The 144,179-nt window shown below is 42.8% G+C and overlaps 2 protein-coding genes across 5 annotated transcripts in view; both read left to right on the top strand.

Annotated features, from left to right (window-relative positions):
- The window catches only part of LOC137375240 (calcium-binding protein 39), a 145,715-nt gene extending 125,830 nt beyond the window's left edge, over nucleotides 1-19,885 (top strand). For all 4 annotated transcript variants that reach the window (XM_068042093.1, XM_068042091.1, XM_068042092.1 and 1 more), the window contains 3 exons: nucleotides 7,656-7,721; nucleotides 11,440-11,583; nucleotides 16,797-19,885. In XM_068042093.1, coding sequence (XP_067898194.1) covers nucleotides 7,656-7,721; nucleotides 11,440-11,583; nucleotides 16,797-16,985 — 399 coding nt within the window. In that variant the 3' untranslated portion in view covers nucleotides 16,986-19,885. The remainder of the gene's footprint in view (nucleotides 1-7,655; nucleotides 7,722-11,439; nucleotides 11,584-16,796) is intronic.
- Nucleotides 19,886-42,074: 22,189 nt separating this feature from the next.
- On the top strand, nucleotides 42,075-128,324 carry LOC137375239 (integral membrane protein 2C-like). Its single transcript, XM_068042090.1, has 6 exons — nucleotides 42,075-42,323; nucleotides 105,091-105,228; nucleotides 121,074-121,265; nucleotides 122,821-122,931; nucleotides 123,626-123,776; nucleotides 127,774-128,324. Exons 1-6 carry the CDS (start codon nucleotides 42,231-42,233, stop codon nucleotides 127,863-127,865), a joined length of 777 nt encoding a protein of 258 aa, XP_067898191.1. The 5' UTR covers nucleotides 42,075-42,230; the 3' UTR covers nucleotides 127,866-128,324.
- Nucleotides 128,325-144,179: the final 15,855 nt, after the last annotated feature.

The following is a 144,179-nucleotide window of genomic DNA, read 5'->3' as shown; positions in this document are numbered from 1 at the left end:
GAGAAAAGGAGATTGAGAGATCTTTGTATCATCCACTATCCAGCACTGGATTTGCATGGAGAATGGGCATTTTGAAATATCTTAAATTTTAATTTAAAAAGTAATATGAAATGACTGCACATTAGGATTTTGTTTCATTTTTCCTAAAGGTTAACTGAATTACAGCCTGAATAGAATTGTCCTTAGATGCTTTAGCCTTAATCTGAATTAAGGCATTGATGGAATTTACAATAGCATAGCCACGTTTGGCAAGTTGAAACACAGTACTTTTTTTGTTCAGAAGGAGTTAAAATGTATGCTATTTATCTCTGTTAGAAATAAGTTATCATCCAAAGGGAGGTCTTTCCAGGATGCTGTCCCTTCAAGACTTTGCACCCTCAGCTGTGTGATCCTGCCCCAGTCCATGCTATATATAAAGCCATTTTATAAATTTGCACCTGTTTTTGCTTTTATTCTGTTGACCGTATTGCTGTTCGACAACAAAAAAAACCTAGTTGCAGGATTATTTCTGATGTAATCTAGCATGGGGTTCTCAACCTTTTTGTTGGTGTTGAGCAACAATTTTGTCAACACATGGGGATCTAAACTCCTAGATATGCAAGAGAAGGATTTCCTCTGCTTCATTTACCAGATCCACAACCAAGTTATGAGGTAGATTTTGGGCAAAAAAGGGAACTTGTTTCACGAAGGGAAGACTGGGTAAAAGCAAACACTGTTCAAATAGTCTGAAATAGTGAGGAAGAAAGCCTTAGATTACAGGACGATATAGATGGGCTGGTAAGATGGGCGGAGCAGTGGCAAATGGAATTTAATCCTGAGAAGTGTGAGGTGATGCATTTTGGGAGGACTAAGAAGGGAAGGGAATATTCAATGGATGTTAGGACCCTAGGAAGTACAGAGGGAACTTGGTGTACTTGTCCATAGATCACTGAAGGCAGCAGCACAGGTAGATAAGGTGGTTAGGAAGGCATATGGGATACTTGCCTTTACTAGCTGAAGCATAGCATATAAGAGCAGGGAGGTTATGATGGAGCTGTATAAAATGCTAGTTAGGCCACAGCTGGAGTATTGGTCACAACACTATAGGAAGGATGTGATTGCATTGGAGAGGGTGCGGAGGAGATTCAACAGGATGTTGTCTGGGCTGGAACATTTCAGCTATGAAGAGAGACTGGATAGGCTAGGTTTGTTTTCCTTAGAGTAGAGAAGGCTGAGGGGGGACCTGATTGAGATATACAAAATTATGAGGGGCATTGATAGGAAGAAAAGTTTTCCCTTAGTGGAGGGGTCAATTACCAGGGGGCATAGATTTAAGGTAAGGGGCAGGAGGTTTAGAGGGGATCTGAGGAAAAAGTCTTTTCACTCAGAGGGTGGTTGGAATCTGGAACGCACTGCCTGAAGGGGTGGTAGAGGCAGGAACACTCAACATTTAAGAAGTATTTAGATGAGCACTTGAAACGCCATAGCATACAAGGCGATGGGCCAAGTGCTGGAAAATGAGATTAGCATAGAATAGGCGCTTGATGGCTAGCACAGACACGATGTGCCAAAGGGCCTGTTTCTGTGCTTTATAACTCTTAACTCTGACTCTAACTGGGAGAGGGAATCAATACCAAGGTGAGGATACTTGGACTAAACCCCCTGTCATGTATTTCCCAAGTCATAGGTGGTGAACCTGAAGCAAACAGCAGCAAAAGTCAAAACCAGAACCAACCTATTAATCAAACTTGCTGGATCTATATGGAGTGCTGCTGCCACAACACTCTGGACCTCAGCACTTGCCCCATCATATTCAGCAGCAGAGTACTGTGCACCTGTCCGGCATAGGTTATCTCACGCACATCTTGTTGATGCTCAGTTGAATACAACAATGAGCATCATAACTGGTACCCTCCGCTGAACTTCTCTCACCTGGCTTCCTGTCCTCGCAAACTTCACTCATAGAGTTAGAGTTATACCGCACAGAAACAGGCCCTTTGGCCCATCATGTCTGTGCCGGCCATCAAGCACCTATCTATTCTAATCCCATTTTCCAGCACTTGGCCCGTAGCCTTGTATGCTATGGCATTTCAAGTGCTCATGTAAATACTTAGTAAATGTTGTGAGGGTTCCTGCCTCTACCACCACTTCAGGCAGTGTGTTCCAGATTCCAACCACCCTCTGGGTGAAAAATCTTTTCCTCAAATCCCCTCTCAACCTCCTGCCCCTTACCTTAAATCTATGCCCCCTGATTATTGAGCACTCCACTAAGGGAAAAAGTCTCTTCCTATCTAACCTATTAATATCTCATAATTTTGTATACCTCAATCATGTCCCCCCCTCATCCTTCTCTGTTCTCAGGAAAACAACCCTAGCCTTTTCAGTCTCTCCATAGCTGAAATGCTCCAGCCCAGGCAACATCCTGGTGACTCTCCTCTGCACCCTCTCCAGTGCAATCGCATCCTTCCTATAGTGTGGTGCCCAGAACTGTACATAGTGCTCCAGCTGTGGCCTAACTAGCATTTTATTCAGCTCCATCATAACCTCCCTGCTCTTATATTCTATGCCTCGGCTAATAAAGGCAAGTATCCCATATGCCTTCCTAACCACCTTATCTACCTGTGCTGCTGCGTTCAGGGATCTATGGACAAGTACACCACGTTCCCTCTGACGCTCTGTACTTCCTAGGGTCCTACCATCCGTTGTATATTCCCTTGCCTTGTTGGTCCTCCCAAAATGCATCACCTCACACTTCTCAGGATTAAATTCCATTTGCCACAACTCCGCCCATCTTACCAGCCCATCTATATCTGAGGCTTTCCTCCTCAATATTTACGACCCCACCAATTTTCGTGTCATCTGCGAACTTACTGATCATACCTCCGATATTCACGTCTAAGTCATTAATGTACACTACAAACAGCAAGGGTCCCAGCACCGATACTGGTCACAGGCTTCCAATCGCGAAAATAACACTTAACCATTACCTACTAAAATAAAAGCAAAATACTGCGGATACTGGAAATCTGAAACAAAAACAAGAAATGCTGGATTCACTCAGCAGGTCTGGCAGCATCTGTGGAAAGAGAAGCAGAGTTAACGTTTAGGGTCAGTGACCCTTCTTCGGAACTGACAAATATTAGAAAAGTCACAGATTATAAACAAGTGAGGTGGGGGTTGGGCAAGAGATAACAAAGGAGAAGGTGCAGATTGGACCAGGCCACATAGCTGACCAAAAGGTCACGGAGCAAAGGCAAACAATATGTTAATGGTGTGTTGAAACCCTCTGCCTCCTGCCACTTAGCCAATTTTGGATCCAATTTGCCAAATTGCCTTGGATCCCATGGGCTCTTACCTTCTTAACCAATCTCCAATGTGGGACCTTATCAAAAGCCTTACTGAAGTCCATATAGACTACAACTGTTTTACCCTCTTCTACATATTTAGTCACTGCCTCAAAAAATTCAATCAAGTTAGTCGGACACGATCTCCCCCTGACAAAGCCATGCTGACTATCCCTGATTAATCCCTGCCTCTCCAAGTGGAGATTAATCCTGTCCCTCAGAATTTTTTCCAATAGTTTCCCAACCACTGATGTTTGACTCACCGGCCTGTAATTACCTGGTTTATCCCTGCTACCCTTCTTAAATAATGGTACCACATTCGCTGTCCTCCAATCTTCTGGTACCTCTACTGCGGCCAGACAGGATTTGAAAATTTATGTTGGAGCCCCTGCAATCTCCTCCCTTGCCTCACATAACAGCCTGGGATACCTCTCATCTGGGTCTGGGGATTTATCTACTTTTAAGCCCGCTAAAAAAGCTAATACTTTCTCACTTTCAATGCTAATATGTTCAAGTATATCACAATCACCCTCCCTGATCTCTACACCTACATCGTCCTTCTCCATAGTGAACACAGATGAAAAGTAATCATTTAAAACCTTACCTATGTCCTCCGGCTCCACACACTGATTGCCCTACCCTTTTCCTGGTTATCTTCTTGCCCTTTTTATACTTATAAAACGCCTTAAGATTTTCCTTTCTCTTGCCCGCCAGTGTTTTTTCATGTCCCCTCCCCTCTTAATTACTTTTTTAAGTACCCCTCTACACTTCTATACTCCTGTAGTGCCTCCACTGGTTTCAGCACTCTGAATCTGCCATACGCCTCCTTTTTTTTTTTTACTGATCCAATCCTCTATATCCCTTGGCAGCCAGGGTTCCCTGAACTTGTTGGTCCTACCCTTCAGCTTAATGGGTACATGTTGGCCCTGAACTCTCTTTCCTCTTTGACTCCCACTGATCTGATGTCGACTTACCAACAAGTAGCTGCTCCCAGTCCACTTTGGCCAGATCTTGTTTCATCATAAAAATTGGCCTCCCTTCCCCCCCCCACCCAATTCAGTACTTTTATTTTCGGTCCACCTTTGTCCTTTTCCATAACTACTTTAAATCTTCGAGTTATGGTCACTATCCCCAAAATGTTCCCCCACTGACACTTCTACCACTTGTCCGGTTTCAGTCCTAGGATTAGGTCCAGTACTGCCCCTTCTCTTGTCGGACTATCTACGTACTGGCTCAAAAAGCTCTCTATGCATTTTAAGAATTCCGCCCCTTTTAAGCCTTTTGCACTAAGACTTTTACATTTGATATTGGGGAAGTTGAAATCCCCTACTATTATTACCCTATTATTTTTACACCTCTCTGAGATTTGCCTACATATCTGCTCCTCTATCTCTCCCTGACTGTTTGGGGGCTTGTAGTGATTGCCCCCTTTTTGTTTTTAAGTTCTACCAATATGGCCTCATTTGAGGAACCTTCTAAGATATCATCTCTCCTTACTGTAGTAATCGACTCCTTGATCAACTGTGCAGTGCCACCTCCTTTTATTCCCTCCCCTGTCATGGCTATAGATTCTATACCCTGGAATATTGAGCTGCCAGTCCTGCCCCTCCCTCAACCACGTTTCTGATAGCAATAATGTCATAATGCCATGTGTTAATCAATGCCCTCAATTCATCTGCCTTACTAGTAAGACTCCTTGCATTAAAATCGATGCAATCCAGCCTTGCATTTTTCACTTGTGCCTTAACAGGTCTATATTTGCTCTCCCACACCTACGCGCCGACTGACGAAAACCCATAAGCTGGTTGAAACCATCCATGCCTCATCTCACTTACCGCTCCATAATGACATGTTCAATCCACCTACTGCTCACCTTCCATCTCGACACCCCATATGAAGCAACCTTCCTGAGCACTATCTACCAGCAGACATTCTTTGGATCAAGGAATGGGAAACATGGGAAGTCACTAACAAGTTCCTTGTGACAAACCCAATCCGTTGAATGGCAGGCCTTGAACTACCATGGCGAGGATGGTCCTTGCTAAGCAGGTTAGGACAAGCCAGGGCCCCTGCGTAGCCAATCACCACCGCTGGGGCCTCAGTACAAACCTCTTTCGCATTTGTGGAGAGGCACAAACAATGCTGCACATTACTGAGGAGTGTCCCCTCTACAGACTAAGTGGCGGACTAATCACCTTAAACTCATCAAATGAGGAGGCTATCACTTGGCTCTGGGGATTTGCATTCGCTAAATTTTAAAAAAAAAAGTGAAGCTAGTAAATGGCACTGGATGTAAACATCGAGAACATCAAAATGGCTGACACCCTGCCATTGGCCCTGTCTGACACCAATCACTGCTGAATGCAGTTTCCCCATCTTATGACTAAAGGGGGAACTCTGAGGCTTGGGAAGACAGCTGCTAGAGGAATTACCTGGAAACTGAACCAGTAAGAGCCATCTCATACTGGGAAACACCCCCAGTATTCTGGGGAAACTCCAGCGGGACATTTAGACATATTTGGGTGTGTAATCCTTAGTTCTGTCAACATGTGGCAAGGTTCTCTGCAGTCAGGTCCATAGAGTCTGATAGGTTATTGACCTGAAACATTAACTCTGTTTCTCTCTCCAAAGATGCTGCCTGACCTGAGTATTTCCAGCAATTTCTGTTTTAATTTCAGATTTCCAGCATTTGCAGTACTTTGCTTTTGCAATAGAGTCTATCTGTCAGTGATAGAGTTTGGAATCCATATCTGAACCCTGTATTTGTTTCTTGACACTGACTTACTGGAACCAATACTCTCTGCCATTCCCTCATTCTGCTCCGGCACTGCAGTTCCGGCTCTAAATGAGGGTATTGGTGTTTTTAATTGTCACAGTTTCTTTTATTTTTGGCAGACTCTTTGAAACCTTCGCAAGAACCCCTGGTTGAGAGCCCCTGATTGAGCACTTTGTTCTTAACATCTTGCAGCTTTCTTTTGAGTTGCAATTTTAATATCTGCATGATTTCTGTTTTGTGTTGCGTTCTTGAGTTGTGATGTATATCAGCTCACAATCGATTCAGTCACGATGCCACTTTGCCCCTAATATCTGGTTGTGTTTATATTGTGGGCATCTTGCAATTATGGCCTTTTTGGCATCAGGAACCTGGCAATGGTGCTAGTGATCGCTTTCCAGTCTGTGCCAAGAAGATTAGTAAACTCTGAAAAGTGGCTGCTTGAGCCAGTAAGGCTGTTCCGTGAGATTATGGTTAATCTGTGTTACGACTGACTACTCCAGTCAAAGCCCCCCAATGAAAATATACGATTCTGATTGTGCTGGGAGAAACGTACTGTTAATTCAATCCCGTCCCTCCACAGATCGCCTAACATATCATGTTAAACTTTCCAAATTAAAGAAGGACCCAGCCTATTGTTCAAATAGTTCACGTACCCAGAAAATTGTTGTGAATTATTATACAGGAGTGCCCTCTAGTGACATTTCTTTGTATCTGCTCTTCCACCTCGCAGAAGTAGTATTTAAGATTAAAAGCAAAATACTGCGGATGCTGGAAATCTGAAACAAAAACAAGAAATGCTGGAATCACTCAGCAGGTCTGGCAGCATCTGTGGAAAGAGAAGCAGAGTTAACGTTTCGGGTCAGTGTTCCGAAGAAGGGTCACTGACCCGAAACGTTAACTCTGCTTCTCTTTCCACAGATGCTGCCAGACCTGCTGAGTGATTCCAGCATTTCTTGTTTTTGTAGTATTTAAGATTAGTGGTACAAATCTTTTGACTTGTTACTTCTGTTCCACAATAGTATTCCATGATATCACAATATTGAGTAATTGGGAAATATTGAATTTCACGTGTGCTGATCTTCTTTTCTTATATGGAATGATGTCCTATTGTTACTGGTTTATTGCTGATTCTCAAATGTTAAGGGGCAGATTATATAGGCATTTAAAATATCACTCGTATATTTGCTTTGACATTTGTTAAAGTGCAGTTGATCAAAAGTTCCAAAGACTATTTTGTTTTCATAGGCTACATACAGAATAAGCTCATTCTTGAAGGCACTACATCTTGGCAGTAATGTTCATGAAATATTTACTGAAGAATATGTAAATGACAAAATTAACTTGCAGTTGAGGAACAATTTTGCTGCATGTTACAATTTGGAGCAAATCTGGAGACATTAAATAGCATGTGTACCAATGCGCAGGTGTGCGCATCTCTTGTTTACAAGTATAGTGTGCTGCTTTGGGAGATTTTGTACAGCAGGTAGCATTACAGTTTAACATTAGAAGTTACGAAGCTGAGCAGGAAGTGTTAATCTCTAACTTTCTTATTGCAGTTCTTCAGTGAATATGAAAAATTACTTCATTCAGAAAACTATGTCACAAAAAGACAATCACTGAAGGTAATTCAATTCTGAAGTTTTAAATGTTAGAGCATAACTTTTGATAACTTTACTTCAAAATATATTTAAGAGATGGAATAATGTAAAGTTTTTACTACTATAGAAATCTTGTACTAAATACAATTATGCCACAACTGTAAGGGTGCAGACATTGAAAATATTTGTTTAAATGCATAGAAAATTTACAACCCAGAAGGAGCCTGTTCAGCCTATCGTGTCTGTGCCAGTCAACGAAAATCTACCCAGCCCCAGCCTAATCCCACCTTCCTGCACTAGGTCTGTTGCTCTGCAGGACACGGTGCTTCAAGTAGACATCAAAGTACTTTTTAAACGTGGTGAGCGTTTCTGCCTCACCCTTTTAGTCAGTGGATTCCAGGTCCCTACCACCCTCAGGGTGAAAAAGTGTTTACTCATCTCCCCACTAATCCTTCTGCCAATTACTTTATATCTATGCTCCCTGGTTTTTGACTCCTCTGCAAAGGTGAATAGGTTGTCACTATTATTGTTTGCAGATGTGAGGATAGCTATTGCATATTCCACTCAGGCTCTGAAATTACCACAGCTGGAACTCTAAGACCAGTATTTTCACTTAGTCTCAGGGTTCGATGAATTCCTTATCCCAAGACTCATACATCTATATATCTCAAATTTGGCAGGTGATGCAAGGAACTGAAATGGGGCCTCTGTCCCAGTTCTCATCAGGAAGGCCATATCCTGGCATTTGTGTAATATTTTTAATACCATTTCAATGTAGTAGATATTGAACTGCCTAACCTAATTAAACTATATAGTATTTGGGGTTGTGCCTGCAGAAAATTTCTGATTTTAATCCATGATGAGAATTGTAAGGTGCATGGTAAATCCCCTGGAAAAGTCAAAAGCTACATGTTTGTGATGTTGAGTTTCCCTAGTTTGTTGGTGCTAATCCACAACTGGAAGGTCCATGTAAGTCAATACTCTTGACCATCTTCAGCCAGAAGTGCTGAGTGGATGTTACATTTCAACCTCCTCTTGAGGTCCCCAGCATCACAGATGCCAGTCTTCAGCCAATCCAATTCACTCCACGTGATATCAAGAAACAGCTGAAGGCACTGGATACTGCAAAGGCTATGGGCCATGACAACATTCTGGCAATTGTACTTGTGCTCCAGAACTAGCTACGCCCTTAGCCAGGCTGTTTAAGTACAGATACAACACTGGCATCTAACCTGGCAATGTGGAAAATTGCCCCAGTACGTCCTTTCCACAAAAAGCAGGACAAAACTAACCCAGCCAATTACCGCCCTGTCAGTCTACTCTCGATCATCAGCAAAGTGATGGAAGGGGTCGTCGACAGCATTGTCAAGCGGCACTTCTTACTAACGCTCAGTTTGGTTTCCGCCAGGGCCGCTCTGCTCCTGACCTCATTACAGCCTTGGTCCAAACATGGACAAAAGAGCTGGACTCCAGAGGTGAGGTGAGAGGACTGTCCTTGACATCAAGGCAGCATTTGACCGAGTATGGCATCAAGGAGCCCTAGCAAAACTGAAGTCAGTGGGCATCAGGGAAAACTCTCTGCTGGTTGGACTCATACCTGGCACAAAGGAAGATGGTTGTGGTTGTTGGAGGTTAATCATCTCAGTCCCACAACATCACTGCAGGAGTTCCTCAGGGTAGCCTCCTAGGCCCAACCATCTTTAGCTGCTTTCACAATGACCTTCCGTCCAATATAAGATCAGAAGTGGTGTTGTTCGCTGATTGCACAATGTTCGGCACTATTCGTGACTCCTCAGATACTGAAGCAGTCTGTGTCCAGATGCAGCAAGACCTGGACATTATCCAGGCTTGGGCTGATAAGTGGCAAGTAACATTCGCGCCACACAAGTGCCAGGCAATGACCATCTCCAACAAGATCAAATCCAACTATCTCTCCTTGATGTTCAATGGCATTACCATCGCTGAATCCCCCACAATCAACATCCTGGGGGTTGCCATTTAACCAAAAACTGACCTGGACAGCCACATAAATGCTGTGGCTACAAGAGCAAGTCAGAGACTAGGAATTCTGTGGTGAGTAACTCACCTCCTGTCTCCCCAATGCCTGTCCACCATCTACAAGGCACAAGTCAGGAGTGTGATGGAATATTCTCCACTTGCCTGGATGGGTGCAGCTCTAACAACACTCAAGCTCGACACCGTCCAGGACAAAGCAGCCCGCTTGATTGGCACCCCATCTACAAACATTCACTCCCTTCACCACCGATGCACAGTGGCAGCAGTGTGTACCATCTACAAGATACACTGCTGCAACACACCAAGGCAGCTTAGACAGCACCTTCAAAGCCAATGACCTCTACCATCTAGAAGGACAAGGGCAGAAGAAGTATGGGAACACCACCACCTGCAAGTTCCCCTCCAAGCCGCACACCATCCTGACTTGGAACTATATAGCCGATCCTTCACTGTCGCTAGGTCAAAATCCTGGAACTCTCTTCCTAACAGCACTGTTTGTGTATCTACATTCCAAGGACTGCAGCAGTTCAAGAAGGCAGCTTGCCACCACCTTCTCGAGAGCAATTGGGGATGGGCAATAAATGCTGGCCTGGCCAGTGACTCCCACATTCCCACGAATGAATTTTTAAAAAAAACCTTGCATCCTCACAACAACCAGTATCAGGCCAATAACTACCAGTACTCCAATCTGCACAGTTTGTGTTCCTATGTTCTCTTCAGACAACTTCTATTTGCGAGAAACAGAAATTATATATAATAGTGTTAGGTGTCTTTCTGCAGTACATAATATAAAAGTTTCACTCACCTGCCATAACACATCACTGCAATCCTGGTGCATGTTTTTTCGAAAATAAGGGAGGGAGTGGGAGGTCCGTAGAATTGACCAGCAAAAGTGCTTGATCTCCTAAGACGTATCTTTCCAGGATACACTCGACAACAGTTGCTGATTAGCTTTGAAACCAGTTCTGCCACCTTGTCACTGGGGAGCAGAGAACAAAATGGGGGTGAAATTAATTTTAAATTTGGGAAAATGGAAGTGAAACCTAGGGAAATGCAAGTTTCAAAGTGAATGAAAGATTGCATTAAGAGAAGTTAGAAGTGGACTGATGTTGTGCATTCGTGGTCCCTTTGGAACGGTGGGTTGGGGGTGTTAAAAAGTTCCTACCAATCATCCTTCAAATTTTAAGTTAAGTGTGCCTGTATTGGCATTGGGGGCTATGTACACAGTGAACCAAGAGGAGTTTAGAGGATGTAGTAGCACATTGATGAAATCTTGAGAACAAGTTTTCCATTTGCCGCAATGGCAAGAGATGGTGTTCAACTGGAGGGAAAATGGCATGAAAAAAGTCAGTTGTCCAAGACAGTAAAAATGATCTTTAGATTTCCCATTGTTATTGAACTTATCCTCGTATCCACTTCGTACAGTGCAATTGTGAATTTTAAATGCATAACTTTTTTTTTTACATGCAATTGGATTAGGTTAAACTCCGCTGAAGAATGTTACTTTGCAGACCTATAGTAAAATAAAAATTTATTTGAGATAATGCTGTGTTTATGCGGCAGATCAGTTTTAAAAGCTCAGATTGCAGAAATTACTTTATAAAGGTGGAGTGTAACCTTTTGCACACATTGAAGCTGTTACTACACTTTTCTATATTTATGGTATAATTTCTTCAATTTAGTTATCATTTAAAATGACTAAATTTAAATATTCACTGTTACTTAGTTACTTGGAGAGCTTCTACTGGATAGACATAATTTCACCATTATGACGAAGTATATCAGCAAACCAGAAAACTTGAAGTTGATGATGAATCTTCTGCGAGACAAAAGCCGCAACATTCAGTTTGAGGCCTTCCATGTATTTAAGGTATTAGTACATGTGACTTGTCTGCAGGGAGTTCCAGTACAGGAAGTTGTAAAGTGAAAGACCTAATAATGTTTTGGTTAAATGTCAGTTTCGCTAGATGGTAGTGGTCTTACCTCTGAATTAGAAGGCCATGAATTGAATTCTCACTTCTGGATTTGAGTGAGTAAACTAGGCTGACCCTTATTAAAAGTGTGTTAATTAAAATCATAAATGTTTCGAATTTCCACCAAAATTGAATAACTATCAATTCAGTTTGCTCAATTCCAAACGTCTAACCTTGGTGAATCTAATAATCTTGTCTGATTTGTACATAAATGTAGATATATAATCATTGTTAACTCCTTTTGAGTTTCTGAATATTGTGGAGTTTTTTTCACTAAGTTTTCAAAGGACAGCCAAAATTCAATCTCATTGAAAATTGATCTAATGACGTAGAAATGTTTGGAGCTCTACTTGTGGTTATCAGTGGGAGTGTTTTTTTTTTAAGTGGGGCTTACAAAAATAGAATACTTCAAGTGTCAACAACCTTGCTGTTTTCTAAATATACCAGACATGGTATGAGGGTAATATTACTCTGGAGGACCAAACCCACCTCTGTATCTTTGCTGGATGATATTACAATCTCTTAAAATGCAACTGCATTCAGTCTTCTGGATTCAATGGGGGTTGTTTTAACCTAATTCGCAGATGAAAAGTCCAAAGGATTGGGTGGAGCACTCCGCCCAATATTACACTCCATCTACTTAAATGGAAAGTAAAATTGGATGTGGTGCAAAGCCAGCAATTTACCTGATCCCATCAGTTTCCCTGCAGGTGGGTTAGGTTTAAATTTTCCCCCATGTCATTGTTTTGTACATTTCTCTCTTTAGAAAAAACAGATTTCCTTATTGGCTGGATGTTGTAGACCAGTTAGTTTCTACATTAGAACAGAAGAAATAGGAGCAGGAGTAGGCCATCCGGCCCCGCAAGCCTGCACTGCCATTCAGTAAGATCATGGTTGATCTGATCATGGTCTTAACTTCACTTTCCTGTCTGCACCTACCCCCCCCCCCACCCCCATAATCGTTGTCTCCCTTGTAGATGAAAACTGTCTAACTCAGCCTTGAATATGTTCAATGACCTAGCCTCCACTGCTGTCTGCAGTAGAGATTTCCAATGATTAACTACTTTCAATTCCTCCCTTCTCTCTATTAAATGGGTGAACCCCAATTCTGAAACTCTGCCCCTAGTTCCAGATTCCCCCATGAGGGGAAACATCCTCTCAGCATCTTCCCTACCAAGCCTCCTCAGAATCTTGTATATCTTCATAAGAACACCTCTCATCCTTCTAAACTCCAATGAGTATAGGCCTAACCTTTCCTCATAAGACAACCCCTTCATCCCAGGAATCAACCTTGTGAACCTTCTCTGAACTGACTCCAATGCAAGTATATCCCTCCATAAGTAAGGAGACCAAAACTGTACACGATACTGTAGGTGTGGTTTCACCAACTTCCTGTGCAGATGTAGCAAGACTTCCCTACTTTTATACTCCATCTCCCTTGCAATAAAGGCCAACATTCCATTTGCCTTCCTAATTACTTGCTGTACCTGCATGCTAACTTTTTGTGTCTCATGTACAAGGACACCTAGATCCCTCTGTACTGCAGCATTCTGTAGTCTCTCTCCATTTAAATAATTTGCTTTTCTATTCTTCCTACCTCACATTTTCCCACATCTCCTTCTGCCAAATATTTACCCACTCACTTAACCTACCTATATCCCTTTTGCAGACTGTATCCTCACAATTTGCTTTCCCACCTATCTTTGGATTGTCAGCAAATGTGGCCACAGTACACGCTGTCAATTCATTCAAGTCATTAATGTAGATTGTAAATAGTTGAGGCCCCAGCACTGATCCCTGTGACACCCCACTAGTTACAGTTGGCCAATCTGAAAATGACCCATTTATCTTGACTCTGTTTCCTGTTAGCCAATCCTCTATCCATGCTAATGTATTACCCCCAACAGTATGAGCTCTTAACTTCTGTGGTAACCTTTTATGTGGCATCTTATTGAATGCCTTTTGGAAATCCAAATACACTACACCTACTGGTTCCCCTTCATCTACTCTGCTTGTTAAATTTTCAAAGAACTCTTTTAAATTTCTCAAACATGAATTTCTCTTTCATACAATCAAGCAGAGTCAACATGGTTTTATTCTGATTTTCTAAATATCCTGCTACTACTTCCTTTATGATGGATTCCAGCAATTTCCCAATGACTGCTGTCAGGCTAACTGGCCTATAGTTTCCTGCTTTCTGCCTCCCTTTCTTGAATAGAGATGTTACATTTGTGGTTTTCCAATCTGCTTAGACCTTTAGAGAATTGAGGGAGTTTTGGAAGATTATAACCAATGCATCCACTATCTCTGCAGCCACTTCTTTTAATCCCCTAGGATGCAGGCCATCGGGTCCAGGGACTTGTCGGCCTTTAGCCCCATTAGTTTTTCTAGTAATTTTTCACTAGTAATAGTGACTGTTTGTTTTGAGTTCCTCCCTTTTGCCCCATGAATTTCTACTATTCTTGGGATGCTTTTAGCGTCTTCTACTGTGAAGACAAATACAAAATATTGTTCAACGTCTCTGCCATTTCCTTGTTTCCCATTATTAATTCCCTAGTCTCATTGCCTAAGGGACCAATATTTACTTTAGCTATTCTCCTTTTTGTATATTTGTAGGAGCTCTTACTGTCCGTTTTTATATTTCTTGCTGGTTTACTCTCATTCTAATTTCTCCCAATATTTTTTTCAATCATCCTTTGCTGGTTTCTAAAGTTCTCCCAATCTTATGGCCCACTACTAATCTTTGCAGAATTGTACACTTTTTTTTTCAATTTGATATCATCCTTAACTTCCTTAGATAGCCATGGATGGTTCCTTCTTCTCGTAGAGTTTTTCTTAATGGAATATTTCTTCGAGAGTTATGAAATAGTTCCTTAAATGTCTGATATTGCTTCTCTACTGTCTTACCTTTTAACCTATTTTCCCAGTCCACTTTAGCCAACTCTCTCGTGTTGCCTTTGTTCATTGCCTTTATTTTTGTTTAAGACTCTAGTTTCAGACCCAAATTTTTCACCTTCAAACTGAATGTGAAATTCATCATGTTATGATCAGTCTTTCCGAGAGAATCCCTTACTATGTGATAGATAATTAATTAATCCTGTCTCATTACCAAGTCTAAAATAGCCTGTTCCCTGGTTGTACGTATTGTTCTTAAAAACTATTAAGAATACACTCTATGAACTCATCCTCAAGGCTTTCTTTGCCAATTTGATTCATCCAGTTGATATGAAGATTAAAATCATGCACAATTATTGCAATACCTTTCTTAAAAGCCCCCATTATTTTTCGATTTATTCTTCTTTGGCCTCCTTATCTCGAGAGACAATGGACACGCGCCTGGAGGTGGTCAGTGGTTTGTGAAGCAGCACCTGGAGTGGCTATAAAGGCCAATTCTAGAGTGACAGGCTCTTCCACAGGTGCTGCAGAGAAATTTGTTTGTCGGGGCTGTTGCACAGTTGGCTCTCCCCTTGCGCCTCTGTCTTTTTTCCTGCCAACTACTAAGTCTCTTCGACTCGCCACATTTTAGCCCTGTCTTTATGGCTGCCCGCCGGCTCTGGCGAACGCTGGCAACTGACTCCCACGACTTGTGATCAATGTCACAGGATTTCATGTCGCGTTTGCAGATGTCTTTAAAGCGGAGACATGGACGGCCGGTGGGTCTGATACCAGTGGCGAGCTCGCTGTACAATGTGTCTTTGGGGATCCTGCCATCTTCCATGCGGCTCACATGGCCAAGCCATCTCAAGCGCCGCTGACTCAGTAGTGTGTATAAGCTGGGGATGTTGGCCGCCTCGAGGACTTTTGTGTTGGAGATACGGTCCTGCCACCTGATGCCAAGTATTCTCCGGAGGCAGCGAAGATGGAATGAATTGAGATGTCGCTCTTGGCTGACATACGTTGTCCAGGCCTCGCTGCCATAGAGCAAGGTACTGAGGACACAGGCCTGATACACTCGGACTTTTGTGTTCCGTGTCAGTGCGCCATTTTCCCACACTCTCTTGGCCAGTCTGGACATAGCAGTGGAAGCCTTTCCCATGCGCTTGTTGATTTCTGCATCGTGAGACAGGTTACTGGTGATAGTTGAGCCTAGATAGGTGAACTCTTGAACCACTTCCAGAGCGTGGTCGCCAATATTGATGGATGGAGCATTTCTGACGTCCTGCCCCGTGATGTTCGTTTCCTTGAGGCTGATGGTTAGGCCAAATTCATTGCAGGCAGCCGCAAACCTGTCGATGAGACTCTGCAGGCACTCTTCAGTGTGAGATGTTAAAGCAGCATCGTCAGCAAAGAGGAGTTCCCTGATGAGGACTTTCCGTACTTTGGACTTCGCTCTGAGACGGGCAAGGTTGAACAACCTGCCCCCTGATCTTGTGTGGAGGAAAATTCCTTCTTCAGAGGACTTGAACTATACTCTCCTATATTGTAGCTACTGTTAGGGGCCTATAAATAACTCCCACCAGTGACTACTTTTCCATGCTATTTCTTATCTCCATCCAAAATGATTCTACATCTTGATATTCTGAGCCAAGATCATTTCTTACTTCTGTACTGATCACATCCTTTACAAACAGAGCTACCCCACCTCCTTTTCCTTTTTATCCTTTTGAAATGCCAAATATCCTTGCATATTCAGTTCCCAGCCTTGGTCATCTTGCAACCAAGTCTCTGTAATGGCTATCATATCAAACCCATTTATTTCTATTTGTGCCATCAATTCACCTATGTTGCGAATGCTGTGTACATTCAGATAAATAGCCTTTAATTCTCTCTCTTAACCGTTTTTCTCTACTCTGACCCTATTTGCTGCTGTACTGTTATGTTTGTATGCTCTTTCGCTTCCTGTCGCTCTCTGATTATCATTCGCACTGACCTAGGTTCTTGAACTAAGCAATGTTTACAGGCACGTCTAATATTGTTAGGTGAAATATTTGCACTTTGATACTTGTGCATCTAATTCAGCAGTGCTCTTTGGTTCCTACCCAAAAATAAAATAGTCACTGTTCACATTTAACATTGTGTTGTGGCTCACTTGCTTTTTCTAAAAGTCAGTTCTGTAGACACATTTTGAAGAAATGGACCTGCAAAGATGTAATATGTGTTCTCTCTCTAGGTATTTGTGGCCAATCCCAACAAGACTCAGCCAATTCTGGATATCTTGCTGAAAAACCAGACCAAACTGATAGAGTTTCTCAGCAAGTTCCAGAATGACAGGACCGAAGATGAACAATTCAATGATGAGAAGACTTACTTGGTCAAACAGATCAGAGATCTAAAGAGACCGGCACCCCAGGAATCCTAAAGCTATGTTATAAAACAGAACAGAATTTAAGCGACTGCTGTCTTTATTATTGAACATCAAGCACCCTTATTTGATTCTTATGGATTACTGCTAATCTGCTGTCCAGTGAACGGTTTATTTGTTTTTTATGTTTTGAAGTCAAAGATGAAATTTAGCTGCTGCTTTCCTGCGCATTAGAGCACAACATGGACTTTGTTTCAATGATTAAAAAAAGTAACTTCAATGTAAACAACACTGTCTTATGGTAAAGCTTAGGTGAAGGGGAACTTGGTTTATGTAAGCAGGTTTTTAGAAACTAGAATGAATTGACAAAGAAAGGATAACAACAGTAAAACTGAGGTTGCATGCCTGGTTTTTAATCCACTTATTTGTCAGCTGTGCTGTGAGTTTGTCATGGATTTTGATCTGTGCTAACATTTGAAGACACACACCATAGTCATAAGGATTAAAGTGTTGGATCTCCATGTTGTGGATTTTTCTTTATGAATGTGGTGCATTACTTGTGATTTAATTTAGTTGGGAACATTTTTCTATGGTATATGTTTAGCATTTGCTTACAAAATGGTTTGAAAGCAAACTCAACCTTAAAGTGGGTTGGGGAGAGAAATTAATTACTGGATAGAATACTCTTTCTGGGATGTAAAGCTATGCATGACTGCCATGGAGAAATCAAGCTTGCAGCATTGTTAGAGATTTTTTTCTCTGCTTTGCAGACAGGTTTCCCAGTGAAAAGTGTGTCCTACCTGTGACACTTTTTTTTTAAAAGCTAGGAATCTTATCGGTGATAAAATGTTACAACTCTCCTCCCATAATTACAGAATGTAGTGTTACAAGCTAGATTTCTTTGCATAGTTGTACACAATTCAGAATGCTGGCAAAGAATTGTAGATGTGAAGTTTTTTTTTCAAGGGATGTGATTGTCCCCCTTAATGTATGTATTAAGTAACTTTCAGGAGAATTAATCTGTTGGAATGGGGTTGTTACTGGGGAAGAAGAATGTACATAGGCCTTCCATTGGTTTATAGATTTTGCAGACAGTTTGATTTACAAGAATTGAAAGTATATACACGTTCAAACATGTTTTAGTTATGTTAATTTTAATTAAGCCTGTTTTCTGTTTTGGATTTAGCATTGAAACTCTGCATTTCATTAGAGGGATTTGCTGGTTCCTTGTACATAACTTTTAGGCCGCTCAGTTCTAAAATGATTAAGTTGTACAGCGGAGGAATGTTATTGTATTAGTCTAACTATTTACTTAATATTGAGTTTTGCAGATGAATGCTGGTATGTTATTTGAATATTTTTGCTGATCACATGAAATTGCTGATTAATATTTGCAGTAGAACAGCATTCTAAAGGCAATTCTGTATTTATGCTACTTGCTAATGGGCTGCTGTGATCAGAATAGGCTAATGTATAAACTGGAACCGCACCCCGCCACCCCCCCCCCCAAAAAAAAGCTGGATTTATGTTCACTAATAGTGAGCCTTACACATTCAGTTACTAGAGTTGGGACTTTTTAAAAATTGGCTTAAATAAGCCTGCAGAAAAGTTCGTTGCTTCTGTGTCTTTAATACAAACTCACCAAACAAGGTGGAAGTATCTGATAAATATATTGCTATTTCCTTTCAATCCAGTTAACAATTTTCAGATCTTGCCTTGAAATGTACTTGAGCTTTTAGATTCCAGTGCAGCAGGTTTCTACATTTGTGAAACTCAGAAGTTAGAATACATTTGAAAGAAATTAGTGTAATTTTCAAAAACATCTTTGCCGCAGTGTTTTCTGATAGGGTGATACATTGCGGTATATTGTAAATGTTGCATACTTAACCTAAATGCCAATATAAACTGCCCCCACATCCTTTTTCAAATCTAGTTTTAAAAAAAAATTGTAAAATCGCCTGGACTTGGTTTGCTTTTTCCTCATGACAATTGCATGTCAAGTGGAGTGATTTTTTTTTAAACTATTGATTATAGAAATTTTGCCTTAGAATTCACTGATATGAACTTAGCCATTGCATACGTATATGTCAATATTTTAAATTCCTGAGGAGTGCCTGTCCGAATTGGATTAGTTGAATGTCCGTTTAACTATATCAAAAATATTTTAACAACTTGACCACTGCAACTTGAGGAAACTAATAATGTAGATTTTTTCAATGTCTGGGAAGAGTTGACAAAATGTGGCCTTTGGCTGAAACTTGTCTCCTCTAAACTACCTGCCATTTTTACACCTGGTTGCTTAAGTCTGCATTCACTGTTGCTATAATGCGTATACAGTTTTAGCCATCTCTGTTCATGCAAGTACAGACTTGTTAAGGATACGTGTACAATCCTCACTGTATCTGGAAACGGTTGTTTTTGTTTCATTAGAAATACCCTGTGGGATTATTTTCCTGTAACTAATGCACCACTTGATAGCTGCATAGAGTAACTCAGCAAAAGTTGCTGCACTGGCCATTTTGCAAGTATGTCATTGTATTGAGAATTGGAATCCATGCATTGCTGAGTAATAATGTGCTGTGCAATTCATACTATAATTGCGTTGAAAATTAAAGCATGGGGTCACCTTTAGGAAGATGCCAAATATATGAACATTTAAAATATAGCATGAGTATGATTAGAACATTTGTAAGCTGTGTTGTTTGTAAGCCATATATACTCAATGATGCTGCAATCATAGGTTGTATGGAGCTGTTGCACTGGAATCTTTAAGTATTGCGAAACATTGCCCTCCAAAGATATTTATGCAGGATGTGAACACAATTTTTGAATAATTAGGACTGTTTTACGATGGCAAATCTTGCTAAATGTGTCCTGTCTCCCTAGAAAATATCATTTTAAGTCAGAACATCTGGCTGGCCCCAAGGATATAAATAAATTTTGATTAAACATATAAATGTTTCAGTGTGTTTATTTTCAAGTTTTAATGATGTGATTTGTTTGGAGAAAAGTGCAGTTCAGTCAACTCTGAACTGCAATTTTGAATGCTGAAGATGAGCTGTCAACAGCCTTGAATATCTAATGTACATTTTTCTCCACTTTCAGCCGATCTTCTAAGCAGTTCAGTTTCCTTAAGCTGAAGAAAGGATTGCCTACAATTTAAGGTAAATATATACTTGTAATATATACTTGGGGCGGCGCAGTGGTTAGCACCACAGCCTCACAGCTCCAGCGACCCGGGTTCAATTCTGGCTGTGCGGAATTTGCAAGTTCTCCCTGTGACCGCGTGGGTTTTCACCGGGTGCTCCGGTTTCCTCCCACAGCCAAAGACTTGCAGGTTGATAGGTAAATTGGCCATTAAAAATTGCCCTTAGCATAGGTAGGGAGGGGATGTGGTAGGAATATGGGATTAATGTAGGATTAGTATAAATGGGTGGTTGATGGTCGGCACAGACTTGGTGGGCCGAAGGGCCTGTTTCAGTGCTGTATCTCTAAATAAATAAAAGAACCTTTAGGAATGAGTGACCACGATAGAATTTTACATTATGTTTGTAGGTGAGGTAGTTTATCTGAAGCCTGGGTGTTTGAACAAAGGAAATTATGAAGGTATGAGGGGCAAATTGGCTGAGGTGGATTGGGAAAATACATTATAGAGTATGACAGTGCATAGACAATGGATAGTCTTCAAAGAATTATTACATAGTTTACAGCAGATATACATTCCTTCAAGGCACAAAAACCCCAAAAGTAAAAGCAGTCAACTGTGGCTAACAAAGAAAGTTAAGGATTGTATAAGATTAAAAGAAAAGGCCTATAAAGTTAATGAAATAGTAGTAAACCTGAGGATTGGGAGGATTTTAGAATACAGCAAAGGATAATCAAGAAACTGATAAAGGGAGAATAGAATATGAATGTAAACTAGCAAAAAACATAATGCATTGTAAAAGCTTATATAGGTATGTAAAAAGGAAACATTTGGCTAAGACAAATGTGGGTCCATTATACGTAGTGTCAGGAGAATTTATAATGGGGAATCAAGAAATGGCAGAGAAGCTAAATAATTACTTTGTGTCTGTCTTCACTGAGGAAGATACAAGAAATCTCCCAGAATTAGAGATCCAAGGGACGAGGGAGAATGAGGAATTGAAGGAAATTAGTATTAGTAAAAAGGTTGCATTGGAGAAATTAATGGGGCTGAAGGTTGATAAGTCCCCAGGACCTGATATTCTACAGACCAGAGTGTTGAAAGAGGTAGCTATGGAGATAGTGGATGCATTGGTGGTGATCTTCCAAAACTCTAGATTATGGAACGGTTCCTGCAGATTGGAAGGTAGCAAATGTCACCCCACTATTTAAGAAGGGAGGGAGAGAGAAAACAGGGAACTACAGACCTGTTGGCCTTACATCAGGAGGGAAAATGTTAGAATGTATTCTAAAGGATCTGATAAATATGCACTTGGATAATAATCTGATTGGTCAGTCAACATGGATTTATGAATGGGAAATTGTTTGGACGAACCTGTTGTTTTTTTGAGGACGTTACTAACAGGATTGATAAAGGGGAGTCGATGGACGTAGTATACTTGGATTTTCAGAAGACTTTTGATAAAGTCCCTCGCAGGAGGTTGGTTAACAAAATTAAAGCACGTGTTAGGTAATGTACTGACATGGATTACGGATTGGTTAACAGGCAGAAAATAGAGAGTCGGAATAAACGGGTCATTCACGGGTTGGTAGGCAGTGATTAGTAGTTGGGTACCGCAGGGATCAGTACTTGGGACTCCAGCTGTTCACAATATATATCAATGATTTAGGTGTGGGGACCAAATGTAGTATTTTCAAGTTTGCGGATGACACAAAACTAGGTGGGAATGTGCGTTGTGGGGAAGATGCAAAGCAGCTTCAAGGGGATTTGGACAGGTTTAGTGAGTGGACAAGAATGTGGCAGATGGCATATAATGTGGAAAAATGTGAGGTTATCCATTTTGGTAGGAGAAATAGATGCACAAAGTATTTCTTAAATGGTAAGAGATTAGAAAGTGTTGATGTACAAAGGGACCTGGGTGTCCTTGTCAATAAGTCACTGAAAGCTAACATGCAGGTGCAGCAAACAATTAAGGCTAATGGTATGTTGGCCTTTATCACAAGAGGATTTGAGTACAGGAGTAGTGAAGTCTTGCTTCAATTGTATAGAACCTTGGTTCGAGCATACCTGGAGTACTGTGCGCAGTTTTGGTCCCCTTATTTTAGGAAGGATATTGTCATAGAGGGAGCGCAATGAAGGTTCACTAGACTTGTTCCTGGCATGGCAGAACTGTCCTATGAAGGGAGATTGTGGAAACTGGGCCTGTATTCTCTTGAGTTTTGAAGAATGAGTGGTGATCTCACTGAAACCTACAAAATACTTAAAGGGATAGACAGAGTAGATGCAGATAAGATGTTTCTCCTGTTTGGGGAGTCTAGAACCAGGGGACACAATTTCAAAATAAGGGGGAAACCACTTAGGGCAGAGATGAGGAGAAATTTCTTTACTCAGAGGGTTGTGAATCTTTGGAATTCGCTACCCCAGAGGGCTGTGGAAGCTCAGTCATTGATTATGTTTAAAGTAGTGATTGACAGATTTCTAAATACCAATGACATAAAGGGATTTAGTTTAGAGATACAGCACTGAAACAGGCCCTTCGGCCCACCGAGTCTGTGCCGACCATCAACCATCCATTTATACTAATCCTACACTATTCCCATATTCCTACCACATCCCCACCTGTCCCTATATTTCCCTACACCTACCTATACTAGGGGCAATTTATAATGGCCAATTAACCTATCAACCTGCAAGTCTTTGGCATGTGGGAGGAAACCGGAGCACCCGGAGGAAACCCACGCAGACACAGGGAGAACTTGCAAACTCCACACAGGCAGTAGCCGGAATTGAACCCGGGTCGCTGGAGCTGTGAGGCTGCGGTGCTAACCACTGCGCCACTGTGGGGGAGGATAGTGTGGGGAAAAGGCATTGAAGTGGATGATCAGCCATGATGTATTGAATGGCGGGGCAGGCTCGAGGGCTGAATGGCCTACTCCTGTTCCTATGTATGATGTGGAATAAGAATCTGATGCAGCTTCAACATCATGCAGCAACTCATCTGATGATCCAACAGAGAGTAGCCAATTTGGACACCAGAGGCTGGAATTCAACTGTAGGCATTCTTTGAGGCCTTTTTTCTAATATTAGTTGTCAGGCTGCACTAATGTAAACATCTGCATGCTTCCAGTAACAACCAGCAGGTCACTATGGCCCAGAATTTGCATCATAATGGCAACAAAACTGTCAATGTTTATTATTACTGTGTAACACTGACAGCAGCTTCTGGCTTCTGCACATGTGCAGTTAAATGCAGAATTCTGGAAGTTGCTGTTAGTGATGCCATGCTCCTCTATAGAGTGTGTTGCTGCAGGTATCGCTAAGGTCAAACTGTTTATGCATTGTTCTCACTATAAAAACCCTTGAACCAATCTTTATTTTGTTCTATAAAATGATTAAAAAGTGGATGATCATGCTTTTTACTTCCTGGTTTGCTGTCTGTGAGAACTCTTCATTCTGATTGGCTTCTCAGCCTACTGGATGACCTCTCTGCTCCTGGACACCCCTTTATATGCACCAAAATGAAATTGTTAGCACAGAGCCCACTTAATCTTTGTGGGCAGCTTTCTTTGAAATCAGCAGTGAGCAACCGTCCCTTTGCCACTGATTGCAAAATCCAGGCTTTTATTTTCCTTTTTCTGCATTAGATTGTGTCACTGACTTGAATTAATTTTTTCTCTTTAGATTAAAAAACTGTGTGCACCCCTTTAAAACAGTAAAAAAAAAGTGCATCTTTAAGGGAGAGAAGATTCTGGAAGTCTGGAGACAGTGTACCACAGCTGTATTTTTGGTTACCCTAAGCAGCAGCAGTAGAGGGAGAGGTCATATGGGATGATGTGTCCATTTGACTGTGTGTGGAGCTAGCAGGGACAGGTCTGAACCAGTTAGTTCTGAGACTTTTCCAGTGAGGCGATCTGAAGAAAGGAGCTGTTTTATTCTCTCAAGAAAAATTCTACAAAGCTACAAGCCAAGTTAATTCCCTAAGTAAGGAAGAAAAGCTATACTTTTCAACAAATTATTTGTATTGCTGTGCTCATCATTGAAAGAACTGTTTAATGCTGCTGCAGCCGAACTGTTTGAATGCCTATCAAGAAGAGTATTTCATAAAATCTGGATGAAGACGTCGAGTGAACTTTAATTATTTTCATACTTATCTTCGTACTTATTTATTTTATTCTTAAGAGACAGCTAATTTTTAAATACTGGACCTTTAAAACCGGGCCACTGGTATTTTTGAATGTGTGTGTGTGAATACGGGAGTTAGATTAAATTAAGTTATAAGGTCTTTAGATAGAAGTTTATCTTAATACTGATTTAAGATTTAGTATTTTTAAATAAATAACTAATTTGTTGTCTAAAGGTACCTGGTTTGGTCTGCTTCATTCTGGGGATACTAGTGTTTAATTTGGCTGCTTTTCCAATTTGATGAAAGCCTAATATGCTGCAACCTGTGGAGTGACGGGACTGAATTAACAGTGCGTTGCTCCCGCCGCGGTCGTAACTATTGGAAGATGAGAAGTGCAGGATACTTAATTACTGAGCAGTGTTTTTGGCTCCTCATAGTCTGCAGCATTAAGTTTCAGCATGAATGTTCATATTATGGAAGGTTTTTATTTGCATGACAACTCAGTTGGATGTAAGCAGTGCCTGAAACTGACTAAGTTAGTACTGAATGGACACGCTAACGGGGAAAAAAGCCCAAGAACGTTTAGCATCGCTCAACTCAGTTTTCAGCACAGTATCAAGAAAAATAGTTTTGAGTCATCAAATAGATAATTGTGAAAATCATCCCAGATTTTCTATTTTCTTCTCTATGCCAGAACCACAACCTATCCTCAAATTGTCTGGACCTTCTTTTGAGGAATATTAGATTCTTCTTACAGGCCAAGAGTACTAGACATGGGTTGAGGAAGTTGTCTTTTGTGTGAACTGCAATAAATACTGTTAGTTTTTACTGTCACAGAAAGCTTTTGGAAAAGTCACCATCACAAACTAGAATGAGGCAAAAGCATCTATCGGGGTTTTCTTTCATAGAGTGGCAGGAAAAGTATAAAGGTATGTAGAATGATTGTGCTTGAGATCTAAGGAGCATCTTGGTTCCTTTTTAATACCACATTCTCACAATTTCCATTTTTTCCTAGTGGATTTGTGCTCAAGTGAGATTTTGAGTCTCTTTTTTGGGGAGGTATGGTAATTTTAATACAGTTCTAACATTAAATATGAGAATACTTGAATTCATGCTAAAAATAGACATTTAAAGTGTTCAAATCAGAGCTTTTTCATCCCCTGGACCTTGAATAGTGTCTAGCGCTCACCTCAACTGTAATTTTTACTGTTGACTGTGCAAAGAAAAATTGCAATTTCAAACATTTTGTTTCGTTTAAAAGACTGGCCAAAAATGTTCACTGAAAAGTTACAGCACCATGAAGGAAAAGGGGATTGAAGATGATGTTGACTACCTAGATGATGCTGAAAAAATGTCCAATATAAAGTTGATCCAAGGATGTTTATAAGATCATAAGAAATAGGAGCGGGAGTAGGCTATTTGGCCCCACAAGCCTGCTTTGATTAGATTATGATTAGATTAGAGATACAGCACTGAAACAGGCCCTTCGGCCCACCGAGTCTGTGCCGAACATCAACCACCCATTTATACTAATCCTACACTAATCCCATATTCCTACCAAACATCCCCACCTGTCCCTATATTTCCCTACCACCTACCTATACTAGTGACAATTTATAAAGACCAATTTACCTATCAACCTGCAAGTCTTTTGGCTTGTGGGAGGAAACCGGAGCACCCGGAGAAAACCCACGCAGACACAGGGAGAACTTGCAAACTCCACACAGGCAGTACCCGGAATCGAACCCGGGTCCCTGGAGCTGTGAGGCTGCGGTGCTAACCACTGCGCCACTGTGCCGCCCTTTGCTGTTCAATAAGTTCATGACTGATCTGATTGTGGCTTCAACTCCACCTTCCTGCCTGCCCCCATAGCCCTGGACTCCCTTGTCGATTAAAAAATCTAACTCAAGCATGAATATATTCAGTAACCCAACCTCCATTGTTCTCTGGGGAAGAGACCTCTAAAGATTAATCGCCCCTAGAGAAGAAATGCCTCCTCATCTCCGTCTTAAATGGGAGAACCGTTACTTTTAAACTGTGCCCCCTAGTTCTAGATTCCCCCATGGGGGGAAACATCCTCTCAGCATCTACCCTGTCAAGCCCCCTCAGAATCTTATTTGTTTCAATTAACATCACCTCTCATTCTTCTAAACTCCAATGAGTATAGGCCCAGCCTGCTCGACCTTTCCTCATATCACAACCCCTTCAACTCAGGAATCAGCCTGGTGAATCTTCTCTGAACTGCTTTCGATGCAAGTATATCTCTCAAGGAAGGAAACCAAAACTGTACACTGTATTCTAGGTGCAGTCTCACCAATGACCTGTACAGTTGTAGCAAGACTTCCCTACTTTTAAAGTCATTTCCCTTGCAATAAAGGCCAACATTTCATTTGTCTTCCTAATTATTTGCTACATTTGCATGCTGACTTTGTGATTCATGTACAAGGACACCCAGATCCCTCTGTAGTACTGCAGCATTCTGCTGTCTCTCTCCATTTAAATAATCTGCTTTTCGGTTTTTCCTGAAAAAGTGTACAACCTCACATTTTCCCATATTATACTCCATCTGACAAATTTTTGCACACTCACTTAACCTATAACAAATCAGTTATATCCCTTTGCAGACTCTTTGTGTTCTCACAGTTTGCTTTCCTACCTATCTTTGTAGTGTCAGCAAATTTGGCTACAACACACTTTGTCCCTTCATCCAAGTCATTAATATAGTTTGTAAATAGTTAAGGCCCCAGCACTGATGCTTGTGGCACCCCACTAGTTACAGTTTGCCAACCTGAAAATGCCCCATTTATCCCGACTCTCTTTCCTGTTAGTTAGCCTGTCTTCTATTGATGCTAACATATTACCCCAACACCATGAGTTCTTATCTTGTGTAGTAACCTTTTATGTGGCTCCTTATTGAATACCTTTTGGAAATCCAAATACACTACATCTACTGGTTTCCCTTTATCCACCTTGCTTGTTGCATCCTCAAAGAACTTAAATTTGTCAAACACGAATTTCTTTCATAAAACCAGGTTGACTCAACCTGATTGAATTACGATTTTCTAAATGTCCTGATGTTCATAAACTTTGCTGTATTCTTGTTATTTTCTTGTAAACTGCTACCATTGTATATTACATAATTACAGGGAATGAGCTTTACGGTATGAGTTTTCTGATACTCAAATATCACTTTATACTTTCTTTGGCTAAGATTCTATTGTGAGGCTAGAAGGGATACTGCCTTAATGAGTACTCTGGTTTGTCTGTGTTACAATAGTCCAGTTTATGTAATGCAGGAAATATCCAAACATGATGATTGCTGATTATATGCTGCATGATTTTCACTATATGGTAGCTGAGATTGTGTATAGTACAATCGAGGGCTGAATTTTACCATTGGCTTCGGGACCCTGATGTCAGGGCGAAAAGCAGGTCTCAAGCCTGCACTTGCTGGTAGCGGGTCTGACTTGGCGATTTTACCGCAGATGGCCTCCTAATTGACACTACGGGTCTGTCGTCCAATCAAGGACGGCGAACAGACTCCCGATGCTGCTGTCCCAGAGAGCCAGCAGCTCTGAACCCTCCGCAGCATCACTAGGAGAGGCAGTTAGGAGATCTCGGGGCATCTTCAGGTAAGTAAATTTTAAAAAACCTCGGGACCAAGGGTCGAAGGGGAGACCTCTCCAGGGGGATTGTTGGGGCCTTGGCCACAGCCCACTGTTTGGGCCATAGAGCCTCCAGCTCCTGGCCCATGCGGCTGCCAGAGGGAGGCCCCCTCCATTAAGCTGGCGGTCTCCCCATGTGGTGAGGAGTCACCTGCTGTTGGCAAAATGCCAGTGGCTCCATAAAATGGCCCTTAAGTGTGCAAATCGGCTGTCTGCCTCCCTAAATAAGGGAAATTATGAGGGCATGAAAGCAGAGTGAACTGGCAAATTAGGTTAAGGGATAGGTCAATAGCAATACAGTGTCAGAAATTTAAGGGGATATTTCAGAATACACAGAATAGATGCATTCCAATGAGAGAAAAATTCTAAGGGGAGGACCCACCATCCGTGGTTAAATAAAGTTAAAGATAGTATCAAAATTAAAGAAAAAGCATGTAATTGCGCAAAGATGGGTGGCAGGTCAGAAAATTGGACAGAATATAAAAAAAACAATGACTAAAACATTAATAAAGAGGGAAAAATTAGAGTATTAGAGAAAGCTAGCTAGAAACATAAAACAGTAAGAGTTTCTATAGATATTTAAAAGAGTTAACGAAGTTAGCGTTGGTCCTATAGAAAGTGAGTTTAGGGAATTAAAAATGGAAAATCACGATGGCAGATGAATTGAATAGGTATTTTGCATTGGTCTTCACTACAGAGGATACAAGTAACATCCCAGAAATAGCTACAAGTCAGGAAATGGGAGGGAGGAACTCGAGAAAAGTACAATTACCAGGCAAGTGGTACTGAACAAATTGTTGGAGCTGTGGGATGACAAGTCTTCGGGTGCTGATGGACTTCATCCTAGGGTCTTAAAAGAAGTGGCTAGTGAGATAGTTGATGCGTAGATTTTAATTTTCCAAAATTCCCTAGATTTGGGGAAGGTTCCATTAGATTGGAAAATAGTGAATGTAACTCCTTTATTCAAAAAGGGAGGGAGACAGACAGCAGGAAACTACAGGCCAGTTAGCTTAATATCTGTCATTGAGAAAGTGTTAGAAGCTATTGTTAAAGATGTTATAACAGGGCACTTACAAAAAAAAATCAAGGTAATCAGGCAAAGTCAACGTGGTTTTGTGAAAGGGAAATCATGTTTAACTAATTTATTGGAGCTCTTTGAAGAAGTAATGTGCTGTGGATAAAGGGGAACAAGTGGATGTCTTGTACTTAGATTTCCAGAAGGCATTTGATAAGGTTCCACATCAAAGGTTATTGTGGAAAATAAAAGCTTATGGTGCAGGGGGTAACATATTGGCATGGATAGAAGATTGGCTTGCTAACAGCCAACAGAGAGTAGGCATAAATGAGTTATTTTCTGGTTGGCAAAATGTAACGAGTGGTGTGCCACAGGGATCAGTGCTGGGGCATCAACTTTTTACAATTTATAGAAATTACTTGGATGAAGGGACCGAATGTATGGTTGCTAAATTTGCTGATGACACAAAGATAGGTAGGAAAATAAATTGTGAAGAGGACATAAGGAGGCTACAAAGGGATATAGATAGGTTAAGTAAATGGGCAAAGATTTGGCAAATGGAGTATATAATGTGGGAAAGTGAAATTGTCCATTTTGGCAGGAAGAATAAAAAGCATATTATCTAAATGGTGAGAGATTGCAGAGGGATCTGGGTGTCCTGGTGCATGAATCTCAAAGTTAGTATGCAAGTACAGCAAGTAATTAGGAAAGCTTTTTTAAAAATTCATTCATGGGATGTGGGCGTCGCTGGCTAGGTCAGCATTTATTGCCCGTCCCCAATTGCCTTGAACTGAGTGGCTTCTGAGGCCATTTCAGAGAGCATGTAAGAGTCAACCACATTGCTGTGGGTCTGGAGTCACATGTAGGCCTAACCAGGTAAGGATGACTGATTTCTTTCCCTAAAGGACATTGGTTGAACCAGTTGGGTTTTACAACAATCGACAATGGTTTCATGATCACCTTCGAATAGCTTTTAATTCCAGATTTATTAATTGAATTCAAATTTCACTATCTGCGGTGGTCTCCAGAGCCTGGGCATCTGGATTACTAGTCCAGTAACATTACCACTACACCACCGCCTCCCCTATTAAGCTAATAGAAACTTATTGATTGTGAGGGGAATCGAATACAAAAGTAGGGAGGTTATGCTTCAGTTATACAGGGCATTGGTGAGACCACATCTGGAGTACTGTGTACAGTATTGATCTCCTTATTTAAGGAAGGATGTAAATGGGTTGGAGTTAAGAGAAGGTTTACTAGATGAATACCTGGAATGGGCAGGTTGTCCTATGAGGAAAGGTTGGACAGGCTAGGCCTGAATCTGCTGGAGTTCAGAAGAGTAAGAGGCAACTTGATTAAAACATATAAGATCCTGAGGGGTCTTGAGAGGTGCATGTGGAAAGGCTGTTTCCTCTTGTGGGAGAATCTAGAACTCAGGGTTACTGTTTAAAAATAGATGAGAAATTTTTCTTTTAGGGTCCTGAGTCTTTGGAACTCTCTTCCTCAAAAGATGGTGGAAGCAGTCTTAGTATTTTTTTTATTATTTATTCGTGGATGTGTGCATCACTAGCTTGGCCAGCATTTATTGCCCTTGAACTGAGAGGCTTCTGAGGCTATTTCAGTGGGCATTTAAGAGTCAACCACATTACTGTGGGCTGGAGTCACATGTAGGCCAGACCAGGTAAGGATGGCAGATTTCCTTCCCCAAAGGACATTAGTCACAGGGTCATAGTTATACAGCACAGAAACAGACCCTTTGATCCATTGTGTCTGTGCTGGCCATCAAGCACCTAACTATTCTCATCCCATTTTCCAGCACGTGGCCCATAGCCTTGTATGCTATGGCGTTTCAAGTGCTCAGCTAAATACTACTTAAATGTTGTGAGGGTTCCTGCCTCGACCACCCCTTCAAGCAGTGCGTTCCAGATTCCAACCACTCTCTGAGTGAAATTTTTTTCCTCAAATCCCCTCTAAACCTCCTGCCCCTTACCATAAATCTATGCCCCCTGGTTATTGACCCCTCCTCTAAGGGAAAAAGTTTCTTCCTATCTAACCTATCAATGTCCCTCATAATTTTGTATACCTCAAACATGTTCCCTCTCAGCCTTCTCTGCTCTAAGGAAAACAACGCTGGCATTTTCAGTCTCTTCATAGCTGAAATGCTCCAGCCCAGGCAACATCCTGGTGAATCTCCTCTGCACCCTCTCCAGTGCAATCACATCCTTCTTATAGTGTGGTGCCCAGAACTGTACACAGTACTCCAGCTGTGGCCTAATTAGCGTTTTATACAGCTCCATCATAACCTCCCTGCTCTTATATTCTATGCTTCGGCTCATAAAGGCAAGTATCCCATATGCTTTCCTAACCATCTTATCTACCTGTGCTGCTGCCTTCAGTTATCTGTGAACAAGTACACCAAGGGCCCTCTGTACTTCCTAGGGTCCTACCATCCATTGTATATTCCCTTGCTTTGTTAGTCCTCCCAAAATGCATCACCTCACACTTCTCAGGATGAAATTTCATTTGTCACAGCTCTGCCCATCTTACCAGCCCATCTATATCGTCCTGTAATCTAAGGCTTTCCTCCTCACTATTTACAACACTACCAATTTTCATGTCATCTGCGAACTTACTGATCATACCTCCTATATTCATGTCTAAATCATTAATGTACACTACAAACAGCAAGGGTCCCAGCATTGATCCCTGCGGTACACCACTGGTCACAGGCTTCCACTCGCAAAAATGACCCTCGACCATCGCCCTCTGCCTCCTGCCACTAAGCCAATTTTGGATCCAATTTGCCAAATTGCCCTGGATCCCATGGGCTCTTACCATCTTAACCAATCTCCCATTCGGGACCTTATCAAAAGCCTTACTGAAGTCCATTTGGACTACATCAACTGCTTTACCCTCATCTACACATCTAGTTACCGCGTCAAAAAATTCAATCAAGATAGTTAGACACAATCTCCCCCCGACACAGCCATGCTGACTATCCCTGATTAATCCCTACCTCTCCAAGTGGAGATTAATCCTGTCCCTCAGAATTTTTTCCAATAGTTTCCCAACCACTGATTTTAGACTCACCGGCCTGTGATTATCTGGTTTATCCCTGCTACCCTTCTTGAATAATGGTACCACATTCGCTGTCTTCCAGTCCTCTGGCACCTCTCCTGTGACCGGAGAGGATTTGAAAATTTGTCAGAGCCCCTGCTATCTCCTCCCTTGCCTCTCATAACAGCCTGGGATACATCTCATCTGGGCTTGGGGATTTATCCACTTTTAAGCTCGTTAAAACGGCGACTACTTCCTCCCTTTCAATGTTATATGTTCAAGTATATCACAATCCCTCTTCCTGATCTCTAGTGAACCAGATGGGTTTTTACAACTATCGACAATGGTTTCATGGGTCATCATTAGACTAGCTTTTAATTCCAGATTGCTTAATTGAATTCAAGTTTCAACCATCTGCAGTGGTGGGATTTGAACCCATGTCCCCAGGGCATTAGCCTGGGCTCTAGATTATGAGTCCGGTGACATTACCACTACGCCTCCCCTGCCTTTTAAGGCAAAGGTAGATGGATTCTTGATAGGCAAGGGGGTGAAAGGTTATCGGGGTAAGGCAGGAATATGGAGTTGAGGTTACAATCAGATCAGCCATGATCTTGTTGAATGGTGGAGCAGGCCTGAGGAACTAAGTGGCCTACTCCTGCTCCTAATTTGTATGTTCGTATGGAACAATCTGCCTCTTTGGAACAATCCATCTTGCAGCCTGCCACTGGGAAAGTTCCCTGGCAGCAGGACTGCATCAGGGAGCCATCTCAAAGTGGATCCCCACTATTTTACCAGCCAGCCCCCCACCACCGTCTCCGTTCCCGCCACCCAGGGATGGCGGGGAGGCGGTAAAATTCTGCCCAAAGTATTTGCAGGATGCTGCATTAAAAGTATAGCAGGAACCATGTTTGAACTATTCTGGTGACCCAAATGGTATTAGTACAGTTTAGGGCACTTCCAGGTCCATTTTGAACCGTCAGAAAGAACTGAAATTAGATGTCTGATCAGCTGACCTCCAACCTGTATTTTGTCTTGATGCCAAGTCACACCAGCATTCACCTATAAATCCATACAATCATACCTTCTTTCCATCCAGAGAAAGATTGCTTTGTGCTTCAGGTGCTGATCTATTTACCAGATTTTATGTTGGTGCTGGTTGCTAAGAGAAAAGGAGGCTTATTAGAGACTTTTTTGAGAACTGTTCATTTTTCAAAATTTCAGTTGCAAGTCATGATATAGTGGGAATGAGAGACAGGGTGCTAGCTTGGCCACTTTGTGTTTAAATATGTCTTACACTTGCAGACTTGGAGAAGGGATCATAATGCTACAGTGAAGTGTTGCACATTACAATGCTGTATAATTCACAGCATATAAGCACATTCTGTTTCAGTATGACAGCCCTGCCTTCAGAACCGTATTGTGCTCTTTTTCCCTTAGCAGAGGTGTCAATAACCAGGGGGCATAGATTTAAGCTAAGGGGCAGGAGCTTAACGAGGGGATTTGATGAAAAAAAAATTTCACCCAGAGGGTAGTTGGAATCTGGAATACACTGCCTGAAGGGGTGGTAGAGGCAGGAACCCTCAACATTTAAGAAGTATTTAGATGAGCACTTGAAACGCCATAGCATACAAGGCTACGGGCCAAGTGCTGGAAAATGGGATTAGAATAGATAGGTGCTTGATGGCCGGTGCGGACACAATGGGCCGAAGGGCCTGTTTCTGTGCTGTATAACTCTCTATCTATGACTCTATTGCACTAGTACTGCATTTCATTCCTCTCTCACCAACCATCAATTATAGTGATGTCACAATTTCCCAAGAAGCTATGCTATCAGTTGAACTCTCTGGCTCGTCCTGTTTCCTATGGAGCTGCTCACATTCTGATGTCACTGAAGCAGCTTGCGAAGGACACCAACAATAGATTTCCATTAAGACAATGAAAAGAAAACTCTTTTTCTTTACCTATCCTTAATTTTTTTCTCTTCCACCTCTGAAGTGCCCTTGGGATATTTTTCTATATTAAAAAGTGCTATAAAATGCAAATTGTTACAATTCAAGTTTTGTACCTGATACTAATCTGTTTAAAAAGCTTGATTCTTAGTTGAAGACCTCAGTTTCCACTGGAGGGAGTCCTTGTTACTTTACAGTTACAGCATCCTGTTTCCGCTTAAAATAATTCTAATCTTCACCTTCCAGCAACTCAACAGATTATATGATCGAAATGAAGGAAGGGGCAACATAAATGTGTTAACTAGGCCTGATTAGCACTGGTGGCTCCAATTGCTAAGTAACTTCATCCTGTCTTTTTAGACTCTTGTGGTTTACCAATAACTGAAATAAGACTGCCTATATTTTATTTGAAAAGGGGAGTCACATTTTCCAGCCTATAGTTCTTATACAATTTTCCTTTCCTCAGAATTTTTGAAAAATATAGCCAGAACCTGTTCTATTCTCTCAGGATCGTTGGATATATACCATCAGTGATGTCTACCTATTAAGTGTAAGTTCTTGAAATATTTGCTTTTGAACAGTAATCTCATACCCTTTCAATTTTCTGTTTAAATACTTAATATTGCTTATCTACAATTCTATTTCCCAGCTTTTTCTTCCAATTAATAGGGGCGATGCCTCTATCTTTTGCAATTTTTTTTCCAATAAAACACTAATTCCTTTTCTACTTGAATTCTATAGTGATCACTGCTTCCGAATGCTGCCTCACAATTGCCGCCTCATTACCCAGAACGTGGTCAATTGATGCTTCCTCGTTGGAGTAACAAAATATTAGCTGAGAAAATAGGTCAGAACACTAATGAAACCTCCCCTTTCTCAACACATTTCTCCTCCCTGGTCTATTTTTGGATCATTAAAATCTCCTACTGTGTTAATTCTATTAATTATGCCTCATTTGTCTATGAATGTCACTTTTGTATTTACGTACAAATGCAGCTACTCTATGATATTTAGTGCATGTCGATGGTGAGCCAGGCAGCAAAATGCTATTTTTGCAAAGTTCATAGTGGAGTGGCACAACTCAGACTTTGGGATATTGGCATTTAACTGTGCATATGTACCATTAACGCATAAATAACACTGAGCACCATTCGTCTCACTTATTTTGATAGCAATTCTTTTTGAGAGCAAGAAGAGACAAATAAGAAAAATATTTAAAATGCAATTATTTTTAGATCTCTATGAAGAATTAACTCTGCATAGGGATGAAACTGAATAGTTTAAATTGTTCCAAAAGGAAAATACTGCAGATGCTGGAAATCTGAAATAAAAACAGAAAATGTTAGAAATACTCAGCAGGTCTGACAGCATCTGTGGAGAGAGAAAGAGTTAATAGAAATGTTATATCTGTGCTGATATAATTCTGGCCTCTTGAGCATCCCAATTTTAATTGCTCCACCATTGGTGGCCGCGCCTTCAGTTGCCTAGGTCCTAAGCTCTTGAAATCTCTCCTTATGGCCTCTTCGCCCCTCTACGTCACTTTCCTCCTTTCAGACACTCCTTAAAACTTACCTCTTTGATCAAGCTTTTGGTCATCTGACCTAATATTTCCTGAGATGGCTGTGTCATATTGTGTTTTATAATGCTCCTGTGAAGCACCTTGGGACTTTTTATTATGTCAAATGTGCTATATAAATAGATGTTGTTTCTCTCCACAGATGCTACCAGACCTGAGTATTTCCAGCATTTTCTGTTTTTATTTTAGTTTAAATTGTTCTCTTTCTGGGTTAGGGAGACTGGCATTGCATTAACAATTATCACATCTTTAGAAGGGTACTTATGCTCTTAATTCAGCCCTAACTTTAATGGTCAATTTATGTGCAAATCCCGAACGTTTTTAAAAGTAACGGGCGGCTAAGGTTGAGATGCTGTTTGAGGTAAACGGCAGAGTGCCTTAATGCAAGTTCTGGAGGTTAACAACTTGCCCTATATCTCTTCATCCCCCGAACTTGCTAGCCACTTTACACATCAGTAAATGTGTGCATCGTTAACACTGTTATTTGTCCAGTAAGATTTTGACCCAGTTTTTCTGTAGTTTCTGAAATGTGCAGTCTTCTGATTTGAAGCCATAGTCACTCACCCTTTGAACTACAGTTAATCAAATAATATACCTTTTGGAAAGATTGATTTCACATTTGCTTCAATTATATTTGAGCAAATATCAATGACTTTGTTAGGTGGAAGTTTTCTGATTCTTCTGTTTATAGAACATAGAACAGTACAGCACAGTACAGGCCCTTCAGCCCACGATGTTGTGCCGAACCTTTAACCTACTCTAAGATCAAACTACCTACATACCCTTCATTCTACTATCATCCATGTACCTATCCAAGAGTCACTTACATGTCCCTAATGTATCTGCTTCTACTACCACCGCTGGCAGTGCATTCCATGCACCCACCACTCTCTGTGTAAAGAACCTACCTCTGACATCTCCCCGAAACCTTCCTCCAATCACCTTAAAATTATGCCCCCTGGTGATAGCCCTTTCCGCCCTGGGAAAAAGTCTCTGGCTATCCACTCTATCTATGCCTCTCATCATCTTGTACACCTCTATCAAGTAACCTCTCATCCTTCTTCGCTCCAATGAGAAAAGCCCTAGCTCCCTCAACCTTTCTTCATAAGACATGCCCTCCAGTCCAGGCAGCATCCTGGTAAATCTCCTCAGTACCCTCTCTAAAGCTTCCTATAATGAGGCGACCAGAACTGCACACAATATTCCAAGTGTGGTCTAACCAGGGCTTTATAGAGCTGCAGCATAACCTCGCGGCTCTTAAACTCAATCCCCCTGTTAATGAAAGCCAATACCCCATACGCCTTCTTAACAACCCTATCAACTTGGGTGGCAACTTTGAGGGATCTATGGACGTGGACCCCAAGACCCCTCTGTTCCTCCACACTGCCAGGAATCCTGTCTTTAAGCATGTATTCTGCATTCAAATTCAACCTTCCAAAATGAATCACTTCACACTTTTCCAGGTTGAACTCCATCTGCCACTTCTCAGCCCAGCTCTGCATCCCGTCAACGTCCTGTTGCAACCTACAACAGCCCTCCACACTATCCACAACTCCAGCAACCTTTGTGTCATCGGCAAACTTACTAACCCAGCCTTCCACTTCCTCATCCAAGTCATTTATAAAAATCACAGAGCAGAGGTCCCAGAACAGATCCCCTGCGGAACACCACTGGTCACCGAGCTCCAGGCTGAATAATTTCCATCTACTACCACCCTCTGTCTTCCATGGGCCAGCCAATTCTGTATCCAGACAGTCAAATTTCCCTGTATCCCATGCATCCTTACTTTCTGAATGAGCCTACCATGGGGAACCTTGTCAAACGCCTTGCTAAAATCCATATACACCACATCCACTGCTCTTCCTTCATCAATGTGTTTTGTCACATCCTCAAAGAATTCAATAAGGCTTGTGAGGCATGACCTGCCTCTCACACAGCCATGCTGACTATCTCTAATCAGACTATGCTTTTCCAAATAATCATAAGTCCTGTCTCTCAGAATCCTCTCCAATAATTTGCCCACCACTGATGTAAGACTGACTGGTCTGTAATTCCCAGGGTTATCCCTATTCCCTTTCTTGAACAAGGGAATAACATTTGCCACCCTCCAATCATCTGGTACTACTCCAGTGGACAATGAGGGCGCAAAGACGCCAAAGGCGCGGCAATCTCTTCCCTCGCTTCCCGTAATAACCTTGGGTATATCCCGTCTGGCCCCGGGGACTTATCTATCCTCATGTCTTTATGACATGCTGAGGGAACAAAAGGGACCACTGAGCACAAGACAGATGTTTTGCTCTATGTCAGCCAGATATCTCCAGCTCTAATTTGATTATTCCTCACCAAAGCATTCATTCAGTGTTCCAGTATGTGTTTGAGCATCAAAAGCCAGCATCAGAGGCTTCCTATAGATAAATAGTGCAACCTTGGCTAGTTTGGCAGTTCACGTGACCACAGTACAGTTGAGCTGAAACTCTGTCCTGCTTTGTTGCAAATTTCTATCTGCTCTATATTTCAGTATCACTAAAATATCTCATAAGCAAATTATATATTTGTTATAGTCAGTCTACTATTATTACTTGATGTTTAGTCATAAAATAGTGTGACTGGGATGGGGTGGGTGGGTGTTGTAATAATGAAACTCACTTGGGATATGAACTGGATGTTGTAATCTTGTGCATGCAGCCACCAATGTTCTCCAATCTTTTGTAAAGGGGACTGACTCATCTTTTGGAGAAACTAGGCCAAAGGCAAGTCAACAAACTTATTTTTACAGCTATAATGTGATCAGACCAGGGAAGCTGGGGCTGTTCTCCTTTAGAGGAGAAAGTTGAGAAGAGATACGATAGAGGTGTTCAAAATAATTTGTCTGGACAGAGCAGATGGGGAGAAACTGTTCCCATTGGCGGAAGGGTCAGGGTTTGGCATAAGAATCAAAGGCAACATGAGGAAAAACTTTTATATGCAGTGACTGGTTAGGATCTGGAATGCACTGCCTGAGTGTGTGGTGAAGGCAGATTCAATTGTGGCCTTCAAAAGGGAACTGGATAATTGTCCAAGAGAAAAAAATGTGCAGGGCTATGGGGAAAAGGCAGGGGAGTGGGACTAACTGGCCACCTTCTGTGCTGTAACCATTCTGTGATTCTCAATCGTAACCAAATTTGCAGATGATACAAAGGTAGCAAAGCAAGTGTCTGCAAAGAGATGTAGATAGGTTAAGTGAGTGGGCAAAAATTTGGCAGATGCAGTATAATGTGGGAAAATATCAGGGTGTCCATTTTAGCAGGTAGAAAAGCAGATTACTTACATGGAGAGAGACTGCAGAATGTGATGATATGGAAGGATCTGGGTGTTCTTGTACAGGAATCACAAAAGGTTATCATGCAGGTACTTCAAGTAATGAGGAAGGCAAATGAATGTTGGACTTTATTGCAAGGAGAATGGAGTATCAAAGTAGGGGACTCTTGCGACAAATGTACAGGTCATTGGTGAGACAGCACCTAGAGTACTGTGTACAGTTTTGGTTTCCTTCCATGAGGAGGGATATACTTGCATTGAAAGCAGTTCAGAGAAGATTCACCAGGCTAATTCCTGGGTTGAAGGGGTTGTGTTCTGAGGAAAGGTTGAACAAGTTGGGACTATACTCGGAGTTTACAAGAATGAGGTGATCTTAATTGAAACAAATAAGATTCCGAGGGGGCTTGACAGGGCAGATTCTGAGAGAATGTTTCCCAGGGATAGGGACCAACATGTTGCAGCATGGACAATTGACAAAATTATTAACTCAGCCATAGACGCGAGTGCAAATAATATATATATATATGAAGTATATAGCCAACCTAATGCCATCAAAACACAGTCCGGTTTAAAATACATTTCTTCCTATTTAGTGAGATACGTGGCATTGTTTTTGCTTGGACAAGTAGTCAATGGCTGCCCGCACACTTAATGTAGTGATGTGGAGAATGCAGATAGATGTCCATCAGTCTGGAATGATCTTGATCTCATTCTCTCCCCTCTAATTCTCTCTTCCTCTCTGTTAATCACTAACCCCTCTCTGGATCCATCTCTCACCCCCTCTCTCTCTCCCTCCCTCTCCCATCTGTCCATTCCACCCTCTCTCCCCCTCCACTCCCTCCCTCTCACTCCCACCACTCCCATCTCTCCCCCCCCTCCCTCTCTCCCCTCCCACTCCCTCCCTCTCTCCCCTCCCACTCCCCCCTCTCATCCTCTCCCACTCCCACTTCCCCTGCGCCCTCCCACTTCCCCCCCCCGCCCTCCCACTTCCCCCCCCCGCCCTCCCACTTCCCCCCCCGCCCTCCCACTTCCCCCCCCCACTCCCACTCCTCTCCCCCCCCCTCCCTCTCCTCTTCCCCCCCCCACTCCCTCTCCTCTTCCCCCCCCCCACTCCCTCTCCTCTTCCCCCCCCACTCCCTCTCCTCTTCCCCCCCCCACTCCCTCTCCTCTTCCCCCCCCCCACTCCCTCTCCTCTTCCCCCCCCCCCACTCCCTCTCCTCTTCCCCCCCCCACTCCCTCTCCTCTTCCCCCCCACTCCCTCTCCTCTTCCCCCCCCCACTCCCTCTCCTCTTCCCCCCCCCACTCCCTCTCCTCTTCCCCCCCCCCCACTCCCTCTCCTCTTCCCCCCCCCACTCCCTCTCCTCTTCCCCCCCCCACTCCCTCTCCTCTTCCCCCCCCCCACTCCCTCTCCTCTTCCCCCCCCCCACTCCCTCTCCTCTTCCCCCCCCCCACTCCCTCTCCTCTTCCCCCCCCCACTCCCTCTCCTCTTCCCCCCCCCACTCCCTCTCCTCTTCCCCCCCCCCCGCACTCCCTCTCCTCTTCCCCCCCCACTCCCTCTCCTCTTCCCCCCCCCACTCCCTCTCCTCTTCCCCCCCCCCACTCCCTCTCCTCTTCCCCCCCCCCCGCACTCCCTCTCCTCTTCCCCCCCCCCGCACTCCCTCTCACACCACTCGCCCTCCTCGCGTCCCTCTCGCCCCCCTTGCATTCGAAGTTCAGAAACCACTGTTTCCTCTCTCAGCACCTGTCAGCTCTGAAGCTGACGCTTGTGATCTGTTTTCTAAGAAGCTAATGGGAAATTTCTCGTCCCTGAAATTACCAGGCACAGACCCTAAAATTGTTTACAACAGACACTGGTGTCTGTGTACAGACACTTTGCCGACCCCTGATATTTCCCCACTTGGAGAATCTAAAACCAGGGGGCAAAATAAGGGCTCTCCCAATTAAGATGGAAATGAAGAGGAATTTCTTCTGTGAGGGTTGTTAATCTTCGGAATTTGTTTTTCCAGAGAGGAGTGGAGGCTGGGTCATTGAACATATTCAAGGCTGTATGAGACCGATTTTTAACCTACAAGAGAGTGGAAGGTTATGTGGGGGGCGAGGGTGGGGTGTAGGGGGGCAGGAAACAAAGTGGAGTTAAGGCCACAATCAGATTAGCCATTATATTATTGAATGGCAGAGCAGGCTCGAGGAGCCGAATGGCCTGTACCTATTATTTCTTATGTTCTTATGAGTAACAGTCATAGCATATTTACTTCAGTAACTTTATTTCTCTTCCCCCACCCCTCCCGCCAAGAAAATAACAATAAACGTGGCACTGCCCCGGAAGCAGGAAAAATAACGTTTCTGGTCAAGGTTTCTCGCGAACGGTTGACTTTATTTTTTCTAATAGGTTCACTGACTTGCAATTTTGTTACTGTCTGATGCCTCCGCTGTTTCGGTATCTTCTGAGTCCGCCTCATTTGAAGAATCTGACTGATACATGCACGCACAGGTTAAGTGCAGCTTAGTGGGGACGAGGGGCTTATTTGTGAAAGGAGTTTGTACATCCACAGTGTTACTATTGAGATTTTGACCTCTTAGGAGGTCAGCCACTTTGAACAAGCAGAGTCCTCGGTGCTGGGAGAACCGATGAAGTCCTCCTTCCTGGCAAGCAACAGGTCAGTCCAGTGGAGTCCTGCATATGGTGGTCGAAGCCAATGCCATGAGTTCAAGGAAGTTGTCATGGATACAGTTTATAGGTTTGAATATAAGGGGCAGAATAATTAAAAGCAAAAGCCTATCACTGAAATTAAGCACCCAGGGGAAATCACTTCCTGGATCTCTGTGGCCAGGGAATGGTGGTGCCTCCCATGGGCCGCTCTGACTGTGGTCTTCTAAACACCCATATTTATGGAAATGCTAGCGTTTGCGATGCTCCCACATTGGTCTGACATTCTTTTTATCCATTTAAAAATAATGCCTTATATTGTACCAAATATTGCAAACTGTCATTTCTAGGTATTTTAGTATTTTGCTATCAATAATGTCATTTCTGTTTCAAAGTCTTCTACTTCCCATTACTCGCATTTTCACCTTGATTAGCACACAAAAGATTTTTTTTTTGAATAATTGTTTTATGTTGCCCAAGATAAATAAAATGGATTGCGGTAAAGATGACATTTGCAATAAAGATAGTGTATTGCTATAAATTTGTATGAAAGTAACTGAGCGGGAAAAAAATCAATTTCTTCTTATGTGATAGTTAAATGAAGATCGCTTTCAGCACCACCTTTAAGCCCCTCCAACCCACCTACGAAAATGAACACACGAAAGGCGTTCCCCTTCCATAAACACTGAAACTTCCGGAAAGCGAGGAGAGAAACCGAAAGGGCAGATCAGAAGCAGGAAGCGCAGACAGCTGGCGACATTTTTCATTTTTTAAAGATCCGGGGAGCGAGAGAGAGTTTAACATATTTCCCTCGCCCTCAAAACAACGATGGTCAAAATCTCTTTGCCCGCAGCTCTGGGGCAGAAGCCGGAAAAACCAGAAAGCGAAGCGGATAAAACCGAGATCCTCATCCCCCAAGATGTAAGTCCCTTTCAGTTTTTGGTCAATTGCATGCCAACGGCGTCACAGCTGTAAACATCGCTACATTTATTCCTTCGGCGTTTCCCATTGTGGGTCTAAATTTTCTGTGGATTGACAGCTACAAGCTGTGTCTTTAATTTGCATACAACTGGAAAAGGTGCATTAAGCTACCTCGGAGAAGGGGAATGAATCGCGCTGGAAGTGCACCTCGCTGAGTTTTTCTAGCTCTCTCTCCCCCCCCCGCCCCCAGCGTATTGACAAAAAGATGAACTGGAGCAATTGAACGCTGTTTAGGTAAAAAAAAACCTACCGCCTTGTTATTTTATCTGGCAACATTTTAGTTTATGTAAAATATCGTGAATTTCGATTTCTAGAATGACACTCTTAAAGAATGAGCATGCGAATGAGGCTTTGTCTCTGGGAAATTTCTGCTGCAAAGTATTTTTTATTTTAAAAATTGCAACATTTTGAATGTATTTAAAATAGGTTGGTTTTAGCACAACAGAAATTCTATGTATTTTTGATACTAATTTTTTTACATTCCATTGACCCCTCCACTCATGGGGGGTTAATAGGGTATTTTTTTCAGCTGAAATTCGATTTGGGGTTGCATTATATTGGAAAGGAGCGACAACAATGTTTATAAATGTAGTTGGAGCTGTTCAAAACTGTATTTAAGTTTCAGTCAGGAGATATGCTAAAACATGAGTAGGAGGAAGGAACACAGTACTATATCAAAAGGAAATGCAGTGGGAAAGCCAATGCTTCATATGATTGCATTAGTACTTTTGCAATAATTTTCATTCCCCTGTGCATCTTTGTCTCTTTTTAAAGTGCCACTTTTTAAATTAATGGCCAATTATAAACTTATTCAAATAAATGCATTTCATGATAATTCTAGAGAAGAATGACCTTTCAATCTGTTTCTTTCATCCCATTGTAGCAAATTCCACATCAATGCGTAATGTTTAAATTCAAAAGCTAACCGAAACATAAACTATTCCTCAATCGTTTAGTTTTTAAAACCTGCTATGCTCTGTTGCTAGTTTCAGTTTAAAATAACTGCCCAATAGAAATGGTTACTGCTTCTGAAAACATTTTGCGTTGAATTAATGAATTGATTATTAATTATAATTGAGACTTACAATTTAACAATGTTTTTCTTCATTCTATTGAAATACAAACCTAAATAGTATGTCTTGCAGACTGCTTAACCGAGATTCCAATATTTGCATTTAATCTATTCTTGCTGCACTGATCAGATATTTTCTTGACTTATCGAAGGGAGTAATAAACCCAAAGGAAACCATTTCACACAAGGTATGGTGAACCTTTATAAAACATTGGTTCGGCCTCAACTGGAGTATTGTGTCCAATTAGGAAGGATGAGAGGGTGCAGAAAAGATTTACGAGAATGGTTTGAGGGATGAAGGATTTCTGTTACATGAGTAGATTGGAGAAGCTGCAGTTTTTTCTCTTGGAGAAGAGAAGGTTGAGAGGAGCTTTGATAGAGGTATTCGAAAGCATGAGGGATCTAGGCAGAGTAGATAGAGAAACTGCTCCCATTGGCAGAAGGGTCGTGAACCAGAGGACAGTGGTTTCAGGTGATTGGCAAAAGAATCAAAAGGCAATGTGAGGAAAAACTCTTATAGGCAGCGACTGGTTAGGATCTGGAATACATTGTCTGAGTGTGTGGTGGAGGCAAATTCAATTGTGGCCTTCAAAAGGGAATTGGATAAGGACGCAAAGAGAGAAAATTTGCGGGGCTATGGGGAAAGGGTACGGGAGTTGGACTAGCTAAACTGCTCTTTCAGAGAGCTGGGACAGGTGCGAAGGGCTGAATGGCCTCCTGTGCTGTCATGATTCTAAGATTCAACCTTCTACATTGAGGTGAACACTGGTTATAGACTGTAATGAAAATATTTCTTTAATCTGCTCAGTGGTGGGGTAGTCTTTATTGTTTTACTGCATAAGTCGATATACTGCAAATTGACCAGAAGAAATGTACTCTATTACGACTGAGACGGGAGGAGTGCACAGTTTGTTCTAGTTCCATTTCTTCACAGGTCACAACATATATTTAAATTTTCCCACTTACCGATACGGTCAATCATATGTTCTATTTTTCCCCAGAATAGAACACACTAAGCAGGTTTCTTTAATGAACGACAAAATTATCAGTTTATTATAAAACAAGTTTTAACCAGTAATGAAGTAAAGCATAAACACACAGATTAAAATTTTAAAGTTCCCTGTTTACCTTAGCCCCTCACACTCACGCATACACCAGTTAACCGGAAAAATAAAAGGGATTTTGGTTCAGAGTTCTGTTACAGACAAAAAAACACTTGGGCTCAATACTTGCTCATTCTTGAAGAAAAAACTGGTCCAACATTTCTTCAGATTGACTATGAATTCCTCAAAAAATATTTCTTGACAGAAAACAGAAGCACTTTCATAACTCCTACAAGGGAAAATCCAACCTCCAATCAGCTGCGATTCCAGTACTTGGCATATTACTCCAGTAGACAGTTCCCCATGCTAAATGATTTACAAAACTTGGCCTCTTCTGTGAAAGTGAGTTCTAAGTTAGATGTTTTCTACTTACCTGTCAACTATTAACTGTGTTGGAAAGATTGTCATTACATAATGATGAGATAGGGATTTATTGTAGTGGTTGAATGCACATAATAATTAATTGGCAATAGAACAGATTTGTTTAGACTGACTTCTCACTTATAATTAAAGAGAATTTTTAAAGAAATACTTGCATTTATATAGAGCCTTTCCTAACCAAAGGGTATCCCAAAGTTATTAACAGCCAATTAAGTACTTTTGAAGTGTAGTCACTATTGTAATGTTGGAAATATGCCATCACATTTACACACAGCAAGGTTCCAAAAACAGCAATAACGACCTGATTTATTTTAGTCAAATAAAAACAGAAAATGTGGAGAGAAAAACAGTGATAATGTTTCGAGTCAATGACCTTTCATCAGAATCTGTTTTAATGGTTTTGGTGAGGCATAAATATTAGACAGGGCACCCGGGAGAATTCCCCTGCTACTCTTCGAATAGTGCCATGGAATCTTTTATGTTTGCCTGGGAGATCAGCCAGGTCTCGGTTTAGTGACTCATCTTAAAGATAGTACCTCTGACAGTGCAACACTCCCTCAATACTGCACTGGAGTATCTGTCAAGATTTTGTGCTAATGTCTCTGGAGTGAGGCTTGAACCCACAAGCTTCTGACTTGGAGACGAATGCTACAACTGAGTCAGACTTTTCCCTATTATAATGGCTGTGCAGCTCTGCAATGGATGAAGAAAACACAAAGTAAAAAGGAAGACCTCATAGTCCCCAAGTAAGCACTGTCCTTAAAGGCACTTATCTGTAGACCATTTAAAGTCCCAGTCTCCTATTCATTATAAGCAGCTTTACCAAATAGGCATTGTGCTTTTTAAATTCTCAGGGTATTGGCATCCCTGGCAAGGCCAGCATTTATTGCTCATCACTAGTCCTTGAGAAGCTGGTGAGCCAGCTATAATTTATTTTTTATTTTCTACTTGTTGCTAATAAGTATGAACCTTGTACTGAAATAGTGGATTAATATGCATACAGCTTTCCTTGCTGTGATAGAGGGATTCCAGTATTTTATTGAATGTCTTTTATAACCCATAAAAATCCTTGAATTTACAAGTTCCTTTGAAACATTACATACTGAGCACTTTTTTTCAAATTTGATTGTGACTTTTGATTATGTCCCCTTTAATCACAAGCCAGATGCCTAACATTTTTTAGAAAAAAAAACTTTGTTTTTCTGGAGTAGGAGATTGTAGCCAATGGACTGGCGATAACAGCTTTAAAGAGGAACCGATTCAAAAACTTGATTCAAGAGGTAGGTTTTAAGGAGCGTCTTAAAGGAGGAGATGTTAAGAGAGAGAGACAGAGTAGCTTAGGGAGGGAATTTCCAGTGCTTAGGGCCTTGGCAGCTGAAGGCATAGCCAGCAATGGTGGAATGATTAAAACTGGGATGTGCACAAGGCTGGAGTTGCAGGAGCGCAAAGTTGTTGGAGAGTTGTAGAGCTGGAGGATGTTTCATGGGTAGAGAGGAGTGAGGCCATGGAACGATTTGGAAACTAGGATGAAAATTTTAAATTCAGGCATTGCTTAACCAATGAGTCAATGTAAGTCAGTGAGCACAGGGTTAATAGGTGAACTGAACTTGGGGTGGATTAGGATACAGGCAGCAGTTTTGAATAAGCTTAAGTTTATGGATGGTAGAAGATGGGAGGGCAGCCAGGAGTGAGGTTGGAATAGTCAAGTCTAGAGATAACAAGGCATGGATGAGGGTTTCAGCAGCTGATAAGCTGAGCCAGGGTGGAGTGGGGCGATTTTACGGAAGTGGAAATAGCCGTTCTTAGTGATGGTGTGGATGTGTGGTTGGATGCTCATCTCGGAGTCAAATACCTGGTATGGTCAACTGTGTCAAAGACTGCCAACAGGTTGAGAAGCGTGAGGATGGATAGTTTACCACAGTCACAGTCATGTCAAAATCACAAATGGCATTCTACAAGAGCTGTTTCAGTACTGTGACAGATAATACACTTGTGCTTTTTATCAGTCAATGCAGATGCATGTAAAATGTACAGTCACCTTGTGACATGCAACTGCAGTCTTCAACTTGTTTAAAAGCTGGGAGTGCTATCTCTGGGGGGAAGAATAATGAAAGATAAATAACGAATTAGCTACTGCAAGTAGGGAAAGTGGTTGTGTAGTGGTAATGTCACTGGACTAGTAATCCAGAAACCCAGGCTAATGCTCTGGGGACATGGGTTAGAATCACACGATGGCAGATGGTGAAATTAGAATTCAATTAATAAATCTGGAATTAAAAGCTAGTCTAATGGTGACTTTGAAACCATTGTCGCTGGTTGTAAAAACCCATCAGGTTCACTAATGTACTTTAGGGAAGGAAATCTGCTGTCCTTACCTGATCTGGCTTACATGTGACTCCAGACACACAGTAGTTAAATTAAAAGAACCAGGTCTATTGTATAATAAGGTACAGTCTATGCTAGTGTTATGGTTGTAGCAGAGTTTTTGGGAAAGCAGACTGTTTCCTGAGTGTCTTGATAATTTTAACTAAGAACAAATTAAAAGAATTGGCAGCGAAATTGGGGGTTGGAATTGAAATCAGGTGCCAAAAAAGCAGAGATAATTGACATAATAGCCGAACATCTGGAATTAGTAGATGATGATGATGATACAGATGAAGGGCAATACAAGGAACAAGAAAGGGAATAAGCGAAACATGAAGGTAGTAGGTCCAAGAGTGATGCAGTGGTATTGGTTAGGATTCAGTTAGAAACAAAAAACTTGAGGCAGAAAAAGAATTAAGAAAACGTGAATTGGAAAAAGAGGAAAGGGAGAAAGAGCGAGCATTTCAGAGAGAAAGTGAAAGAGAAGAGAAGGAATTTAAGTTAAAAGAGGTGGAAATAAGACAAAGGGGTAGTCTTAAATCCAGGGAAAATTCGGGTCAGGAAGAATCTGAATTTAGATCAGGACCCAGCGAGAAGTTGTTTAAACTTATACAGGCTCTTCCTATGTTTGAGGAAAGGGACGTAGAGGCACTTTTCATATCTTTTGACAAAATAGCCAAACAGATGAAATGGCCGAAAGAAAGCTGGACATTGCTTATTCAGGGCAGGCTGGTAGGCAGAGCTCATGAAGCTTATGCTATGCTTTCTGAAGAGGCTTCTGCAGATTATGAGAATGCAAAAAAGGCTATTCTTGCTGGTATGAGTTAGTCCCTGTAGCTTACCATCAGAAGTTTAGGAACTTACGGAGATTGACTGGGAAGACATTTAGAAGTTGAGAGGGTGAAGCAAATGAATTTTGACCGTTGGATACGGGCATTAAAGATAGAAACCACATATGAGAACCTTCGAGAATTGATTCTCTCATTTAGTTTGTTTCTACTGTGTCTATCCACTTTTTTTTTCACGTTTGTGCTTGGGACCAGGCTGTTCATTTTTCTGTCAATTCACACTCTCTCTGCACTATCGCTTTGTCTTTCACCACACCTTTAACATGCCGCTTGCCTTTGCTCCATGACCTTCTGGTCACTTATTCTCTGACCTTGTCCTATCAACACCTCTTTGGTTATCTCTTGCCCCACCCCTGCTTTATTTGCTTAAAACCTGTTACATTTCTAATATGTGTCAGTTCTGATGAAGGGTCACTGACCTGAAACATAACTCTGCTTCTCTCTCCATAGATGCTGCCAGACCGGTTGAGTATTTCCAGCATTTCTTGTTTTTATTTTAGATTTCCAGCATCTGCAGTATTTTTCTTTTATTTTACCACAGTAATGTGGTTGACTCTTAAATGGCCTAGCAAGCCAATCAGTTTCAAGGGCAATTAGGGATGGGCAATAAATGCTGACCTAGCCAGCGACGTCCACATCCCATGAATCAATAAAAAAATGACTCAATGGCATTTGGTGCAATGTAAATCTTTGAAGAAGATTCAGAGCAGATTGTTATGCAATAGTTATAGACTTTTATAGCTTACTGAGGCATCCAAAATGGACTCGACAGTGTGATTATGCCTTTAGTCTGAAACTGCTAAATAGGTCAGTACCCTGTGAGATTGTACATGCAGGTTTCATCACAGGGCATTCAAAACAAGCTACTGTATCTTCAGAGTTAGTTTCTATTAATGCTTCTGATGATGTACTGGTTCCTGTTTGTATTTTATCATTTGAACTTGAATGTGATTCTTTCTTGCCATCAGTGATACTTTATGATGTGCAGTTCAGTTGCAAAGTAAAATTGACTCGAAAGGCAAGTGATAAATCGTTGAATAACTTTTATGAAAAGTACAGCATTTGGTAAACCGCTTCTGCTTCGGTTCAGATAATTTGGTAATAAAATACCACTTCCAGAAAATTCTTGCACTTTAAATAGGGTCCAGTTGTCATCATTAGAAAAACTGGTGGTGGTCCCCTAAGCTTATTGTACTTAAAAATGTATGATTTATGGACCATTTCTGAACACTCCCAAATGGGACAATGCCTATAATGTTCATGCATTGTAAATGCAAGAAATATACAATTCCCCCTGATAACTCCAATCATCTGGTGCATACATGAGCCATACAAAACAGTAAGGTCTCCATTTAGATGCCTGCTGTTTACTGAGGTTGTTGATTGCAGCTGGGCAGTGCCATGCTGTGCCGTGGTGATCTGCCCAAGGGCAGGTCCTCTACTCTTTTTCTCCACCCAGGAGAGATGAGCACGACTAGGGAAGAGGGTATATGAGGTGGCTTCCCATTGCCTTCCTCAGACTGGAACGGAATTGAACCCATGCTGTTGACGTTCTGAACCACACGCTAGCCAACTGAGCAGCCTGGTCCCCCAGCTGGGCAAATAGTGGGGCTAAAATTGGCTGTAGCACCCTTGTGTTAAGGAAGGGAAAATTGCCAAGGATGCCGACCAGTGGTCCCTACTAAAAGTGCACATCTGTAAATGCCAAGTAAGAACAGCATCAGGCCCAGCTGTGATGTCCTCTGTAGGTGGAGAGTGTGCTGCAATTCAGTCTCCAGGTTCACACCACCCTTGGAAACATACCCAGTGAGAGAAGCAATAGCTTTTGGATGATAAAGGAGAAATTACTTCAATATTCTAAGACTAAACTTTGGCTCTTTAAGAGTGTGTTTGCGATCACACGATGCTGGCTAAAAGGGAACATAAGTAATTATGTGGACAAAACATTAAAGGTCGATGTTGGTGTCAAAATCTTTTCCAAGTATGCTTTATGAATCTCAACAGCAGGGGATATTCTGTAGTTTTTGCCAATGACAGGGTTTGGGTAAACTGAAATGATCATCAGTGAGCTTGGGTTCAGGTTGACAGAGTTCAGTTTTGAGAGTGGGTGAATAATTGTAAATAAAGTAAGATCATACAGATGAAGTAAGTTTGATAGTGTGCCATAGTAGGACACATTATATAAGATCTCTTGGAGGAATACCATTGCTGTGCTAAAAGGTCTTTCCTTGTCCCGTGCTCATTTCTATTCTGTTATTGCTATTACTGAGACTTGGTTGAGGGAAGGGCATGATTGGCAACTAAATATCCCAGGATATCGATGCTTCCGGCGGGATAGAGAGGGAGATAAAAGGGGTGGAGGAGTTGCAGTACTGGTCAAAGAGGATATCACAGCTGTGCTGAAGGAGGGCACGATGGAGGACTCGAGCAGTGAGGCAATATGGGCAGAACTCAGAAATAGGAAGGGTGCGGTAACAATGTTGGGGCTGTACTACAGGCCTCCCAACAGCGAGCGTGAGATAGAGGTACAAATATGTAAACAGATTATGGAAAGATGTAGGAGCAACAGGGTGGTGGTGATAGGAGATTTTAATTTTCCCAACATTGACTGGGCTTCACTTAGTGTTAGAGGTCTAGATGGAGCAGAATTTGTAAGGAGCATCCAGGAGGGTTTTCTAGAGCAGTATGTAAATAGTCCAACTTGGGAAGGGGCCATACTGGACCTGGTGTTGGGGAATGAGCCCGGCCAGGTGGTTGACGTTTCAGTAGGGGACTACTTTGGGAATAGTGATCACAATTCCGTAAGTTTTAGAATACTCATGGACAAAGACGAGAGTGGTCCCAAAGGAAGAGTGCTAAATTGGGGGAAGGCCAACTATACCAAAATTCGGCAGGAGCTGGGGAATGTAGATTGGGAGCAGCTGTTTGAAGGTAAATCCACATTTGATATGTGGGAGTCTTTTAAGGAGAGGTTGATTGGCGTGCAGGAGAGACATGTTCCTGTGAAAATGAGGGATAGAAATGGCAAGATTAGGGAACCATGGATGACAGGTGAAATTGTGAGACTAGCTAAGAGGAAAAAGGAAGCATACATAAGGTCTAGGAGGCTGAAGAAAGACGAAGCTTTGAAAGAATATCGGGAATGTAGGACCAATCTGAAACGAGGAATTAAGAGGGCTAAAAGGGGTCATGAAATATCTTTAGCAAACAGGGTTAAGGAAAATCCCAAAGCCTTTTATTCATATATAAGGAGCAAGAGGGTAACTAGAGAAAGGATTGGCCCACTCAAGGACAAAGGAGGAAAGTTATGCGTGGAGTCAGAGAAAATGGGTGAGATTCTAATCGAGTACTTTGCATCGGTATTCACCGAGGAGAGGGAAATGACAGATGTTGAGGTTCGGGATAGATGTTTGATTACTCTAGGTCAAGTCGGCATAAGGAGGGAGGAAGTGTTGGGTATTCTAAAAGGCATTAAGGTGGACAGGTCCCCAGGTCCGGATGGGATCTATCCCAGGTTACTGAGGGAAGCGAGAGAGGAAATAGCTGGGGCCTTAACAGATATCTTTGCAACATCCTTAAACACGGGTGAGGTCCCGGAGGACTGGAGAATTGCTAATGTTGTCCCCTTGTTTAAGAAGGGTAGCAGGGAAAATCCAGGTAATTATAGACCGGTGAGCCTGACGTCAGTGGTAGGGAAGCTGCTGGAGAAGATACTGAGGGATAGGATCTATTCCCATTTGGAAGAAAATGGGCTTATCAGTGATAGGCAACATGGTTTTGTTCAGGGAAGGTCATGTCTTACCAACTTAATAGAATTCTTTGAGGAAGTGACAAAGTTGATTGATGAGGGAAGGGCTGTAGATGTCATATACATGGACTTCAGTAAGGCATTTGATAAGGTTCCCCATGGTAGGCTGATGGAGAAAGTGAAGTCGCATGGGATCCAGGGTGTACTAGCTAGATGGATAAAGAACTGGCTGGGCAACAGGAGACCGAGAGTAGCAGTGGAAGGGAGTTTCTCAAAATGGAGACGTGTGACCAGTGGTGTTCCACAGGGATCCGTGCTGGGACCACTGTTGTTTGTGATATACATAAATGATTTGGAGGAAAGTATAGGTGGTCTGATTAGCAAGTTTGCAGACGACACTAAGATTGGTGGAGTAACAGATAGTGAAGGGGACTGTCAGAGAATACAGCAGAATATAAATAGATTGGAGAGTTGGGCAGAGAAATGGCAGATGGAGTTCAATCAGGGCAAATGCGAGGTGATGCATTTTGGAAGATCCAATTCAAGAGTGAATTATACAGTAAATGAAAAAGTCCTGGGAAAAATTGATGTACAGAGAGATTTAGGTGTTCAGGTCCATTGTTCCCTGAAGGTGGCAACGCAGGTCAATAGAGTGGTCAAGAAGGCATACGGCATGCTTTCCTTCATCGGACGGGGTATTGAGTACAAGAGTTGGCAGGTCATGTTACAGTTGTATAAGACTTTGGTTCGGCCACATTTGGAATACTGCTTGCAGTTCTGGTCGCCGCATTACCAAAAGGATGTAGATGCTTTGGAGAGGGTGCAGAGGAGGTTCACCAGGATGTTGCCTGGTATGGAGGGTGCTAGCTATGAAGAGAGGTTGAGTAGATTAGGATTATTTTCATTAGAAAGACGGAGGTTGAGGGGGGACCTGATTGAGGTGTACAAAATCATGAGCGGTGTAGACAGGGTGGATAGCAAGAAGCTTTTTCCCAGAGTGGGGGATTCAATTACTAGGGGTCACGAGTTAAAGGTGAGAGGGGAAAAGTTTAGGGGGGATATGCGTGGAAAGTTCTTTACGCAGAGGGTGGTGGGTGCCTGGAACGCGTTGCCAGCGGAGGTGGTAGACGCGGGCACGATAGTGTCTTTTAAGATGTATCTAGACAGATACATGAATGGGCAGAAAGCAAAGAGATACAGACCCTTAGAAAATAGGCGACATGTTTAGATAGAGGATCTGGATCGGTGCAGGCTTGGAGGGCTGAAGGGCCTGTTCCTGTGCTGTAATTTTCTTTGTTCTTTGTTCTTTATTATAGTTCAAGCTGATAATGTGACACTATAGAACAGAACTCTCCTGCTTGTACTGTAAACTTTCATCATGGAAGATGCCAAATATATGTTTGCCTATGAAGGTAATAGCCCTGCAGTGAATGACCAGCTCCTTTCAGGAGTTATGATATCAACTGGGGATCTGGGAGGCAGCTTTGTAGGAGAAGCAGGATTTCTCATCAGAAATGCAATAACTCTCTACCATTTATCCCCAGTTGCTACAACTGTGTGTTGTATGTACACACCATTAAGAGGTCTGGCTATAAGATCATTTTAGTCATTTAAGAGCTATGACGTGACACACCGCATGATTCTGAATGTTTAGCAGTCTTGAAGAAACACATGTACAATGAACATCTCTATGTACTAGTGCTCTACCATTACTCAATGAAGAACCCACAATATTGCGTTACTGATCCCATCTGGAGTGGTCAGTTTTTATGTACAGTCTCTTCTAATGCAGAAGTTCAAGGAACATGCAACATGTTAGAAGGTGATAATGGTGTTAGGATTCGGAAGAGAGCACCCTCCTTTTCATCATGGAAGATCAGATCACGTTGCAAGCTATTTTTTCTCTCATCAACGATCTGGATTTCCAACACCCGAACCCTTCAGGCCTTCTTTCAAAGCAGTGCAGTCAGCAGCAACTGGGTAAGCTTCTTTGCACTTCAGGTTGTGAAGTCAGGTAGCTACAGACTCCTATTGACTTGATTGACACGGAGATTCTGACATCAGTTTCTTACATCAAGAGCAACTTGAGGAAGCATGGGCGAATTGTATGTTGTACAGAGGTAACAGAGCCCGTTATGTTTGCGAGGTGCATCGGACAGTTTAGCACCAGCACAGCAGTGGGCTACTGGGTCAAGCACAAAATCGGCATAGATTCGAAATGGGGAGCACCGTGGTCCGTCGGTGTACAGCGGAATGGGGGTCAGTCAAGACACAGGACAGAGGAGAGTTTTACATTGTTGTTTCAGGAGGAACAATCGCTCTTGCTATGTTTCGAAGGAAAATTGGCATTACAGTTTTGGGCCTTCGATTTTTCTTCGCGCCAAATGCACCCTTTGTGGGTGAAGCTGAGATTAAAAGTGTGTGAATTCGGCAACAGCGCCACAACTTCTAAGCCTGTCCGTTAGTGGTATTACAACAAGTCTCCACAGCAAGTAACAGCACCACAACCACCAAACCAGTTCACCAGTGGAACTGTGACTCTTTCTTTCATTGCAGAAGATAGAATAACACCATCCAGTCTGTTTAGAAGTGGTACTGCAAGACTTTCTATTATTAGCCTGCATAGCTTATCTTTTCATCTATCGATGGAATGACACAGAGTCATTGCTATCATGGAAACACTTTTTCCTACTATTAAGCATCTGACCTTTTAGAATTTCTTCTTTTCAAGCAGTGTCAAGCTTTGTTTCGACAACCTAGCCATTGATGATCCACGGGAGCAAGCAATAAAGATATGCAGAGCTACTGGTGATGAAGGACTACATTATCTCAACATGTCTGGTCTTAATGACGAAGAACAGAAGGGCTCTGCAAAGATTTGGTCCATTCTAGAATACCAATTACACCTCAAGCTCAATTTTCAAGTACACCGACTCCAATTGATGTCTTTCAGACAACAACCTTGCAAATCCATAGACCAGTTTGTCAGTCGTTGTTGTGCGAAAGGCTGAGAATGTGATTTTACTGACACTGATCTGGCGGATCACATCATCGAACTTATGATTGCATCCACACCGATGGAACTCTACCAAAAGTATCTTTTGGATAAACCCAAAGAGTACGTGGTTGATGCCTTTTTGAAGTATGGTTGCCAATTTGAGTTCATCATCATGAGTCAACAAAGGCTTCAATCTCTATGTGTAACAAATACCGTAAATGCATTGAATAGAAATTCCAAATCCAAGACACCATGTTCAAGGTGTGGGCTTTCACATTCGCCGAAAGCGTGTTCAGCACATTAACTCCATATGCAAACTATGTGGTCTCAGAGGCCACTGGAAATGACGAAGTTGCAAAGCCAAGACAGACACTGCGGGCAAGAGTCCTGAACTCAAACAGTTGAACTGCAGGACATCTTCGCACCCTGACAAGCTTCACAATTCTCCGTCACGACACAATCGATTCATCCATGAAGTTTTGGGTGACACTAACACTACTGATCCTGAAGATCAGAGTTCAAGCACAAGTGAGCGAGCGGAACAGTCATTCCATGTCATCAATGTTACCGAGCTCATTGATTCCATTGATCTGCTAGAAGCAGTTGCATCCATTTATGTTTCCTGTCCAGGAACAGAGAACTCTGGGCAAAAATGGACACAGATGCCAGTGCAAACATTTTGCCCCTACGCATCTTAAAATGCATGTATCCGGGTAATTGGCATACGACGATAACTCAGACCAATGTTCAGCTAACTGCTTACGATGGGTCCCCAATCCCATGTCTCAGATTCATTATGATTAAGTGTTGTTATAATGATTCAGAATGGAAACTCCAACTTTTCTACGTTGTTCAAATGACTGGACCTGCTGTACTGGACTGCGAACATACAGTGACCTAATCTTGATGACCATCCCCGGCATCGGGCTATGCCAAGCACCATCTCCCTCCTGCCCTCAGACAGTGACTAGAAGGAGCCTTGCAACAAAGGAGTGCAATGCGGGCCATCGTTTCCCTGGTTTTCCAATTTTTCCCATATTCTGGCCAGAAGATAGAAGCTCTTTTCAACTTCTGCGCGTCTTATGGTTTCAAGATTTCTAAAGGTGAGAACGAGGATAAGGCACAACCTGTTACACCCAACATACCGCGCCTCCAGTGCGAACTGTATCCATGAAGTTGGAGATGCTCTTCTAGAACAATGCAGGAAAATAAAAGAAATGCATGACAATCACGGTGAGAGTGAACTTCACAAATTAGCAAGTTACCATTCAAATCCTGTCTCTGATCGATGGAGTTCTGAAAAGTCTCCAAAGTTTGACCAGAACTACGTTCTTACAAAGTAACTACACCTATTGCCGCTACATTGTGTCGTAACCTAGGTCAAATCCGAGCTGTTCATAATCCCAAATCCATGGAAGACTCCATTGCAACTCGTATAAGATCGAAGACTAGATCTTGGGCAGAATCTGCACAATCTTCTTCCATGAAATCCAATTCCCAAACATCTGTTCCAGTATCCGAGAACTGCTGCCCTGTTTAAAAATCTGGCAGAGTTATTAAACCACCTTTATGTTTTCACAATTGATGCTCTTGCATATTCGTATGATTTCTTTGTTTTATGTCATGATACTTTTCTGTACATGTATGTAGTTACCTTCTACTCACCTTAAAGAGATGTTCAAATTTGTAAGTATGTTCTTTTTTTCCTTTTGGGAAAAGGGAGATGGTGTGTGTACACCTTTTGAGGTGTGGCTACAAAATCATGTTAGTCATGTAAGAGCTATGATGCAACAGCCCTCTGATTCTGAGTGTTTAGTGATCTTGAAGAAATGTCTGTACAGTGAACATCTTGATGTACTAGCTGCTCAATCATTACTCAATAAAGAACCCACAATATTGCGTTACTGATCCCATCTGGAGTGGTTTGTACACAGTCTGTTACCACCGAGGTTCAAGGAACGCGCAACACCGTGCTGCTGATTTGTTGTCAATTTGCAACACAAGTAGTAATCTGGTTTTAATTTACCTGTTTTCAGTTGCTGTTTTTGTTTATGAAGATGCCCACAGTATCTCAAATTTGTGTTCTTCCACTTAAAGGTCAGATCTTACTACTGATAATCGTCACCATGGAGCAGTTGTATCCAATATAGTGTTCCTGCACAGCCACCACAGAGCAGCTCTGTTCATTGTGTTCCTGTACTGATCTGCAAACAAATGTGTTGTACCATTTGTCTTCATCCAGATATTGCCTCCTCTTGTCATGAGCTGTTCTGATGCTCATTTTTTAAGTACAGACTCTATCTACTTTCTCTGCCTTATAAAGCTGAGATGCAGTATGATCAAAAATATTATATAACAAGTCACTGTGTGGAAGATCTTTATGTGCAGAACTGTATTAAGGGAAGTATAGACTAAGCAATTTTCTCATACAGGCTGCTTAATGTGCATAAACCCATACCCTACTAGATCAATAACAACTTGCATTTACATAGCATATATATATATTCTTTCTTTCTTTTGGGCCTCCTTATCTCGAGAGACAATGGATACGCGCCTGGAGGTGGTCAGTGGTTTGTGAAGCAGCGCCTGGAGTGGCTATAAAGGCCAATTCTGGAGTGACAGGCTCTTCCACAGGTGCTGCAGAGAAATTTGTTTGTTGGGGCTGTTGCACAGTTGGCTCTCCCCTTGCGCCTCTGTCTTTTTTCCTGCCAACTACTAAGTCTCTTCGACTCGCCACAATTTAGCCCTGTCTTTATGGCTGCCCGCCAGCTCTGGCGAATGCTGACAACTGACTCCCACGACTTGTGATCAATGTCACACGATTTCATGTCGCGTTTGCAGACGTCTTTATAACGGAGACATGGACGGCCGGTGGGTCTGATACCAGTGGCGAGCTCGCTGTACAATGTGTCTTTGGGGATCCTGCCATCTTCCATGCGGCTCACATGGCCAAGCCATCTCAAGCGCTGCTGACTCAGTAGTGTGTATAAGCTGGGGGTGTTGGCCGCTTCAAGGACTTCTGTGTTGGAGATATAGTCCTGCCACCTGATGCCAAGTATTCTCCGAAGGCAGCGAAGATGGAATGAATTGAGACGTCGCTCTTGGCAGGCATACGTTGTCCAGGCTATATATATATAGCATATAACGTAGAATAACTTCAAAAGAGCAAAATCGGGTAAAATTTCTCTCAAAATCACATCAGGACAGATGACGTAAAAGCTCAAGGAGGTGACTTTATGGAGCATCTTAAAGGAGGAGAAAGAGGTAGAAAGTCAGAAAGATTTAGGAATGGAATTCCAGTGTTTAGTGCCTAGACACTGAAAGCTGAATCAACTGCATTTCTTGAGTTAATGGATAATGGGAATTTCTTTTGCTTACTTACTGGGACCACATTTTCTTACTATGGAGATATTTCAGATTTATGTTTGTTTATTTGTAATATTTAATCATGCAATTTGAGGTACAATTTGATGGCAAAATATATTTTGTTTGCCAATATTTTAATTTCACTGTTCAGTTCTGATGAAAGGTCATTGACCTGAAATGTTAATTCTGTTTCTCTCTCCACAGATGCTGCCTGACCTGCTGAGTATTTCCAGCATTTTCTGTCTTTATATTAATTTCACCATGTGCTATTTTTAATATGCTTATGGTGCTTATATAGCACATTTAATCCTGAATGGTTTCTAATAGGGAACCATAAATAAATTCTAATTATCTGCCACTGATATAAAAAAATCTTTCTGCGAGGCCAGTCAGTGACAAAATGACAAATCCTTTAGGATGAAAGGTATGGCAGTTCAGAGGATTCTTTGGAACTTGAAGATCAAAGAAGGTTATAACCCCCATTGCTTTTCCTTTACCTAGAGACTTAATTCTTTTAAATTATTAATTTGGTAAATGTATTTTGTTGTAATGTAGTTATACTTTTGATGCTACACATTGTATAATCTTGTGTGATTGCAGATTGGATTTATGGGAGGAACTCATGCCATGGCAACATGCTATGTGTGCGCGGGTATTTTTGGGCCAGGTGTTGAAGCAAAAACTAGGTTTAATTTAATACTGTAGTTATTTTATTTTGAACTTAACAGGTAGCAATGTTAAGAAATCTGGCATTTACTTAACATAGGAGGCAGAGGAGAAAGACGAGGGACAGAACACACCAGACCTCATTAGAAATAAACCAAAAAATATATAGAAATTAAGACAAAATGCAAGGAACACACATTAGGTCAGCCAGTATCTGGTCCGCAGTTCAGGTGAAGGGTTCAGTTAAAAGTTTGATCTTGAATGCGGGGGTGCTAATTATTTCTGTGCGTGGTCAGAGCATCTTGTGTTTAAGGGTGTGCCCATACTGCCTAGTGTATAACTATCAAGTGGCATTACCCATGGGAACAATAATGATCATTGATGTTCTGAACTGGATAGTTGTGTATTTCACATATGTCCCCATGTAGATCCTGGCAATCTTTTTGGAAGGCTGACTGAAAAACACTTAGTAAGATGAGGCCAGAGTGGAATCGTTAAGCTGCTTATTTCATAGCAAGTAAACATACAGATCAATGGTTAAAATTAGACTCACTAAATTCAATCAGTAAATCTTGTTTTCATGTACAAAATAATGAATAGGCTCTGCTTCCTCACAACAGTGGATCATATTGCTTCACTTAAACAAATTAACTTCTAATTACTCTCCTGTATTCCAATCTTCTGAATCAGGCAAAAGGTTGTCCATGTAGCTTTCTAATGTTGACTGATTCTGACCACTTTTTTAATCTGTTGAAATAGAATCTGCAAATTCTTTTGAAAAGGTAATTAGTTGCTCAAAAGAATAGGGCTGTAAAATTCAGTTCTGCAGCGCTTGTAGTTTCAGCGCTCTGGGTGTCATTCTGAGACTAAGATGGTGTCCATGCTCTGCATGCATACTTCTGATGCAGCCCACATCAGACGCCATTTTAGGGTGGCCACTGACGGAGCTCAAGAGTACCAGACACCAGACCTGCTTGGTGTGCTCTCCCAAGGGGGTTAGGAGCAGGCCGATCTCGATGCAAGCGTGGGTAATTCAAAATATATAAATCCAAGCACCGACTAATCAAAAATAAATAGCCCCTTTAATGTTTTGGAAGATTGCTGTGTTAGGATGCAGATCAGTTGCTGAGTTTTGATTTTCTATGTTTAGGTTTTTTATGGGGGGGCTCCCAGCTCAAGGGGACTGGGCGTCCCCATGGAGGTGCCACGTAGTTGCAAAGTTCTCTTTATGCTGGACCAGTTTATCTATGGAGGTTTCTAAAAGGAGGTAGTCCAAGGTGTCAAGACAATATTGCAGTGAAAAGCCCAAACCCCAAATTGCTTTTTAATTATTCAAGCAAGAATAGTACAAGTATCACTGACCAATATATTTGTGATTTAAATGACATTGATATTAACCAATGAAGATTAGAGGCTGATTAGGGTGGCCATTTGGAAATGTCCACCCTCTAATCTTCATTGGTTAATATCAATGTTAGTTAAAATAATTTATATTGGTTGGCAAGTGCCTGAAAATAGAGATCCTGTCAGACCTGCCTCAGGCTGGGTGTTTCCAAATTTAAAACACCGGACACAAGGGCATCCGGTACCAGAACTGAAAGCTGGACTGTCCAGTACAAAACTGGTCGAACCACTATTTCAAGGGATTATCAACCACTCTCTGGTTAGTTGCTGACTAATTTCTATTGGCTCTGTCAGAGTTTGCAGTAGTTTCCTAGTGCTGTTTAAAGTTGGTGAAGTCAACAGGGAATGATGTTACATATGGTGAAGGCCTTGGTGCTGACTTCAAGGGTTCATATCAGACCACTTGCTCCCAGTTATGGGTGCTTTAGTTACGACCCCCCCTTGGCCTGTAGCGGGATTAGGAGATTGAGTAGATGCAGCACAGGAGAGGACAAGCTGCTCACAGAGGGAGGTGGAGGAGAGGTCTTATCCACCCAGGATCTTCTCTGACCTCAATCTAAGCCAAGAGCCATGTATGTGTGTCTCTGTTTTACTGGAGGATGTGCTCACTGAAATCTGCCAGCTATTGCAGGCAGATCTGCAGCCTCATAGCAGGGCAACGATGACATTGACAGTGGCTGAGAAGGTGACCATAGTCATGGATTTCTTTGCATCAGGATCCTTCCAGGTTGGAGCAGGTGACATCTGTAACATCTCTCAGCTCACTGTCCACTGCTGCATAAGGGAGGTGACTGATGTTCTGTATATCAGGAGAGAAGAGTACATTGTATTCTCTTTGACCAGAGAGAAGCTGGTGGAGCAAGCAGCATGCACATGGTTTTACCTGGATAGTGGGCCATTGACTGCATGCACATGCCTTTGCAGTGCTGCATCCAAATGCAAAGATGTACCAGAATGGAAAAGGGTTCCATTGTCTGAATGTGCAGTTAGTGTGCAACCATGTTCAGCACATCATGCAGGTGAACGTCTGGTATCATGGTAGAGGTAACAAAGTCTTTATTCTGCTCCAGTCCACTGTACCATCAGTAATTGAGCCACCACAAGAGACCAGAGGGTAGCCTATGGGCGACCAGGGCTATCTGTCTGCTGACCACCTGGCCCATGACTCTGATCCGCAACCCAACCACGTGTGGGCAGCATGCATATAATGAAAGCCATGCTGCCACATGAAACGTCATGGAATAGACCATTGGAGTCCTGAGGCAACACTTCTACTGTCCAAACTGCTCTGGAGGAGCCCCACTGAACTTACTGCAGTGTGTGTAACGATGCATCTTGGTATCCTGCAGAACCTTGCCAGTATGAGGGCACAGCCCTTACCACCAGGCATTTGGTGAGCAACTAAGAAGGAGGAGCAGGCGAAGGGAGGAGGCAACCAACACATCCCCTTTTCAACCGGGTTGTCTGTGATCACCTCATCCGACTACTTTCCAGGGAACGCAATACTAAATCTCCACAGGGAGAGACGGTGGTGTAGTGGTAATATTACTGAACTAGTAATCCAGAGGCCCACGCTAATGCCCCGGGGACGCAGGTTCAAGTCCCACCATGGCAGCTGGTGGAATTTAAATTCAATTAATTAATTTTTTAAAAATCTGGGATTGAAAGCTAGCAGTAATGGTGCCATGAAACTATCATTGATTGTCGTAAAAACCCATCTAGTTCACTAATGTCCTCTAGGGAAGGAAATCTGCTCTTCTTACCTGGCCTGGCCTACATGTGACTCCAGACCCACAGCAATGTTGGGTTGACTCTTAACTGGCTTCTGAAATGGCCTACCAAGCCACTCAGTTGTCAAGGACAATTAGGGATGGGCAACACATGCTGGTCTTGCCAGCGGCGCCCAGATCCCATGAAAGAAAAAAAGAATTGTACAAGTCACACACCTTACCATTCCTGTACCATCACTGGCTTTCTTGGTCACAATAAAAGCCACCACAAAACAGCGATTCCAAACCAACTTTATCAAACAAACCATTCAAAATTCCATACAAAAGTCAACTAATCGCTCTCGTGCATTCCCTTAGTGCCTGTCTTACGGATGCCTTAGTCTGTCCTAGTGCTCAGACGCAGTGCTACCCCAATCGTTGCAGCATGGTTGGTAGAGGGCTGATGACTTTCAGTAAGGGACACTGTGGGTGGCCTTGAGCAGCTCTGACTTCAGACTGCACCATCTCGTTATGGGTGGCAGCAGTCTGGGTTGGTTGGCGGGCAATAGTAAGGGCACTGGTAGAGTGGTAGGGGGTGTAAGAAATAATGCTGTCATTCTGAGAGAGGACTATTGGGTTCCTGCTCCACGGAACCTCTGCCATTCCTCTGGGGCAGCACTGTAGCAATCTGTTGGAGGACAGATTTTTACTGCTGTGACACCCTACAAACACCTGTGAGCATTGCTATCCGAAGCCTTGATGGCAGCAGTCAGGCTCCGTGGCAACAAGCTGAGTTTGCATGATTTCAGTCTAAGCTTCCACTGCAGCACTCAGACATTGGGTGCTTTCTGCTTGTGCTGCAATGGAAGCTGAGACAAAGGCCATAACACACTCCATCATGGTTGGGTCTGCAACTGTTCTCAAGGAGTTGGGAACCATTTCTACACTGAAAAGGATGGGCTCCACCATCTGCACAAAGCCCTGTGCCAAGTTTGAGCTGGGCTGCTTCATGCTCCTTGAACGCTTTCTGGCAGGATTCCCAATGCATCAAGCATTTCGTTGTGCATTCCCACCAGCATTCTTCTGTATACCGTCCCATCAAATTCCTCGTCCATGTCCTCTGCAGCAGAACTTGTGTGTGTTCCTGCCCTTCTGGGAGCTAGAAACTGTGTGCCCTTTCCTCCACCTTGGTTGTAGGCCACTTATGCCAAGTGACTTGCCACATGCAGATCCAGCCTCTGTGCTACCGTGTAAAGTACCTGCAGTGCCAGTACCTGGGCTGGTGGCTGTGAGTGTGAGATCAAGAGATAGTATTTCATCATAATTCTCTTTTTCCCATGCTGCCACATCAGTGCCTGACCATGTGGCTGTTCTTGAGTATCTGAAAGGAGAAAAACAAAGAGTCGGGTTGCAATGAGGAATGGAGCGGAAAGCAAGAGGTGCACTTTTAGACCATTTGCAGTTTAGGAACCACAAGTGATTGTGGGATGAGGGGTAGTGGGATGTGAGTAGGAGGATTAGGTAGGAATATACCATCATCTTCAATCTGCTGGCCACGGCCTCGGTCATGGCTGCTCCACTGATGACTAGCACCATCTCCTGCATTGGGTTTGAGGGCATGCAGTCGTGCCTATGCCCCACCAGTTAGGTGTTGCTATCTGCAGTTATGTGCCACCTTGTCCTGCAAGAGAGGAAAGTGTGTCAGTGAGTGTGGTGCAATGTGCTTACAGCAGTGCTATGTGTGTGGGGTGAGGTATGAGTCATGTTTAATGGAGAACATTGGTGGATGAGGGAAGTCATAGAATCATTTATGGCTTAGAAGGAGGCCATTCAGCCGATCGAGTCCATGCCGGCTCTCCGCGCGGCAATCCAATCAGTCCCATTCCCCCGCTCAATCCCCGTAGCCCTGCAAGCTAATTTCCTTCAAGTGCCCATCTAGTTTCCTTTTGATATCATTGATTGTCTCCGCTTCCACCACCCTCGTGGGCAGCGAGTTCCAGGTCATTACCACTCACTGTGTAAAAACAAGTTCTTCCTCACATTGCCCCTGCATCTCTTGCCCCAAATCTTCAATCTGTGTCCTCTAGTCCTTATACTACCAGTTAATGGGAACAGATTTTCTTTGTCTAATGTATCTAAACCTGTCATAATCTTGTACACCTCTATCAAATCTCCCATCAATCTCCTTTGCTCCAGGGAGAACAACCCCAGCTTTTCCAACGTAACCTTGTATCTAAAAATCTACATCCCCAGAACCATTCTGGTAAATCTCCTCTGCACCCTCTCGAGGACCCTCACATCTTTCCTAAAGTATGGTGCCCAGAACTGGACACAGTTCTCTAGTTGGGGCCTAACCAGAGCTTTATAAAGGTTCAGTAAAATGTCCTTGCTTTTATACTCTATGCCTCTATTTATGAAACCCAAGATCCCATTTGTTTTACTAACCACTCTCTCAATATACCCTGCCACCTTCAAAGATCAATGCACATGCACCCTCAGGTCCCTCTGTTCCGGCACACTCTTTAGAACTGCACCAGTATGTCTATATTGCCTCAACCTATTCCTTCTGCCAAAATGCATCACATCCCACTTCTCTGTATTAAATTCCATCTGTCACTTGGCTGCCCATTCTGCTAGCCTATCTATATCCTGTTGCATGCAGTTTGTATCATCCTCACTGTTTGCCACTCCTCCAAGTTTGGTATGATCGGCGAATTTTGAAATTCTACTCTATTCCAAGATCCAAGGCATTTATATATAGCAGAGAAAACAGTGGTTCCAGCGCTGACCCTTGGGGAACAGCACTGTCTACCATCCTCCAGTCTGAAAAGCAACCATTTACCACGAGCCAATTTTTTCTCTAGTTGCACACTGATCCTACTGTTCCATGATCCTCAATATTGTTAACCAGCCTTTTATGTGATACTTTTATCAAACGCTTTTTAAAAATCCAGATAGACCGCATTCCCTTCTTCAACCTTCTCTTCAACTTGATCAAAAAATTCAATTGGATTAGCCTTTTACAAATCTGTGCTGGCTCTCCTTAATTAACTCAAACCTCTCCAAGTGTGTGTTGATTTTTTTCCCCTGATTATTGTTTCTAATCCTTACCTATCACTGATATTAAACTAATTGGCCTGTAGTTGCTAGGACTGTCCTTACACCCTTTCTTGAATAAGGGTGTCACATTTGCCACTCTCCAGTCCTTTGGCACCTCCCCCGTATCCAGGGAAGATTGGAAGATTATGGCAAGCCCTTCCTCTATCTCATCCCCACTTCCTTTAGCAACCTGGGATGCAAGCCATCCGGACCAGGTGACCTATCTATCCTAAGCACAGCCAGCCTTTCCAGTACCTCCTCACTCTCCATTTTTATCCTATCCATTGCTTCTACACTCTCCACTTTTACCAGTATTTTGTCAGATTCCTCGTCCTTAGTAAACACTGGTACAAAGTATTAAGTATTCTAGCCTTGCCCTTTGCCTGTAAGCATATATTACCCTCCTTGTCCCTAATAGGACCCAATCCACCTCTTACTACCCGCTTGCTATGTTTAGTTTAGTTTAGAGATACAGCACTGAAACAGGCCCTTCGGCCCACCGAGTCTGTGCCGACCATCAACCACCCATTTATACTAATCCTACACTAATTCCATATTCCTACCACATCCCCACCTGTCCCTATATTTCCCTACCACCTACCTATACTAGGGGCAATTGCTAATGGCCAATTTATCTATCAGCCTGCAAGTCTTTGGGAGGAAACCGGAGCACCCGGAGGAAACCCACGCAGACACAGGGAGAACGTGCAAACTCCACACAGACAGTACCCAGAATTGAACCCGGGTTGCTGGAGCTATGAGGCTGCGGTGCTAACCACTGCACCACTGTGCCGCCACATGCCGGTAGAAGACTTTTGGTTTCCTTTTATGTTAACTGCCATTCTATTCTCATATTCTCTCTTTACTAGTCTTATTTTCCTCTTCACCTCCCTTCTCAAGTTATTGTATTTGGCCTGGACCTGACTTGAAGATTTCACCTGACATGTATCATACACCCTCTTTTTTTCAGTTCATCGTAATTGCTATCTCCCCTGTTTTTGGTTCCCCTATCTTCTGCCTTTGTATCTTTTGCCCTTGTTGAAATGTACTTAGCCTGTTCCTGAAGCATCTTTCTCTTAAAGATAACCCATTGTTCTGTTACAGTTTTGCCCGTCAGTCTTTGGTTCCATTTTATCTGTCTACATTGCATTGAAATTAGCCTCCTTCCAATCTCGCCGTTCTACCTTATATTGTTCTTTGCCTTTCCGTATTACGAGTCTAAACCTTATGATGCAATGATCACTCTTATCCAAGTGCTCCCCCTTATCCAAGTGCTCCCCCATTAATACTTGGCCCACCTCATTTCCCAGCACCAGGTCCAGCAATGCTTCCTTCCCAGTTGTGCTGAGCACATTCTGATCAACGAAGTTCTCCTGAACACATTTCAGAAATTCCGCTGCTTCCTTTTCCTTTGCTGTAAGTGTGGTGAACTGAGTAGTCTGAGAGGCTATTGGTTCAGTTGTAAGGAAATAGTACTTGAAGATTATCACGCCAACTTGCTTTGTTAAATGATAATTTTCTCTAATCCACCTACTGGAGATCAGAATTTTACGGGCGTGCCGCAGTTTGTGGCGGCGAACTCTGATGGTGGCGTGCATCCTGTGCAGATGCGCCGTTCCTGAGCCCCCCGCAATATTACACGCGGGCGCTCATTTAAATAGAGAGGGCGGAGCAGCCATCCCTGATGACATAGAGGGGGCAGCTGCTGTGTCCTCAGCAATGGCGTCCGGCGCCATCATGCAGGCACCAGTGCCATTTTTAAAGGGTTTTCAGCCTTTAGATGAAGTTTTAATTTTTAAAGGTACGTTATTGCAAATTTGTTATTAACTAGTAATAAAGATGTGGATGGCCCTTCCCCAATCCCCCAATGGTCATTTCAATGCCCGAAATGACCAACACGCCTTTTTCCGTACCTGAACTTCCTCCCCCCCGCCAACCTTCTAACTTTTGCCCTTCAACCCCTTCCCACCATTCACACAACCAATAAAAACTGATTCCCCCACCCCTCCTGCCCTGAAAATGTTATTCCTTCCCCCCCCTCCCCATCAGGTTCCCACCTCGGAACTCCATATGGAGTTCCGAAGGTGCACGAAGCATGAATGGCACCTGTAAAATCGACGTGGGATGGCCGCTGTCTGCAGGTAAGTCTATTTACATATTAATGTTAATTTAAATATGCAGATGAAGGGCCAGCTATCAGGCAGTGGGGGGACTGCACTGAGGTCCCCCACGACCGGTAATATGTGGTGGGCTCTTCTTGACGTCGTGGGTTAAGGTGGGCCTCTCCCTGCAGAATTGTACCGGCCCCTGCACCACGACCTGTGGTGTCGAGGGGCTGGTACAATTCAGCCCTTTTTTTTTTTTTTAAAAGAAATTTAAAACAAGAACGGATAAAAGTTGATTTTGCTAGCAGCTTAAAATGGCCACCTGATTTGCAACACTGTATCCTACATTGCAAAGCCTATGAGGAGGGAGATGAAATGTCTGCTCATCCCAGCAAGAACCAAGACCCAGAAAGTTTAAGGGAACTGTTTGTTCTTTTTCTTTTAGCAAGAAGAAATACTACTAACCACTATGCTTGAATTATTGAGTGACTGGCATGTGACAAGCCCCTCCCATCTGTAGCTTGTGTTTCTCTGCATCAGTAAGGAGAGGCATCTGGGCTCTGACACATGCAGACCCAAGTGGGGGTTCCAGTCTCTCTCTGTCCCCCTCTCTGTCCCCTTCTCTGTGTGTGTGTGTCTCTCTCTTTCTGTCTCTCTGTGTCTCTATCTCTCTCTCTCGCTGTCTCTCTGTGTCTCTCTGTGTCTCTATCTCTCTCTCTGTGTCTCTCTCTCTCTCTCTCTCTGTCTCTCTTTCTCTCTCTCTCCATTCCAGCTTGTAAGCTTCAGATCCTGCCTGTTGACTGACCACCTTTGCATACTCTGGCTACAATTAGAAACTCCATTAAAGGAAATCATCTGCATCACTGTCTCCCAAGAGACCCACCAAATCAGTCATCTACTTCTTCAAACTAAAAGTCTCAGGACCACCGAATTCAGCTAGAAGCCAGCTAAATTAATAAACCCTACAGACTGTATATCCCTTTTTTTCTATGGACTCTAACTCAACCAATCTACCTTTCCCCACTCTAACCTATTTGTGTGTGTGTTAAACCTCTAGTATGTGTGTGAGTGAAAGTTGGCGCGCAGTTTATTATTTTCATTAGTTTGGTTTAGGTACAATAAAGTTAACCTCTTTCTTTGTTTTTTATTCATTCATGGGATGTGGGTGTCGCTGGCTATGGCAGCATTTATTGCCCATCCCTAATTTCCCTTGAGAAGGTAGTGCTGAGCTGCCTTCTTGAACCGCTGCAGTCCATGTGGGGTAGGTACACCCACAGTGCTGTTAGGAAGGGAGTTCAGGATTTTGACCCACCGACATTGAAGGAACGGCGATATTGTTCCAAGTCAGGATGGTATGTGGCTTGGAGGGGAACTTGCAGGTGGTGGTGTTCCCATGCATCTGCTGCCCTTGTCCTTCTAGTTGGTAGAGATCGTGGGTTTGGAAGGTGCTGTCTAAGGAACCTTGGTGCATTGCTGCAGTGCATCTTCTAGATGGTACACACAGCTGCCACTGTACATTGGTGGTGGAGGGAGTGAATGTTTGTGAATGGGATGCCAATCAAGTGGGCTGCTTTGTCCTGGATGGTGTCGAGTTTCTTGAGTGTTAAACTCAAGAAAATCTGCCCGATTGGTTCTTGTTATGATCATTGCATGCAAGTAAGTAATCAAACACCTACTGATTTGGCCAGTACAATCTACTTTAAAAAAAGAATTAAACCTGTTGTGGTCAAACAAGGAGAGGGAAAAGAGAGAAGCCCTTCAATCCTTCCTCACTGGCTGCAACAAGATGCATTGAGTTACCTTGACCGTTCTTGTGAGGTCATTAAACATCTTCCTGTACTGCATCTAGGTCCTCTGGTCTACACTGCCTGTATTGACAGTGATGGCCATCTGTTCCCACTGTCTGCTTAACGTCTGGAGTGTTTTCCAGCTCCCTGTGGGTTGTGGACCTCTTTCCACCTGTCCACCTCCTGGACCAAGGTCTTGGTGCTGCGTCCGACAACCTTGCAGCATCTTTCTACCCTGTTGCTCAATTTTTACTCTTCCTACAGGTCAGACCATCTTTTCCAGTCACTTCCAGCACCTGCTGCAGCCAGAATGCACCTCCACTTTAAGAGATGCCGACTGACTTTAAGTAGTGCAGGCTAGCTTTAACTGGTACTAGCCCCTCAGCAACGTGGGCCCCCTGCACTGCAGGCAGCCACTTAGCAGTGCATTTAGCACTGAGCTATACACTTCTATCATTTAAATCTGCAGGCAACATGACGCCTTTGGCCATCTGCTCTAATATTGCCTTATATGACTTGATGTCAAGTTTTGCTTTATAACACTCCTGTGGAGCGCCTTGGGATGCTTTATTATGTTAAAGGTGCTATATAAATACAAGTTGTTTGTTTCAGATGACAGTTTCACATCTGGGGGAAAATTTCACTGACTTGTTACAACCATATCCTCTTTATTTCCATTTCTAATGAATACCCCTTTATTGTGTAGGTAAGTTAAAGTCTCCTATTCTGATGCACATTACCTTATGTTCACCATAAAATGTATCTGTTAATTTTTAGACCATCCTCTTAAATTATTTTTGTCCATTTGATTGTTGCCAAGCACTATTGTGTAACTATAAATATGGCTCAGTGTCATCATCAGTATTATATTTGAATACACTCCTCCACTACCTTATTGGTTATCAATAATGTAAACAACAACTGAACCATAGTGTATGAAAGGTTAATTTGATTTGTTGAAGGAACTTTCCACATGTGCATGTTTTTATTCTGTCAACAGTACTCCAGGAACCTGTTTTGAAAAATTATTTCTTCCCTCAGGTTCATTTTCAAATTTCCATACAGCTTCAGAAAACGCCTTGATTTTGAGGTGTCCTCGCTGTCTCCTACGTGTTTCAGCAGTACCAACATCTCCCAGAAGGGCTGGGAGACAGCTTCAGGCCCTCTGATTGGGTCATCTGCCTGGCATACTTACCTGGCAGGGGAGAGACCATGATCGGTGGCCTTTGATCCTGTCCCAGGTATGCTTTGAGTAAAATGGCTGTAACCAATTCTAGAGCTTCAGGCCAGGAAGCGCATAACACCGTTCGGGTGGTGGTGAAGGACAAGGAAGGAGGTGCAGCGGTTGACCGTACCTTCTTCATCAAGAAAATCCTCATTGATTGCTGTGGATTCCAAGCTACGGATATCTTCTGCCTGCAGGACTTCCCCAGCAGTGGATATTTTGGCATTCAAGAATGTGGCGGGATGAATCAAGTTCCTAAAGGTGTTCAAGGAGAAGGGAAACCAGGTACCGCTGTCCATCCTCACAGTGGAGCCACTCTTCACGCTTCCATCACAACAGGACCGGGTGGTGACGATTCACCTCTACAACCCCCATGTTCCGGTGGTGGATGTACTCACTTTTCTTGCCAGGTACGTCGAGGTGGCCGGCAGCAACACTGATGTCAAGGACCCTTTTGGGATTTGGACCAGCAAGCAGTAGGTCAAGGTGATCTTGAAGGTCGATGCCAACGGAGCCATCATTCATCCTCCCTGCAGCTTCGCTATCAGGGGAAGTCGAGGCTTCTTGGTCTATGTAGGGCAGCCCAGAGTTTGTCGCACCTGTGGCAAATCTGGTCAAATGGCAGCTAACTGCAGCACAGTTGTCTGCAAGAACTGCAAGAAGGAAGACCATCAGACCAAGGACTGTCAGCAGAGTAAGTGTTGCAACTTCTGTGGTGCGGCGAGGCAGGCCACCTCTACAAAACCTGCCCAAAATGCTGCCTCAGTTATGCTCAGACGGCAAGGCCCAAGGAAAGGCCGGGAGAAGGAACGACGAATGCGTCTGGTGCTGGGAAGGAGACAAGCAACCCTCTCTGCAGCGAGGAAAGTCTACCCGAGAAGGAGAAGAAAGGGGAGACAGCTGAAAGCAGCAACCCAACACATACCCTGTGCCCGGAAACCCCTCCTCCACAGACAGAATCAATGGAGGAGGAGGCAGCAGATGGACAAACAGGTCAGTGGCAAGTGGTACAAAGGAGAACCACAAAGAAAAAACCTCCAAAAGTGGAACAGGCCACCACCCAAACCAGTGGCAAGAGCAGGCTACCATCTGAGACAGACTACAGCAGCTCCTCCTCACTGGACAAGGAAGTGTCGGAACGACGGCACCTGCAAAAGAAGCAGCAGAACTCAAATGAGGTGCAAGATAAAGCCCCCCAGCCGCCGGTCACTGGAAGCTGTGATGGGCCCAGCGCGCCCCAAACCCAAAGCGCCGAACCTAGCAACATGACCAGCGTATCCCAGCTCCGGGACACTGAGAGCAACGACACGTCTGGCGCACTCCAGCTTCGGGAAGCCAGGAGCAGTGATGTTTTTGAGGAGGAACAGAGGGGAAAGATACCAACAACAGAGGACAGCCCAATCCTTGCTGTCTATAAGAACCCCCCCCCCCCCCACCCCCCGATGTCACCCCAGTGGAACAAGCCCTGCATGAGAAACCAGGAGTGGTTTCTGAGCCCAACGAACATGAAACAACTTATGTACACCATGGATAAGCAGCAACATACCGAAGGACTGGGACTAGCAAGGACAAATGGTGTGGGGAACAACAACTAACTTAAAAATGGGTGTAAGGATTGCTTCAATTAACGTGCGCAGCATTAAATCCACTACACGATGTGTTTCAACCTTGGACTACCTCGCCAAGGTTAAAGCCGACCTACTGTTTCTGCAGGAGTGTGGAATACCACACCTCAGCACCTACAGGCAATGGTCGCAACGGTGGTCCCATGGGCCATCGATCTGGTCAGGGGGTTATGACTGCCGTTCCTCCGGCCTGGGTATTCTGCTGTAGGGAGGTAACTTAACCATCTCCAAGGTAAGGAGGTGGTGGGCAGTCGCCTCCTCGTAGCAGATGTAATGTACAACAATGCTCCACTCCGGTTGATCAACGTGTACGCCCCGGTTCAATGCAGCGAGCGGCTGACCGTCTTCCAGCAGCTCCCACTGCTGCTGGCGACGTCCAGGCTGATCATTCTAGGCGGTGACTTCAACTGCATCATCGATGCAGCTGGACGATCCAGTAGTGACGACAGCAAACTGGATGCTACGTCCAGATTCCTAATGGAAACAGTTAAAGATGCCAAGCTGCACAACGTCTTCAGCAAACCTGCAGACGGAGCGCAGCGTAGATACACCTGGTCAAGATCGGACAAGTCTGCCCGTTCCAGGACTAACTTCCTGTTTGTGTCCCGTGCTTTCACGGTCAGATCCACTGACGTCTAGCCAGTGTTCGTCTCCGACCATTGCCTCTTACTGACCGACTGTCACTTTCAGGATGACCAGCGGGTTGGCAGAGGAACATGGAAGCTCAATGCTACACTGCTAACCTCAGAGAACGTTGAGGAACTCAAAAGGGATTACAAAGGTTGGAGGACTGTGAAACCCCTCTTTGAGTCTCCAGTTCACTGGTGGGAGGCGATCAAGGAGAACATCAAGAGGTTCTTTATCCTCACAGGTGTTCAGAGGGCGAGAGAGAGACAGGGAAATGTCCCGACTCCAGAAAAGTATGCAAAATCTGCTCCGGCTGCAGTCGATGAGGGTCGAGGTCAAGGAGGAGCTCCATGAGGTGAAGAGCCAGCAGGCCTCGCTCTTTGCCAAGGAGGCCTCCGAGATCATCTTCCGATCCAGAGTCTGCTCTGTTGAGCAGGATGAGATGTGCTCGCGTTACTTCTTCCAAAAGATACACAGAGAGAACTCTGATCAGCAGCCTGAAGGAAGAGGATGGCTCAGTGACATCATCGCAGTCTGACATACAAAGGATAAGCAAATCCTTTTATGCTGGGCTGTATGACGCGAAGCCCACAGACAACAGAGACTCCCAGTCCTTCCTGTCATCTATCACAGAGGTCTTAGATGACAGCACGAGGGAGAGACTGGACAAGCCGCCAACTCTGGATGAGCTGACAAAGGCCGTAGAGTCCTTCGAGACGAGTAAAAATCCCGGAAGCGATGGCTTACCGGTCGAGTTGTATTCGGCCCTGTGGGACTGGATCGGCCCGGACCTGCTGGATGTATACCTGAGTATGCTCCTGGCCGGCAGCATGTCAGAATCCATGAGGAAAGGCATCATCACCCTCATCTGCAAACGGAAGGGGGAGAGGGCAGAAATCAGAAATTGGCAGCCCATCTCACTGCTTAATGTTGACTACAAGATTCTGGCCAAAGTCATAGCCAGTCGAGTCAAGTCTGCTCTGGAGTTGGTGATTCACCCTGATCAGACCTGCACTGTACCCGGCAGGAAGATCTCTGATAGTCTCGCGCTACTCAGGGATACGATCACCTACGTATGGGACAGGAGGGTGGACACCTGCCTCATCAGCCTGGACCAGGCGAAGGCTTTTCACAGGATATCGCACACCTACATGATGGACGTGCTTTCCAAAATGGGGTTTGGGGAGGGAATCTGCAATTGGATCAAACTGCTTTACACAAACATCAGTAGCGCAGTCTCAATCAATGGGTGGGAATCAGAAAGTTTCCCGATCCAATCTGGAGTCAGACAGGGCTGTCCTCTCTCCCCGGTCTTGTTTGTTTGCTGTATTGAACCCTTTGCTGAGTCTATTGGGAAGGAGGTGAGAATAAGAGGGGTGACAATCCCAGGCAGCAGAGGCACTCAGGTTAAAACCCCCCTGTACATGGATGACGTCGCTGTCTTCTGCTCGGATCCGCTGTCTGTGCGCAGACTGATGAGCATCTGCGACCAGTTCGAACTGGCCTCGGGAGCCAAAGTAAATCACGGCAAGAGCGAGGCCATGTTCTTTGGGAACTGGGCTGACCGATCCTTTGTCCCCTTCACCGTCAGGTTAGACTACCTGAAGATGCTGGGGATATGGTTCGGAAGGGCCGGGGCGTGCACCAAAACCTGGAGGGAGCGAGTAGCCAGGGTACAGCATAAGCTAAGCATGTGGGGCAGCGATCTCTCTCCATTGTGGGTAAGAACTTGGTCATCAGGTGCGAGGTGCTCACGTTGTTGCTGTACGTGGCGCAGGTCTGGCCCATACCCCACTCCTGCGCTGTGGCGGTCACCCAAGCCATTTTGCACTTCATCTGAGGACCCAAAATGGACCGGATCCGGAGGGACATGATGTTCAAACCTCTGGATAAGGGCGGGAAAAATGTACCCAACGTCACCCTCATCCTGTTGGCCACCTTCGTGTGCGACTGCATCAAGCTGTGTGTAGATCCCCAGTACGCAAACACCAAGTATCACTACGTGCTGAGGTTCTATCTGTCCCCAGTGTTGCGAATGATGGCCAGGTCACATTGCCGCGGCACTCTCCATCCAGTTGGACCTATCCTTCGTGGAAAAGTTTCTGCAGAAAAACACCTTTGACCACCAATCCATCAGGCAGTGGTCTGCACGGAATGTCCTCAAAGTCCTACGGGAAAAGGAGATTGTTGATCCTGTCGAATGGTTCCCCGAGCAGACTGCCAAAGTCATTTGGCAGAATGTCTCACCAGAACTTTCAAACAAGCACCAAGATGCAGCTTGGCTGGTGGTGAGAAGAGCCCTCCCAGTCAGATCCTTCCTGCACGCCCGGAGTCTCACCCCCTCCGCACAATGCCCTCAAGTTGGCGGTGGTGGGGAAGAGACGGTTGCCCACCTCCTTCTGGAATGTGTCTTTGCAAAGCAGGTGTGGAAAGAGATGCAGTGGTTTTTGTCGAGGTTCATCCCAAGCAGCTCTGTAACACAGGAGTCTGTGCTCTATGGGCTGTTCCCAGGGACGCACACCGAGACAAACATCAACTGCTGCTGGAGGACCATCAATTCGATGAAAGACGCCGTTTGGTCTGCCCGAAACTTGCTGGTCTTCCAGTGCAAACAGTTGTCCATGACCGAGTGTTGCAGACTGGCACATTCCAAGGTCCAGGACGACGTGCTGAGGGATGCATTAAAATTTGGGGCAGCCGTGGCAAAGGTTCAATGGGGAAAGACCATTGTGTAAGGTCCCCACACCAAAGTGAACTGAGGGGCTGGATCCATGGGAAACTCCTCGAGCTGTATCCAGAAAATATGGTTTTGCTGCAAAATGTACATGGCATGTAAAATGAAATGGAAGGGTTGTGAGGCAACTCACTCCTGTATTGAAGGAAACTGATCTCCTTTGCACTCTTTGTATTGTCGACTTTGTGCTGTTTTGAACTGTTTTGTAATGTATTTTTTACAGATTTTTATGAATAAAGTATATTTTGGAAAAAAAAAATGATTGGGCCGCCTGCCTCGGGAACCTGCCCGCTGTCCTTAATTGGACGGGGGACACAGACATGGCTTCTTAACTGGCCGCCTTTGGGAAGATTGTGTAAGCGGGCAGATGCAGACATCCTTGGGACCTGGAAATTGTCTCAATGCCGAGGAATTTTTTTATACCAGAAAATTCTGCCCACAGAGTGGCAGGAGGAGGACTGCTGGTGGCATATATTCAGCAAAGCATCTGGAGCGAAATAATTTGCAGGGCCTCGGGGAAAGCATGGGGAGTGGAAATAGTTGATTTGCTCTTGCAGAAAGCCAGCACTGACACAAGGGACCGAATGGCTTCCTTCTGTGCTGTAACGTTCTATGATAGGTTGAGTTTTCTCCAACCAGACACTTGCATTTGAATTTTCTTCTCAATTTTCATCTAAAATTTACTGAACTTTTCTATTACAATGCTTTGTTTTACAGTTAATGATTCCATTTTCACCTTTACACCTTTTAAATGACTAAATGGCCATGGAAGAGCTCTCCGCAATAGTTCCAGATGATGTTCAGTACACCTTATCTTCTACCTTGTAGTATTCAGGACTAAATGTGTGTTAAAATAATGTAGATTTTTCAGTTTTATGACATTGTATAATATAGCTTTACAGCTGATTATTAAACTGAGAGCCCTTGGGAGGTTTTATGTGCTTGTCATTGACATTGATGGAGGTCTGCACTCAAGTAGGCATAACAATACTTGTAAATTGCAATGGGAGAGTGTTAAAACACTTTATTGGATAATTCAAACATTCCATCAGATTTAATCAGTACAGTATTTTAGATTTTGTGTTAGAGTGGCTGCTTCTTGCTGTACTAGTTTTGCATTTTCAGCTCAGTTCCAGTGCTTGTAGCCATTGTAAGCTCATGATGTACACTACAATGTAGATTCTTGTTAAGTTAATAGGTCTTTTCTCACCATAGCCTACATTATTATGGCTCATCTATCTTAGATTTTATGGGAAAGTCTCAACTGTTAAGAGTGTCTGGTCTTCACCTTTGAACAGCAAACCCTTTCTGGGAATTGCACTTAGCTACTTGACTTATCCTCTGCTTCCATAAAATCTCACTCAGTCTTCCAAGCAGTAAAGCATTGTATTCAGACTCATTTTAAGTTTAAAACATATCAAAATAAAGTTATTTTACACATGAGCAAGCACATCAGTAATAGTTCTATAATATCGTTTATTACGACCAGGTGAGCAAGGGGTCTAAGGGTTCCCTCTCAGCCTTTGCCTGTTTTAACCGTAACAGGGGTTAACTTTAAAAACGGTGTTTTTAGCTCCCCCTCAGTGAATTCTTGTTCACTGCTTTCCAATTGTAAGGCAAATAAATCTATCAGACAGGTTTTCTTAGATTTAAACAAGAAAGGTGGAAGTTTATTAATCTTAAACTCTAATTCGGTTAACGACTACAAATATGCAACGCGACCATGCTTGTATACATATGAGATAAACACACACGCAGATAGAGACAGAAAAGGTAGAAAGAATAAAAGGGGAAAAGTTTGACGCAATAGCTGGGTTTCTATTTACGGTCCTTTGAGTTCGATGCAGAGCCTTTGGTTGCCGGTAAGTCTTGCCGTTGTGTGGGGCCCAGTGCACGCTTTAAAACCTGTTTTGATGTAGGAGTCTTTTCTCTCTTGAGGTTCAAGTGACTTCAGTGGATCTGGAGATTAGTGAGAAAGAGAGAGGGACTCTCTTCTTCCAAGTTCAGTTGTAATCTGCAGTCTGACCCAAGCTGTCCTGTGAGCAGTTCAAAACCAGACCTAGGCCAGCAGGTTAGTCATGTGACTTGCTTTTTTAACAAACTCCTGCATTTGTGGATTCCAAAGCGCTTTTTGGGGGGGGGGGGGGGGGTGGGTGGTAGTGGCGTAGTGCTGTCTCTTACACCGACAAGATGTGGATCACCATTGCTCAGACCAATCTCTGTTAATTGAATCAGTGAGCAGTTCCCATTGTCTTTTCCCAGGCGACTGTCTCTTAGAATGCAAATTTTTTGCCAGCCACTGCTGATGTCTTTAAACAAGTCATCTCTCTGCTCCAGCAACAGTTTAAAATTAATGTTCATGTGATGAAATGAATATGCCTCATTCTTGGCAGGTGGGGGTCTTTATGCCAAGTTATATATTTACAGTAGACACCATACTTCCTAGCTCATTGAGTGGACAAAACATCATCTCTTCCACATCTTTTGATATGCCATTCATGAGATATATAGAACCTCCCCTCAACATCTGTTCCCAATGGCTATATCCCACTCCTTCCCCAAATTTTCTTCCCTGCTGTCCTTGGATGCAGACCCCAGTGCTTCAGCCTAGACCTTTATCTGAATAAACCTAGACAGGAATTGCGAGCAGATAATTTGAGCATGAGGGGTATTACACTGAGCATAGTCCTGCCCTCACTTCGTGTTCATGCATATGAACTTCCAGCAGGAAAAGCAAGCAGGAAGAGGCACCTTGATTATTTATTTTGGACTTTACCATTGCAGGGTTACTGAATCTAGTTTGGGATCTCTCACTGCTGCTCTGCCTAAGAGCGACTAACTTACATCTGACCAACAGGCCAAACCCTTCTATAGCATCGTGTTCAAATGGAAAATGTGCAAGGATTCTTTATTCTTATCCATATCCATGCTATGATATAACTCTGGTATGATTCTGAATTCTTTTACTAAGGCAAATGCTAGAATAATTGGTAAGTGTCCAATTATCAATAATACACTTTCCCATCCATAATGGTGCCCAACTCCTGTATCACCTTCATTGGGAGGGTTGGGGGTGGGGTGAGGGTGAACAAAAAGTTTGTGCTTAAGAATATATAACCTCAAATATACAAAACACCAGGGCTGAGATATTTTCCTTGCTTTGCTGACACTTTGTTGTTTTTCCCAATATTTTCTTCCTGCATCTGATTTGTTGCACTTCTTCCCCATCCTACTGACTTGCCCCTCATATATGAAAAATTACTACATTTTATTTCCTTTTAAGATTGATTTTCTCTGGTTAAATTCAGATAGATTTGGTGAATGGAACTGGACATAAGCAAATTAGAAAAAAAAATCACTAAAGCATTACTAAATCTGTTTCTGGCACTGACATGCTGTTTGTATTTGAGCCATAGTGGAAAATTGAAAAGAAATAGGTTGGTTGAAAGAATCCACCTGCATTCTCATCCTCCAGTAAATTTCCTTGACTTCTTTGTACAGTATATAAGCATACATATTTGATCTCTCTATATAAACAGATGCAATTGCACAACAAAGGTTGTATGTTAAAGCCCTTGGTTGTGCAATGCACATATGACTTCACTGTCCTGTTGTAAGCACTTGACAATAAAAGGAAGATTTCAACACCAGAATGTAAATATCAACAAAATGCTTTGTGCTTACTGTGAGAATAGTGTGTAAAGTTATGAGGAGCCTAGATAGGGTGGATAGGAAGGACCTGTTTCTCTTAGCAGAGAGGTCAATATCCAAGGGCATAATTGGCAGGAGGATTAAAGGGGTGTTGAGGAGAAATTTGTTCACCCAGAGGGTGTTGGGGTTCTAGAACTCATTGGTCGAGGCAGAAACCCTCAGCATATTTAAAAAAATACTTGGATATGCACTTGAAGCGCTGTAACTTTCAGGGCTATGGACCAAGAACTGGAGATGGAATAAGGCTGGATAGCTTTTTGGCTGGCACGTACATGATGGGCCAAATGTCGTCCTCCTGTGCCATAAATTTTTAATGTTATTGTGAATGAAGGGCTACTTTTTCTGGCCCTGCAGCTTCCTTGATTCTCTTTCATATTGTTACAAGTTTTTCAAAAAAGATTTCTTTCAACACGTACAGGGCAACTAATATATTGGAGAGTGCACATACTATTAAATGTTCAGATAGATGTTTTCATTTGGCAATGACATGTTTTTCTAATGATTTAATTCTACCACCAGCAATTAATATTGATGTTACAATATTTAAAAATAAATACTACAGCTGCCATGGCAAGTTTACCAGTTTGAATTTGACCAAGCTCAGAGAGCTCTTTCTGCATATTTTCTGTTGCCATTGCCTGATCCTATGTCAAGCAACGTGCTGTACAGTGATGCACAAGCAGCTAACCGTCACGTTTTTCACAATACCTCACCCAAAGATGGAGTCTGCCGAAGGATGCAGATGGGCTGGATTGAATAATCAATATTGTAGCTGATTTTTTTTGTCAGGTGGAATGAGGTTACATTAGGTTTACATAATCGGGAAAACAAGAAGTGCAGTTCATTTTGCATAACAGGATTCCTTGGTGTTAATCCTTTGGCAATGACTGTTTCTTATGATTACAAGGTATCCTCTTTTCAATGAGAGCTAAAAGATCTCCCTGCTGCAGGTTTACCACCCACCTATCAGAGTGACTGTATAATTAAAGCAAAGAACATTTCTTTCCTAATTATAGTCTTCACAAAGCTGAGATAATCTTAGACTATATTTTCCATTATGGTGCAGAATTGCAGTCCTTAGAGGGCCACAACATCTGCATTGGCTTTGTCAATTGTACAGTGGATAAAGTCTACATTTATTTAATGAGGGCACACTTTATTATTGGCAATTTTGATATTTAAACCGACCATGTTCATAGAAGTAGAAAATGTTTTCACTCTATTCTTTACAAGATGAATCCAAGGACAAATTGTTTGAATCAACCAGGTCATGTTGTCTGATCTGGTAATTAGTTGGATAAGAGAGCAGAAGACAAATAGCCAGCAGTTCATACCCTTTCTGTCTAGGACCATACAATTGCTAATCACTACTACTACAGTCAGTGTCTGGGAAGCTTTGAAATTTCTTTTGATTGACAATTTTGATTAACTTTGAAAGTACCTTTTAAAAAAAAAGTCTTTTTGTACCAACTTTACTTCAAATAATCAGGCTGGCAGCTTAACTTATTTCCCTTCTCTTTGTCCTATAGGGATTGCCTTTTCTTCTTTAAGAGCTTTTCATTAAACTGAGGTGGTCCAAGGTACAGAAGTTATTGCTGAGTACTGCACAGCTTCAGGACTTTAGTTGTTTTAAAATACTGTTGAGCAGTCAAGTATTCTTTTACTGTACTGATGGACCTTCAAGATGTCAACTCAGCAACAAGGAGGCTCCTTGTGAGGATTCCAATCATTACCATCTTCTTGCATTTGATCTGTTGAATTGCTGATATTTGATGCTGTTCTTGGTGATCTTTGAGCTCATTGTAAAATTGCTGTCACTGAGATTGTGACTGTGGGAGTCTCTTTTCAGCCCTCCTGAAGCTGTCCCAGTCTATTTCTAACTGACCCTGGTCTGCTATTCCAATCCCTAAATGCTGGCACACTCAGTTCCTCAATCAGAAACTTAATTTTAAAAAGGAAAAGCTTTAAAGATTTTCCCATGGAACATACTATATCAGGAGCCCATGTTTTACTTGTTTCTCTATGACCCAGTGTCGTGGTCTATTGGTGATGAATTCTTCCTTACCCAAAAAGGTGATTTTTTTTTTTCTTCTCATCAGTTCATTCTCAACATGTACTCCTTCTGTTTAGCACCAGAACAGAGTCTACATATGTAGAGAGAGAAAAAGGTGGTGTTAAAAGGCTAAACAAAAGAGAAGCTTTGTTAAAAATGTTATAATCACCCATAATAAGGTCTGTTGCCTCAACCTCTAATGTTCTTTCTTTCCAACCTAAGCTTCATTCCACTTTCAGCCACCACTCAATTCTTCTATCAACTCCCAGGGCTCTGGTTTCTAGACTTCATTTCTGCTCCTCTACTGAATTTTTCTCAGGCCCTTCTATCAATCTTCCCTACTCCACTATTTCTCTGGATCCTCGAATTTACCTCCATTGCATCCTCACTGATTTTCTGTTTATTCCTTTGGCTCCCTGAATCCACTGACCTATTTGGATCAACCTCCACTAGGACTTTGGTTGATTCTTTGCTCCAAGACAATTCTTGACCATGTTACCTTCCACAATAGTGGTCTTCATTGCACCTCTTCCATCTGGCTCACAGACTTTGGACTGATCATGTTCTCTCCTCTGTCGTGAGTCTGAAACTTATCCCTGCTTCACATTGATTTCTGTCATGTTTATCTAACTCTGTTTTTCTCTGTCCAGTTATGTGTGCATCTTTTCTGACACACTGGAACTGGCCCACTACTCCTATTTTCCTCAATATGTTTTTGGCCCTCTTCTCTCTCCTCACACACATCACTACTCCACAGCATAGCTTATCTGCTGCTGTTCTATGCTTGCATCCCTCTTGAGTGAGCCCACGGCCTCTCTCTGCCTCCCTAAGCATTCTTCACAAGGCCCATTGCAGGCTCTTCCAGAGCACCAAATGCATTTGCCTCATCTTTTGCTGTCACTGACCATCTTGGCCAGCGCACACTTCACTTCTGCAAACAAGGGCACTTCTTTAACTATTTTCTTTAAAACTGTCCTGTGCTGCAAGGTGGGAGCCTATAATATGTTAATAAAAAGAAAGTGCTGGAAATACTCAGCAGGTCTGGCAGCATCTGTGGATAGAGAAACAGAGTTAACATTTCAGGTCTGTGACCTATAATCAGAACTGACAAAGGTTAGAAAAGTATTAGGTTTTGTGAAAGGGGGGTAGTCGGGTGGGGAAGAGAACTAAAGGGAAGATGTGTGATAGGGAAGAAGGCAGGAGAGATTAAATAACAAAGATGTCATGGAACAAAGGCAAAGAGAGTGCTAATGGTTGTGGTGAAAGACAAAGCATTAGTCCTGGGAGAGTGTTAATGGCAGAATAATGAGCAGCTCTGTCCAAAAGCACAACATGAAAAACAGGCACATGGTAATAGGAACATAGGAGCAGGAGTAGGCCGTTCAGCCCATTGAGCCTGCTTCGCCATTCAGTACAATCATGGCTGATCATCCACTTCAATGCCTTTTCCCCACACTATCCTCATATCCCCTTTATGTCATTTGTATTTAGAAATCTGTCAATCTCTGTTTTAAATATACTCAATGACTGAGCTTCCGTAGCCCTCTGGGGTAGAGAATTCCAAAGATTCGCAACCCTCTGAGTAAAGAAAATTCTCCTCATCTCTGTCCTAAGTGGCTTCCCCCTTATTTTGAAATTGTGTCCCCTGGTTTTAGACTCCCCAACAAGAGGGAAACATCTTAGCTGCATCTACCCTGTCAATCCCTTTAAGTATTTTGTAGGTTTCAATGAGATCACCTCTCATTCTTCAAAACTCTAGAGAATACAGGCACAGTTTCCACAATCTCCCTTCATAGGACAGTTCTGCCATCCCAGGAGCAAGTCTGGTGAACCTTCATTGTGCTCCCTCTATGACAATATCCTTCCTAAGGTAAGGGGACCAAAACTGCACACAGTACTCCAGGTATGCTCTAACCAATGTTCTATACAATTGAAGCAAGACTTCAGTCCTCCTGTACTCAAATCCTCTTGCGATAAAGGCTAACATACCATTACCCTTCCTAATTGCTTGCTGCACCTGCATGTTAGCTTTCAGTGACTTATTGACAAGGACACCCAGATCCCTTTGTACATCTAAACTTTCTAATCTCTTACCATTTAAGAAATACTCTGCACATCTATTCCTCCTACCAAAGTGAATAACCACACATTTTTTCACATTATATTCCATCTGCCACATTTTTGCCCACTCACTAAGTCTGTCTAAATCCCCTTGAAGCTGTTTTGCAACTTCGTCACAACACAAATTCCCACCTAGTTTTGTGTCATTCGCGAACTTAGAAATACTGCATTTGGTCCCCACATCCAAATCATTAATATATATTGTGAATAGCTGGGGCCCAAGCACTGATCCCTGTGGAATCCCAGGAGGCACAGCCTGCCAACGCGAGAGTGACCCGTTTATTCCTACTCTGCTTTCTGCCTGTTAACCAATCCTTAATCCATGCCAGTATATTACCTCCTTTCGAATGTGCTTTAATTTTGCTAACCAACCTCCTGTGGGGGACTTTGTCAAAGGCCTTTTGAAAATACAAATATACCACGTCTACTGACTCCCCTATATCAATTCTGTTTGTAATGTCCTCAAAAAGCTCCAAGTAAAATAAATAATTAAAAGAAACATTTAAAAAAGACCTTTCATGCTCTGAAATTGTTGAACTCGATGTTTAATCTGCAAGCCTGTACAGTGCATAATCGAAAGATGAAGTGCGGTTCCTCGAGCTTGCGATGATGTTCACTGGAACACTGCAGCAGGCCAAGGGCAGAAATGTGGGCATGAGAGCAGGGGAGTGTGTTGAAATGGCCAGCAATTGGAAATTTGGGATCATTCTTACGGGCTGAGCGGAGGTGATCCGCAAAGCGGTCACCCAATCTACGTTTGGTCTCGAGGAGCAGCAACTCATCATTTGATTCGGTACTCTACAGCCTTGCGGACTCAACATTGAGTTCAACAATTGCAGAGAATGAGTGGTTTTTGTAATTATTTATTTTAAAATTATTTTATTTTTTAACCATGCGCCTGTTTTTCATGCTATGCTTTTGGACAGAGCTGCTCATTAATCTGCTTTAATACTCTCTCTGGATTAATGCTTGGTCGTTCACCACAACCGTTAACACTGTCTTTGCCTTTGTCCCATGACAGCTTTGATATTTAATCTCTCCTGCCCTATCACAGATCTTCCCTTTTGTTCTCTTCCCCCCCCACCCCCCCACCCCCCCCAGCTCCCACCTCACTTGCTTAAAACCTAGTACTTTTCTACACTTGCCAGTTCTGTTGAAAGGTCACAGTCCTGAAACGTTAACTCTGCTTCTCTCTCCACAGGTGCTCCCTGACATGCTGTTTTTCTGTTTCTTTCTGTTTTTATTTCAGATTTCCAACATCTGCAGTATTTTGCTTTTATTTTGGCCGATAATACATTAATGAAAATGGTGGAAAAATTTCTGTACGTGTTTAAAAGGGATCATTGAGTCACTTGAGGTTCAAAGCCTTTATGCTATGATGGAGAAGAGATATTCAAGTAAGAAAATAAAGGAAATAAGATCGATATCAGATAGAATAATGACTAAGGTACTGCAAGTAATTACCTCATTCAGATCCAGTCAGGTACATGAATTATTGTATCATTGAAGAATCCTTATTAACTGGCATACATGCTGTTAAGTACTGAATAATATACAAAAGTAAACCAATTATTCAGCAGTGTTTCCATGCATAATACTATAAAATGGAACTAATTGATATGACAGGTTTATTGACTGATTGGCATTGTCACTCACTCAACCAGCCTGTTCTAAATTCCCCAGTGAAAGCATGTGTACAAATGTACTGTCATATGACAATGCCCTTTTTGTATTTGTAGGCAAATGTCTTTCAATACCTTTTGAGAAACTGTCTATATTTTGCTGTTTTAAAATCGAGGCAATGCTAGTTCCATGTTGACAGTGCAGGGAAATGCAGTCCATCTCATCAGGGTATTTGCAATCATGTCGAGAAGCCCTCAATCAAATTTCATAGAATGCTTGGAAGCCAGCCAGTATGTGTGGTTATCTACAAGCACAACTCTTGAATGGGGTAAATTAAACTCAAATGTTGCACTTTGAGATAGCACAGTGGGGTCTGACGTTCTCTCCAGATCACAATTGAAGGTGATTATCTACTGCTGCTACGCTGGACCCTGAAAATTCTTTGAAAGCACAATTTAACAGACCATAACTTATCAAGGCTTGTTATGGGAACCTATTGTAGTTATCAGAACCTGTTTGCCTGTGACAGTGATTGACTGTACTCACTGTGGCTTTTGATGTGTGCCTGCAAGCAAAGCTCTCATTAATTTGGTGTGAAAAAGGGGCTTGCCTTATCAAGACTGGAATCAATCCTAATGGACTAATAATTGATGATTTGCGGTTTTGCAAAATGCAAAAACAGCAGCTGTGTGCATTCTTTTGGAATACCAGAAGCCAATTTCAACATAAATCATGCCATTGAGAGTCTCAGTGTTCTTGCCCTAGGGTTCTGTCGTGTATTTTTAATGACTGTTTGGAACTGAATATCTTTACATTGACATGTATTGGTTTCAGGAGTGACAGCTGTGAGGATGTGATTGCACTGGAGAGGATGCAGAGGAGATTCACCAGGATGTTGCCTGGGCTGGAGCATTTCACTATGAAGAGAGACTGGATAGGCTAGGGTTGTTTTCCTTGGAGCAGCGAAGGCTGAGGGGGGACATGATTGAGGTACACAAAATTATGAGGGGCGTAGATAGGAAGAAACTTTTTCCCTTAGCGGAGGTGTCAATAACCAGGGGGCATAGATTTAAGGTAAGGGGAAGGAGGTTTAGAGGGGATTTGAGGAAAAAAGTTTTCCCACAGAGGGTGGTTGGAATCTGGAACAGTGCCTGAAGGAGTGGTGGAGGCAGGAACCCTCACAACATTTAAGTATTTAGATGAGCACTTGAAACACCATATCATACAAGGCTATGGGCCAAGTGCTAGAAAATGGGATTAGAATAGATAGGTGCTTGATGGCCAGCACAGACATGATGGGCTGAAGAGCCTGTTTCTGTTCTGTGTAACTCTGATATAACTCACCTAAGACTTTATATTTTATTATCTAACTCCAACTGATGACTAATTGGAGTTTGATAAGCGTTGGCAGCTTGTGAACAGCAGGCCAGGGCTGAAATTGGTGTTAGCTAGGAATGCGCAACAGGCCACAGCAAATCAGAAGCCAGTTTTATACTCACTTGTTTTTCTTATTCATTGACTTCAATGGAAGGGGTGTAAAAAGGGGTGCTGATTCACTATCCAATCATTCACTGATTACTGTCCAACCCCTGCAGTATCTAAAAATACAATTGCTGTCAACCTGAAGGTGTTTCGACTCATAGAGGGCTGGATTTCATGTCAGGCGGACGGGAATTGGCCACCGACGTAAAAGTCGGTGGCGAACCCGCTTCCACCCAGCCCGGGGATCCGTCCTGCATTTTACGGGTCCCCGGGCTTTAATTGTTCTGGTGGGACTTCCACCTACTTGAGGGAGGAAGTCCTGCCTCATGAGCTGCCGGCCAATCAACGGGCTGGCAGCTCTTAGTCTCAGCAGCGCCAGTGGGAGCGGTGGCCATTGCTGGGACTGCAGCTCAGCCGAGGACTTGGAGCCAGGAATACAGACAAGTTAGGGTTGCCTCGCCGGGGTGATCGGTCGCGCCCCGTCGAGGCAAGGGTGGTCGTGTGGGGGGAAGAGGGGCGTCTCGGGTCCTGGGGTGGTTGGGGAAGCGGGGGCGGCCCTCAATTGGGCACCCTGTGCCCGTTTGTCAGGGCCCACCCCTGGGGCACTGAGAGGCCTCTAGCTTTCACTGGGTGGCCTTTGACGTCTCCCGGATGCCTGCTTGCCATGGGTAAAATCCCTGTGGAGGCGGGCGAAGGCCCTTAAGTGGCTGTTAAGTGGCCACTTAAGGGCCTTGATTGGCCTGGGGCTGGCGGCCCGTTTCCTGCAACCACCCTCCTCCCCTGTCCCACGTAAAGTGGGCATAGGCGGTAGCGGGTCGGGAAGGCCTCCCGTAGCCTCTCGCTCAATTTTACGCCACCCTTCCACCACCATCCGGCTCGCTGGGGTGGCGTAAAATTCCGGCCATAGAAGGAGGCATAAAACATAAAAGACTTACTTAAATCTTTTGACGTAGGCTAGTGTAGAATCAGCTAACAATACATCTTATTTGGTTTGTGAGGTCAGACAATTATCAGTTTTTCAATTTTAATTTGGCTACTACACCCTTAATTCAGATAATCCTACATCCCTTTGGGAAGTTTGGAGTGATAGATTGTCATTTCTGACCTTGTATATCACCTGGTTGGGAAATAGAGCCCAGGTGGAATGCGCACTCAGCCATTTTGCTCGAAACCAGCAAATTGCTGATTTTAGTATTAAAATGAGCTGCTCAGGGTGTCGCAAATGCATCAAGGATTTGCATGGGAGGAATGTTCATGGATAATAGGCTAATTTTAAGAGATTTGCAAATGTTCATTTTTCATTTGTGTGCCCACTAGAAACTAGGAGTGGCTAATATGCAGTTTGCACCTCCTTGTTCCACGTACACTCAAAGTATCAGTGTGAGTTTCTGCATGGAATTGAAGGTATGTATTTATACTTCAAAGATAAAAGGGGAGGAGCACTGAAAAGGGATATCCGCTGCTCAGATTACATCAATGACACATTTATCACAGACTCAACTACCCTCCAAGCCACATATATCAACTGAGATGATCATACCTCAATTTGTTTGAGGAACATTATCCTAGAAGGTTCAGTATTTCTAGAGAGGCTGTGACAGAGTTGTGTCCACTTATGCTTCATTGCAGGCATGGTATTGTTATTGGCAGTGAAGACCAGCATTGGTCTCAGTTTCTACATGCTAGGATCCTATGCCTGCTTGGGTAGATAGGAATAAAGTAATGGTGCTGTGAAGTACTGGTAGGTCTGGGGTATTGCCCTGGTGAAATTGTTCATATTCTACACCCAGGAAAAGGAAAGGAAAATGTTGAAAATGATTAAATCTCATGCAAAACGAGTTCTTGTCACACACTCTGATGCTTGAGAAGAATGACCGAGGTCTCAGTAATATACTTGAAACTATGTCCTTTAGGGTTTACGTATTCATTGACCTAGCTTGCCACCTTCTCCTCTGTACTTTGGATCACTCTATGGGGTCTATGACCTTGGGTGAAAACACAGCTGCCTTCTTGATATCCATTTGCTTTAACAGGACCTCAGTGCTGCCATTTGCGAACCATTGGTACTGCTACTTTAGCCTGTTCCATCTTGTATACTATTCCAAAGTAAATTTTGTCTCCTCAAACCTTTTCCACTTTAGGACCCCACTGTAGGCTTATAAAGTGGCAACCTCCTAATACAGGTATTGCACACACAGCAAACTCCTCTTTAAAGTTAATGAATGTATCATGGAATTCTGAATGTGGCTGCTTGTAAATAAATTGAAAACTGTGAAGCTTGCTGTGCCTGCCTGTGCCCCAGTACATATCTGAACTATAAGTGTTATTTTCTTTAATTGCTTATGTATGCTAATTTGGTTTAGATGCCTGCCAAACTTTTTATCAAGAACTTGTAGGTGGGGGTGGCAGGGGAATGATGGTTCCGCACCATAGCTGCTCAGCATATCCCTGTGTTTATTACAGTCAATCTGTATCTCTTGTGTGCCAACTGGCTTCTAAATAAACATCATAGGGCCCTGGGTAACAAAATAAGAGGAAAGAAGTTGTTTCTTAGTAGTAATCTCTTACACTGCAAGCAGTGTGGCTTGTAGAGCAGAAACATCAGAGCACAATACAGGATGAAAGGAGCTTTCAATGATACATTTGATGCAGTCCTCGCTTACGATTTATGCTTGTTCTGTGGAAAAAGAGATTGTAGTTACTGATTACATCTCATGTTTGTTTTCTTCCTATCACATGACTTCAGGTGTACTTGTTTTAGGTTTTGTCACTGCCAGAGTCTTCTGGAATCATCAGTGTTCGACTTTGTATTGCAGGGTAATTAGACTGCCAAGAAAATGCTTGGTTCAGGATTTCTGTGCACAGCTCACACGCAAATCTGACAGAACAGTATACTTTGTAGTTCTAGTGCTTTAATTGAAGGAACATTCCAAATTAGTAACAAGAGGTCCCCCACTGGTACCTCATCTGCTGCTGGAAGCCAGAATGACCAGGCATGTTGCACTTCCCACACAAGGACAGCAAACTCTAGGAATTTCGGGAAGCATAGGCTAAAAACAAAAGCATGCAAAGGCAGATTTTAGGTCTCATTCTTTGAGGAATTGAGATGACAGGTTTGCTAAAAAATAAATAATTTTCATTTATCCAAGCAAGAAAAAGAAACCATTAACCTTTATGCCAGGCTTGTAAACTGTAAACTTAGTGAAAATAACTCCTTTATTCTGATTTTACATTGTGTATTCCTTTTAGTCCTTTTTGACAAGATGTTTCTAATGGTAGATGGAACAAATGTTGGTCGTATTGAAATTTTGTGTAGTTCATAAAGAATTAGATGGTAGATCATAGCTCAAAATTGATACCGGAAAGAAAGTGTATAGTGTTACGAAGATTTCCATTTTTGTATTAAAACCTGGGATTCCATATTTTTAAAAACTGAAAAGGTTTTTAGTGACATTGAGACATCTGGAGATAGCTGAACTTTATGGATGCTTTTGGAAGGAAGGCAGGGTCAATAAGAGGTTCCTGGTTTTGACCAGTAAACAAATACTGGAAACCAGGTAATTTCAAGAAAAACAGCAAGGGGTTTGACCTCAGAGCAAACCCTTTGTTGTGACAAGGAGTGATTTATGACTTGGTATGTGATTTATTTCTGGAAGGTTTTGGTTTCATTTTTGAACTGTTTAAAAGTCAGTAGGTTTGCACTAAAGCAGTCAATTGGAATTTGATTTTGACCTGCCTGGAGATCAGAAGAAGAACCAGAAAAGTATTACCTCTCTGTAAAGAATCCTTGCTCTTGAAAAACAAAAGCTTGTATGAGGTAGTACTGTTGCCTCCTGCATTTTGGAAGAAACCCTGAATTTGCAGAAATCTTGCATCTTTAAAAAAGGACTTTTTCATCTAATGTGAGAACTGACACCTGTTGCTACACCCCTGATGGAAGACCTATGTGAAGCCTTCTACAGTTGAAGTTCTTTGAATGCCTACCTATCACAGACTGTTCATCAATCTCGCCTGGGAAGACTTCGAGTGGCATCCAACTATTTGACTTTGGACACCTTGTCAAACCAAAGAACTTCCTTCCAGATCATGGCAGTCTAAGTTTTTTTTTATTCCTTTTATTCCTATGAAACAGCTGTAAACCAAAATCCCTTTTATCCCAGTTAACCAGTTTTTGGATGTATGTACATGAGGGTTTTGGGGAAAAAATAAGGAGCCTTAGTATCTCAATTCGTATATAGATTTACTTCATTATTGGTTAAGATTTGGTTTTATTATAAATGGTTAATTTTGTTGTTGATTAAAGAAACCTGGTTGGTGTGCTTTATTCTGGGGACAAACAGAGTATCTAATTGGCTGTTTCGATATGTGGGAAAATTTATTGATATGCTGTGATCTGTGGAGAAGTGGGACTGAATTAACAGTGCATTCCTCCTGCCTCAGTCATAACAGTAGCCAAGAGATATAGTACTATGAAGAGGTTCACTAAAATCCATTTTACTAAAGAGCTCTTTGAGAATTGGAAAAGGAAGGTGTAACTTGGTAATCTAAAGTTGCCTTTTATAAATCCTGAGACTCTTATATTACTGACTTTTATTAAATGGTGAGAATAAAGATCAATGAATATTATGTTTGTGACCCTCAGATATTTGTTCTGCCACGGTTTTGAAATAAATGATTTTTCAATTAGTTTCTTTCCATTAAGAGAAATCATTAATTTCCCCATACCCTACATTCGGACTTGAACTGGACTGACTCATTCTACTTCATGGCAGTATAGGTTTTCGAGGTAAGGCTGTGTGGCTGTATGGCTGTATATGAAAGAATAATTTTCTGAGCCAACTGCTATGTTTCAACACAACTTCTGCCTTAAGGCCATGTTATAATGGCCTGAAGCTATGATTACTCTTGCACTAGAATTAGAAACATCTGAGTGCATCAGCCAGCAATCTCGAAAGATAGTTAATGATGCATAATATTTAGAACTGTACTTACTTCATGCAATACTATTGAACTATGAGCATCATTAAAACAAATCCATATCTTTTGGTCCTCATTTGAAAGTAATCAGTCCCTTTTGTCAGTTATTACACAAGCACCATTTGTCTGACTCGGGAGGATCAAGAGAGCTGCTGTTAAACCTCTGTCATGGAATCTTACAGCACAAAAGGAGGCCATTTGGCCCATCATTATTGACTGTGCTGGCTATATGGAAGTAGTTCCATGCCACTGTTCTTTCGTCATAGCCCTGCAATTTTGTCCCCTTCAAGTATTTATCACTCCTGCTCTGTAACTGTTCGCGAGGAAGGGTGTGCGCAAGAAACAAGGGTTAACACACTGTTTAATTCTGCTCAGGTATTCGATTAGATTAGAGATACAGCACTGAAACAGGCCCTTCATATGTGAGGAATTAGTGGAGAACCCATGACCTACTTCAGGGCAGAATGTACTGTGCTAAATCAAAAATATTTTAGCATCAAATAAGCTCTATTAAAAAAAAAGTTGATGCATAAAATTTGATATGTAGCACAAAAAGTTTGAAAAATATTTTGAGAATACAAATTAAAATCAGTTTCTGGTGCCCAGTTTGTTGGAATTTATTCCTGTATAGCTAAATGCTATATGGATTCTAGGACAGAATAATTAGTATTTTCATACTAGTCCATGAAAATACTTAGCTCTGAGTTGAGCACGCTTGACTTAACTTCAGTGCTATTTGAAATAATGCATTTTGCAATTTATTTGGTATCTCAAACTAATTTTCTTTACAGAATGGCTATTTCTTCTTTCAATGTGAAACCAAAAAAAAGATATAGATCAATTATGCTAGTAGTAAGATTTTTTTGAGCAAATATTGGGTCGTAATATGCACTATTTGTCATTTTTAGTAGCATGACATCAAAGCTGCATGTGAACTCACAAATACCCTTTATAAACCCATCAATAGCTAAATAGAGCCAATTCTATTCAGAACTATTCTAAATATATGCAATGCAAAGTAAAATGGGTTGTTATTTCAAAGTAGTTCTTAATATTGAAACAAGCACGTACTATAGAGATAAATATTTTCATATACTATTAAAAGAATAAAGTAACATAAGGCCAAACGGAAATAAGATGCTTTTAAACTGAATTCCAAACTTGATGAAACCGTTTGGATCAAATGTATTGTAACGTGTTTGTTTTTGAATTTTGTCTGAAGTGTTGAAAGGACTGACCGGAAAAACTAAACGGAACAATGGGTGATCTTTTAAGGAGAAGATGTTTTCGGTACAGGCTAGGTACATTGCAACAAGGGATAAAGTAGGGGAACCCAATGCCAAGGTTTTTTGGATGATGAGGGAGATTGAGAATATGATGAAACAAAAAAAGAGTGTATGATGCATGTCAGGTGAATTCTTCATGCGAGAACCAGGCCAAATACAATAAGTTGAGAGGGGAAGTGAAGAGGAAAATAAGACTGGCAAAGAGAGAATATGAGAATAGAATGGCAGTTAACATAAAAGGGAATCCAAGAATTTTCTACTGATATGTAAATAGTAGTTGGGTAGTAAGAGGTGGGCTAATATATGCTAAGACACATAGGGCAAGACTAGAATACTTAATGAGTGTTTTGTATTGGTGTTTACTAAGGAAAAGGATGCCAACAAAATATCGGTAGAAGTGGAGAGAGTAGGGGTAATGGATGGTGAAAATTGGTAGGCAGGCTATGCTTAGAGTGGATAAGTCACCTGGTTCGGATGGCTTGCATCCCAGGTTGCTGAAGAAAGTAGGGGTGGATATTGCAGAATGGCTTGCCATAATCTTCCCTAGATACGGTGGTGGTGCCAGTGGATAGGAGAGTGTCAAATGTGATACCCTTGTTCAAAAAAGGGTGTAAGGACAGTCCTAGTCACTACAGGCCGGTCAGTTTAACATCAGTGGTGGGTAAGGTTTTAGAAACAATAATCAAGGAAAAAAATCAACATGCGCTGGAGAGGTTTGAGTTAATTAAGGAAAGCCAGCACTTATTTGTAAAAAGCAGATCGTGTTGACCAATCTTGTTGAATTTTTTGATGAAGGGAATGCGGCGGATGTTGTTTATATGGATTTTAAGAAAGCATTTGACAAAGTACCACAAAAGTCTGGTCAACAAAATTGAGGCTCATGGAATAGAAAGGTCAGTGTCAGCGTGGATTAAAAAATTGGCATAAGGACAGAAAACAGCGAGTCATGGTAAATGGGTGTTTTTCAGATTATAGGATGTAGAGAATCGTGTTCCCCAAGGGTCAGTTCTAAGACTCTTGCTTTTTTGATATATGTGAATGACTTGGATAATGGAATACAGAGTAAAATTTCCAAATTTGTTGGTGATACCAAACTTGGAGGTGTGGCAAACAGTAAGAATGATAACATTCAACTGCAACAGGACATAGGTAGGCTAGTAGAATGGGCAGACAAGTGGCAGATTGAATTTAACACAGAAAAGTGTGAGGTGATGTATTTTGGCAGAAGGGAAAGTGTGAGGCAATATATACTTAATGGCACAGTTCTAAAGGGTGTGCAGGGACTGAGGGACCTAGGGGTTCATGTGCATCAATCTTTGAAGGTGACAGGACATATTCAAAAATAGTTAACAAAGCCAGTGGGATCTTGGGCTTCACAAATAGAGGTATTGAGTATCAAAGCCGAAAAGTTATCCTGAGCTTTTCTAAATCTCTGGTTAGGCCACAACTAGAGTATTGCATCCAATTCTGGTCATCACACTTTCGGAAGGATGTGAGGGTCCTTGAGAGGGTGCAGAGGAGATTTACCAGAATGATTCCAGCGATGGGGGATTTTAGCTACAAGGTTAGGTTGGGAAAGCTGGGTTTGTTCTCCTTGGAGCAAAGGAATTTGAGGGGAGTTTTGATAAGAGGTGTATAAGATTATGACAGGTTTATATAAGGTAGATGAAGAAAAGCTGTTCCCAATAGTTGATGGTACAAGGACTAGGGAACATAGAATTAAAGTTCTGGGCAAGTGATACAGGGGGGATGTGAGGAAGAATAATTTTACACAGTAATGACCTGTAACTCACTGCCTATGAGGGTGGTGAAAGCAGAGACGATGAATGATTTTAAAAGGAAATTGGATAGGCACATGAAGGAACTAAACTTGCAGGGCTATGGGGATAGAGCAGGGGAATGGGACTGACAGGATTGTTCTACAGAGAGCTGGCATAGACTTGATGGGCTGAATGGTCTCCTTCTGTGCCATAATGACTCACTGGCTCTGTTAGAACCCAACACTAATGTCAGGGTCTGCAGGTTAATGTGAAAATGGAAATATTCTATCTGAATAGAATAATGTATATCTGTGATTTGAGTCTAACTTTGCTGCACACCAGGGAATGGTCGGTGTCACAGTCCGCTGTGGAAGCTGCGTGTGATTTGGACACTGTTTATAGAGGCTCGCCTTGTGGTAATGAGGTCCAGCTGGTGCCAACGACGTGATCTTGGGTGCCTCCATGAAACCTGGTGACAGGGATTAGTATGAAAGAACGATTTGGTGATGCAGAGGTTGTGATAGGTACACAACTCAAACAGTCTCTGTCCATTCTCATTCATCCTTCCAATGCCATAGCGCCCAAGGCAGGAGGGCCATGAGTCAGGGTCAGCCCCAACCCTGGCATTAAAGTCCCCCAGCAGGAACAAATGTTCGGTATTGGGGATGCTACTAATGATATTATGGAGTTCCTCGTAGAACTGGTCTTTAACTTCAGGTGGGGAGCAAAGTGTTGGAGCATAGATGCTGAGTAGGTGTACTGGACCAGAGGCAGTGAGCAGTCGGATGGACAGTATGTGTTCCGAGCCATTTGAAGGTGACTCTATCATGCTGAGCAAAGAGTTTCTGATGGCGAAGCCCACTCCATGCTGTCTTGGTTCTTCAGGATCCCTACCCTGCCAGTAGAAGGTGTAGTCTTGCTCTCTTAGAGATCCGCTCGCAGGGAGGCGTGTCTCCTGAAGTGCTGCAATGTCCACATTGAGTCTACTGAGCTCGTTGTTAATGATGGCGGTCTTCCGAGAATCGTTGATTTGTGTAAGGTCTTCCGACAGGCCAGGACACATAGTTCTGATGTTCCAGCTTGCAAAACGAAGGGCTGGTACCTTCTTTCCTCTTTTTGTCGTGCTGTTTGGTGCAGTGTTACAGTCCACTTGTCGGACAATGAACCTGAGCTCCAAGCACCCATTGAAGCAGGTGGACTGTGGCGGGACAGAACTTTACTGACCGGGTGCTGCCCGGTTTAAGGCGAGCGGTAGCTGTCCATTGAGATGCGATAACCTCTCCCACCGACAAAGGCAACCCGTGGCGCCCAATCTCTACGCCAATTGAGCTGGATTTATAACCCGTAACTGCTGCCTTCCGTGTTGTTTTGGTTGCTGTGAGGCGACTATGGAGTGACCTCTCCATGGCGCATACCTGGGCGGATGTATGGAGGTTGTGAGTTACCCAAGCATCAAAACCCCCCTCTTGGCCTTCCTGATGGGATCCAAAGGAGTGCAGAGCACGACGTTTGGCACCGGTATGGCTGCAGGAACTGTCGGAAACATGCCAAAGGTGACACATGACTGCCTTAGGGGTTCCGCTCTGGATTTTCTGTTAAGGTTTACTCCCTTAGCTTTGGTCTCTCCCGAGACACCCACAAGGCAGTGGGGTTGTTAGCTCCTATCCCTGAGCAGGGGCCCTAACAAGTAAACTGTGCGAATTCATGGAGTGCAAGCCGGGAATGCCAGGGGGGAGGGGGTGGGGGGAAGGGGGTGTGGGGGGTGTGAGGGGGGAGCTGGGAAGGGGGCGCAGGGGGTGGGGGGAAGGGGGTGCGAGGGGGAAGGGAGTGCGGTGTGTGAGCAGGGAAGGGGGTGCGAGGGGGAAGGGAGTGCGGGGTGTGAGCAGGGAAGGGGGTGCGAGGGAAACAGGTAATGGATTAGGGTCTGTCTTGCTTGAAGGAACTGTAGGGATGTATGCAAATATGCATACATGCAGGAGCACAGGGGGGGAGGCGTCCGGTGGGGGTCGCGACCCTGGCCAGTGGGCCAGCCCACAGCCTGCACGGCCTTCTTGATATCGGCGTCCTCCAGGCTGACGCTGCGCTTGTGGTCGCCATCCAGCTCACAGCGGAACTTCTTTCCCGGCTCCCAGCAGTGACAGCAGAAGGGCGACCGAGGCCGGATTGAAGCCCTGAGCCTTGACAACTGCCTCATGGGCACTCGGGCCACCTGCTCCACCCCGTCGAGCGCCCAGTAGACTAGTCTACTAAAATAACTATAATGTTACCATATCCATTAACATGCTGAGGGTTTCAGTTGGAGAAAATGGGCTGCAAAACTGCATGCACAGTACAGAGAGAGAGAGTCATAGGACATGACTCTTACCGGGCAAAGAGATCCGCCATTGACATGCTGTTCTCCCTTCGCCAGCTACAGGAGAAATGCCGCGAACAACAGATGCCCCTCCACATTGCTTTCATAGATTTCATCAAATCCTTTGACCTCATCAGCAGACGTGGTCTCTTCAGACTACTAGCAAAGATCGGATGTCCACCAAAGCTACTAAGTGTCATCACCTCATTCCATGACAATATGAAAGGCACAATTCAGTTTAGCGGCGCCTCATCAGACCCCTTTCCTATCCTGAGTGGCGTGAAACAGGGCTGTGTTCTCGCACCTACACTGTTTGGAATTTTCTTCTCACTGCTGCTCTCACATGCGTCCAACTCTTCAGAAGAACGAATTTTCCTCCACACAAGATCAGGTGGCAGGTTGTTCAACCTTGCCCGTCTTAGAGCGAAGACCAAAGTACGAAAGGTCCTCATCAGGGAACTCCTCTTTGCTGATGATGCTGCATTAACATCCCACACAGAAGAGTATCTGCATAGACTCATCGACAGGATTGCAGCTGCCTGCAACGAATTTGGCCTAACCATCAGCCTCAAGAAAACAAACATCATGCGACAATGTCAGAAATGCTCCATCCATCATTATTGGCGACCACGCTCTGGAAGTGGTTCAAGAGTTCACCTACCTAGGCTCAACTATCACCGGTAACCTGTCTCTTGATGCAGAAATCAACAAGCGCATGGGAAAGGCGTTCGCTGCTATGTCCAGACTGGCCGGGAGAGTGTGGGAAAATGGCGCACTGACACAGAACACAAAAGTCCGAGTGTATCAAGCCTGTGTCCTCAGTACCTTGCTCTACGGCAGTGAGGCCTGGACAATGTATGTCAGCCAAGAGCAACGTCTCAATTCATTCCATCTTCGCTGCCTCTGGAGAATCCTTGGCATCAGGTGGCAGGACCGCATCTCCAACGCAGAAGTCCTCGAGGCGGCCAACATCCCCAGCATATACACCCAACTGAGCCAGCGGCACTTGAGATGACATGGTCATGTGAGCCACCTGGAAGATGGCAGGATCCCCAAGGACGCATTGTATGTGAGCTCATCACTGGTATCCGACCCACTGGCTGTCCATGTCTCCGCTTTAAAGACGTCTGCAAATGCGACATGAAGTCCTGTGACATTGACCACAAGTCATGGGAGTCAGTTGCCAGTGATCGCTAGAGCTGGCGGACAGCCATAAAGGCGGGGCTAAAGAGTGGCGAGTCAAAGAGACTTAGCAATTGGCAGGAAAAAAGACAGAAGCGCAATGAGAGAGCCAACTGTGTAACAGCCCCGACAACCAATTTTATCTGCAGTTCCTGTGGAAGAGTCTGTCACTCTAGAATTGGCCTTTATAGCTACTCCAGGTGCTGCTTTACAAACCACTGACCACCTCTCGGTACTTACCCATTGTCTCTCGAGACAAAGAGGTCAAAGAAGAAGAATTCTATGATTCCTATGATTTGCAACAATGCATTTATTCCATCAAGATAAAATAAAAAGATGTTTACAATTATATTGCTACAAGTTAAGTTTTCAGTATATGTTGTTAGAAGTTGCAGCAGCTCTCACCCCATACTGTTAGATTCCGATTGCTTACAAGCTGGTCGGATACTTGAACAAATGGCAGTCAGATCAAATGGTGAAACACATTGGGTCAAATAACAATCACACTTTTTTTTTGTGAAGTTACTCTCTACCACTGTCCAATTTATGTATTGTGCTTCAAAAGCAATTTTTTGGATAACCATGAACTTGGGCATTTTAAGGATATAAGGATTGAATTTTCTCAAGAATTCTCTTATTCTACCACTATAACCTTGGCGGACATCCTGTTTTTGCATATAAACAGAAATTCTGCCAAAGTCACAGTGGCAGTCTGGGGGAATTTGATGAAATTCCCACTGATAATTTCTGTAATAATTTTTAGTGAGATGCATTGAAAGTTTTGTATGGTTAGTTATCATGTACAGTTTTACATTATAAACTCTCATTGCATTACTGGTATACTAATTGGTCTGGAATTTGCAGTCAGTGGTGAAAGAATGGTGCTCGGTGCTGATCTCCAGGAAAAACTGACCACAAAATTTAGCGGCTCTGGAGCATCAATTTCCCCAATTCTAATGTAACTTTTAATCTGCCACCATCTACAGGGGATCTTTGGCCTCGGTATAAATTGCCAGTTTGCAATGTGTGGTGGTGCCGCTTGCTGTTTTTCCACTGTTTCGATAGCGTTTACAATTTCAACTTTGCTTATATATAAAGCAAACATTCCGTGGAGCACTGTGATAGAATAGTGTGAATTCAGCACTCTGAGGGAGGCACTCAACCACAGGTAAACATCCAGAATGTGGACATCCAAAATAGCAACCAATTCCATCAGGTGACTCATCTGTTGCCCTAACAACCAGAAACCATTTTCTACTGTACAGAGTTTGATTTATCTTATCTTCATTTTAATAGCCAATCTTAAATAGACATTTATCCAATATTATCACATTTTGTGTGTGTGTGTGCATTGGTGGGGGGGGGGGGGAGGAAATGTTACCTTTTCTAGTCCTACTTTAAATCTGTTAGCAAACTCCATAGCTTATCTGGAGCTGGTGCTATGGAAGCCAGATGCCCTCCAAGTGTGATGTGCAGTGTGTCCAGCATGGCTTGTGGCACCCCATGCCAGGAAAGGCAATCACGTGGTCGTGCCATACATGTGGTGGAAGCTTCCCAACTGGCCGGCTTGTGATGTCAAACAGCCAATCTAGCTGATTTGACGCACAAATTCCAAACCTGGACTGCGCAAGTTCACTCAATGCATTCACTTGTCACTCACCAAAGAGCATGTGTTCAGCTGCAAGAGGGAACTCCCACTTGCGGTATTTGAAGGGCCAGGCACCCAACTTGCAGCTGCTTCTCATCGACATGATGCCCCTCGGCAACATTATCCGAAAACATAGTGTTAGTTTTCACATATACGCTGACGACACCCAACTTTACCTCACCACCGCCTCTCTCGACCAGGGATAGGCACCAACATGTTGTACCACGGATATTTGACAAAATTATTGACTCAGCCACGGACACGGGTGCAATTAATCTGTATATAAAGTGTACAGCCAACCTAATGTCATCAAAACACAGTGTGATTTAAAACACATTTCTCCCTATTTAGTGAGACACCTGGCATTGTTTTTGCTTGCACAAGTAGTCAATGTCTGGCACACACATGATGAGCGAGGCATAGAATTCGGATAGATGTCAGGAGTGATCTTGATCTCTTTCTCTCGCTCTCTCGCTCTCTCTCACTCTCCCTCTCTCCCTCTCCCCTCTCTGTGTCCATCCCTCTCCCTCCTCTCCCCCCTCTCCCTTCTTGCTCTCTCCCCCTGCCCCCTTGCTCTCTCCCTCTTCCACCCTCTCTTTTCCCTCTCTCTCCACCCTCACTCTCCCCCTCCCCCCCCTCACTCTCCCCCTCCCCCCCCCTCACTCTTCCCCCACCCCTCCATTCTCCCCTTCACTCTCCCTCTTCCCCCACTCTCCCTCTTCCCCCACTCTCTTTCCCCCCTCCCCCTTTCCACCCTCCCCCCACTCCCTCCTTGCACCGCCCCCCGCCCCCATGCACCAGGAGCGCAAACACATTTCTGCTTGGTGCCGGCCCCGCACTCTGAGAGAAACCAGGGCATTTTGAGAGCTGAGGAAGTGTCTGCCTGAAAAAAAAGCTTGCTCTGGCTCAAAGAAGTCTTACCTTTCCAGTTCTATCATTGCTTTCCTGCACGCTATCCTATCTGTTATACTCACAACAACACTCTACAGGCTGATTCCGCGGGTCGGACATGGGCAGGAGCAGCTAATTGATGGCTCCAGTCTTCCCAGAAAGTCCTGCCTCCCCTACTCTCCGATTGGACGAAGGTCCAAACTCAGGCGAACCATTCCCGTTTTTGATTGATGGGCCGGATACAAAACTTTGGCAGATCATAGGAAGTTCTGATGAAGGGTTATTGACTTGAAACGTTAACTCTGCTTTTCTCTCCACAGATGCTGCCAGACCTGCTGAGTATTTCCAGCATTTCTTGTTTTTATTTATTATTATAGCCGGATGCCCTGATGTTTTGTAATTACTTTTGTTCCTGATAATTATACATGTCTAGCTCCAAGCCTTTAAACTTGTGTTTTAAAACACAATTTTAAAGGCTTGGAGCAAGACATTTAAAATTACCACGGACCTCAAAATTTTTACTACAGATACTGGTGTCTGTGTATGGACGTGTTGCTGACCCCTGCTTTCAACTCCTCCAATGTTGCAAAATTATCAGGCTGCTTGTCCAACATCCAGTACTGCATGAGCAGAAATTTCCTCTGATTAAACATTGGGAAGATCAAAGCCATTGTCTTTGGTCCCCGCTCCAAACTCTGTTCCCTAGCAACAGACTTTATCGCTCTCCCTGGTAACTTTCTGAGACTGAACTGGACTGTTTGCAACCGTAGTGTCATATTTGACTTTGAGATGAACTTCTGAACACATATCTGCACCATCACTAAGACCACATGTCCACCTCAGTAATATTGCTTGACTCTGCTCCTGCCTCAGCTTATTTGTTGCTGAAAACCTCAAACATGTTTTTGTTACCTCTGGACTTGACTTCCAACTCAGTCCCAGCCAGCCTCCCACATTCTACCCTCTGTAAACTGGAGGTCATTCAAAGCTCTGCCACCTGTGTCCTTACTCGCACCTAGTCCCATTCACCTATCCCCCCTGTGCTCGCTGACCTACATTGGCACCCTGTCAAACAATGCCTTGATTTTAAAGTTCTCATCCTTGTTTCAAATTCCTGCATAGTCTTGCCCCTCCCTATCTCTGTAATGTCCTCCAGCCCCATAACCCTCTGAGATATCTGCGCTCACCTAATTCTGGCCTCTTGAGCATCCCTGATTTTAATCACTCTGCTGTTGGTGGCCATGCCTTCAGCCACCAAGGCCCTTCTTTGGCCTCCTTGTCTCGGGAGACAATGGGTAAGCGCTTGGAGGTGGTCAGTGGTTTGTGGAGCAGCGCCTGGAGTGGCTATAAAGGCCAATACTAGAGTGACAGACTCTTCCACAGGTGCTGTACACCAGGGAGTGGTCGGTGTCGCAGTCCGCACTGTGGAAGCTGCGTGTGGTTTGAACGCTGTTTAAAGAGGCTCGCCTTGTGACGATGAAATCCAGCTAGTGCCAACGACGTGATCTTGGGTGCCTCCGTGAAACCTGGTGACAGGGTTTATTGTGAAAGAAAGAGTTGGTGATGCAAAGGTTATGATAGGTACACAACTCAAGCAGTCTCTGTCCATTCTCATTCATCCTTCCAATGCCATAGCGCCCAAGGCAGGAGGGCCATGAGTCATGGTCGGCCCCAACCCTGGCATTAAAGTCCCCCAGCAGGAACAAATGTTCGGTATTGGGGATGCTACTAATGATATTATGGAGTTCCTCATAGAACTGGTCTTCAGCTTCAGGTGAGGAGCAGAGTGTTGGAGCATAGATGCTGAGTAGGTGTACTGGACCAGAGGCGGTGAGCAGTTGGATGGACAGTATGCGTTCTGAGCCATTTGAAGGTGGCTCTATCTTGCTGAGCAAAGAGTTTCTGATGGCGAAGTCCAGTCCATGCTGTCTTGGTTCTTCAGGATCCCTACCCTGCCAGTACAAGGTGTAGTCTTGCTCTCTTAGAGATCCGCTCGCAGGGAGGCGTGTCTCCTGAAGTTCTGCAATGTCCACATTGAGTCTACTGAGCTCGTTGTTAATGATGGCGGTCTTCCGAGAATCGTTGATTTGTGTAAGGTCTTCCGACAGGCCAGGACACATAGTTCTGACGTTCCAGCTTGCAAAGCGAAGGGCTGGTACCTTCTTTCCTTTTTTTAGCGTGCTGTTTGGTGCGGTGTTGCAGTCCGCTTTTCGGGCAATGACCCTGAGCTCCAAGCACCCATTGAAGCAGGTGGACTGTGGCGGGACAGAACCTTATTGACCGGGAATTCCCTCCCTAATCCTTTCTGCCTCTCTTGCTGTCTTGCCTCCTTTAAAACACTTCTTAAAAACTACCTGTTTGACTGTTAGTTTTAGCCATCTGCCTGAACGTTGCCTTATATGGCTTGGTGCCAAATCTTGCTTTCCTAGGAATGTTACCTTAAAGGGGCTATATAAATCCAAGTTGTTGTAAAGCGAGTTAAACTAATTTCTGCTAATGCAAAGTTTGTGTAACGACTGTTGAGTGTTTTTGGAGGGTTTTGTGAGTGGCTGGATTTGGCAGGGAATGTTGCTGCATCCTCACAAGGAGGGCAAAGGATTTGGTGATCTGTCCATACAAAGACTGCAACAGTAATGGGGGTTGCAGTTGCAGTGCCTTTGGGTCTGCAATATGACCAGGCTGCAAAGAGGGCACACTCTGCGCAATGCCCTCTGCCAAGTTGGAACTGGGCCCCTCATGCTCCTTGACAGTAACAGGAAGCTGTCTGGCATACCTGCCAATGCACCCAGCATCTCGATGTACATCCCCATCAGCATTCTCCTGTCTCATCAAAGTCCTCATCTGAACTGTTACAGAACTTGTTTGTGACCTCACCCTCCAGTGAGTTGGCACACAATCTGTCCTTCGCCCCTGGCCTGGCTGCAGCCTGCTTGTGCCCAGTGACTTAGCATGTGCAGATCCTGAGTCTATACTAGCTTCTAATGTATGTGCTGTGCCAATATCTGAGCTGGTAGCTGAGTGTCACATCAAGGGATGGGTCCTCTTCTTCAATTTTTTTTTTGTGGTGTTGCTCTCTCTCTCTTCCTACTGGGGCTGCTGTGACTGGGCTGAAAGCAGAAAATCAGAAAGCGGAAGGTTGGGGTGAGGGAAGGGGTGGGAGGGGGGTGGTGGTGGGCAGAAAGCAAGAGGTTCATGGTCATAGCATCAGCAGCTTGCGCATCATGCCAGATAGCAGGATGAGGGTGAGGTGAGATTTGGGAAGAGACATAAGACAGGAAGATACCATCCTCCTCAATGCGATGCTGGATGCCATCGTCTCTGTCGCAGCTGGCCCTATGATACAGAGAACCATCTCCTCCAAAGGGTTTGAGAGATGGAGGTGTCCTTGTCTGCCGGTTCTGGTCTGTTTTGGCTGTTATGGACTACCTTGTCCTGCAAGAGAGAAGACAGAATGTCAGTGATTGTGCCTCACTGTGTTTGGGAGATATGCCTGCCACAGTTCAATAGCTTGAGTTATGTGGAAACAGCAAGAGCTAGGTGTGAGACTGATATCACTGGAATGTGTCTGAGAGTGAGGTGGAGTATCTGGATGTTAGGCCACAGAACTGAGTGCTATGGACTGCTGGGTGTGGTGCATTGAGCAGTGTGAGAGGTTGGTGGTGGGATAGGTAAGCAATGTCTTTTGAAGATGCAGTCCCCAATGTGAGTTCATTGAACATCTTATGACGCTGCTGCCAGGTCCTCGAGGCCAGATTCAGATCTCAGATTGATCTCTCTTGCCATCTGTTCCCATTCCCTTCTCGGGGTTTGTCATCAAGGACTCCTGGCTCTCTTTCAGGAGCATGATCTGTCTTGTCCTGCCAACCTCCACCATTAAGTTCTCCAGTTTCACGTCCATGAACCTCGGAGCTCTCTCCCTACTGTGATGCTCCTTTCGTGCAGCTTCTTCTTGCAGCCAGTGTCAGTACAGGCCTTAATAAAGTGCAAATTAAATAACATGCCTTCATCTATAAGTAGATAGCATGTGCATTAGGCAGTTTTAGATGTAAATATTATTGCCTTACATAAAATATCTGATACAAGCAACACTGCACCATACACAGTCTGCAACAGAAGCATCAGTCTGCACTGTACACAATCTCATAAACTTTCTTAAATATAAGATTGCCTATAACAGGGGGTCTATACTGTGGTTTGTGAGCTACATGTAGCCCCTGACCACCCACAACCAACACCACCCCCGCACCCACCCCCCTCAACATTTGAAGCCCAGGTAAATTCACCGTATTTGCATATATATGTTTGGAATTTTGACAAGGGCTTATGCAATTTCTCAGTATCACTTCAGTGGGAGATTGGTGGAAAGGCTGAGAAACTGTATGAATAGTTACCAATTTCTGTAGGGGTTCAACTGATCTTCCACTGAAGTTACGGCATAAGAACTGGAGAAGTCCATGGAAATTTTGCCCCATTGTTCTTACTTGGTGGATTGTATTGTTTGAAATTTGCGATCCTACTGGTTTGGAAAGAGCTGCTTTTAGCACTGTTACCTCGCTAGTAGATCAATCCTAAATCTGAACACCAAGACCTGTTAGTATTGGTGAATTGAGATATGAGCAATTTAATGGGAGTATGAAATCAAATTTATATGTTGGGCAATAAGGCTTGATCCTTGATACACACCTGTGCCATGCACAAAGTGAAGAAGCTTATACAGTCCTGGCCTTTAATGTCTATTAATTCATTTCTCTCCTTTCAGGATGTGCACACTGTCCCAGCAAGAACTCGGAAGCCTGCCATTAGTGGCTTCTGGTGCCTGACACTTGGATTGGTTATTCTTCTTTCTGGACTAATCTTGGGGGCAGTATATGTCTACAAGTTCTACTTTGTTACTCGGGTATAGTATATATTTTATTGACTAAAAATATAATGTTTCTTAAATTATGAAAAAAATGTTTGACTATAATGAAATGACACAGTAACTACAAAAAGAATTCAAAATTACCACTGTGTGACATTGATTAGCAAGAGATATTTGGGTCAATTTTCATTTTCTTACCATCACACTCAAAAATAGAGTGGTAGACTGATGATATTTGTTAAAAAGAAAACTTATCTCCCACTGGCACCCAAATGTCCCCCACTCCCAACTTGGTACTGAACATAAAGCAGCCTAACCAGAGGTCCTTAAAGGAGCCTCTATGCAACACTGTGATCATAACATGATCGAATTTCACATTCAGCTTGAAGGGGAGAAGTGTGGGTCTAAGATAGTGTGTTAAAGCTAAATAAAGGTAATTACAATGGATGAAAGCGTAGCTAGGTAAAGTGAACTGTGAAGCTAGGTTAAAAGATTGGACAGTCGAGATGTAGTGGCAGACCTTTAAGGAGATATTTAATAACTCAGTAGAGATTTATCCCAGTGAGAAAGAAAGACTCTTTGAGAAGGATACATCATCCATGGCTAAATAAGGAAGTTAAGGATTGTATCAATTTGAAAGAAACATTGTACAAATCTGCGAGGTTAGTGGTAGGTCAGAAGATTGGACAGATTTTAAGAACCACAAAAGAATGACTAAAAATAATTAAAAGAGAAAGTGGCGTATGAGAAAAAGCTAACTAGTAATATCGTAACTAGTAACAGATAACAAGAGTTTCTACAAGTATTTAAATAAGAAAAGAGTAACTAAGGCTAGTGTTGGTCCTCTAGACAGAGTCTAGGGAATTGATAATGGAAAAAAAGGAAGTGGTGGAGGTATTGAACAGGTATTTTCTGTCTGTCTTCAACGTAGAAGACTTAGAAAACTTCCCAAAGATACTTGAAAATGAAGAGGTGAAAGGAAGAGAGGAACTTAAAACAATCACCGTCATCAGGGAAAAGGGTGCTGGGAAACTATTGGACATAAAAGCTGACAAGTCTCCAGGACCAGATGGCCTGCATCCTAGGGTCTTAAAATAAGGTGGCTAAAGAGATAGTAGAGGCATTAGTTATAATCTTCCAAAATTCCTTGGATTTTAGAAGGGTCCCAGCAGATTGGAAAATGTAACAACTTTATTCAACAGAAGAGGGAGACAGAAAGCAGAAAACTGTAGGTCAGTTAACTTAACATCTGTCACAGGGAAAATGCTAGAATCTATTAAGGTGGTTTTAGCAGGATATTTAGAAAATCATAATGGGATCAGACAGAGTCGACATAGTTTTGTGAAATGGAAATCATGTTTAACATATTTATTAGAGTTCTTTGAGGAAGTAACAAGCAAGGTAGATAAAAGGGAACCTGTAGATGTGGTGTGCCACATCAAAGATTACTACACAAGATAAGAGAACATGGTGTAGGGGGTAACATTTTTTTTTAATTCTTTCATGGGATGTGGGCGTCACAGGCCAGGCCAGCATTTATTGCCCATCCCTAATTGCCCTTGAATTGAGTGGCTTGCTAGGCTATTTCAAGGGCATGTAAGCGTCAACCACATTGCTGTGAATCTGGAGTCACATGTAGGCCAGACCAGGTAAGGACAGCAGATTTCCTTCCCTAAAGGACATTAGTGAACCAGATGGGTTTTTACAACAATCGACAATGCTTTCATGGCCATCAAAGACTAGCTTTAAATTCCAGATTTATTAATTGAATTCAAATTCCACCTTCTGCTGTGGTGGGATTTGAACCCATGTCCCCAGAGCAATATCTGGGTTACTAGTCCAGTGACAATACCAGTACGCCACCGCCTCCCCTTAGCATGGATAAAGGATTGGTTAGCTAACAGGAGGCAGAGAGTAGGGACAAATGGGTCTTTTTCAGGTTGCCAGGCTGTAACTAGTGGGTGCCAGCAGCATAAGTGCTGGGGCCACAACTATCAATGACTTGGATGAGGGGACCGAATGTATGGTAGCTAAATTTGCCAATGATGCCAAGACAGGAAGGAAAGTAAGTTGTCAAGAGCAGGTAAAGAGTCTACAAAGGGATATAGATAGGTTAAGTGAGTGGGAAAAAAATTGGCAGATGGAGTATAATGTGGAAAATTGTGAACTTGCCACTTTGGCAGGAAGAATAGAAAAGCTGTGTACTATTTAAATGGAGAGAGATTGCAAAACTTGGTGGTACAGAGGAATCTGGGTGTTCTGGTACATGAATCACAAAAGTTAGTGTGCAGGTACAGCAAGTGATTAGGAGGGCAAATGGAATGTTGGTGTTTATTGCAAGGGGAATAGAGTTTAAAAGTAGCGAAGTTTTACTGCAGCTGAACAGGGCCTGGTGAGACAACATCTGGAGTTCTGTATACAGTTTTGGTCTCCTAATTTGAAAAAGGATATATAATTGCGTTAGAAGCAGTTCAGAGAAGGTTCACTCAACTCATTCAGGGGATGAAGGGCTTATCTCATGAAGAAAGGTTGAACAGATTGGGCCTATACCCATTGGAGTTTAGAAGAATGAGAGGTGATCTTATTGAAACATGTAAGATCCTGAGGGGATTTGATAGAGTGGCTATTGGGAGGTAAAGTCCTGCTCATGTCACAAAAAAAAAACTTGACCCAAACCCGACTGAACCACATCGGACCTGAGTCCAACCTGGCCCAAGTCCATTCATTTTCCCCCCCGGAGCCCGACCCGACCCAACCCCCACAATGTTCCCTTCACTTACCTTCCAACTCCCAATCTGTCGGAAGCTGCAGCATGAGCATGATGACATCATAGAGACGCTCACTGCGCAGGCTCAGTTTTCCTGCTTGACGTCCGGACTTGCAGCTCGGGTAAGTTTTTTTCCTTTAAACCCTTACCTGCAATTCTTGCCTTGTGCGTCCGAACCGGACCCGGCATAAGCCCGAAGGCCGGTTCCGGAAGAGTGGCCCGACCCGACACATGTCATCTGGTTCGGGTCGGGTAGCAGGCCTTTATCAGAAGCATGTTTCCTCTTGTGAGGGAGACTAGAACTAGGGGACACAGTTTAAGAATAAGACGTCTTTTTAAAAAGACGAAGATGAGGAGAATTTTTTTTCTCAGTGTCATTAGTCTGTGGAATTTTCTTCCCCAGAAAGCAGTGAAGGCTGCATCATTGAATTTATTCAAGGCTGAGTTAGATAGATTTTTGATAGACAAGGGAATCAATGGTTATGAGGGGCAGACAGGAAACTGGAGTTTAGACCACAACCAGATCAGCCATGATCTTATCGAATGGCAGAACAGGCTCGAAGGGTCGAGTGGCCCACTCCTGCTCCTAAGTCCTATGTTCCCATGTTTGTTGCAGACTGCTCTAAATAGCCCCAAAATAACTTTTGGCTCTGATTTTTGTGTAATAGGTAAAGCAGCTAAAAATAACAGTTGGCTAGAGGCAAAAATCTGATCTGTTGATTGTCCTGCTGCAAGTAAATCTGCTGATTGTTACTGAGGGATATTTAGAATATTGATAGAAAATTCCAAGGCCTAGACAACCTGTGTATCTACTCATAAGAAGTGGAGCAAATGAGGTAAAAGGCTTTGTAGAAAGGCAAGCTATGGAATAAAATTAAAGTGTGAATAAAGAAAATGAAAACTGTAACTTAGCCAATGAGCTTTCCGCTTTGTACTATGAGACATCACAAGAGTAGATATAAATTGGATAACAATAATTAGAGCCTTATCAGTCAATACATGTACGGCTATTATTAATCTGAAGGGCATTGTGTTTTTGTATTATAAATACAATCAACTTCACAGAAGAGTGTGGATATTTAATTCATATGATTAAGATAAAAATACTTTACAGGAAAACAAGTCAAAATCTAATGACTAATTGTATTTGGAAAAGTGAATGCGATCTGCTTCATTGCTTATTTGCATGACAAAACGGAACATAACACAAGACAGTGATTTACAGAATACACATGACATTCACTGGGTATTAAAGGTACTCTAAACTGTATTGGAAAATTTCAGTCTATACAGTAATAACATAAAACATTGGAAATGACCAGGAATAGTTTAAAATGGAAGTAAAGATTGATATACCTAAAAATGAAGTGTCAGCCTGGTGAAGCTGCACACAGGACTACTTGCATGCCAAACAGCAGATGCAGCATGCAATAGACAGGGCTAAACAATCCCACAATCAACGGATCAGATCTAAACTCTGCAGTCCTGCCACATCCAGTCATGAATAGCGGTGGACAATTAAACAAACGACAGGAGGAGGAGGCTCCACAAATATCCATCCTCAATGATGGGAAGAACCCAGCACATCAGTGCAAAAGACAAGGTTGAAACATTTGCATCCATCTTCAGCCAGAAGTGTTGACTGGATGATCCATCTTGGCCTCCTTCTGAGGGCCCCAGCATCACAGATGCCAGTCTTCAGCCAATCCGATTCACTCCATGTGATATTAAGAAACGGCAGAAGGCATTGGATACTGAAAAGGCTATGGGCCATGACAACATTCTGGTAATCGTACTAAAGACTTGTGTTCCAGAACTAGCTGTGCCTAGCCAAGCTGTTCCAGTACAGCCACATCACTGGCATTTACCCGGCAATGTGGAAAATTTCCTTGGCATGTCCTGTGCAAAATAAGCAAGACCAATCCAACCTGGCCAATTACTGCCCTATAAGTATACTCTCGATCATCAGCAAAGTGATGGAAGGGGTCATCAACAGTGTTATCAAGTGGGACTTGCTCAACAATAATCTGCTCACTGACGCTCATTTGGGTTCCACCAGGGCCACTCAGCTCTTGACCTCATTACAGCCTTGGTCCAAATGTGAACCAAAGAGCTAAACACCAGAGGTAAGGCAAGAGTGACTTGCCCTTGACATCAAGGCAGCATTTGACCAAGTATGGCATCAAAGAGTCCTAGCAAAACTGGAATCAGGGGGGAAAACTCTCTACTGGTTGGAGTCATACCTGGAGAAAAGGAAGATGGTTGTGGTTGTTGGAGGTCAATCATCTCAGCTCCAGGAGTTCCTCAGGGTAGTGTCCTAGGCTCAACCATCTTCAGCTGCTTCATCAATAACCTACCCTCCATCATAAGGTCAGAAGTGGTGATGTTCGCTGATGATTGCACAATGTTCAGCACCATTTGCAACTCTTCAAATACTGAAGCAGCCTGTGCCCATATGAAGCAAGACCTGGACACATCCAAGTTTGGGCTGTTTCGTGTCACACAAGTGCCAGGCAATGACCATCTCAAACAAGAGAAAATCGAACCATCTTCCCTTGGCATTCAATGGCATTACCATCGCTGAATCCCCCACTATCAACATCCTGAGTGTCACCATTGACCAGAAACTGAACAGGACCAGTCACATAAATGCTATGGCTACAAGAGCAGGTCAGACGCTGGGAATTCTGCGGCGATTAACTCACCACCTGTCTCCCCAATGCCTGTCCATCATCTGCAAGGCACAAGTCAGGAGTGTGATGTAATACTCTCCACTCACCTGAATGGCTGCAGCTCCAACAGCACTCAAGAAGCTCGATACCATCCAGGACAAAGCAGCCTGCTTGATTGGCACCTCATCCAGCACCTTCAACATTCACTCTCTCCACTACCGACACAGTGGCAACAGTATCTACAAGATGTACTGCAGCAACTCACCAAGGCTCCTTCAGCAGCACCTTCCAAACACGTGACCTCTACCACCTAGAAGGACAAGGGCAGCAGATGCATGGGAACACCACCACCTGCAAGTTCCCCTCCAAGCCAAGCACCATCCTGACTTGGAACTATATCACCGTTCCTTCACTGTCGCTGGGCCAAACTCCTGGAACTCCCTTCCTAATAGCACTGATGGTGATTATCCAATTACAGTTTTTATTAAATCCTGCACCTTATTTCGAGATACAGCACTGAAACAGGCCCTTCTGCCCACCGAGTCTGTGCCGACCAACAACCACCCATTTATACTAATCCTTCATTAATCCCATGTTCCCTACCACATCCCCACCATTCTCCTACCTAGACTAGGGGCAATTTACAATGGCCAATTTATCTATCAACCTGCAAGCCTTTGGCTGTGGGAGGAAACCGGAGCAACCGGCGGAAACCCACGCGCTCACAGGGAGAACTTGCAAACTCTGCACAGGCAGTAACCAGAACTGAACTCGGGTTGCTGGAGCTGCGAGGCTGCGGTGCTAACCACTGCACCACTGTGCCACCCTTAGATGGATAACCCAAGTCTAAATAGACCAATAACAAATCCTTGCATTCTAACCAGAGAAATTTGAGTCCAGATTGATTTGAAAGCCAAAATATTAACTTCTGAGGCACCAAATTGTGGGAATTAAACAGCACTGTCTTCTATTAGTACATAAGGCTACCCTGGGTAGACTAAAACAAAATCAGAAACAGTAGAATCAGAATTACAGTCATCACTTTCAGCTAGGTGGAATGGTATTGAGGAGAGACAGGTTGTCCAGGTCTTGGAATCTTCTGTCAATTGTTACACTCATGGAGGGAACAGTGATGAAATATGAAATGAACTGGTGGAATCATGAAATAAAAGTAATCTGTTGATCTAAGTTACAGGAAAATGGACACTTTGCTACCCGGCAACAGGAAGGGAGAGGTCAGGTGATCTCCTCCTGTACTGTTGAAGACGGAATCATTATAAACATCTGAAATTGTCTTGAGGCACATCGACTTGTAAAACAGCCAATTCCATGCTAACAACTCGGATCAAAAATTGGGCTAGAAACGGGTTTTGCAGACACACTGACTCTGTAGCCAAGGCCAAGATAATAGATGTGAAATAACATCTATTTATCAAAATCAAACACATTCAGACACCATTATATAACAATGCTCTTCAGTCACCTGACTGAAACCCAGCCTGATGAGGGTTTTTCTTAAAAAAGAAATTTCTCAGAGGGAGTGAGACAGAAAGCCATTGCAGTCACAGAAGCTGTGAGATCGATCCAGCTAAGCAAAGAGACCTGCCAGCACCATCTTTAAACTACTGAGGCAGAGAGATTGCAAGGTGACTTTGAAAACTCCCCACCTGGGAAATTGAACCAGACTTCCAACACCAACTTTGGACTGAGTATTAACCAAAGGAGACTGCGACAATTCATTTCCAAGACAAGGAACATTCAGGCCCGCAATACTGTTTAAAAATTCCTCCTGGAAAACCAAGAGGATTTCAAAGTGAGCTTCTTTTCAACAATAAAACTGTAATTGCATGCCACCATCTATTCTCTATCTTGTGTGCGTGTGCATGAGTGTGAGTGGGTGAGGTTGCCAACACTTTTAGGTATTGTTTTAATATGTTTTAAACCTATGAGAAAACCTGTCATATGTCTATTTGACCCTTAAAAAGACTCAGGGACTAAAACACTTTTTAAAGAAAATATCTGTGGACAGTTGAGAGGTGAAAATTAGAAGTCACCTACACCATTTCCCACCTGTCTGTAACAGATTGGGGGCTTTGGAGCCAGGATTTTGAAACATCAGATTGAACATGTAATTTGGAAATGGGAGGAAAATTGATCCCTAAAATCGTAAAAATTAAACAAGCAGGTTTTCTCAATCTTTTCTTCTTTACGGTGCTAAAACACTTAAAGACATGACCACCTTCAACGCCATAGTGTTTGTAGAGTGGGGAGAGTTATCATGGGATGCATTAAATCTATTTAGTATTGAAGACTTCAAAGTTGTAGCTATTCAAGTGGGAGTAACTTTCAGGCAGAAAGCAAAGAAACCTGAGATCCTGAAGAATCTTGGTAGTCATTTTAAAATTTCCCCTAAACCAGAAGGAGGAAGCATGGGATCGGAACCTGACAAGATAACCCTAGCTAAAATCCAAGCAGACAACGATCTTGCCATGCGAAAATTGGAATTGAAGTTTCAAAAGGAAAAAAGAGGCAGCAGAAAGAGATGCAGATGCAAAGGGAAAGAGAATTGAGACAGTTTGAGTTAGACAAGCTTATGGAGCCGTGGGGGGTGGGGGGATGCCACCAACAATTCAAATCTTAACTCCAATTCGGATCAAAGCTTTGATGTTATGAGACATTCATGACTAGTGCTGAAATTTAAAGAGATAGAGTCATATTTTATCTCTTTTGAGAAAATTTCTCAGGTTAAAATGGCCAAAAGAATATTGGACCCTCTTTTTACAAGGCGAGTTAGTTGTGAAGCCTATTCCATGTTATGAGGAAAGTTCTTTAGATTACAAACAGACTATCGGCAAAAATGTTAGGAAGGACATGCTCAAACCTTTATCAAATTTGAGTGAATTAAACTTTCAACATAGCTTTCAATCACTGGATAAGATCTCTAAAATTAAAACGTTCATATGAAAATTTGAGAGAGGTAATCCTATTCAAAGAATTTAAATGTAGCATTCCCATAACCAAGAACCCATATTGAGGAACAAAGGGTTACAGGGTGAGAGTCGTCTGCCATTGCAGCAGCTTCTATGAGCTCACAAATAAACCCTTTACTCAAGGAAAACCCTACCAAAACAATTCAGAGCTCCAGGAAGGACAGAAAGTGAGATAGTGACAAAAGATGGGGTGCTAGTGAAGGGAAACTAAGAGTGAGAATGCAGGAAGCTTTCCACAAGTCAGGAAAGAAAGCGTGGAGGGTCGAAATGTTTTCCACAGACCCATGTGTTCCCATTGTAACAAAGCAGTGCATGTGAAAGCTGACTGCTGGAAATTGAAGGGGAAGCCAGTGAGTTTTGTGGGAGTTCTCTAGGCTAGCCTAGAAAAGGGTGCCCTAGCAGGTAGCAAGGCAGACAAGCCTGTGGCCCTAACCACAGTAATAGACCCCTCAAAGAATACCGCCATAGGTGTGGCAGAAACAGAAAAACTTTCCTGAGCATTACCAGGATTTTATTTTAAATGGAAAGGTGTCCCTGTACCCCTCTAATGAGACTGGCAAGTCCATTGTCCTGCTCAGAGATATAGGCATCACTCAATCTTTAATGCTGGATAAAAGGCATGACCTTTCCACCAGAGAGTTCACTAAAGGTGAAGGTTCTGGTAAAAGGCATTGAAGGCAGGTACATGTCTGTATCCCTATATCAGATCCACCTGCAGTGTGACCTAGTCTCTGAACCAGTTACCGTAGGGATTGTTCCTGATCTCTGTGACTGGAATAGATTTGTTACTCGGCAATGATTTGGCTGAGGGGTAGGGTGGTAGCAGCCCTGGTGATCTTAGACCAGCCAAAGCAGGCCAAGGAGACTTAACAGACACAGGAGGAAGTCCCTGGAATATTCCCTGACTGTGTAGTAACCAGATCCATGGCTAAGCAAGCTCCACCAGAGAGAGCTGAGCCAGTAATTCAACCAGATGACTGAGGTCTGGCTGGCTGAAACCTTTTGGAGATTTAGGAAAGAAGAAGGAAGTATACAGTAGGTTCTCCCTGATTGAAGACCAGCAAATAGACCCTGATTTAAAAAGAATAACAAAGACAACCTGTTCAGGCAGAGAAGGTGCCTAAATACTACTACTTTAAAAATGAAAAAAGACTGAGGAAATGTAGTCTTCCACAACGACCTGCAGAGGAGGAGTGGACAGTGGTCCAGCAAATTTTCACTTCCCCCTAAGTATCGTAGGGAGATATTGAGGATTGCCCATGAAATCCCAATAACTGGGCATTTGTTTATTGAAAGACCCAGGCCTGGATAAGCTGACACTTGTACTGGCCTCAAATCCACAAGGATGTGGTTAAATTTTGTAGAACCTGCCATACCTGCCATGTTGTTGGGAAACCACAACCTAGAATCAAACCTCCTCCACTAATCCCCATTCCTGCTTTTGGGGAACCCTTCAGAAGAGTTCTGGTCGATTGCATGGGACCTCTACCCAAAACTAGGACAGGTTTCCAATACCTCCTAACCATTATGGATAAGGCCACCTGATTCCCAGAAGCCATACCCTTGTGGGAAATTACAGCTAAAGCCGTAGACGAGGGGCTGACCCAGTTTTTCACTCCATACAGATTGCCCAAAGAAATTCAATCTGATCAAGGAACTAACTTCATGTCCCGAACATGCCAAGAAGTCATACATGGCTTTGGTATCGAATAGCTGAAGTCTTCAGCATATCAACCATAGTCACAAGGGGCCCTGGAACAATACCATCAAAACCCTGCAAACCATGATCTGGGCATATTGCTGTGAATATCCCCTTGATTGGGATAAAGGGTTAGCAATTTTGCTGTTCACTACCAGAGATTCACCGAATGAATGCACAGGTTTCAGCCCATTTGAATTGAATTTTGGACATGAGGTCAGAGGGCCCCTGAAATTAATGAAGGAAACAAACTTAGATCAAAGGGAGGAAAACTCATTGCTAAATTACGTATCCACTTTTCGTGAGGGACTTTTTAAAGCATGTGCTCTAGTGATGGAACACCTGAAAGCCTCTCAAAAAATGTGAAACGGCGAGCAGACAAAAAGGCTGCAGCTCAAAAAGTTAAACCAAAGGACAAAGCGAACCCTTAAAATGAGATTTAGTGGGCCATACAGTGTAGGGAAAAAGATCAGTGAACTGTACTACAGTAGAGGAGGACAACTCTAGTGAAGACGAACTAGGAGAGGAAAGGAACCCAGAAAATTCTCAAATTGAACCCCAACTGTAAAATTGGAAAATACTGAAATTTTATGGAGACTAGATACCATATTTGACTATCTATCTGACCAGCAGAGGAAGGACCTAGCAACACTGCTAAGGGAGTTTGAGGAAGTTTGTGGGGACAAACCGGGTCATACCTCTCCACCTATACATGTGTAGATGTAGGGAGACCCCAACTATATAACAAAACCCATAAAGACTTAGCCCTGATAAATTGACTCAGGTCTGCGTAGAAATCCAATATATGTGGACAATAATTTAATTGAACCCAGTCAAAACAGCTGGAATTCACCTATTGTACTAGTCCCCAAACCCAACAGATCAACCAGACTTTGCATTGATTACTGCAAAGTTAATGCAGTAACCCGAACAGACTCATACCCAATCCCTCATATTGAGGACTGCATTGACCAACTAGGAAACTCCACCTACATTAGTAAAATTGATTTATTGAAAAGATATTGGCAAGTTTCCATGACCACTCAAGCAAAAGAAATCTTGGCTTTTGCAACCCCCAATGGCTTATTTCAACGTAAAGTAATGCCCTTTTGTTTAAAGAACGCCCCAGCAACATTCCAACGACAAATGAGCCAGGTGGTAGCTGGTTCAAACAACTGGATGACCTGTTAGTTTACAGCAGTACCTGGGAAGACCACTTGAACCACTATGAGAACTCTAAGGGCCTACAGCAAGCTAACCTAGCGGCCAATTTAGCAAAGAGTGAGTTCGCTAAGGCAAATGTAACCTATTTAGGCCACATTGTAGGCCAAGCTCGAGTGTTGCCAAGGGCAGCAAAAGTACAAGCCCTGGTAGATTTCCCCATTCCCAAGACTAAGAAGCAAATCATGCAATTCCTGGGGATGTGAGGTTTCTATAGAAGCCTTGTTACGAACTTCAGCATCCTAGCTGCATCCTTAATCGACTAATTAAAGAAAAATGTAAAAAGGTAGTGTGGTCAAAGTGGTGCCAGATAGTTTTTGAAAAGTTGAAAGTGATTTTAACAAATGACCTGGTATTGGCAGACCCAAATTTCAACAAATCCTTGAAGGTGGCTATTGATGCCAGCAATGTAGGAGTAGGAGTGCTTTTACTCCAGAATGAAGATTGTGGCCTCGTGAGGCCAAGTGACAATTTTAAAAATAAAACTAGAGAAACACCAAAGCAAATATTAAAGAGGCATTGGGACTCCTCCGAGCCCTCCAACATTTCAAAGTCTATGTAAATAACAGACACAGAAATTCAAATCTATACTCACCACAACCCCTTAACATTCGTAGAAAAACTAAAAGTTAAAAATGCCAAACTGTTCCAATGAAGCTTCCTTCTCCAGCTGTTCAACTTGAAAATTGTACATATAGCTGGGAAGAACATTATTGTAGACGCACTGTCCAGAATTTAAACACTGCTACCAGAAACCTGTGAAAGAATCTTGACTGAAAACCTGATGAATGTATGCAGATGTGTGGACATGGGGTGCACATACTAATATTCTAGCCCAGAGGGCATTCCGACTATTAGATGAAAAGGCAGATTCTCTATTCAACTTCAAAAAATCTTTCTGAAGAACAAGAAACACTAAAAAATGAAATTTCAATTTTTTTTCCCTTTTTGCGAGGAGGTGACATGCTCACAGAGGGAACAGTGATGAAATATGAAATGAACCAGAAGGATCATGAAATAAAATTAAACTTTTGATCTAAGCTACAGGAAAATGGACAGTTTGCTCACTGACAACATGGAGGGAGCAGTCAGGTGATCCCCTCCTGTACTGCCAATCAACATGTTTGTCTGTTGAAGACGGGACCATTGTTAACATCTGGAATCGCCTTGAGGAGGCACATTGACATGTAAAACAGCCCATAACTCCTATCACCAAAAAATGGGCTAGGAACAGCTTTTGTAGACAAACTGACTCCGAAGCCAAGGCCAAGATAATCGATGTAAAACATCTATTTATCAAAATGGACCACATTCAAATGCCATTATGTAACAATAGTCCCCACAATGTGGGATATTGTATGAACACCCACGGGAGAGTATCTTGATTCAACTGACTGAAACCCAGCCTGATAAGGGTTTTTCTTAAAAAGAGATTTCTCAGGGAGAGTAAGACAGCAAGCCATTCCAGCCAGAGAAGCTGAGAGATCGATCCAGCTAAGCAAGGAGCCCTGCCAGCACCATCTTTAAACTACTGAGGCAGAGAGATTGCAAGGTGACCTTGAAAACTCCTCACCTGGAAAATTGAACCAGGGCTTCCACCACCAACTTCGGACTGAGTTTTAACCAAAGGAGTCTGCGACACTTCTTCAATTCTAAGACAAGGGACATTCAGGCCTGCAATGCTGTTAAAAATTCCTCCCAGAAAACCAAGAAGGTTTCAAAATGAATTCTCTTTACAACAATCGAACTCTAATTGCATGCTACTCTCTACTCTCTATCTTTTCTTATGTGTGTGCCTGTGTGTGAATTTGTGAGTGGGTGAAGCTGTGAACCTTTTCAGGTATTGTTTTAATAAATAATTATCCAAAGTTTTATACCAATGAGAAAACCTGTTGTTTGTCTGTTTATTTGACCCTTAAAAGACTCGGGGACTAAAACACTATTTTTTAAAAAAACTATCCGCAGTTAGTTGAGAGGTGAAATGTGGAAGTCACCCACACCATTTCCCACCTTTCTGTTATTGAGCAATATTTGTAATATTGTATTACAATCAGCAGATCAGTTTTTGCCTCTAGCTAAGGTTGTCACTGCTATTCTTAGGTGTTTTACCAAGTAGACAGAAGATCTGAAAAATCATTGCATTCTAGCTGGTGAGATTTGAGTCCAGATTGGTTTGGAAACGAGCACTCGAATCTGAGGTGCCAAATTGTGGTTCTTATACAGTATTGCCTTCTATTAGTGTACAGGGTTACCCTGGGTAGGTTTAAAAAAAAATCGAAAACAATAGAACCAATTAATTACAGCAATCACTTTCAGCTAAGTGGAATGATGGAGGTGAGCTATTTTAGATTCTTTATCTAGCTGACAGCAGAAATGACACATCACACTTTTGTGAGGCAGATTTGAGTGTCCGACTGCTTTGTAAACCAGCAGTTTAATCTTTGAGTTGCCAGGCTGCAGTTATTAAGCAGTATTTTCTTGGATTAGTCTTTTTTTTAAGTATACAAGGCTTATGGGAGGGAAGGAAACTAATGTTATGCAAGGTATTCCAAAGGACGATATAGTTTTAGATTGAGTTCATCTTGGTCAGATAAACAAAGTATTGTCTACATAGCAATATTAATTGAGATAACATCCCTTTTCCTTGACTGAATTCACTGTAATTCTCAACTCATACATTTATCGATGAGGCTCCATTTCCCTGAAATGCAAAAGCATCAATTTGGTCTTAAATTTTTTTGGGAGGGAGAGAAAGTATTGTGTGTTTATCCAGATGTGCGCATACTAACATTAAGCAACATGTTTTATCTCTTGGCAACAGTATGAGTATTAAGCACTCCTGGTTAGTTGTTATATGTATCAGTTGGTAAAGCTCCCATGTATCCCTGTTGATATGTATTGGTGGTATCATAAATAAAAAGAAAAGGCTTGCATTTATTAGTGCCTTTCATGACCATAGGACATCCAAAAGTCGTTTTACAGCCAATGAAGAGCTTTTGAAATTGTAGGAATCACAGTTGCCAATTTGCACACAGCAAACCCACACAAACGGCAATATAGTGATATAGGTATAGCAAAATAGTGAGACGATTCTCCTATGTTTGCCATTACTATCAATATCACAAAACCATTCTTTTGGAATCTTTCCACTATGTTCAGAATGTCACAAATAAATTGGGATGAGTAAAAATCTTACCCAGACTTCAGACTTAGAAGAACCCGTTCTGCACCAGTGTGACATTTTCAACTCCCACTTTGTGCTACCAGTTGTTGCTAGATTATGAGCAGTTTTGTACAACGGACGATCATCTGCTAAAAATTGGGTTACGACTGGGAAATTCAGTTTATCACAAAAATTTTTATTTGGGGTTTGTGGAACTTATGATATTCATGGGCAGATTGGAGAGCATCTGTGATGTCAGCAGGTTTCCAGCTACCTGGGACTGGGTATGCTGCATGGGTCAAGAAGTCTGTACTCTATAATTTTCTGTATCTGTTGACTTGCTAACACATTGAGGATAATTTTATCCTAACCCACCTAATGGAAAACCAATGGGATCTGATCGGTCACACGTTTTACACTCCTCCCAATTTTTGTTACCATTACAGTTTGCTTCTGTTGATGTTTACTAATAAAAAGGATGTTTCCAAAGTAATATCACACTTCCTTTCAGTAGCTGGAGTTACCTTCTTAAATTCAGGTTGTGGGGACCCTAAATTTCCTCCACGATAACAGTGTAAAAATGCCTTACTGTTAGGACGGTGCATGTGGAAATTAGGGTGGGGCCCTGATATGCCAGGGCCCTGACTTTTTTTCTACCTAGCATCCTGGTCCTTTGAAAAGCAGGAAGGTGGATAATGCATCAGCCTACAAATGAGTGGACACTTATGCTGCCAATAAAATTAGGGAAAGGTTATATTTAGTTTACAAAAACAAGAAATGCTGGAATCACTCAGCAGGTCTGGCAGCATCTGTGGAAAGAGAAGCAGAGTTAACATTTCGGGTCAGTGACCCTTCTTGTTTCAAATTTCCAGCATCCGCAGTATTTTGCTTTTATTATATTTAGTTTAGTTTAGAGATACAGCACTGAAACAGGCCCTTCGGCCCACCAAGTCTGTGCCGACCATCAACCACCCATTTACACTACACTAATTCCATATTCTTACCACATCCCCACCTGTCCCTATATTTCCCTACCACCTACCTATACTAGGGGCAATTGCTAATGGCCAATTTACCTATCAACCTGCAAGTATTTGGCATGTGGGAGGAAACTGGAGCACCCGGAGGAAACCCACGCAGACACAGGGAGAACTTGCAAACTCCACACAGGCAGTACCCGGAATTGAACCCGGGTCACTGGAGCTGTGAGGCTGCGGTGCTAACCACTGCACCACTGTGCCGCAATATGATGTATTGCCTTCAATTTATTCAGAAAGCAAATGGCAGACACTGCAAAGTAAACATTTGTAACATGGCTATTAACTATATTGAAGACTTAAGACTTTAATTATTTACTCTCTTTAAATAGCATCCGCAGGAGAATCTGTTCCACTGCAGGGTATTGTATGATGAAGACTCTGCTTATGCACCATTCAGAGCACGGATGCAACTGGAAGAGGATGTGAAGATTTACCTGGAAGATGAAGTAGAGTTGATCAATGTCCCGGTGCCCCAGTTCAGAGGTGGTGATGCTGCCGATATCATCCATGACTTCCAGCGGGTGGGTACTGAGCTAGATACAAATAGCCATAATAAACTGCTAATTTTTATTATTTGGTCATGGGATGTGGGCGTCACTGGCTAGGCCAGCATTTATTGCCCAATCCTAGTTGCCCTTGAGAAGGTGGTGGTGAGCTGCCTTCTTGAACCGCTGCAGTCCTTGGGGTGTAGGTACTTTAACAGTGCTGTTAGGAAGGGAGTTCCGGGATCTTGACCCAGCGACAGTGAAGGCCTCCGCCAGCTCGATTAGTAGTGGTGCTGTCGAGACACTCTTGGTACATTTTTTCCCCTTGCTACCTTCAGCGCTTCTTCTAATTGGTGTTCAACATGGAGAAGCACTGATTCATCAGCTGAGGGGGTGGGGGGAAAACGGCAGTAGGTGGTAATCAACAGGAGGTTTCCTTGCCCATATTTGACCTGATGCCATGCGTCTTCACTGTGTCCGGAGTCAATGTGAGGGCTCCCAGGGCAATTCCCTCGTGATTATATACCCCTGTGCTGCCACCTCTGGTGGTTTTGTCATGTTGGTGGGACAGGACATACTGAGGGATGGCCATGGTGTTTTCTGGGACATTGTCTGCAAAGTATGATTCCGTGAGAATGACTATGTCAAGCTTTTTCTTGACTAGTCTGTGGGACAGCTCTCCCAACTTTGGCACAAGCCACCAGATGTTAGTCAGGAGGACTTCGCAGGGTCAAGTTTGCTGTTGTCGTTTCCGGTAACTGGGTCAAAGCCAGGTGGTCCGTCTGATTTCATTCCTTTTAAGTAATAAATAATTTAGTCATAAAAATGTAAATGAAATGTAAAAAAAATTGTAACAAAAAAGATTCTATTATCATTGTTGTAGTGTGTGTTGCTATTTGCCAGAATTCAAACACAGTGTCTGATTCTTGGCTGGTGGTACAAGTACTCTATCCTAGTGGAGGGCACAGTTGCACTTCTGCCATTTTAGATAATTTGGCCTGCTCATAATTTCCCAAACTCAGCCCCAGTGCAGGAAATATTAAGCAAAGAGCAGGTGCTTCGTCACAAAGAAGAAGGAAAAAAATCAAGTGGGCTTGTTGCAGAGTACTTACTAAGAAGCTGGTTTCAGAAACACATTCATAATATCCCATCTTGCTGCCTAAACCTGTTATGGTTCCTCAGCCCTATTGGTAAATGATGCTTATGTTGAGGTTTCTTGTCAATGTCTTCTGTATGGAGACAAACACAGGATGAGAGTCTTCATTAAAGTAAAACTGTGAAGGACCATTTCTCCTTCCTTGAAATATAAAGACAGATGCTAACTGTACTTGTCCACCTACCTTGATTTGCACTGACACATAAGGCATCTTAGGAAATTGCCCTCCTGATGTGGAATTTTGAGTCCTGGGAGCATGCTCATGTGATAGGTGTGGAGTAACATAGGAAGGATTTTCTGTCTGGTAATTAAGTTATTCCAGTAATTCACTGGGAGAGTGAATTTGTTAAATACAATGTACAGTGCGGAGAGACTCGTGAAGAAAAAAAGAGGAAATAATTTCCAAAATAGAAACCATGTTTGCTTTTTTTGTAGAGGCTGACTGCTTACCATGATCTTTCTTTGGATAAATGCTATGTCATTGAACTCAACACTACCATTGTAATGCTGCCTCGCAATCTCTGGGAACTGCTTGCCAATGTTAAGGTAATCATCTTTTAATATTGTCCCTTAAGACTTGTTGACTACTTAACTTGAGTACTGTATGAATGAGAAATATTCTTATGTAGTAATAAAAAAACAACTTGCATTTATATAGCACTTTTCACGACCACCAGACCTCTCAATGTGCTTTACAGCCAATGAAGTACTTTCGAAGTGTATTCACTGTTGTTATGAATGAATAATAGGATAGGTTTTCATCTTAGCGCAGGGAAATGAAAATTGGTGCTTTCAGTAATGGGTAGCTGATCTGCAATGGCAGTTTTATGCTGGCTGTTAAGTTGAAAATCTACAAAAGACCCAAAAGTTGAAATTGTACTATGTGATTTATAGAACAAATGTTAATAAAGTTGATTAAAATTCCTTCATTCATTGCTTTGATGATGGCACTGACCTATTTATTTTAAATGCAATTTTAACTCCCCAAATTATTTTCACTGCTGTCTAACCTGTTCTGTTCCACAGCCCTGTTAGTAAATGATGATTTTGATAAGGTTTCTCCCGTGTCTCCCATTTGGAGACAAACATAGGATGAGAGACTTCATTAAAGTAAAACTGTGAAGGACCATTTCTCCCTCCTTGAAAATACAAAAACAGGTCTGAACTGGAGAACAAACTGTCCTGATGTATAGTTATTTGCAATTTTCAGTTTGAATTATCAGTTTATTGATCTTCACAGAAGGGAACCTACCTGCCACAGACTTACATTATTCAGGAGGAGATGGAAGTCACAGAACAAGTCAACAACATGCAGCAACTGGGTACCTTTATCCATAGGCTGTGCAATGGAAAAGAAACCTACAAACTGAAACGCAGGGATGTTAAGAGAGGTAAGTCCTGTACTTTTTACACTGTTGCTCCCAGTGTGAGTTCTCTGTCTCGTCCAAGGTGAATGATACTCATCTGAGACATGAGTGCTGATCTGATCACATTTGACAACAGATAAATTTATTTTAGGGAGCTGTGGACAATTTAATTTTAGTAAAATAAAAGCAAAATACTGCAGATGCTGGAAATCTGAAATAAAAACAAAGTACTGCAAATACTCAGCAGGTCAGGCAGCATCTATGGAGCGAGAAGCAGAGTTAATGTTTCAGGTCTGTGACTTTTCATCAGAATTGGCAAAGGTAAGAAAAATATTAGGTTTTAAGCAAGTGAAGGAAGGGGCGGTGGTGGGGAAGAGAACAATTGGGAAGTTGTGTGGTATGGCAGAGGGCAGGAGAGATTAAAGAACAAAGATGTCATGGGACAAAGGCAAAGAGCATGTTAATGGTTGTGGTGAAAGACAAAGCATTAGTCCAGAGAGAGTGTTAATGGCAGAGTAATGAGCAGCTCTGTCCAAATGCACAACGTGAGAAACAGGCGCATGGTTGAAAATAAAATAATGAAAATAAAGAATTTTTTTTTAAAAAGGGCCAGTCATGATCTGAAATTGTTAAACTCAATGTGGAGTCTGCAAGGCTGTAGAGTGCCTAATCGAACGATGAGGTGCTATTCCTCGAGCTTGCGTTGATGTTCAGTGGAACACTGCAGCAGGCCAAGGACAGAAATGTGGGCATGATATCGGGGGGGTGGGTGTTGAAATGGCAAGTAACCGGAAGCTCAGGGTCATGCTTTCAGACTGAGTGGAGATGTTCTGCAAAGCGGCCACCCAATCTACATTCAGTGTCCCCAATATAGAGGCGACCACATTGTGAGCAGCGAAAACAGTATACAAAATTGAAGTAAGTACAAGTAAATCACTGCTTCACCTGGAAGGAGTGTTTAGGGCCTTGGATGGTGAGGAGGTAAAAGGGCAGGTATTACACCACCTGCGATTGCATGGGAAGGTACTAGGTGGGAAGGGGACGAGGTGTCAGGGGTGATGGAGGAGTGGACCAGGGTGTTGCGGAGGGAATGATCCTTTCGGAATGCTGACAGGGAAGGGGAAGTGGAAGATGTGTTTGGTGGTAGCATCATGCTGGAGGTGGCGGAAATGACGGAGGATGATCCTTTGAATGTGGAGTTTGGTGAGGTGGAAAGTGAGGGCAAGGGGAACCCTGCCGTTGTTCTGGGACGGAGGGGAAGGGTGAGGGCAGAAGTGCAGGAAATGGGTGGGACACAGTTGAGGGCCCTGTCAATCACAGTGGGAGGGGAATCCTCGGTTGAGGAAAAAACAAGACATGCCAGAAATGCTGTTGTGGAAGGTTGCATCGTCAGAGCAGATGCTTCGGAGTCAGAGAAACTGGGAGAATGGGATGGAGTCCTTACAGGAAACAGGGTGTGAGGAAGTGTCGTCAAGGTAGCCGTGGGAGTCGGTGGGCTTATAATGAATATTAGTGAACAGCATATTCCCAGAGATGGAGACAGAAGTCGAGGAAGTGAAGGGAAGTGTCAGATAGACCATGTAAAGGTGAGAAGGGTGAAAATTGGAAGCAAAGTTGATGAAGTTTTCCAGTTCAGGGCAAGAGCAGGAAACGGCACCGATACAGTCAGCAATGTACCGGAAAAAGGTGAGGGAGGGGACCTGAATAGGACTGGAACAAGGAATGTTCGACATATCCCACACAATGACGGAGGATGATCCTTTGAATATGGACGCTGGTGAGGTGGAAAGTGAGGACAAGGGGAACCCTGTCGCAGTTCTGGGAGGGATGGGAAGGGGTGAGGGCAGAAGTGCAGGAAATGAGTCGGACATGGTTGAGGGCCCTGTCAACCACAGCGGGGGGAAATCCTCGGTTGAGGAAAAAGCAAGACATCTCAGAAGCACTGTTGCGGAAGGTTGCATCATCAGAGCAGGTGTATAAATAGGACCCATGCGGGTACCCATAGTAACACTTTTTATTTGAAGGAAGTGAGTAGAGTTGAAGAACAAGTTCAGCCAAGCGGAGGAGGGTGGGTGCTGGTGGATGGGGATAGGTTACCTTAACTACACTTAACTACACTTCCTCATTCCTTAACCCTACTCTCATGCCAACATTTCTGTCTTTGGCCTGCTGCACTGTTCCAGTGAACATCAACACAAGCTCGAGCAGCAGCACCTCAACTTTCGATTAGGCACTCTACAGCTTTGCGGACTCATTGAGTTCAACAATTTCAGAGCATGACTGGCCCTTTTTTTAAAATTATTTTATTTTTAACTATGTGCCTGTCTCTCATGTGTGTTTGGACAGAGCTGCTCATTATTCAGCTATTAACACTCTCTCTGGACTAAGGCTTTGTCTTTCACCACAACCATTAACATGCCTTTGTCCCATTACATCTTTGTTGTTTAATCTCTCCTGCCCGCTACCAAATCACACACCTTCCCTTTTGTTCTCTTCCCCACCACCACCCTTCCCTTCACTTGCTTAAAACCTAATAGGTTTCTTACCTTTGCCAGTTCTGATGAGAGGTCACAGACCTGATACGTTAACTCTGCTTCTCTCTCGATAGATGCTGCCTGACCTGAGTATTTCCAGTACTTTATTTTTAATTTAATTTCAGTCTCTTCCTCTGCTACAGTAAATAGCTCTCCTATTGTGTGAGACAGTAATGTCAAGAACTGCTGATATGAAGTACCATCCACCACACTGATTCAATATTTGACTACAAGGCAGTGATTGAAAAGAGATGCATTTTAACAAAAACTCTATTGCCAAACTCCACTTTGTTGAAGCATCTGAATTGGAAATATTGACAAATAGAGAAATGAAACTGGTTAGAAGTTAACGGCGCCTAATAGGGGCAGTGCTATATTTAGGAGCTGTTACAGAATATGCTCCATAGTAACCTAAGCATGGTGTTAAAATACTAATCAGCCAACCTGGCTTGAACCCCCAATTGAGTAAATATCATTCTTGTAATAATATACTGAAAGAAGTTGATGCATGTCAAATGAAGCATCAAAATCCATTGCTTCAGACTGAATTCACAGTTCGAAGAGAAAAGTGAGAAGTTCTATAAAAGGGCAATGAAAGAGATTGTGCTATCCAGCAGCAAAATTTCATGAGTAAGAGTAATTCTTGCTATAGCTTGCACTATGAAATCTTCATACTGCTCTGACCACACGTAAACAGATGAAGTCTGGTATAGTTTCAACACAATTTTTCTATAAGGTCAATGAGCAGAGCAAACTATCATACTATTTTAGTCCAGTTATATCATTATAAGAGTTGTGATAAACCATTTTGCACGAAAATTTAATATGACAGTGTTCCTTTAAATTGATTACACAGCAATAATTATATATAGTCATGACAATTACAAACTGAGCATGTGCACAATAATAATACATTTGGATCTTTAAAGAGCAAATGTATTTCTAATTATGATAAAACAATCTGATTTCATATTGAAGCAAAAAACATAAAAGCAGTATAATCTATATATCAAAAATGTTACATTTGCATGCACTTCTTGGTAACTTGTTCCTTCATATATTTCTATGTCCATATTTATAATAAAAAATGACTATGTAGCCTTGTTAAACTGTCATACTCTTCCCTAGAACCATCACTGATGAGAGGATGTAATTACAGTTTGCAGTTTTATGCAAGTGATTTCCATTATAAATGTGAACATAGGAATTTATAATGGAAATATAAGTATATGGAGAGAATGTAGGATTTTAAAGTGGGAATTGAATTATATCCGCATTCCCTGATCTAATTAACCCCTGCCATCGAACTCTGCTTCACCTAATGACTTCATCTGCAATTGATCACTCTATGCAATGACATGAGAGTGACCAGTAAGTAGGGAGAGGATGAGGATGATGCAAAATAAATGCTCAAAAAATAAAAATATTCCTCTTTAATTTGAACAGTGGATGGACATGTGCATTTATGATATCACTTTCTGTTTCAGTCATTGAGAAGCGTGACGTCAAGAATTGCCAACGTATACGACACTTTGTAAACGTATTTGTGATTGAAACATCCATCTGTGAAAATGACTGAAGACACTATCTGTTATTCAAGGCACAGCTGCTTGCAGTTACTCTTGCACTCAAGATCAATGATAGATTAGTTTCCTGCACTCTTGTTCACGTTTGTGATGATTCTGTAATTCTGCTATTTAAGTGGTCACAGTTGCATTTTAACATTGCATTAGTTGCTTTCTGCAGTCAAACAGCCTTTATGCGAATGAACATATCAGAACAGAAAGAATAACCTCTCCTCCCACCTTTAACACTGCATGGCTATATCTGTTGAAAATTTGAATTAGGAGTATGTAATTCACAGCATCATTAAAAAGTTTCAGTTGAAAAGTAAAAGTAACAAATTTAATATTTCAACCTAAATGAGAAAAGAGAAATGTACACCTGAGCCAAAAATGAGTGTTATGTATATTTAGGTTGTAAATGTACCATGGAAGTAAATGACATGCCTGAAAAAATAAAATTGATGAATCAAAAATAGGCTCATTTTTTTCTTGTCTCCATCTCTCTCTCACTGTTTCTTTAGTGCAGATGTGGACTGTTTTGCAAGCATGTTGTGGCAGGAATGCCCATTGTCACATGTTTGCAGAAATGTGTCCAGTTCAGCCCTACTAAGCTAAACTATACAGAACATTGAGAACCATATCGAGCACATAGCATGTTTTCCAAAATTCCCCGATTCAGTGGGGGTGGGGGATGGTGCATCAGTTGCTTGTTTGATTTATGTGTGGGTGGCACATTGGCTGAAATGAAGATGATCTCTATGTTTGCCTGGAAGGAGATGGAGATAAAAGTGTTGATGGAGGAGGTGAGTTTTTGGTATTGTTTGGTAGATGTTTTTCCACATCTGCAACTGGTTCCATGTTTGTCTGGAGCCTGTGGAGAGTCTCCCTGTGATCATTACCAAATACATGTGTCATGACCTGCAGATATGCTTGTTGGCACTGTTAAACTCCAAAAAGCTTGTTATGGAAGGATGATGCTGGAGCCTATCTTTACTCAGTTTCACATTTATTGTACAGAATAAAAGGATTACAAACATGTAGCTCCTCACTCAAACCCTTCACCAGTCTCAGTAAGTGTCTGTTTATAAAGTGCTCAAGTCAGACCCCAATTAATACCCTCCATCTGCATATAATCAAACAATTGATACACAATTAACAGTTTCCTTTCTTTCTTTTATAATACAATGTGGATTAACATGCTCAAACAACATTTCAAAATAAATTCCATCTTTTGTACAAAATATTATGCTCTAAGAACGTTTCAAAATAAATTCCATATTGGGTATAAAGTATTACATTGTGAGAAGCCCCTCCTCTAGCACCCCAACAATTTCTTTGTATTAGCATTTCTTTTTATGAAACAATCTGATAGCTGTCGTCTTGCATCTACACACTTAAGTTTGGAGATTTCCTTTCTCTCCAGCATTTGTTTCAATCTGGCAAGGTCAATATGTAGTCTTTTCTCACTCTCACTTTTGTAGAGTGTACATTGTCCCACAAAGAACGATTATCCACATAGCATTCAATGGTTATCCTATCTTCAGTATGTCCCTTGTTCATAATTTCACCCAAAATATTTGACAAATAGAACCCCATATCCACTGCCTCCACAAGACCCAGTGTTTCTGCTGCTTAAGTACTTTTAACAACCTGTTCAAAACTCCCAAACTAAAAGACAACAGCTCGAATTTTTCCCTCGCCAGACCGGGACCCATGCGCCGACTGAAAAGTCGGAGGCAAACCCGCCTCTGCCTGGCCTGGGGATCTGATCTGCATTTTGCGGTTCCCCAGCCTGTAATTGGTCTGAGGCAGGACTTCCACCTGCTTGAGGCAGGAGGTCCTGCCTAATGAAGCTGACAGCAAGTCAGCGGGAGCAGTGGCCACTGCTGGGACTGCAACTCAGCCATCGGGAAGCTGATGTCGGGGAGCCCTGAGGAGGAAGGTAAGTTTTTGGTGCCTCGCTGTGGGTGATCGGTCGGGCCCCGGCGAGGCAAGGGTGGTTGACTGAGGGGACGGAGGGCGTGTTGGGGGTGGTTGCGGCAGTGGGGATGGCCCTCTGTCTGGCACAGGGTGCCTGATCATGAGGCTCCCACCCCCAGGCCATCAGAGAGCCGCCTGCTTTTGTCAGGCCTGGGCCACCCGACCAGCCACGGGTAAAATCCCCATGGTGGCAGGCGGAGGCCCTTGAGTGGCTGTTAAGTGGCCTTGATTGGCCTGGGGCGGGTGGACCACTTTTCACCGCTGCTGCCCTGCATAAAGTTGAGCTGGGAGTGGGTCGGGAAGGGTCCCCTGAGCCTCCTGCTCCATTTTACGCACCCCCTCCCAGGCCGCCACCTTCCAGTGCTTAGAGGAGGGCGTAAAGTTCCAGCCAATGTTTCCCATTTTCACCCATCAGAAATATGAAACCAGTTGCACTTGAATACCTATTAGCAAGATTAGCATGTGAAGTATCATAAAAAATGACTAGCGTCATGTTCTTTGGGTCACCTAAGGATGGGAACTTCATGACACATTTCTTCAGATTTAGTTTCTTTAATGTTTTATTTGCCCTTAAAACATTCTCAACTTAAGCATAATGATGAAACATTCTAAACTCCTGATCATCAAAACTAGCATCAGGCCTAGTCGGAGAGCTCAACCAGTTTAATTGGCCAATCAAGTTTTGCAATTGCTCAGACTCTGCTTTAGATATATCATCTTTCTGTGATGACCCAACACGATTAACCAGGATGGGAGTAACACTCTTGAAATGGGATTGTTGATTTAAAGTTATTCTAGACATAGTCTGCTTAATAGCTACACCAATATATTCAAAGGTCCCACAAGCCTGACCTCCAATCTTAAATTCTGCCCTAATCTTAACATATTTCTCAAAATCCAGAGTACCATCCCATAAGAAATCAACGTGCATCATGAAGATGCCTGAAAATTTCCCTTTATTATACCAATAAAACATTGCAGGATCTGCTTTTAGTTGAACACAACCAATTTTCAACAAAACAGTTCTCACCGAGAAATACCACACCCTGGAAGCATCATTAAGGCCATAGACGCATTTGTTCAGTTTCCATAGTTTTCCTTCTGCATCTGCTGCCTCTTCGGGTGCTTTCAGAAACACTGCTTGCTGAAAAGTATCACCTTACAGAAATGCAGCTTTTATGTCAATGGATCTACACTCCCATGAATATGTGGCCAAAAGAGCTAAAAAGATTTTCAAGATTACTTTTCCAGCTGTACAAGAGTCCACTCTAACATTGGTATCACCCAGTCACTCTTCAAAACCCCTTGCCACTAGCCTCGCTTTCACCTTGTAAGTCCCATCGGGAAGGACTTTCAGTGCAAATCCATCTATGTAACAAGGCTGGCTGTACCCTATCTGGTACCTCAGAATAAACTCCAAACTCTCTCCAACTCTAATTCCTCATGTTTTGCTTATCTTATTAGTTAATCCTCAAGTTTATTGGCAGCCACTAAAACTTCACAGTCATGAAGACTTCTGTTTCTAGTTACAGTCTGAGACTGTTCTCTAGCCTTTGTTTCATTGTGGAATCTACTCAAACTACAGCCTCTATTAGCCAAAAAAAAACCCTGAAATTGAAAGCTAGTCTCAGTAATAGTGCCATGAAACTATAATCAATTGTCATTAAAACCCATCTGGTTCACTAATGTCCTTTAGGGAAGGAAATCTGCCATCCTTACCTGGTCTGGCCTACATGTGACTCCAGACCCACAGCAATGTGGTTGACTCTCAACTGCCCTCTGAAATGGCCTAGCAAGCTACTCAGTTGTCAAGGGCAACTTAGGGGTGGGCAACAAATGCTGGCCTTGCCAGTGATGCCCACATCCCATGAAAGAATAAACAAAAACATTGATGTCTTTCGTGACTACTGCTAGAAGGTCTCCCTCACACATTATTGGAGGCTGTTTCTCCAGTAGTGATCATTTCCTTGTGCAAGAATCACTTCCAGACCCACTATTAGAACTTGCACTGTGCTTTCTTACCATCCACTCTTTCACCCCATTCTGTCAGTCCATGGACTTTGCTTCTTGGTCTTCATCTTGAACATTTAACCAATATTTAAACTTGCCTGTAGATTTTCCTGCATGTCTGACAATTGTTGCATACCTCCATTTATTAGACCCCTCTGCAGTATATGTTACCCGAGTACCTACTCAGGGCAATTGTGCTTTGGATGCGATAGCTCTTTTTTGAGCGTCATGATCCCTCACGTTACTATCCAACCCTCGATCTACCTCATTCTTTTCCTCAGGATCTTCATCATAAAACACAAGTATTTGATGTATAAGATACATCGTTTCCCTCTATCAACTGCTCAGATTCTGAGATTTTGTTATCAACCTAATCAAGTGTGAGGAACGAACCTTAACAGTTTGATTTGCATGCTTGATAACTACTGTCTTACCATCATGACTGATTACCTTACTAGGGCCCTTCCATTCCCTATAACCGTCTCTTTTATATTACACCAAACCTCCTGAATTAAATTCCACCTCAGATAGCTTTATACGATGCCTCGAAGCTCTCCGAGTTTTCTCAGAGACTTCAGCCTTGAAAACCTATCTCCCTGCCTGTAAAGCATTCTAATGTGCAGGAAAAAATTGAATTAATTGTAGTGCCTTTTAGAGTAGGAGGACAATCACACAGTACAGAAGGCAATTTGGGATTCCGCCCATAGACTAATTGATAGGGATTATATCCTCCAACCATCTGAAGTGAATTCTTCGCATGAACCACACACCCCAGGGCAGTTGGTAACTTGCAGTTTGGCTGGTCAGCTAAGGTTTTATACAGCATTTCATCAACTACTGCGTGATTCCTTTCACAGAAAGGACTTTCAGTTGCAGTGTTCATAAACATAATGTTCATGTTTTCACACATATCTCTGAACTTGTCATTGGCAAATTCCCCTCCATTATCAGTCAGAAACTTAGCAGGTGGTCCAAGTCCAGTCCCTATCCATTTCTCCATAATTTTGTCCATACTCACCCTTTTGTCTTTGCTATTTATTATTGTAGAAAGACTAAATCTAGTTGTGAGGTCTATAAAATGTAGAATGAAAATATTCCTGTCTTTGTCCCACTCCTTTAAATCCATGGAAACTACCTTGTTAAAGTCACATACCAATGGAAGGTTGACAATAGGACGTGATGGTGGCCTCCAATACTTTTACAGATTTCACACTTTTCACTAATCTCTATTATCCTTGTATACTCTTCATCAATCACACCCATATCATTTTGCAGGGTTTTAAATCTCTGACAAGAAGGGTGAGCAAATTGTCTGAGTAACTTGAAGATAATTTGCTTTTTATCTCTGATTCTTAGCACCTGATGCCATTAATACTTCTCTAACACTTAGACGAGAAACATCAGGTTTTGTTAAGGGTATACTATAGTGCCCTGACTGGGTAAACTGCAAATGCACTGCCTTTCTAAAACAATTGCCTTATCATGCTCCATATCAAATTTCATTTGTGCCTTTTTCATTGACTGCTTACTCAACACTAAAGATATCTCACTAGAGACTACATCACTACTGATAAAGTGGCTTACTCCAGCTATTTTACATGGAATTACTACTTTCTTCAGTAACTTCAATGTTGCCAAACCTAAAGCTGGTAGTACTTTATTACTCTCCTTTTAACCTTGTGTCGATTCTCACTACTAAGTGAACCAAGATAATATTGTAACCAATCAGTTCCACATACTGTTCATGTGCAAGCACTATCTAATACAGCACAGTTGAACAAATCTGCAACTAAACACATTCATCACAGGACTAAAACTCCTTGTGATTAGTACAATTTGTTCAAATTCATTAGTATCTTCCTCTTCTGCCTCAGAATTCTCTGCATCGTGTTTTATTTCAAGGACCCTGCTCCTCTGCTTAGGGCAGTTCATTGCATAATGATACTTTGAGTCACATCTGAAGCACCTATTAACTGTTCCTTGGGCTTTCCTGGGATTCATTTGCCTATGATTGCTGTTCCAATTCAGTCTTCCACTGTAATAGTCAGACTTGCTAAAGGTGCTTTCATCCTCATCCTCCTGTCTTTAGCTCTTCCATTGTACTTATGCCTGCTTTCAATATCTGGCCCATTTCGAAATCTAGTAAACATTGAGTCCTACAGTCTTTGTGTCTCCGTGGAATGCCCTGTTTGTTCGACCAGGACTGCAGGAAATGATTGTTTCCCCAGGAATATCTTTAAGGTAGCAGACATTTTTTAAAAATTCATTCATGGGATGTGGGCGTCACTGGCCAGGCCAGCATTTATTGCCCATCCCTAATTGCCCTTGAGAAGATGGTGGTGAGCTGCTTTCTTGAACCGCTGCAGTCCGTGTGAGGTAGGTACACCCACAGTGCTGTTAGGAAGGGAGTTCCAGGATTTTGACCCAGCGACAGTGAAGGAACGTCGATATAGTTCCAAGTCAGGATGGTGTGTCGATCCAACAGGGAGTCTTTGGCCAAGAACTGAACCCCAGTTAGAAGAAGGTGCCTGACCATATAAGACATCCTAGCACAATCTAGCAATTTAAATGCTAGCACATAACCAGGAATCTCCAAATTGAATTTCCTCAATCATCTATACAGTCTGTTACAGTCCATGATATATCCCTCCATTGAATCTGTTTTCTGAAATTTATCAAAGTCTGACCATGCCTCATGTGCTTTCAATAGGTCATTCAGCTGCTTCATCAATGACCTTCCTTCAATCATAAGGTCAGAAGTGGGGATGTTCGCTGATGATTGCACAATGTTCAGCAACATTCACAAGTCCTCAGACACTGAAGCAGTCTGTGTGGAAATGCAGCAGACCTGGACAATATCTAGGCTTGGGCTGAAAAGTGGCAAGTAACATTTGTGCCACACAAGTGCCAGGCAATCACCATCTCCAACAAGAGAGAATCTAACCATCTCCCCTTGACATTTAATGGCATTACAATTGCTGAATTCCCCACTAACAACATCTTGCGGGTTACCATTGATCAGAAACTGAACTGGAGCAGCCACATAAATACTGTGGTTACAGGCGCAGGTCAGAGGCTAGGAATCCTCACCTCCTGACTTCCCAAAGCCTGTCCACCATCTACGAGGCACAAGTCAGGAATGTGATGAAATACTCTCCACTTGCCTGGATGAGTGCAGCTCCAACAACACTCCAGAAGCTCGACAGCATCTAGAACAAAGCAGTCTGCTGGATTAGCAACCCGCCCACAAACATTCACTCCCTCCACCACCGACGCACGGTGGCAGCAGTGTGTACCATCTACAAGATGCAATGCACCAAGGCTCCTCAGGTAGCACCTTCCAAACCCGTGACCTGTACCACCTAGAAGGACAAGGGCAGCAGATGCCCGTAGCAGAACACCACCACCTGCAAGTTATCCTCCAAGTCACATACCATCCTGACTTGGAACTATATTGCCATTCCTTCACTGTTGTTGGGTCAAAATTCTGGAACTCCCTTCCTAACAACACTGTGGGTGTACCTACCCCAAATGGACTGCAGCGGTTCAAGAAGGCAGCTCACCACCACCTTCTCAAGGGTAATTAGGGATGGGCAATAAATGCTGGCCTAGCCAGCGACACCCACATCCCATGAAACAAATAAAAAAGGTAATCTTTCTTGTAAATTTCATCCAAGAATTCTAATAGAATTCCAACTGACGAGCATCCAGTTGACAAAACACTTCACTTCTGATTTTACTTTTGGTAGGAAGTGACAATGCCAAGGCCATACCTTGTTTCCTCTTTGGTAGAGATGTAACCCGTGTCCACATATCCATTTCATTACTCCACTGGTCATATTGTTCAGGCTCAGAATGTCAGAGGGTAATCATACCCTGACAATTTACACTTGCTTTCTGCCATATTTTCCACAATAGCCTGTGAGATTTTAGTTTTCTATGTAAAAAAAAATCTAGTTTCCAACCTTCAGCTTTAGGCAACCATCCTCTGCTACCATTTTAAACTCCAGAAAGCTTTTTAGGGAAGGTTAATGCTGGAGCTTATCTTTACTCAGGTTCACATTTATTGTACATAGTAAAAGGATTACAAACATATAGCTGCTCACTCAAACCCTCCATCAGTCTCAGTCAGTGCTTGCTTGTCAGTGCTCAAGTCAGACCCCAATTAACACCCTCCACCTACATGTAATCAAACAACTGATACTCAATTAACAGATTAACAGACATGAAGCAGGTGATCTTCACAGCATTCCTCTTTCATCGTGAACCATATTGTTCTAAACCAATTCCCTTCGTGATTTGTAACTTGACTTTTTGGCTACTCACTGACTTAGTGTGCTTGTTGTTCCCTGAGCTCCTGTAAAAATCTTTTTCCAGCTGTTATTGGTCCTGCTGAAAACTTGGAAATGCTTCAATTACAGTCACTTTCCCAGTGAAGTAACAGACAATATTGTGCTATTTTTAGTTCCAAATATAAATATTTGTGGCAGAAATCGGGCATAGTGGCAGCAGAGGAATCATAAATTGGAATGTAATTAATCTCTACTAGGTTTCCACCCCTTGGATTATTAGTGAAGGGAGGTGGGTTGTCCTTCCTGCACCTACACACCCTCCTTCCTGCTGCCAGTTAGGAACATGTCTCAGTGGGATGGAAATGGTCTCCTCAGCACCCCCCCAGAAATTCAGTCAGATACACTGGAAGTAGGCTTACGTGCAATTTTGTACCACAGGTGGGCCCCACTACAAGGATTTCAAATGGTAATTGATTTCAGACTGATTCACCTTGGTCAGAGAAGATAACAATGTAAAACTTCTTTAACTTTTCAGCCTGTGGCCACCTCCTCTGGAATGGTAGAGTTCCACTCCAACACTTTGTTTTCTGCTGAATGAATACCATGTAGTGCTGCTACTGATGGAAGTATCTGTCCTCATCATCTTTGTATGTTGATGTCCCCATTCCAAGAATTTGAGACAGGATCTTGTTGAGACCAAACTGACAGGTGGAAGTTCCCATGTACTATTAAGAAAAAGAAGAAAAGATTCTCACCAAAAAATGAGAAAAATGTGAAGAAAAATTAATAACTGAAGCCAGTACTAGAAATATACAACAAATTGGAAAAAGTCTCAAGACTCTTTAAGAGCTCCATCATTTGTAGCCCATTTTAAAGGAGAGAAGGATCCAAATAATGCCGACAGTTAATTTCATGCATTTGATTGAGGATCTTGTCATGTAGGCCCCCACCTGCCAAGAATGAGGCACAGATATTTCGCCATATGGACATTAAATTTTAAAATTTTTACTGGGAAGAAAAGAAGGCCTATTACAGGGGGTTGCCAAGCGTCTGACTGGAAAGACATTAGCATAGTAACAGACAGTGCTTGGAAAGAACAAAGGGGCCATTCCTTGCTCCAATTTAATGCACAATGGACTTTTGATTACCAGACATTGAAGGTGGAGAGGTTAGCATTCCAGGTCAACTGCTAAGATGGCCAAATACATAAACAGACATGGTCGGACCAGTTAAGTCACATGACTAACTGGCTGTTGGAGTTTTTTTGAATTTGACCTTGCCACAGAGAATTTGAACTCAGAAAGCTGTTTGCTCCTGGACTGGAAAAGACCTCTCTCCTGTCTGCTCTCATCTCTTTCTCACGGAACTGAAGACCCATTGAAGACACATGAACCCCAAGAGAGAAACGTTTCCTACAATGAACAAGGTTTTATAAGAATACTGGGCCCCAACGAAAAGCAAGACTGCCTATAAAAGGGCTACAGTGAGCTTGAAGCACAGCACCAAGAAACTCTTCTGATAGTGCCTCAAACCTCTCTACACTATTTTTCTTCTGCTCTTTCTTGTCTCTATTTGCATGTGCATATTGCATATGCATGCTAGCGTGGGCACGGCATGTATCCGTAGGCGTTAACCAAATTAGCGTTTAAGTTTTAATAAATTTCACTTTTCTTCTTGAAACCTGAGAAAACCTGGTGTGCTGGTTTCTTTGCCTTATAATTGGAAAGCAGTGAACCAGGATTCACCAAGGGGGAGCTCAAAACATGGTGTGTTTAAAATTGAAACCCTGTTACAATAAGACCAGGGTGAAGGCTGAACGAGACCCCTAGACACCTTTCTCACCTGGTTGTAACAATCTATTTATAGTTTTAGCCTCACACATAAAAATTGCATGCATGATGAGAATGGTTTCTTAAAGGTAGTTTGTTACTGCTTAGGTTGTATGTAATTTTTGAGCTGTAATCTGTAAGAACATGCTTTTTTTAGACCCTGACGGTAATGCAATACCTAAAACTATGTGTAAAATATATGGTAACTCTAGACTGGTATTGGGGTGACTCACCTCAGTTTATATAACTACCTGAATGCACCAGCCCGAACCTTTTCAGCCATTTTTAGTGTGGAGCTAGTGGACAAGTACAGCACATTCATGCCTGTGTACACGTTGTAGGCAGCATTCAGCAAGGTGAACAGTGAGTGCCTTTCCTTCACACTGACCGCAAAATGCAGGTCATATTATTTATAAAGCCCTTAGCCATATTTAGTGTCAAAATTGCAGTAGTTTTTTTTTATTTTCTCTATGCTAACCGAGATAATTCTTTTAGGTCAAAAAGCATGAAGGTAAATATTTAATTCAATGTAAGTTTAAATTGCTGTACAAGGATTTTCTTAATACATACATGCAAAACTATCCAGCTGCATTCAAGTCAGATTCACATCTATACCTGAAAACCTTTTAGGTGATGAGTGATGCACCACCCACAGTAGTTTGATGCCCTCTTTTTATTAGTTGTATTGTGTTGTGAGTGTCTGTTTTACCTTATATTAAAAAAAACTATGAAGCTATCAGTGATAAATTAAAAAGACAATGAGATCCAGGCAGTTGCTAATGCTGACCAAGCACATAGTGACAGCATGAGCTTTGAAGAGCTGCAATCTCTTCCCCACTGAAAGAGACCTGCTTGATGCTTTCCATACAATATTCAAACAACATTGAAAGGCACAAAGTACACAGTATAGAACCCAACGTTCATTAGAAACAAACACATGATCTTGTACTTTTTATACTCATGAGACGTTTTCTGATTCTGATAACACTGACAACAGCAAAAAAGCAATGATGATTATTATGGAAGATACTGACAATCCGATTGTGGTTACCAGAAATAGAAGCAGAAAATGTTGGAAATGCTCAACAGGTCTGGCAGCATCTGTGGAGAGAGAAACAGTTAACGTTTCAGGCTTGTGACCTTTAATCAGTGCTGGGAATAGTTAGAAATGTAATAGTTTTTAAGCAAGTGAAAGGGAGGAGGGTGAGGAGAAGAACAAAAGGAAAGGTCTGTAATAGGTTCAAGGGCTGAAGAGATTAAATGGCAAAAGGTTTCAAGGTGTTGGAGTCGTAATGCGACAAGCAACAAAACAGAAGATGTATTTTAGGAGATGAAATCGTCCACCTTGCTCCCACTCTGACCTTTTTGTCTTTGGCCTGCTGCAGTGTTCCACTGTAATTATTCCAGATTCCTGCTGCCCAATGTAAATTTAACAGTGTTAGTAGATCTCTGTGATAATTTGATATGACTTAAGATTCAACACTGACCAGAATCAATGCAAAATATATGCAAAACAGGTAGGTACAACTCTCAAAGGCAAATTCTGCTTGTGGGAGCTTGCTGTGGGCAAATTGGCTGCCCCCAATTCCTATATTAGAACAGTGACTACACTTCAGAAGTATTTCACTGGTTTTAGATTAGATTAGAGATACAGCACTGAAACAGGCCCTTCGGCCCACCGAGTCTGTGCCGAACATCAACCACCCATTTATACTAATCCTACACTAATCCCATATTCCTACCAAACATCCCCACCTGTCCCTATATTTCCCTACCACCTACCTATACTAGTGACAATTTATAATGGCCAATTTACCTATCAACCTGCAAGTCTTTTGGCTTGTGGGAGGAAACCGGAGCACCCGGAGAAAACCCACGCAGACACAGGGAGAACTTGCAAACTCCACACAGGCAGTACCCGGAATCGAACCCGGGTCCCTGGAGCTGTGAGGCTGCGGTGCTAACCACTGCGCCACTGTGGTTTGGTAATGCATATTTAACCCTCTGAAAGTAACATATTTTTACAAGCGGTCAAACTAAAAAAAACCCAAGTCAAAAATAGTTTTTAATACTTTCTCGTGCCCTTGTGAAATGTTCTCTGAAGCTGATTCAGCTTTGCAAAGATGAATGCATGGAGTGCAGAGATATGTAGAGGTCAGAGTCATGCTGTGTTATTAAACGCGGGAGTCAGGGTTGGAGTGAACTCAGGTGCGTGAGATCATGGAATGAGCCTGAGGTGGGGTAGGAGTTGGTGGGAATCTCTGGCAGTCAACACCCTATGATGATGGAGAGGGATTGGGATCGGGATCAGGAGGGCCCCTCCTCCCCCTCTTCCAGGCTCACTGGGATCGGCAACCCTGATTGGTTGGTATTCCTGGAGATTTTATCACATGACCTCCCAACACACCCAGTCAAATCGCCTTCCTTCCCCATCCCCCATCTGTGATAGTTTTAGAACTTATAAACAGATGTGTCGGAAGAAAATGAAGAAACACATCATTTCGTTATCAGAGTTGTCTTCACTTTTTAGCTAACTCACTGCTCACAACTGCGGAATCCTGTCTGTTTAATGTCTTTTGCACTAAGACTATCCCAGTTAATATTGAGGAAGTTGAAATCCCCTACTATTATTACCCTATTATTTTTAATGTAGGATACCTGGCAGCACATATCTGCACAGCAAGTTCTCATGAACTGCAGTGTGACAGTGAGCAGATAAACTGTTTTACTCATGTTGGTTGGGGGATAAATATTGGCCAGTGAAAACTCCCCTGCTCTTCTTTAAAGTAATGCCATGAGATCATTTACTTTCACCTAAGAGGGCAAATAGTGCCTTGGTTTAATGTCTCATCAGAAAGACAGCACCTCCAAAAGTGTGTATTGCACTGAAATGTTAGCCTGAATTATGTGTTCAAGTTGGACTGGGACTTGACTCCACAATTTTCTGACTCAGAAGCAAGGATGCAAGGATTGAGCCATGTGTCTACTATCTTTTATGCTAAATTGAGAGTGTTTCTTGCTGTAGTCTGTTTCAAATGGTAACAACCACAAATTCCTATTGTCTGTGTGAAATGAATTGCTTTCATTTTGTACCATTTATTAAAGTTAGTTTGCAAGGTGCCGCATCAATATTAAATTAATGAAGTCCTTTTTCCTCTGTTTTAATATTAGGTCATCATCATTGTTATGAAAGTGCTTCTATTTTTTAATATTTTTGAGGACTCGTGTTTTAGAATTGTGAAGATGAATTCATTGGAGGATTGAAGTGATTCCATAGATGCTGGACCTTTTTTTTAAACGGTCACTGTAAGGACTCTGTTTGAAAACATTTACTGGATGACACGTCTTCAGATTGTAAACGACAGGTGCCTTCTGACTATGCAAGTTGTTTACGAGAGAAGTGACATGTCAAGATTTATGGTGCTCAAGAGTGGGTTTCATTATTGAAGACTGTTTTGAGTTAATTGGGTTTGTAGCCTGCTGAAACACCCAGCCTATCTTTTCTCCACCTCTCTGACAAACCCTGAATAAAAATCCAGTGTGATAGCTGTAATACTTGATGCCTCATTTCTCCTGAGAAGCTTTTGGAAGACTTCCTCTCGACATCTCCAGAACGAACTGCTTCTGAAAAGATCCCAGTGACCTGTCTACATGTACTCGGATGCCAGACTGTATGACATCTGGAACATAACAAATCTTATTATTTTTCTTCCAGAATGAACAATTACTTTGGATTAACAATTACTTTGGCCAAAACATCTTTATTTTTCCTTTAACCGCGGGGGTGGGTGTATTTGTGTGTTGGTATTTAGAAGGGAACGTATATATTTACTGTCATATTTCAAACAGCCCCAACAAACAAATTTCTCTGCAGCACCTGTGGAAGAGCCTGTTACTCCAGAATTGGCCTTTATAGCCACTCCAGGCGCTGCTTCACAAACCACTGACCACCTCCAGGCGCGTATCCATTGTCTCTCGAGATAAGGAGGCCCAAAAGAAGAAGAAGATTTCAAACAATATGTTAAAGCTTTACACCTTTATTGACTAAATCTTGTTTTATAATAAATTAATATTTTTGTTGTTTATTAAAGAAACCTGGTTGGTGGATTTTATTCTGAAATAAAAATAGAATATCTAATTGGCCTTATCAGTAAGTTGGTGCACACTTAAATATATGTTGTTGAAGTGATTTATGACTTTAACCCCTTTTAGGGACTAAACCAAATCAGGAGTACATCCCTATTAATCTCCCTCAATTAAGTTCAAACCAGACAAATTTTTATTGACACTTATTTGGGGCCAAAGAATTGAACTAATTTTCCCTCAAAGAAAGAAAACCAACAGAGAATATTACCATCTTTTGGATAGTGTATTTTTAATAATTATGGCTAAGTCATAAATATCCCAGATATTATAAGGGTCTGGGTAACTCTCTTCAATATGTAGCTCTCCACTAAATAAACAAAGAGAGGGGGGTTCTTGTAGTTGTATACAGAATACTACATGAGAGGATTTATTAATTTTTGTATAATTATTGAAGAATTTAACATGCAATACATTTCCAAGTGGATAAGTATATCACAATATCAACTATTACTGAGAGATGTAACACATAATCTTATTTCTACAGCTTCCAACCTCATAGTCCCGCAACCCCGGACAGCCCGCTTCTACCTCCTTCCCAAAATCCACAAACGGGACTGTCCCGGCAGACCCATTGTGTCAGCCTGCTCCTGCCCCACTGAACTTATTTCTTCCTATCTAGACTCTATCTTTTCTCCGCTGGTCCAGTCTCTTCCCACCTACATCCGTGACTCTTCTGACGCCCTACGTCATTTTGACAATTTCCAGTTTCCTGGTCCCAACCGCCTCCTCTTCACTATGGACGTCCAATCGCTCTACACCTCCATCCCCCACCAGGATGGTTTGAGGGCTCTCCGCTTCTTCCTGGAACAGAGGCCCAACCAGTCCCCATCCACCAACACCCTCCTCCGCCTGGCTGAACCTGTTCTCACATTGAACAACTTCTCCTTCAACTCCATGCATTTCCTTCAAGTAAAAGGTGTCGCTATGGGTACCCGCATGGGTCCTAGTTATGCCTGTCTTTTTGTGGGATATGTCGAGCATTCTTTGTTCCAGTCCTACTCAGGCCCCCTCCCCCAACTCTTTTTCCGGTACATTGATGACTGTATCGGTGCCGTTTCCTGCTCCCGCCCCGAACTAGAAAACTTTATCAACTTTGCTTCCAATTTCCACCCTTCTCTCACCTTTACATGGTCCATCTCTGACACTTCCCTTCCCTTCCTCGACTTCTCTGTCTCCATCTCTGGGGATAGGTTGTCTACCAATATCCATTATAAGCCCACTGACTCCCACAGCTACCTCGACTACACTTCTTCACACCCTACCTCCTGTAAGGACTCCATTCCATTCTCCCAGTTTCTCCGTCTCCGACGCATCTGCTCTGATGATGCTACCTTCCATGACGGTGCTTCTGATATGACCTCCTTTTTCCTCAACCGAGGATTTCCCCCCACTGTGGTTGACAGGGCCCTCAACCATGTCCGACCCATTCCCCGCACCTCTACCCTCACCCCTTCCCCTCCCTCCCAGAACCGTGACAGGGTTCCCCTTGTCCTCACTTTTCATCCCACCAGCCTCCATATCCAAAGGATCATCCTCCGCCATTTTCGCCACCTCCAGCGTGATGCCACTACCAGTCGCATCTTCCCCTCCCTTCCCCTGTCAGCATTCCGAAGGGATCGTTCCCTCCGCGACACCCTGGTCCACTCCTCCATTACCCCCACCACCTCGTCCCCGTCCCAGGGCACCTTCCCTTGCAATCGCAGGAGGTGTAATACCTGCCCATTTACCTCCTCTCTCCTCACTATCCCAGGCCCCAAACACTCCTTTCAGGTGAAGCAGCGATTTACTTGTACTTCTTTCAATGTAGTATACTGTATTCGCTGCTCACAGTGTGGTCTCCTCTACATTGGGGAGACCAAGCGCAGACTGGGTGACCGCTTTGCGGAACATCTCCGCTCAGTCCGCAAGCAGGACCCTGAGCTTCCGGTTGCTTGCCATTTCAACACTCCCCCCTGCTCTCATGCTCACATCTCTGTCCTGGGATTGCTGCAGTGTTCCAGTGAACATCAACGCAAGCTCGAGGAACAGCATCTCATCTACCGATTAGGCACACTACAGCCTGCCGGACTGA

Source organism: Heterodontus francisci, chromosome 11 (assembly GCF_036365525.1).
Source record: "Heterodontus francisci isolate sHetFra1 chromosome 11, sHetFra1.hap1, whole genome shotgun sequence".
Lineage (NCBI taxonomy): Eukaryota > Metazoa > Chordata > Chondrichthyes > Heterodontiformes > Heterodontidae > Heterodontus > Heterodontus francisci.
Note: the sequence above shows the minus strand (reverse complement) of the source record. Positions and strands in the feature narration are given on the sequence as shown.

What these genes read in the sequence shown, in the direction of transcription:
- LOC137375239 (XM_068042090.1), top strand. Translation starts at nt 42,231, where the DNA reads ATGGTCAAAATCTCTTTGCCCGCAGCTCTGGGGCAGAAGCCGGAAAAA. An exon ending in AGTTCTACTTTGTTACTCGG is followed by an intron (nt 105,229 to 121,073) that starts GTATAGTATATA and finishes CTCTTTAAATAG; the next exon opens with CATCCGCAGGAGAATCTGTT. An exon ending in AACTGCTTGCCAATGTTAAG is followed by an intron (nt 122,932 to 123,625) that starts GTAATCATCTTT and finishes TGATCTTCACAG; the next exon opens with AAGGGAACCTACCTGCCACA.